This window comes from Mercenaria mercenaria, chromosome 7, assembly GCF_021730395.1.
Source record: "Mercenaria mercenaria strain notata chromosome 7, MADL_Memer_1, whole genome shotgun sequence".
In the NCBI taxonomy this organism is placed as follows: Eukaryota; Metazoa; Mollusca; class Bivalvia; order Venerida; family Veneridae; genus Mercenaria; species Mercenaria mercenaria.
The window spans coordinates 50,888,725-51,032,903 of NC_069367.1; the positions used below are offsets into that span (position 1 = coordinate 50,888,725).

Genomic DNA, 144,179 nt, shown 5'->3' on the forward strand with positions numbered 1-144,179 from the left:
TGGGTTGAGGGTACAAACGTATACCGAGAGATTCTGCAGATGGTACAAACCTAAACAAACATACCTATTAACGCTATTGAAGCAACAGACGTTAAAAGGCTAAAAAAGAATATATTGTCCATCAACGTCATTAGATGAAATGAAATGCTGTGGAACATCACGTTGTTTGAACATGATTTTAACGTTATAAAAGGGCTACCCTGTCAAACATTTCGGGGGCCTCATCGATGTGGGTTCAAGCCTCACACGGGGCGTTGAATTCTTCATGTGAGGAAGGTCGGTGGTTCTACCCTGGTGCCCGCTCGTGATGTAATAATGCACGGGGGCACCTGGGGTTTTCCTCCACCATCAAAGATGGAAAGTCGCCATATGACCTACAATTGTGTCGATGCGACGTTTTACCAGACAAAATAAATAAATCTAAAAAAATTCAACCTCAGAGCACTCCACATGCATTTCACAAAAATAACCTCAAAATTCTGTCCGTGTATTGGCTTCCTCCAAATATAGAAATTATATTACTCTCAGTAATTGTCTAACTAAGATAATATCAGCTGCAAAGAAGCACAAAACAGCGGGACATTCTGCCAAACGTTACCACAGAAGATGGCACCAGAAACCAGTACTGAACCAGTCCTGCCGCTCTACACTAACTTCAAACTGAACATCACATCACGTCTATGTGTGATAACGTCTTATCATCCGGTAATCAAATCATAAGTCAAACCTTAATTTCTTGTGATGACAAAAAATACACCACAACTACAAAATGTTAGAACAACTACAAACCAGAATAGACCTAAACAGGAAGCAGGGTTTGGCCCAATTTATCATTTCGGTAACCTTAAATTTTACATAAATAACAATTTCTTTTTTGTTTTATAGAGATAAAAATCATAAAACTATCTTTGTTATACCCATGTATTCTAAAATCATAGATATACCCACTTTTTATTCATGATGAAGTCGCTTTTTTTCAGTCAAATCTTATACAGATATATAGTACAGATGTTAAGTAGATAGAAAACACAACACTATCTGTGTTTTACCCATGCAATTGTAAATTGTAGATATTTCTTCATTTTTGCTCATCATAAAATGGGTGTTTTTTTTCCAAATTGTACCGTATATAGATGTACCTACATAAGTAACGAAGATGTATGTATATATATGTATATATATCTTTTTGCGACATGATGAGTCAGTTACAAATGTATCATGATATTCTATTTAGACATCATTTTTGTGAGATCATCTACCGTACCTTTTGATGTAGGAAATGTTCACGCCACATTGACATGACTATGCAAATTTGTAGTTTCAATGTAAGAGGAATAGGTAACACTTTAAAACGGAAACAAATGTTTGAATGGCTAAAGCCAAAAAACTATGATATATGCCTTTTACAAGAGACACACGTAAATTCATTCAAATTTCAGAACTGGACATCAGATTGGGGTGAAAAAGCCTATTTTAGCGGCGAAAACAATAACAGCGCAGGTGTATGCTATATTAAGAAAGCAAATGCCATGTGCTAAAAGCAGGCTCTTTATGCAACTCTGATGTTAAATACTGTCAAAATCAAAACTTTCACTGGACATCAGATAGCGCAAACTCATTAGGAATAACTTTCTATACAAACACTAACCTATCTTATCAAAAAAATCTTGAACCACAAATTGAATCATTTAAAAATTGTCTTAAGCAATGGCAACACAAAAAATTAACCCTGCTTGGTAAAGTTACAGTTATTAAATCTTTTGCTCTCCCAGAATTGATATACTATATTTCTGTTTTACCATCCCCAAATATGAAGACAATAACATCTTTAGAAAAATGTATGTTTGACTTTATATGGGATGGAAAGCCGGACAAAATAAAAAGAGATACATTGAAGAAAGACTACTTAAATGGTGGCATAAAAATGATTGACCTTCATAAATTTATATACTCTATAAAAGCTAGTTGGGTAAAGAAATTTATAAGTAACGAACATGACTCTTTTATAAAATCTATATATCAATCTAAGTTGGAAAAACTTGGTGGAAACTTAATCTCTGAGTGTCAAATAAATGAAAAGGATATAGAAGAAAACTTTAAACACTGTCCGTTTCTAAGAGATATCATTTTATCATGGAATAAAGTCAAAATAATTCCCGAATACATAAACCCAAACAAGGAAATAATATGGAATAACTGCAAAGTAAAATCGAACAACAAAATCCTTTTTTATAAATCTTGGTTTGAAAGGGGAATTCTATACCTAGAACATTTATATGATTTTAGAATTAATCAGATGTATTCATTTGACAATATCAAAGAGATATTTAATATTCCAAGTGGAGATTATCTAAAGTATATGACTTTAGTTAGATGCATACCACAGGAAATAAAAAGTAAAATTAAAACAGACAATATTAGAAATGATACACCAAACAAAGACATTTTGAAAAGAAAACAAATTTGAATGCAGAGAAAACAAATAAATACTTGTATGAACATCAAATGAAAAATTATAAAATATCTCCGAACACGGCAGAAAATAAATGGAAAAACATCATACCAAATGCAGATTTAAAATGGAAAGAAATATATAAAAATATATTAACATCAAGTATAGATAGTAAATATAGAACTTTTCAATTTAAATATCTGCACAGAATAATCGCGACAAATAAAAGTATGCTAAAACAAAAAAGGTCGTATCGAATATATGTGACTTCTGTTAAATGAATGTTGAATCTATCGAACACTTATTTTGGGAATGTCCATGCGCACAAAAATTTTAGGGGGAGCTTAAAAGTTACTTTCATGAACGAAACTTCCATTTAGATCTTAACTGCTCTACTATTTCTTTCTTAATCACAGAAAAAGACAAGCAAAAGGACGCGAAAAATTTTATTCTTCTAGTAGCAAAATATTATATTTACAGTTGTAAAGTAAGAAAATGTACACCAAACTTAAACTTCTTTCTAAAATATCTTTGGAGTAGACTTGAAATCGAAAGCTGTATAGCATTGCAGCACGACAAAATAGAAAAACTTTATCAGAAATTGAAAGAAATCCTATACTATGCGGTCATTTTAAATTAAATAAATAAAATAAAAAAAACTTCAAGAGTTGCGGTAGATGTATCTACTTTTTTCTTTTTATAATTCTTTTTTTCATTATTTTATTATACCTGCTGATATCTGCATATGCATATTTTTTGTGAATACAGTCGTGTGTGGGTGTGTGCATATGCATATATGTATGGATGTGTGTATGTTTTTTATATTGCTGTTGTTTTTGTTCAGGTATACTGTTAAATGTTAGATTTATAATTTTACCTATTAATTAGTGTTCACCTAACAGTTTTCATGTTAAGAATTTAGGCTGATATATCTCAGCTATTTTAACAATTTTACATACGATTAGTAAATAGTTTAACTTAAGAATGTTTCGTATGTGAAAATGTTTATTGGCTCTCATATTAAGAGAACTTTTCCAGTCTGAGTTTATGTAAGGCTTTTTAGGGTTCTTAGTGATTTTTGTTAGTTTACATAGAATCTAAGTTTCTATGGACTTGATATTTTTAGATATCAATTTGTTTGTGTTTTAGAGTTTTCAATATGATCTTATTTCTATAGGCGTCTGTTGGATGTTTATCACAGACACATTGTTATTGCTATTGTAATCCTAGGACTTGCGTTATTATCAAAATTAAGAATGCCATCTCATAGGCTTGAAGTAGAATGTGGTAGATGGGAAAAGGCCTCAAGGAACACCATTTGATGAAAGAAAATGTACAATATGTAAGTCTTTAGAAGACTAATATCATTTTGTCATAGACTGCTCACTTTAATAAGAATTAAGGAAACAATACATTATGAAATTTTTCCGGCTGCATATTATGTTTATAAAGTTTTTGAAAGAAGAAAGATATTTTCTAACATTTAATTTAAATAATACCGGAAAATATTAATGGTATGAATTGCCATTACAAAATTAACGAAATAATATGTGATGTAACAAAAACTAATGTGACAAAATCAAGTGCAAAGACATTGGGCGCAATGAACATTTAAGGTGTTTGTGTAAGCAAGCTAGTACCATATATCCCGAAAGTGACCTATCAAGATGTTTTTTTTATTTTTTCTAGGCCAGGGTATATCTTCTTGAAAAAAAATGTTTAATTTCCGTAAAAATGTAATGTCATCACTTTACGGAAGTTTTAAATATATGAGTTCCAGTCGAATAAAGTGACAAAATCATTTTATTTGAGGAAAAAATAACATTTTAAGATTAAAATCCTTTAAATAAATAAAAAATAGAACGATATTTTTGCAAACAACCTGTACTTGATTTATCTATACACTGTTCGTACATGTATACATGTATAAGTTTCCGGTTAGTTTTATTACAGTGGTTCAGGTAGTTATTTAAGTACACGTACATGTCTGTATAGTTCTGTTATAAGTGATGGCAGATAGTTGTGTGCTGCATAACATTAATACTAAGAAAAGGCAGTCATCTTATCAAGACCGTAGGGTTAGTTCTTGTTTGGGATTAGTTGGGAAAACCAACAGATGGCATATATAAATACGGCTAGACGCGAAAACGAACTAAAAAGTCCAACCGAGTTTCAGGATCCATGCTGTTCGCTAACGGTTAGTTTAATTCCGAAAAGCTTTGAAAGCGAACTACATGGATCCTGACCAGACTCCGCAGATGCGAAGGCTAGTCTGGAACCATGCTGGTCGCAAAGCCACTATGTTGGTTTTCTCATGGCACGGCTCAAACATGTAATAAAAATATATCAAGGTCGCTGCATAAAAAATCCACCTGAAACTCGGCTAGACCTTTTAGTTCATTTTCGCATCTAGCCGTATTTATATATGCCATCTGCATGGAAAGCGACTTGGCACATCACTTTCGTGGCATCACACTGAATGTGAAACCGTCACTGATATGACCGACCTGCCATGAAGCTACTGTTCTTGACCTATGCATCACAGGCATATCAATGCCAAGCGTTATTTCTGTTGGATATACTATAGTCAGGATCAGATTAACTGCTTTGCACACATTGCCTCTTTTTTGTGGTGTTTAGGCCTAATCCGCCGCAAACAACAGTCTTCAATTCAGTTTTGACAAAAGGAAGAACATGAAGTGATGAATGCGTGTGACCGTTAGTACGTGTCTAAAAATAAATATAAACGCACAGAAGATGAAAAAATAAAGAAATGAAAAATATATAAGAAATACAAAAAAAAAAATAATAATAACAAAATGGGAAAAAAATTACATCCTCATCGCTAGTGGCGTGCGCGTCGCGAGGAAGAGGGGGGTGGAGTGGGGGCATGCAAAAAATCACCTGGTGTGTTGCAAGTATGTTAAAGCACATATTTTCAAAATCTACTGCAACAAACAACCAGGATAAGCCAATGAAAATTTAACCCAACGAATAATAATGAATTCAAAGTATTTGCTTCTTTCACTACTTTACATGTATAACATGCCTATGTGTACCTTTTCAAACACTTGTATAGTATTTGAGTTACAAACAGATGTAAAAATATGTGACTATCAATTTATTAAAAATGAATATAAAAAGTATTGGTTACTTTACATTTGGGAACACCCTGTAGTTATATTTTTTTGTTTAAAAGTACTGTTCCACCCCTTGCATCAAAACAAAATGTGTATAATTAATATCTACATATGCTGGCCAAATATGGTTTTGATGCACGGGTGGGAACAATGTTGTATAAAGCAAAACTCATTTTATATCTATATAACAGGGTACGTAATTCTATTTAGAACAAAATTCACTGCTCTATGAAACAAATACTGAAAATTTTACTTTAAGAAATAATCTCAAATATGTATTTTGATGGCATATGTAATTAAATACTTATTTCTTAGTACTTTATTTTTCACTCTTGGAGTAGGCAAATTCTTATAGAATGTGTCCGAAGTCCTTTGTATTCTCATCTTATTACACATTTACTTCTTTTTATACTCCAGGACATGACAATTGCATTGATAACATATGAATACGTAACACTCAAAATAGATTGTTTCATAAAGCTAACATGTCATACTTTAGTATTCAGATGACATTTATTTTTCGCATACTTCGATTTTAAAAAGCTTTCATTTTTTGAATTTTCATGTTTCATCAGGTTTCCTAAGTTATATTTGTTTCTTTCCCCAAAACCAGTGTGTTCTTGTAAAGTTAGATTTTTACAACATAATGTTACATAATACAGTTTTAGTATTGCATAATATAATCTAACAGTCTAATATTTTATCAAAAATGTTTAAAGCATGGTATTTAAGTTTAGCAAGCAAAGACATTTAGCTCGTCTATTAAGGGCATTCAGCTAGTCTATTTCACACTGCCATTAGTCTTTATATTTAAACAGTTCAGTATATTTATTTATGAGACTTCATTATTGCTAATGTACTAGTAGTCATCAGTACTTTCAGTTTACCATTATTGTAACAAACTACATTTTATATCATTGCATATTTTCATTTTTTTTCACCAGCTATTCTCATTATGACCTGTTATGAAAGAACTATTTTTAGCTATATTAGATTATAGACAAAGAGTTTATATAAGCATTGCCAAAATCATGGCTGATTTGTAAGATAAATGTTGAATGGATTATCAGATAGATGCTGACCAATCAGAATGTACTTTACATTCTTTATGATTGAAATACATTTTGGGAGAGTTTACCTCAGTAGAATGTTTGAGCCATTTCCTCACTATGTAAGGAAGTTTTGGACTTACAACATCTTATAAACTCTCTTAAGGCTTACTATGTAATAATAAATTAATTTCGTATTTATTTTTGGCTATTTATTTAACCTAAGAGCTTTACTAATTTCATTGTAACTTTTCTCTAAATTAGTAAGTATTTTCTTTAAGTAACTTAAATTCTGTTAAAACAATAACAGCAATTACTTTAGATCTGCATCTACAAATCCTTAAGTAATTATTGATAATTAATTTATATTTGTGTTAAGGCACAGCATCATATAAGAACAGGATCACAAAAACACACTAAAATATATTGTTGGCAGAACTTAAAACTTCAAGCTTTTTATTCATAAAGCTGATTTGTCATCTTTATCAGTATTTTTGGCATTTTTCTGGCTTGTATATTTAGATCCTTTTGTAAAATATTAATTTAAAAAGTAAAGTAAAAATTTAATTGGTTCTCAAAATTATTCAGTATTTGTGTTTTATTTTCCCTTTCCCTTTCAAAGTAAAGGTTGGTGTCATCCTGACGTGTCAGTAAAGTTTCTGACGTAATAATTTACTGCTAGTAATTATTAGCCAAGCAAACTATTAAACGAACATATAAAATCAACAGTCAGGCTAGTCTTTCCATTTCCGCAACAATGGTGTTACGGGCTTGAGGATTGAGCCGCACGCATATAAATATACAAAAGACAGCTAAATTCTAATTCCCACATCAATATATAATGATCATCTTGTAAACTTTTGGTTGCAATACCATTTTAATACTGGTCATCAGTATGTGGAACCCCAGGATTTGACGCAAGGGCAAGACCATTCTACCTTATTGACATATATTCGCTTTATTTGTTTTCTGTTTAACATTCTAATGTAGTGATTTGATGCGCTGATAGTCTACGTCATCGCACATAACAACTTAGTGGTAATTGATCAAGTAATTCATGGCTGTAATTTAGTACATGTAGTATCTGTCCTAAATCTCGTGTGTGTGACATCCGGGCATCCGATGCGTGGATTTGTTGCGCACAATGAGAGGGTTACAGTAAGGTTTGTTTTCACATATTGACCATGCATTCGAAGGTAACGACGTATGTTAAGTTTTGTGACAAGTAAGATGTTTGTCGTGTTTCAACAACGCCATTTTTCCATCCTCGGATTTGTTAATATGTAATCCGCTGAGCGCGTTAAGCAAGAGAGTCACCTCAATTAGGAAATAATAATTTTAATGTCAGAGGTTATTTTTAAGGTTACGGAGTTTGATTGGCCAGCTTGTAATGACGACAGTTTTCAAGGTCACTTGCTCAGTCTAGTGTGACTTACCAATTCTAAGTGTTCCTTTTCAAGAGAAGGAACAATAAAGCTATATTCGTAGTCATTCCCATGACTCCAAACAAAGTCACGTGATTAATGAATTTGGATTGAGTCAAATACACAATGTCATATTGATCAGTGGCACAACTGCGTTTTGACCTTAAAGCCAAAGCACTGGGAAAATGACCAATCACTTAAAATGTTCGGATTTGATTACACTTTTCTAAACCAACCGGTTGTTTGATTTAATAATTATATACTTGTTTCCTTTTATGTTTGGCCAATGTGAGGATCCATCGACTTGAATAATGTGATGTCAAACTCAAGCTTCACTTGCGATCAATATCACGTTTTCCATGTAGATAAATCCTCATGTGGCAATACTGTGGGTATAGTATTGCATATTTTAGCATTAAAAAAAAAACGTTTTTATTGTCTAAATCCCATTTATATATTATACTGGTTTTATATTTATATTATTGAATTGTCGCTTCGCTTTTCATTGTGCGGATTAAACTATACATAAATTACAAAAAGATTTATTATTGAATTCTCGTAAACTGGAACAGTACATATGTACATATCGCTTCATTGATATGCAACAGTATCAGTTTCGCTATTTGTTATTATACTGCAGGTATGGGAGTACGTATAAATCTGCCCAAGCTCGACAGAAATTGGAATACGGACGTCTATAGACAACTAAAGATGTGTCACCATTATGACGAAATAGGCTGAAATATGTCTCCAAAATCGAGGGCAAATGGTTAAATTTCCTGACGAAAAAATCTTATTTCGGCGATTTTGATCATAACCATGATTATAATATCCCGGAACCAAAATTTAAGATGTTGATAAATTCTTTTGATATTCTGGATTTAAGTTTCATCCACAGTGCAATACATTTAGTAGAAATCTTTATTTTTCGTAGAAGCTGTCTTTCTGAAATGAAACCAATTTAATAACCCCAGACATCTCAAATTGTAATATTTGTTTGGAAAAAATGTGGCTTACTCGCTTCGGCTTCATCACAGTGTTCTTATATTTTCTGGCCCTTCGGGGTCATTGATTTCAACTCATGTAGATTTGAAGATAGAATACTGCTTAAGCCGGTGCTAGGGGGCGTGGACAGTGTTGCAATTTCCATTACTGCTCATGAACAGACTCAATCAAACCGAGTCTGCAATTTTCACTATTTGCCTTGTTCTCGATGCTTCCGAGGGACCAGATTATTTTTTCAGATTATTTTTACTGCGAGATAAAACTTTACGATTTCCAAGTAACTTACAGTTCAAGATGTCGTCAGCATTAATATTCAAAACATTTAAGAAATTCGCGCTAGTTTTAATTGCTTGTGGATAAAAGTCATAAATCAGGCCTCCGTGGCATAGTTATTATGGTAACTGACTGAATTCTTCATGTAAGGAAGCCATCCAGCTTGCTTACGGGAAGGTTGGTGGTTCTACATAGGTGACCGTCAATTATGAAATAATGCACGGAGGGGTACCTTGGGGTCTTTCTCCATTATGAAACCTGGAAAGAAACTGAAACTGTATAATTTGATTTAACGCCTATTTTTATACAATGATATATTCAATGGCGTTGTACATGATGATAATAATAATTATTATAAAACTATCAACAATGATAATAATCGTCATAACAGCATTATTGTAAGAAACAGTCATGACCGCAGCCCTCCCCTTGAGGTCAATTTACACCTACTGCAAATACCAGTGCTTAAAGCATCACATGGTACGCCCAGATGAGCTGCATATAGAGGTTCAAACCCCCCGGTTAATGGTGCCATCATATACTATTTAAGAAAGAAATACTACATACTACCCTACCCTACCTATAGAGCATGGAAATATAAATGTTGAAATATTAAACCTTTTACTAAAATTTAAGAACTATCACCTGTTGTTTTCGCATAATAAACAGTTATCAAAAATTTAAAACAATGCCGCGAAATCTCTGAAATACAGTGTCTTAAGATTTTTTTTAAATGTGTCAAGTGATTTACTTTTGTTTAGTTCTAATGACAGTTCATTCCAAAGTTTTGGACCAATTGTACAGAAGCTTCTACCATTGAATGCTTTGCACTTGTATGTAACAACATAACGACATTCAGAATTTTCTGACGATCTCAAACCTTGTCTACTAGGAATATGCTTTGTAATCAATTCTGTTAAATACAGAGGTGCTCTGCCAGAGTGAGAGCTATACATGAAAGAAAATATCTTGAATCCAATGCTTGCTTTCGCCGGCAACCAATGTAAGTGATACAATACTTGTTTAGAACTGTCAAATTTCTTCCTGTTAAGCACAAGTTTTGCGCACATGTTTTGAATACGTTGCATCTTACGCACCTCACAGTTAGCTACACCGTACAGTATGACATTGCAATCCGGATGTGAAATAACTAGAGTAAAAACTAAAAGTTTAGTGGATGCTTAGTTGCAGGCGCCGCCAGAGCTAATATTAGAAAAACATTCAGACGACATCTCTTCTAAACAGCTGGTCCGATTTTAAAATGTTTGAAATTTCACTCTACTGGTCTTTATGTGACCTTCTTTTAAGATTATTCAAATTATTCCGATTCATCAAAAAAAACAACAACAAAAAAAACCCCCCAAAAAACAACAGCAACAAAAACATGGCCGCCACAGAGTGTGGTCACTTTTCCCTATGTGTATATCATGGACAAAGCTTGTGTGAAACTGCTGGTCCGACTTTAAAATAATTTCACACAAATGGTCCTTGTGTGATCCTCTACTAAGAGTGTTTAAAAGTATTCGATTCATTCAAATTCATTCTTGTATGACACTGCTAGGCAAACCGACTTTAAAATAATTTCATACAATGGTCCTTGTGTGACCTTCTGCCAAGATTGTTCAATTTATTTTGTTATAAAACAATGCCGACAGAAGTTGTAACTTTTTTCCCTGTATGTACAATGTATGTATTGGAAACTTTAAATGACAGAAACATTTTAAAACAATTTTACTCAAATGTGTCTTGGATATTTGGCGTATAAAATCAGAGTTTAACTGTCTACCGTAATTTTTCAATGTGGCCATGCCCGTATTTGTGACATGTATATAATATAGGCTAATATAAAAGAAAATTTGAATACATCTTCTTCTCTGAATCCATAATAGAGGCTTGATATTTATATAAACCTGATTCTGTACTTTAACTATTACGTTATACAAACACACTTGAAGCCTTTTAAAGAGTGATTGCTCTAGGACCAATTACCTTCTTGTATTTTCAAACAGAAACTTTAGAATTTGTTATGTATTTTTTTGCGATATTTTCTTGTATATCCGATGTTTCTAGTTTGTACGTTTTAGTAGAAAAAGAACATTATTTCTTATGATCAAATTTTTTTTCATGAAATGTAAGATCTCTTGATTTCCAAACTTCTAGACATGTTTTTTCTCTAGAGTTTCTCACTGTCAATGCAACAGCTACGGCGAATGTCGAGCGTTTTTATAGGACAAAGACCGTCTTGATTTTCATTATCATAATAGTTAATTAACTTTTCGATGCATCTGTTTATCTATTTACTTTACATGTATTTCTTCTCTCGATATACCCTTTTAGTCAGAATTAATTATATATGATATAACTGAGGCAAGTCTCATTTAAATATCACTGGTTTCATCACAATTACTGCCGAACTTTCAAACCATGTAACACCGTTTCTCTAATCTTTAATGGTTTGTCATAAAATAGAGCAATATCTATAATATTAAAAATCACAGGTGTTTTTTTCAAACACTGTCTCTCTTGCACTCGAAATTTATATTTTAAAAGAAGTTTTAAAATGCAAGAAATTATAATCTTGATTTTGTCTAATCTTGAGTAGTTAGAAAATATTATAAGACAGATTGATTGAATATTTTGAGAACTAACTTCACAGAAGGAAACCGAAATAGTTCAGTCCCTACATCTAAATGTTGTTTCATTTTTCAAATCAAACTTCATAAACTGTCTATATATATAGGATGCAACAACATATTGTCAAACAATAACTGAGGTTGAAGTTTTAAGAAGTGTTTTTTTTAAATTGTAACTAAGTTTTATTATCATTTCAGGACCGATCATTTAATATTCTTATATAATAGAATTCCGCTGTAGGCGGTGCTAAGAGTGGTAGGCGTGAATGACGTCGTACTTTTCCTAATCTCTCATGAAGAGATCCAGTCATAACAGAATTCCCCTGTCGGTGGTGCGTGAATGGCGACCAATCCGAGATTGCTATTATTTTGCTATGCGGCATCGATTGCTTCCAAAGAATTTTCTGAAAATAAGCTAATTAATGTCATTTCGAAAAAAGTTTATAAGGGAATCTTTCGGTACTCCTCGTACGTTGTTCAATCACATTTACTACCCGTATATCATTATATACAGTAAACACAATTTCCACATTTAATTAGAAGACCATGAAATATGTATTAATTTCTGTCAATTGAAAAGAAACGCACAATCTAATATCTCCATGATTACATAATATTGAGATATGAGAAAACCAACATAGTGCATTTTCGCATCCGCACAGTATGATCAGGATCCATGCTGATCGCTTTCAAAGTCTATTGTAATTAGAGAAACCGTTAGCAAACAACATAGATCCTGACCAGACTGGGCGGATGGTCTGGATCCATGCTTGTCGCATATGCACTATGTTGGTTTTCTCATTGCGCGGCTCTTTTTACCTTCACTCATAAAGATTATTCTTGGAAACACGATTTGATAACTATTCCTGATAAAACTTTAGATTTATTGAAAACACTTGGACGTAAAGGAATGGTCTAACAAGTTAGGCCCGTAAAAGACATGCTTACCATTTGTACAACAGAATTGACGTGCACCCCTTGATTAGATAGTCTTTATTTACGATTTTCAGTCTATAAACAATGCTTAAGCTGAGCGACTTTCTCACTTGAAAGAATTTAATTTTCAAACACCAATACATGTCAGCGACTTTAATGGAATAACGAGCTATTGATATAACAGATTTAACTACCATTTCAAAAATGTCAGCAATGTTTAAACTGGACGACATTTTTCTACATCGAAATTAGCATTCGAGGCATGATGATGTGATGTCCAAGTGATTCGAAGTAAGCGACTTGATCTCTTCGGGTGTAGGATTCGCAAGTGGTCATTTATCGTTAATTCTGATGTATATTGTTCATGGGAAATCGAAAAAGGGATTATATACATTTGTATATAATTTATAATTTTGATACCCTTTGCAGTGGAACATTTGTAACTAAAAACTATTGTACCTGGTTACCGTATAAACCATTTTAAGGTTAACTGTTAACATAATGATACGGAGAAGACAGCAAACATTCAACATTTCATTATACACCCTTTTGAACAAGAGTGAACCCCTCAGTGTTTGATCAACCTTGTCCGTAGAAAGACTTTTGTAAAGGGAAAGACACAGTTTTATAATTTATTGTATGCTAACTGATGAAATACCTTGTTTTATCAGTGAGAGATAATCCATTTCACTCACTGCATATCACTCACTGTAAATGCCGATCTTCTTGTACATTGTGTATGGATTTTAAATTATTTGCTTAAAACAGGATGAAAATTGTAGTCGCACTTTGTTCTTTATAGTATATTTCTCGATTCAAATTATTTTATTTAATGAGAATTTCGTAACGTTATGCAGCAAATAAAATAAAATAAAATAAAATAAAATAAAATAGAATGGAACTTTATGTTGTGTGCGCCTCGGAGTGAGAAAATTTTCACATTTTCATTCGTGCTACGCGCTCGTGAAAATATTTGAAAATTTCTCACTTCTCAGTGAGATATATTCAATATTCACTACAAACAAATATCCTCTATTTATTGTATGGTTTTCAGTGAAATGCTGGAATATCTCAGTGAAATAAAGTTGATGCTTTCGCCGTGTAAAAGCTGTAAAATTAATGGGTGTTTACACTTGAATGCGAGATACTGTATGTAATGAATTATTGGGAATTCTTACGTGACTCTAATAAAGACAGTCTTTGTAGAGGGTACACTATCCAAGACATATTGATAGATACTTACAAAAACAAAAAGATTTACACTTCACCGTAACATAATGTAAAATATAGAAAGCCCATAGAACTATTTAACAGTTTTTCAACATAGATATAATGACGTAATGATAATGTGACGTCACGACTTTTGCAAATGCCTTATTTCACATTTCCAGTCGAAGCTGATACTTCTCGTAAAATTATTGCACCTAGTGTTCATTTGGTGACAAATATTGCAGTATTGCACAAACAAATTTGCAATTCACAAAAAAAAAAAAATTAACCGCATTGCTCTATCAAACAATAGCTTTAAGGATCAAAGGCCAAAGCAATGTTTCAATGACAACATTATTCCAATCTGAGGATTGAAATATTATTAGCGTAACTTTTTTGTAAATGTCCATGTAAAAGTATTGTGATAAAATTGTATTCCATCAAAACGGCTTAATCGTTCGAACACCAAATTATGAACTCCTAAATTAATTTGAATTTCATTGTTTAGTTTGGTTTTATATTCCTTTCTCTCCTTTAATTTACTTTTTTTAATCTCCTCCTTTTTTATCACATTTTTCCAATAATATAGACATATATAATAAAAATGAAATGAATACTGAAGATTAATTAAGAATGTACTTGTTTATCAATATTGAAAATAAATAAACTGTCACAGATGTATTTGTTGTAAATGTGCTGTATTTATTGGAAATAAAAATATATCACAAAAAAAAGGTTTTATATTGCGGACTGATCCATCATCAAGATAAATGAAAATTAGTCCCCCATGAATACGAATGATATCACGGTATTTTGTTTCACATTGAATTTGTTTAATGGTTGTTTCAGTAACGTAATGGAAGGGCTACATTAAACTGAGATCGTTTAATATTGTCTTTATTCCCCACGACAGTCAGCCATTCTTTCATGCAATATTTACCATGGCTATTTAACGACATACCAGAAGTATTTACAGATATCTTCCGATTGTCTATATGCGGGAGTAGGTTCATTTTAATACAAATCAGATTTTAACACAGACTGAAGTGGAACTTAAAAGTCAATTCAGCATCTGAAATTTCTTGTTCTTTCTTTTTTCTTTGCTTAAATTCAATTAATAACATTTACCTTGTTACAATAACTATATTTACCAAAAAAAAAAAAAAAATGCCAACTGTGCATGAAATTTCATTTTTTATGTCGGAAACTGTGAAACGTATTTTTATATCGAATGTAGGATAGCTTACTGGTTATGGAGAACGGTGCCTTTCATTTTGCTCGTCATTGGGACATTTGGGAACATTTTGAACATTGTTATTTTGTCTAGAAAACGACTTAGAAAATTTTCGACTGGAGTTTATTTACTTGCATTGGCGATATCAGATTTAACCTTCTTGTGGACTAGTCTACTTCCCGATACTATTTATGGCATAACGACATATCGTTTAATGGACCAATCAGAAATTGTCTGCCGCACCGCTAACGTCAGGGGCATTCTCCGTGTGAATATTAGTCTTGCTAACAATAGAACGCACGTTACTAACGAAGTTACCGTTTTTTTCTAAAGCTAAACTTACTCCAGGGGTTGCAGCAATTACGTCTGGAATAGCATTATTTACAATTGCGTTAATAAACAGTCATTTTATATATGGTTTTGCACTTCGGAACCCAAATTACAACGAAACTTTACAATTTAACAAATCTGATCATGTGTTGCTCCCAAACTTCTTGTGCGAGCATGCTACTGTCGAATATAGACTGTTTCGGGAACGAATATGGAGCAATCTTATGTTTGTGATGTATACTCTACTACCCGCTCTTGTCCTTTTTACAAGAAATATTAATATAGCACTGGTGTTGCTTATACGAAAAAAGAGACAAGCCAAAATTGTACCATTGAACAATATCAAACAAATTATCTAGATGACAGAAGGAAGTCATCAGCCAAAATGCTATTTATATTAAGTTTTGTATTTCTTTTTACGACAATGCCATATTGAATTTATTATGTTGTACGAGCACAGATAGAAGAAATAAGTGAACGAAAAGTAGCTAGATGGCAACTGGTGACGGTGATCGTAAACATTCTTGCATGGTGCAATTTTACTTTGAACATTTTCTTGTATTTTGTCAACGGAACTCTTTTCAAACAGGAGTGGCGGAAACTCGTCAACAGAATCATATGGAATCGGCGGAATCACCGAGGTTAATCTGTGTCTGGGAAAATCAAATTAGACAAATTAGAACCTTTTTAAAAGTAGAAAATGACAAACTGATCAGCTTATTATTTATGCATAGCCTCATCGCAGATGCTCAATGTCCGTTTTTGTTTTCTCAAGTCAGCTGTAACAATGAGTTCAAAAACCATTGCACCGTTTTAAAATATCTGGTTTCAATGAAATGTATTTTCACATCTGATTGCTTTTCGTTTTAAATACGTATAGACTGTCACATATTTACTCATGTATGTAGTACTTTATCATCACTATATACCAACGAAATTTTTGTCTCTAATACAGCATGTATTTTACTTCCGAATCCTTAACCCTGTGCTCAAATCTCATTTGATACGGAAAAACATTAATTTAGCAATAACGTAATGATGTGGTCTCGACGTTTTTTCAGGTCAAGTAATAAATTGTTTCAAGCGAGTTTCAGTCTTATTTATCTAAGATCATAGTTTTTTTTGCCTGATGTAAAGCTTGCACTAAGTGTATGTATATAATAAAAGGACCTTGGTCCACAATGATGCGTTCCACTCTCTTGGATTTTTCCAGGCCTGGATCTCACTTGGCGTAAATCCCAATAAGATCCGGTCCTGGCAAAATCAAAGAGAGCCTAATATAGCATGACGTATCAACTTACATTTAAATTAACCCTATTCTATGCGTTGATTTCTATTTTCGTCCGGGTTTCTATGATCGTGAATGATAACTTAACCATTAGTCTCTGTCCATATCTGTCAAAAGCTTCTAAATAATAAGACTGCGGCAGAGAAGACAAAATACTAGCTTGTGAAATCCTGTGGTCAGATCTTTTGACAGTAAAGAAGGTGTTAACGACGTTTGAAGTTATTTTCTACCCAAAACTACCCCATAATTTTTTTCTATATAACTGATTGAATGTTCGTATATCTGTACGCCAATCTTAAATGCTTTCTGGGTGTATATCTTGAATGACATGGAGATTATGCATTCAATATGAAGGCAAGTTACTCGATCTACTCGCTACATGATTCCTTAAGACTTTGCTACATGACCTGTTTATAAACACATGTCTACTGAGTTAAAATGAACACTTGATAAAAATGTGAACATTAATGCCTAATGTTATCAGATATTAATTGACAACCGCGCAGTCTGGTCAGGATCCGTGCTGTTCGCTTTTAAAGCCTACTGTAACTAGCTTAAGATTTCAAATTTTAATTTGAATACCTTGTACCATAATAACCCTTGTTTCTATTTACAATAATATGTTTTTATGTAATTTTCTGGCCCATGGCACAAAAACATGTGCTGTTTGCAAGACCTCCACAACATGCAGCTAAATCGAATACTTTACCACTAAATCCATTTCTTTAAACATTTATTAAGCCTTTTAGTCAATATTTCAAAAATTCATGAATGGTAAAAGTTATATCAAAGGATCATTTGATTATAGAAGAATGGAAGAATGGTGTTGCAAATTTGATCATAAATAAAAGCATTATAAGGTGCTGTTATTATCTACTTATGGTGTACCAAAGGCATGACAAATCTCGTACGTAATGGCAATCTTAAACACCTTTTAGGTTTAATAGAGGTTTAAACTTTCTTTCAATGCAAGTTATGAAGCTAGGCGCTGTTAATTACACGAAAAAACGTATATGTTTCAGTTGTTTTCAGTACAAAACAGCTTTTTTTTGTACTTTAACGAGTGACGTGAATATTGTACAAATAAAAGATTTAATACATAAATGTAAATTCATTAATCATATTATTTGTTTCATTCTGTTTTATGATACATGCAGATATCTCTTAGGACAGTTATGCAATATCGGACCGTTGTGTATTTGCGTCTTCCACAAAATACACCAGATCGAGGCAACCAGCCACAAAGCTCGTCGCACGCGCTGCTAGATATAGCACAGTGTTGGGGTTCCAGGTATTTGTAAATCTAGACTGACAATGTTCTTTATTCATATTGTGAATGAAAGCAAATTTCAGCTAATATCATGTATTTGCCCGACGTCATCCAACATCTAAATGTAAAATAACAGGAGTATGTCGTTCAGGACTTACAAACTAAACATGGGAATCCCTAATTAGAATAGCACACAAACATCTGTTTAAATCAGTGTTGTAGCCTCAAATCACGAATAGCGTGCTAGCTGTCGTTAGTTGCCTTATTTTGATTGTTTTGACATTGGCGCACACAGCCGGCAGTGTAATAAAGAAAACAGGCGTTGGTCAAAGGACCGATGTTCGCAAAAGGTTTGAGATGTAAACGGTGCGATATCAATCTTATATTATTTCACTTCAAATCAACAATATGGTAAATTTTCTTTTGATGTAGATGGGACACAAGTAATTCTCGTGAAGAGTCAATCTTTTATATCACCCTTAAAGCGTCGTAATATCTTTGCTCATAATGTAACTGCCAAAATATTTGTAACGAACATGTTTTTTCAATGACTGGTTCTGTCCTGTTTTCAGTCATTGTTGTCTTAGAGTCTTCTTAAATTTGAATATTTCATTACTATTACAGTAGAAAATATAATAAAGTCTTTTGTTCCTTATTAATTCCCCCAGTAGTCCTATCTGTATAAGATCGTGTGCAACATTAATCCTAATGCTTTCTATCTATGTAAGTATGTAAGTATGACCTATCTAATAAGTATGATCTATCTAAGTATGTATATTTTAAATTGGACAGGTGCTGTATCTGATTTTTACCTGAAACTGAATTGTCTTATAGCACTTTAAGATAATAATGTTTGTAAATGGTCAGCTTTGAAAAGTTATCACAAAATTGACAAGAGTTACAGTGGTTGATTTGTATTTACAACGCCTATATGAAATAAAACGGATATAATGCACAAATAATTATCTGCGATCGACTTACTGCAATAAGGTAAGTACTAAGCATGGAAGGGGAGACAAACATTATCAACAAAGAAATAAATACACAGCAGATTTGTCTGGAATTTTGAAATATTTCAAACATACTACAGTATTCAGTCCATAGCAGCTAGTCTACACTGCCGTTAGTATTCTCATTATACTGAGTGTTTTCTGCTACCTCAACCAATGGATCCGGTATTAGATAAACAATGTCACTCAGATCTTGCTATGTGAACTTTAGTTTAGATATTGATTTTGTACAAGGTAGGTCGCCGAATGTCCAGAACCTATAAATTGTGTTGTTTTCCCTTGCATGCTCAAGCTGTTGAACAAGAAACTGCTTTTCTACCTGTACGCGCTTACATGTTAATTTTGTCTATGCACATTATTGCCAAAGTTAGAAGCTTGTCTACGGTTCTGATAACCCAGACTTATAGTTTTTGTGTCTTAAAAATCATTTATTTCAATTTTTACATAACATCATCAATTAGATGATTTCACGCTGGTTTTTGGTATTTGGCCGAGAACTGTCGTATTAGCCAGTGTCATATAGGCCTAAGGATGCGTGCAAAAATGATAATCCATTGCTTAATATTTTATTAAAAGCAAAATACCTTTTAAGTAGAGGGTTTCTAAAGTTAATCTTTTTGTAATTTTACACAATATCACGGTACTTCGGATATGATTTTGTTTAAACTTTACTAAGATGTTCATGTTTAATTACATGTTTTATTACATTACTAAAGGATATCATAAAATGATGTTGGCATTTTTAACCAGGTTTTCAACGAAAACCGGAGTTATTAGATTGGGATATGTCGTTGGTCGGGCGGGCGGGCGGCGGCGGCGTCAAACTGGTGTTTCCGGTCAATAACTTTTGTTTCGGTAAAGATATTTAAATAAAACTTGGTATGTATGTAGCTGATATCAAGACAAAGGCTGGGATTGATTTTGGGGTTTCTGGGGTCAAGGTCAAGGTCACTGTTACTTAAAATAGAAAAAGGGTTTCCGGACAATAACTTAACTTAGGAATGAGCTATCATGATGAAACTTGGTGTATAGAAAACTTATATAAAGTTGTAGCTTGGGATTGATTTTGGGGTTTCTGGGATCAAGGTCAAGGTCATTGTTACTAAAAATAGGGTTTGGGTTAGAGTTAGGTTAGGGTTAGGGTTAGGGTTGTGCTTTAAAGTGGTGCACTGTGATTCAGTATACCTTTTTATTCTTATGTTGTAGCTTGGGATTGATTTTGGGGTTTCTGGGGTCAAGGTCATTGTTACTAAAAATAGGGTTAGGGTTAGGTTAGGGTTAGGGTTAGGGTTGTGCTTTAAAGTTAGGGTTAGGGTTAGGGTTGTGCTTTAAAGTGGTGCACTGTGATTCAGTATACTTTTTTATTCTTATGAAAAGTGTTGAAAACCTGCTTTCGTGGCATTGCCGCGTTTCTTGTTTTTTTTTTTTTAATTTCCGATGATTAGAGACCATTATAATGTACATTCTACTTGACCTAGCGGAGTTCATCTATGACTTATGCAAATAATGGTTATCTCTAAAAACGAGCAAAATAGGTACAGCAATATAATTGTTAAATTCCGTAGTCTTTCGGTAACCAAAAACAACAATATTTTGAAAGCTATCCTCCAAATATGGAATGATGCCCCATGAATTATAGCAGTAGCCCTGCAAGCTAGGTAGCCTAGAGCCTAGAGATTAAATTTTATTGAGCTACATATTGGAATACACACTGACTCTAGCTGACCCAGCATTCTGCAGAAAGTAGAGCAGAGATTTTCTGCTATGAAATACTCTAAGGGAAAGAAAATAAGACAACATTTAAATTCTTTATAAAATTACTACAATAAGAGTGATAACATTACTTATCCATCCAACGAGGGTTACCTGGTATAGGCAAATGTTTAGTTACATTTATAACACTGTTTCGTGCTCTTGGGAATCGTTTCATGCATTTTAGAGGTTCATCAGGCAGGAAATATTATTCAACAGTTATAAGCTTTGCTAAAAAATTGATACTCTGAAATATGTTTTATTTCGTGTGGCCTATATCTTTTTTCTAAATCCATGATTTTATTTGGTAGTCTAAGAGCTGAAAAATGAGATGGTGAAAAGTGAAAATCTAAAAATGTGCATTATTCAGGGAACTTGGAATTTTCGATTTCCTCATTCTTTTGCGGCTGCTTTTTTTTAAGGTCAGGGCTAGGGTTCGGGTCAAGGCCAACCGTTTGGTAGATCTACTTGGGGACCAACCAAAGGCCATCGGAAAATCCCGACCGGATACACTTTCTAAGTTGAAAAAAAAAGACTTCAACTTTGACCCGTTTGAGCTTTGACTGTTTCTTTGGTTACTACTATGTATTTTGATACCAGGGTCATCATTTAGATGTTCAGAATTACCTGAGCATTATTTTTTAATGGAACGGCTGCAGGCGGACTTATTTTCTTAGTATAAAATATTGTCGACACCGGTACGGGGAGCGTTTATTATTTTTTACTGTTTTACCAGTTATTCCCCTTTACTTAAAAGGACCCATTTTAGCGCAAAGAAATGAAGTTAGCCTGACAACATACAATTGAAATGACTAAAATGTCATTCATATGACCAAATAAAAATAAAATTGAATATAGGAATAAGAAGTTTATCAATGCCATTTTAAGCATACTTAATATGACAAAGTTAGCAAAATTAATTCTTAATAATAATTAAAATAATTGCATATAAAGTCCTTTAAGTTAACTTTAACTCAACGGCTTTCATATTGTTAGCATAGTTAGCAAATTGAATACTTAATTATTATTAAGATATCTGCATATGAATTCGTATGACTGAATTATAAAAATCATTTTAATTTTCATTGGTTACAACATTAAATGTAGTGTTATAATCAAAATATCACACGTTTACATATAAATAGGGATAATGCACTTCTAAAAAGCAACAAGGGAAATGAATCAGCATACTGAAATACCAACTACCATAATGTGTGAAGTGGCGGATATCCCCTTCCATAGTTTAAGAACAATGTGGTTGTGAGTCTCATTTAGATGCTAATCAAACTGTTTTTACCATGATTCATCATTGGAGCAAAATACAATCCAAATAATGTTTTACATCTCTTTCTTTCTTTATACCGTGTTTAGTGTTCCATATTATTTACAACTTTTACTAGAATACATAAATGCAGTTGTTTTACAGATGTTTCTTTTTGATATAAAATATCAACTTAAAAAGAATTGTCTGATCCAAAACAATATACCGTTTCTGGAGCTTTAATAGTGAGAAAATAGTAGTATGTCCATAATCTGTATGTTTAATCAAAACACCGTATGGACTACACTGATTTATTCTCTTAAAAAAAACTCTTGTAGGACTAAACAAATTATATTTATAGTATGATAAATCACCCCTTTAACATTGTTTAAATGTTTTAGGTTCGTATTGTCCATTAAATGTTCAATCTTATTCTGCAATGTTGTGACTATGAATAGGAACAGAAAGGTAGTTAATGCCATAAACACAAAACAATTAAGCACATATAACTATATAACTATACAATAAAATTAGGGCAATCTTATTTGAGCAACATTTTGCACATTTTAGTTTAGATATTGAATATATCAAACAATTCGTACACATTTGGTTACATGCTGTTAGATATATCAAAACTTTATAATATTACAATAGTAACTTCTGTTAAAGTTTGTTTATATTTTCAGTTGAGGATATATCTTTGTAAATCAGTGTCTCTTTCTTTAGATTCAATAAAACCTATTGACTAAACTTGCTACCTATGTTGAGCAACAGAGGTAGAAAAAAGAGGTAATGCAAATGTTAAAACTGTTGCATTATTCATTTTCAAATTTTTGAGAAGGAAATATATTTCGTCTTTAAAAATCGTAATGATACACATACATTTCTTTAAGTAAAATACATTCAATAGTTTTACACTTACCTTCGAGTTATTTGATTAGACAACCAGATTAGGGGAAATATCTGACATATCCAGAAGCTCTGATAACTAGAGTAAGGTACTGTTTCATTCATAAAAGTTTCAAATAAATCCATTAAATGTACAACATCATATTGATCACCTGTAATTCCCATCCTATAAATCTAGCCCTATATATAAGCGGAATTCTGTTACAGTAAAATTAAATGTACTCCATGACCGCAAAGGAAAACACAGAGTCCAAATACGGGTAGACGTTTTTCAGCCGCCACATGTCAATTACAGACTGCTTTTGTGATAGTTAATGGAGACTATAATGAGATCCTTTGGAAGCATAAAACACGGCTAGGCAAACTTACATCAGACTCGATTTAATTGAGCCTGTTCATGAGAAGTAATGAAATGTTTAACACCCCTCACACCCTTAGCGCTGGCTAAAGCGGGATTGTATTACAGTAAAAGTGGGTTTACTCCATAATCCCAAAGGACCAGGAAATATAACAATACTGAGTTCAAGTACAGGCGAAGCCATACGGCACTTTAAGACTGTAGTTATAATGACCGATAAAATATAAAAGTTGATCCTATGGAAGCATAGAACGCAAATAAGCCAAATAATAGCAGACACGAGTTCATTGAGTCAGTTCACGAGAGGTAATGAAATCTGCTATACCCCAAACACCCCCTAGTACCGGCTTTAGCAAAATTCTATATTCAAATTAGTAATATTAACTAATTAAGTCATATTTATCAATCTACATATTTCCTAAATGCTGAAATGTTTCATAATTAATAATACAAAATTCCTAGAGGCCTCCGTGACCAAGTGTCCGAATCAATTGCCCCACACCAATTCAAATTAGAAACCTGATGTGGCGTGTGGAATTCCTCATGTGAGAAAGCCCTCCAGCATGGTTTTGGAAGGTCGATATTACTACCCAGGTGACCTTCCATGCTTGAAACAAGGTTCTTAGGGGTACTTCTTTCCACCAACAAAACTTCTGTAAATTTAGCCATATGACCACAATTGTGTCGGTGTTACTCTAAACCCAACACAAATAAATCTTACGAGCTTTAAAAATTGCAAAGTGAGTTTTTCTCATTAAACAAGTGACGTCGTTATCCTTATCGTACTTTTACTACGGTTACATATTTCAAACAAAATAAGGGAAGTACAACCGTAACCTTATTAGCTTTCTAACAAATTCCCTTATTACCGTTTTGTTCAATTATTCATGTAAAGACTTGAACAAATAAAATATGTTTAAACCAAACAAAGAACAAAAGATAAAGTACATGAACACTAATAATACTGCTAACATTAATTTACGCAACCCGCACGCTTAGCTCAAAAGGAAGAGCGCAGATCTCCGGATCGCCAGGTCATGAGTTTGATCCCCAGGCCTGGTTCATGTTCTCTGTGACGGTTTGATAGATGAAATTTGTATCTGAAATAATTCGCCCTCCACCTCTGATTCATGTGTTGGCAATCACATGCGGAGAACAATTAATTCAGGAACACTGGTTATGTGAACTCTCCGCCTTTTCCTAGTAACTAAATACTGCTGAAAAACAGCGTTAAACCCAAAACAAACAAAAACCAATTTAAGCAATAATCCTGTTGTATCAAAAAACTATGCGCGAGTATATACAAATACTTAGGTAAATTGTCCTGGGCAAATTCTTACAATTCTTAAAGTAACAAATAAATTAGCAAAGTATCCTTATGCAAATCTTCTAATGTTAACATTATTTTCGTTTTTTTATGAATGTTTGCATAGTGAAACTCAATTTGAAAAACAGTTTCTTTACAAATTTGTTAAATGTCGTTTCTTAAGCCAGGTAGTTGGATCTCAAGCGAGCAACTGAAATAATAACCTCCGCTATAAGAAACCTGCTAATATTTTTCTTATAGGCGTTGTGTTCATGTGCTTTAGCTTTTTCCACAGTTGTTTTATTGTTATTTATTACATGTTTGACGTCGCGTGAGTGTAATAAAGCCATTACTTAAAAATGATAATACACTAGTGTAATAAAGCTTTGAGGTCGACGTCGTTAATATAGTAAAAGAAAGTGGAATTTTTGATATTGTGATAAGACGGATATCACATTTGTGACTTTCCACACTGAATTTTTTAAACCCTTTGAATAAAAATGATAGAATGCTCGGCAAAGTCTCACGTTTTATTATTTTATTCAACTCGTTTAATAAATTCAATATGAAAAGACACTCATGTAATATCCTCTATTTATTTAATAATGTTTCTATCTTTTCTTGTAATATTTTATATTTTACTTTTTTATAAATTTGGAATGAAGGTACAGATAAGATAAAACATAAAACCTATCATTTTATATTTTTAATTGTATTACGTAATATACAACTTAAGCATGAGCGTTTGTATTCAACAATCCATAAAATACGTTTTGTTACAGCATGCATATACACTAAACACAATCTAGTTAAAAATAGAATGTATTTAAGTTATACAAAACAAATATAATTACAACAGTTATTTCCGCACTATATATATATAGCTATAAGCATATTAATATCTTTTTTATAATATAAAACACCTCTATGCAAATATCTCTGAATGTGATCTTTACCGATACTTTATCATTTAAAACAAAGGTCTGATAATAATAACGTTTTGAGACAGAAGAATATTGGTTTGACAGGTGTATACATTACAGATATGCTACATTGTTCATGCATTGTATTAATGGGCGACGAAATGTTTAATATTTACAAGGACGAATTGACTTTGAACCCAAATAGATATTAAGATTGTGGCTACAGGAGAATGGATATACTAAAAGTTGCAATTCAGTAATAAATAGTAAATATGGCTGAGGCTGAGTCTGCTGACATAAATCGGGTAAATAGTTCAGTTTTGTTATATGGATTATGAAGTAGATATAAGTATAAATTTTATAAAGAAACAATATTTTTATTTACCGAGACAAACGTGTCATTAAACAGGTGATTGCGATCACATTAGCAAAATATTACAGGATGGTAGATGATGGTTCCATTTTGTAAAAGTGTAAGGCTCTCTGTCTTGTCACATTTCCAGAAAATCCGTAACTATTGACTATCGTTTGTATTTTTGTATTAGTTATATAACAGGGCCAATGTTAACAACTGAGGTTGTGGATGAAATCAACGAAAATAAATACAAGGCTCTTCATTGCTCTGCTTGGAACGTTTCATGCTAACTGAGACCTGCTTACAAATTTTTGTTTGTTGAAACAAACTTCTTTTTCCTTCAAAAGATACAAACGCTTCAGTAGCTCAATGGCACCTTTCTTGAGACAGGATTGGTAAAGAAATACGATAACCTTTCACACAAAGAGAAGTGGATTATTTTTCTGTTTGAAACATTGCGAAGGGTTCTTTTCGTGGGCTGCAGATGTTAAAGCAGCTAACTTTGAATCACTTGCCCTTCACCAATATTGGTTCGAAAACTAAACCTCTCAACGGAAGGTCGATAATTTGCCCCAGATACCTGTTCTTGCTTAAATAATGCTTAGATCGTTCAGCAAGACTTTTATTTCGTGTTATTGATACTGTTTAGTTAATCAGCTTGAACATATCGGCCTTGGTGGTTCCAATACTCCCGCATTCATGGGTATTGTATAATCATCCCCTGGATTTGGTGCCTCCTTTTTAATTTAGTCCTGTGATATGCAGGGTCCATAACCGCAGTTCCAAATTTGTTTAGTTCTGCCCATTTTTTCTCGTTTAGGGCAAACCCATTATTTTATCTGGGGGTCATACGCCGTTTTTCACGGAATTACACGCTAGTGTAATATTGAAGATTCCATGTGCACCACCGTATGTATACATCTGCGGATGTCTCTGAATTGATTTTGTACTTGTTGCATGTGTAAAAATTGAGTTCTGCTAGAACCGGGGCTAGAAGGCGTGGTCGGTAGCAGGCATTTCCACTACTGTCCATGAACAGGCTCAATCAAACCGAGCCTGCAGCATTTTCGTTTCTGTCGTGTTGAGCGACCTGTAAAGTTTCCGCTTTTTCTATTTTATAGGGCATCTAAGGCCTTCTTCTACCATGCAAAGCTGAAAGTTGCCATATGACGAAGCAATTTTTTCGGCATGTGGTTCAACCCTATGAAAACAGGAGACACTGATATGATAAAATAAAAGTTCATGGTGAAAAATGAACACCTGTCTGCACAGATTATGAATTATAAATAATCGGAAATGTTTGGAAAATCATACTTCTGTATGGCTAAGTTCTTACAATATTATAAAACTGAACGCAGAAACGTATATAAAATACATCCGGACATGCAAAGATATACATTGCATGTACGCAGGTGAAAGGGTAAAAGCTTGATAAAAAATCCGTTTAAATATGGCATTGAGACCAGCTAGTATATTTCTAAAAGTTTAACATAGCTATTAACTCATGTCATCAAATAGATAGGATTTAAAACACACTTGTACAACCTTTATATTCATTATTTTATATTTGAATTAATATATAATTATGTTTGTTTATAGTTCTATTGTTTCTTAAAAAAAACAAGTTTCATTTCATTCAAAATCTGCTAGTATAGTATAATTTACGTCTGTAACTGGTAATAATCTTAAACTAGCATTTCAAAAGATCTTAATAAACAAAATTCATATACATTTTGTATTGTCAAATTTTCACTTTGCGTAAGTAACTGTTAGCAATATCATATGTAGAGGACAGGTTCCATTTTTCGTCTACACTTAGTCTATGAACTTGTAAATGCCTAATAAGAAGTTATCAATATGATATGAAAGTCATTGCAAAGACAACTACAATACTGAAACATTATTGAGAACTTCATGTTTTATTAAAAATATTGTTATTTCTATAGTTTCTTCAGATAAAGACATAGACCATGACCACTTCTTTCTTTCTAGTTTGAAAATTCTTTCACTATCTTAATCTGTTTATTAAGATGCCCAATTGAGACAAGTTTAACATTAGAGCAAAATTGCCTATTTCCTTAATCCAGCAAATGCAAACTAGTATATGGAACGATTTCAACTAGATCTGTCACAGGAGTGACTCATACCCACATCATACAGTCTTGTCACAGAAGAATGGCAACCATAAGAAATCTTTAAAATACTTAGAATAATATAAAAATGTCAAAAAAGCTTAATACTTAAAAAGAAAATTACTCGTCTTTGGAGTACTTCATCCTGAGCTTCCACATATAAGTAATACTAGTATAATTATGTGTCCTGCATGAGGGATGAGGTAAATATAAAAGATCTCTAATATTAGAGATACACTTAAAGTGAATACAAAAAAAAACAAAAAAATGTCTTACCGACCCATGTTACCACAGGAAAATGTATTTACTTTTTACATAAGACTGATAATAAAAAAAGTTAGAAAAATGCCTAAAATATTGAAAATCTAAATAGAATTTCTAAAAATAGACTAATACCTGGAATTTAAGGGGAAGAAACTCAGTACAAAAGTTAAAAAGGTTACTTCCCTTTGGCTCTAAGCCAGTCAGAATGAGATATAGTGAAAATACATCAAAATTAACCTTAAATTCTAAGTAAAAGGGGACATAATTCAAGAAAAATTGGTGTCAGAGTTATGCACCTTGTGTCACATGATATGGCTGATGAGGTGAAACATCTGTTTTAAGTTGAAATAAAATCCATTCAGTAGTAACTGAGATACAGGGAATATACATCAAAATTAACCTTAAATTCTAAGTAAAAAGGGGCATAATTCATGAAAAATTGGTGTCAGAGGTATGCACCTTGTGTCACATGATGTGGGTGATGAGGTGGAACATCTATTTTAAGTTTGAATCAAATCCATTTTGTAATAACTGAGATATAGTGAAAATACATCAAAATCAACCTTAAATTTAAAGTAAAAGGGGACATAATTCATAACAAATTGATGTCAGAGTTAAGTACCTTATGTCACATGATGTGGGTGATGAGGTGGAACAATTATTTTAAGTCTGAATCAAAACAATTTAGTAATAACTAAGATATAGTGAAACTACAACAAAATTAACCTTAAATTCTAAGTAAAAGGGGACACAATTCATGAAAACTTGGTGTCAGAGTTATGCATCTTGTGTCACATAACTGAGATAATAGATTTCGGGAAGCGACGGGACGCGACGCGACAAAACCGACTCATATATACCCCCCCCCCCCCCCCCCCCCCCCGCCAACATGTTTGGTGGGGCTATAAATATATACTTTTCGGCTTTGCAAATCACAAAATGCTTACTTATCAATGCACAAGTACACAATACTTCGTGTCCGTCTATTTCTTTGGATGACTAGGGTAATGTTGCACACAATTGACTGAAATATCTTAAAAGTAAGGACAATTTACAAGGCGCAATGATAAGAAGTAGCAACATTTACGCAATTGTACAAAAGCGTTACAAAAAAATGACAGTCGTATCGGATTGGAGGATCAAAGATAAATATCATACATTTAGTCAAAATAAAGATATTTTAATTTGCACTTTAATTTTTCTATACGGCTTTCTTTGATATCATTGAAGATCCTGAAAACCTTCGTAATAATAACTTTTACTTGAATGCAGCGTTTAGATATTGTTTAAAGACACGCCACAAAATAAGTGTATTCTTTTGTATTTCCATGATGGTAATTGTACATGATTGAAAAATGCATGAAAAATTGAGATATACAAGTATTTAGGTAAACATTTCCAGTGACATATACTAGGCCGAGACAATGTGTTTAATGTCTTAAGATTATAATGAATTAATGTAGCAATATGTACAGAAATCAGTATATTAAGTTAAATTTCGATCACCTCGTGTTTCTAAAGTATAAGATAGATATTCATCTATGTTCTTAAAACTATGCTGAAAAGAGATTGACAGAATAAGTTTGCAGATGAAGTTGTGAAAACTCATTTATTCAGGAAGGGTCTAAATTGTCCATCTGAAAACCTGTAGTATAACTGTATATTACCTGTATTTTAAGAATAATTTTCATGAAGGTTTTGTTGGAGAAAAAAGTAGGTCACTAGGTCGTGGTGGGTCTTTAAGACTGCTTTTCTGACATCTTTTATGACGTTATTTGAACCGAGAAATATACTATAAAAAGAATTAAGCGTGGCTATATTTTCAGTCCGTATATTGCAAAATGTAAATCAGCAAAGCTATATGTCTCGCACTGTGACTGATATGGATCATATTGCATTGATAATTTCCAGTATTTTAACGGAAAGCTTGAAAATAAAAAAAAAAAAAACAATTATATGTGCATGGAAACATTAATGGCACACACTCTAGAATTATGAATCTATGAGGCAGTTAAATCGTTTATGGTTTGAAAGCATCACATATTTTTTTGCTTCTTGGCGGAGAACGTAGTGTTGAATAATTTTTTAACAGACTGTCAAGCTGTATTCTATAAAACCTCTGTATGATATATCAATACTTTTTAACAACACAGAAGAAAACTAGAAGATGCTTTTGTAGGAAAGCGCGTGTCTTCCCCAAAGAATAGTAGTAATAGGCAAAAATTCAATAGAGGACAGGAGCGAAATCCAAAGAGGCACTGATGGTTATCTGCAATAGGGATAATCTATTCGGCATTTCCATTTATCTAATGAAGTTTCACAGTCTGGGTCTAGTGATTCTCAACTTATGGATTTAAAATGGTTTTCCATGTTCTGGCCCCTGTGACCCTTACCTTTGATCAAGTGACCCCAAAATTAATAGAATTCATATTCTCTGTATGTCCAATCATTCTATAAAGTTTGAACATTCTGGGTCAAGTGGTTCTTAAGTTACTGATCGGAAATGGTTTTCCATATTATGGCATCTGTGACATTGACCTTTGACAAAGTGACTAAATTATCAAAAAGGGTTATCTACCCTGCATGTCCAACCATCCATTGAAGTTTCAACATTTTACGTCAATTGCTTCTCAAGTTATAGATAAACGGTTTTCCATGTTCAGGTCCCTGTGACCTTGCCCTTTGAACACAAATGGTCGTATAATCTATAAGTCCTTCCACACTATGAAGTTTGAAAGTTGTAGGTGATGTGGTTTTTCAGTTAATGATCGGAAATGAAGTGTGTTGGACGGAAGGACGGACGAACGGACAGGGCAAAAACAATATGTCTCCTCATAATTCAAATATGATTTTTTACATAATTGAAATCATAGTATAGGATCTTGTTTTTTCATACCTGTATAACGACCAACTGTACTACTGCAGTTATTTTAAAATTTACATTTCTTTTAATAAACCTATTGCATACCTCAGTAAACAAATATATTTCTTTGTTTTTTTTTGGTTCATATCCAATAAAATATTAAGCTCTTTCATTCATGATGATCAATATAGTTATTATTGATTTCTCAGTTTCGTGTTTGATTACGCACATCAAAGACAGACTTACAATTTTTTAATGTATTTTATCAAGTTCATAAATTAAATAAAGCAAACAAATGAAGGTACACCATGGGCACTCGCTAAAAAGGTCAGTGGAAAACGCAAAATGGAAAGTTAGACCTGTTAATGCTGCTAAATTAACTCCACCATGTGCCAAAGCTACAGGACAGTGTCACTAATATTATCCTCACCAGATCTTAGAAACAAAAGAAATTGTATACACATATACTTAGCAAAATTGCTTGTGTAATATTAATAAAAATGTGAACCCGAAGAACAATTTACACGTGTACCCAACGACTTTGCAGAATTAATTCACCCGTCGTTCTATCAATATCTGTTGACATTCTCTTTAAAGATATTAAGAAAGAAATCACGATTTATCAGATGAAACATATGGACATTGTTGCTGTACTTTATTTAAGCACAAACACGTACCCACAATGGAATATTTAATCCGCGATTTTTTTTATATCTACAGCTTCATTTTCTCCTTCTATGACGTTTATTTATTTTTATTCTATTTTGAATACTTCTGAAGTTATAGATCTCTAAAAAGCAAAATATTCAACTAAAGGTGCATAGTTGAATAGCAAGTATTCTTTGTAAAGTGTTTTTATTTTACCATTAGAGTACCTGCTTTGTTACGATAAGAATATCTATAATTTCTAAGATTTCACTCTTTAAACTGTGTGTTTAGATGCTGGTTGACGCTTTCGATCTGACTTTCCCGTAAAATTACGTATGATGTTTCATAGGATTTAGGCCTCACTGATTTATTTGCTTGCCACACTTAATTTATGCTTTTGGCGTCTTGTTCATTGTAAATACTGTATTATAGACACATGCGGGAACTCTGATTTTATAATATAAAGTATCTTGATTCCAGGTTTCAAGATACGACAAATTTAAACTTGTTGTTAGATCCTATCTCTTTTGAGCCATGAGCTCTACACAAGATGTGATATGTTTTGTGAATTTAATAATATCTCATGACTAGACCTATTCAAACCAAGTACGCTTTCATCAGTTTGTTTGTGTTCAATGCTACATTTTAGGGTCAACTTAAAAGTTTAAAAAATCTATTGATATGCAGACCAAAGCAAACAACCTAAGATCAAGAATAATAAGAGGACAGATTCCCAACAATATAGAGACACTGTTTGGATTTACAAGATACGTGTTGATACTTGAACTTTAGTGAACGCTTCATAAATCTTTTGCAATTGTTGTATGTCTGAGTCTATACAATCTAACGAGGCATAAGACAATGATGTCCGAGGTCTTCTCTGCTATTTTTAATTTGCGTAGAAATATTAAGTACCTATATTGCGTAGGATAATCTAATAAAAGGTAAAGATGTATAGATATAGAATAAAGCATAGGAATCAATTTATTTGGACATTAGACATCTATAGGAATCATTTTTTCCAATAACTAGCAACCTTGGTGACAATCTAGAACCTAAGATAATCAGCTTAATTGGAAAGCATTTTGAATTAGGATCAAGTACAATGGAAAAATGTCTGCAGTAAAGTGTTCAAGTCAATCATAGACTCAGATCTGAAAAGTTTTCTGTATAAATACATTCTCGATCTTATTTGAACAAATAAGTATTTATTAAGGGTGAAATTAACTCATAGAAGTCTATGCAATATTTGTATTATGTCTATGGTAGGTCAAGAGCATTTATTTCGGATTTGAGTAAGTGGGTCAACTACTAATATTACTAACTTTCTAATAAAATCGTATATTTTTAAGGTTTAGGAGTATATCACTAAAACACAGAAATATTTTATAAACGAACAACATCGTTACCAATATTTTACCTGACCATTACATGTTCTGCCGTACTGTCCCGTACTTAAAATATTCCGAAAAAGTTGTCCCCCTTTGAAAATGAATGCCATTTGTAAAGAAATAAAAATAAACAATTGCTGAAAACTGTGTTCCATCTAGTTATGTGAAATTTTAACACTCGCACGCTATTGCAAATGCATCAAAACGAACATGTGTAACAGTTCCTTGGAAATCGTGAGTTTTTAAAGGCGTTTGACAGTCCGGAAGTGGGGACCCTTTAGGCAGTCCTTTTCCGGAATTCAATGTTTATATCAGTATACTTAGTAATATACACATACCATTACAAAAACTACAAAACAAGTGTCAGTATACTGATATAAACATTGAATTCTGGAAAAGGACTGCCTACAGGGGCCCCACTTCCGGACAATCAAACGCCTTCAAAAACCCACCATTTTCAAAGAACTCTTACACATGTATGTTTTGATGCATTAGCAATAGTGTGCGAGTGTTGAAATTTCACGTAACTAGGTGGAACACAGTTTTCAGCAATTGTTTATTTTTATTTCTTTACAAATGGCATTCATTTTCAAAGGGGGACAACTTTTTCAGAAAATTTTAAGTACGGGACAGTACGGCAGAACATGTAATGGTCAGGTAAAATATTGGTAACGATGCTGTTCGTTTATCAAAAATTTCTGTATTTTGGTGATATACTCCTAAACCTTAAAGTAAAGTACAGAAAATATTCATCTCTCTTTTATCGTTTAATATCACATCTGAATATGAATCAGAATAAAAAAAATAAATAAGCATAATGGACAACAAATTAGAGCAACACGGTCTTAAATTGTGTGTGTTTGGTAATAGTGCGTAAATGATATTAACTCTCTCTCTCTAAGCAAATTCATATATATTTGAACGTACGGAACACTAAAATTTCATATCAAAACATAACGGCAGACAGATTGTACAATCTACGATTCTTGTTTCATGATTGATGATACACCATACACCTTTGCTGTTTCAATAGTGTAGACATTATAGAAAACAAACATTTATCGTTTGTCATACATTGACACTTTGGGCCATCCTACTAAGGGCGCAAAGTTAAAAATTTGATTCATTCAAGATAAACAAAACCAGAAACCAGGTAACTTTGATTGGTCTCAATGCCATATCAGTCGTTATTATATTACTACAAAAGGTGACACAACTTTGATGTTGTATCACGTCATTAGAATTAAACAATTTAAGCGCTGTATATTTATTGCTCTTACAAAATAGCATTGATGTGCAGTTTGTATCAAAATATTACAGGGCTATATTAATAAATTAAGAATAAGAAACAAACAAGTCGCCGTTGGGTGATCGATAATGACACCATAATCATATAGACATAGGGTAACCGGAAGTCCACATGTTCTGACATCAATGTCACATAGCAACGTAACTCAACTTGGATAATAAAAGATGCTGAAATCAATGTCCGATAAATTATATTGTTTGGACAGCTAGACAGATGTTAATATGTGTCAAACAGTGGAAAGAAAAAACGAAAATACTAAGACAAACATATAGTAAAAACACAACGAACAGTATATTTCAGCTATTTAATATTCGATCACGAATTAAGAAATATGCTGATTTCCTTTACATGTAATGTGTATTGAAAAAGGGTTTTTGTTACGGCTAGGTCGACACTTTGGTGAATTGATTATAGTGCATATTTCCTGACCTGGCAGAGATATTTTTAGTACAGCTGTACCATTAAAATCAATAGGTAACTTGGTGCATATCGGATTTATTCATAAGAAATCGATACTTTCCGTATCGGCTATTCTAGCTGATAATACAAAAATATTATTCACCTTTATCTTCAATTTCTTTTATATACTTTTTACATGTTAGGTCTTGTTTTTTTTTCTTTTAATTTTGTATATAATGTTTTCGTTTTTTTTTCTTTATATTAACAATTCAATTTTTATAATGACAATGACAATAGAACCATTAAAATCTAATCCTCTGTCGCTAGGGCTCTCGGTTTCGTCACTATCACTGTCCTCAGCTAAGTCAATGACAAGATTGTGCATCGCAACATCAACAATAATATCTTTCTCCCTATAAGATATTTCTGTTTTTTTGAGCATGGACACAGGCTGTCCTCCAGCGATCAGCCCCTATCTCTTCAAATGCCGAATTTGTTATCTGAACAAGGTCAGCAGACCTATATGTAAGGTTTCTGGATGCGATGATGCTCTTCGCCTGACTCCATATCAGTTCAATTGGGTTAAGGTCCGGATGATACGGCGGCAATCTTAGATATCATGCTCATATCCCCTGACAATGGCATCAATAACATATGCTGGATCGGATTTATTCATTTTAGCTAGTGCCAGGAGCTGGGGTCTAAGCAAGGCTGGATCATACTGTATATTGTGCTCCGTCAACCATTTCTGAAATAGAGAAAATAGATTTGATAAAAAATAATTATTCATGTATGTATTGCTGATCTGATACAATGTAATATAATATATTAATAATGTAATAGAGTTGTATTTTTTAGTATAAAATACCTGTATATCTGCTTTTCGAGTGGAAGAATTAGGACATTTGCTGGACTGTACAGAGTGATAAGATGCATTTTCTATAACAATCGCACTCTTCTTTTTAATATTTGGTAACACTATTTCTCGCATCCATGTACAAAAATTGTCCCCATTCATTTCATGATGATAGTCTCCAGAAGAGCTTGAAGCTTTATATACAAGAAGCGCCCCTGGAACAAAACTCTCATTTGAACCACCGTGCACAATAATCAGCCTTTGCCCCTTGCTCCCAGGGGTTGTAATACCGACCATCCATGCCGGGTGCCTGCCAGCAGTACTTAGCTGTATGACTTGTGTCTACCCAAGTCTCATCAGTGTAAACGAAATCATAGCCAGCCTCTTCAAGTTGTTTTTCTCCGCGCAATACTTCAGCCATAGCTTCACAACACTTTGCTTTTCCACTAACACCTTTCTCTGACTGTTCGTTCTCTTCCATCTAAATCCAAGTTCCCTGATAATCTTTCTTAACAAACTTTTACTGCCGATAAAGTCAATGTCTTCCTTCAAAGCTCCGTGCAGGTTCGTTAAAGTTGGAAGTTCGTGCCTAACTGTGTAAAATTCATAAATCTTATTGAGTATGGCACATCTGTCGAAATCATCGACCGTCTTCAGTTTCTTAGGGGATGTCCGCTTCGGCGATGTCAGGGTGCCCGAGTCTTTAAATTCTTTACGGATCCTGCCGATAGTTCTGCTACTAATACCTGTTTCCTCCGCTGTCCTTTGTATAAACGAGTATTGCGGTATGTTAGATGGTTCTTTCGCTTCTTTCACGAAGTAGATAACAACGTTGTTAACTATATCTTTCGATGTTGAAGTCAAAGCTTTAGATTTTGTGTTCGACATTTTATGCTGGTCAACTAACGGCGACACTGGGAAGCTTAGACCAGTGTGTATTCATTTATATATAATAAAGAAAAGTTTTCAATTTGCTCGTAATTATCGTGCAATTCTCGATAGTTTAAATACCAACCCTAAACTATTTAAAGGCCATTAATAAAGGAAATGAAAACCAAGTACATAAAATACCAGATAATTAATATGTTATCTAAGCCGTTGCATATTTTGAAGAAAACAGGTGGTTAAACGAAAAAGAAAAAAAAATCGAGATATATCAAGATATATATTTTAATGAAATCTAAAAGAAATAGTAATCCTATCACGGGATCGAACCTGCGTCCTTTTCAGTTCGAGGTAATTGCCATAACCAATACACCAGTCGGTCGGTCATGAAATCAATACGCATATTTTGCATTAACATATCTATTCCCCTTTACGGAGAATTCGACAGAAAGAAACGAAATCTAACGATGTAGCCGATTACCCTAAACTCAATGATAGAATGGCCCATTTATGACCTTTCCATAAAAATCTTCGCCAGGTCAGAAAATATGCACTATACTTCGTTCAAAGTTTGGGAAATTTTACTCGATCGTCTTTGCTGCAAATCGTGTTGTTTTATAATCGTTTTACTAAATATAGGCTGTGGGAGAAAATGTTTCATGTTTTATTTACTGTGCGGACACAGAATAATCACTTCGAACCATGACGCTGCAATATGGAAACACGTTGGTCACCAAGAAATTAAGGTTTTTACTGAGATACGTATTTATGGGAAAATGTGCAAAACATGATACAAAAATATACAACATATTTTTAAAAGATACAAGTTGGGCTGATGTAAACTTTAAAACAGAGGTAAACAGTCAAACTATCTGGAGTAATTGACAATAGAAAAAATAAATCATGAAACAAAGTATCACTACGTAAACAAGAGGGCCAAGATGGCCCTAGGTCGCTCACCTGAGAAACACACCATAAAAGTGTAAACGTGTTTGACCTAGAGATTTCATGGAAACAAATATTCTGACCAATTATCATTAAAATTGGAGCAAAAATCTTGAGTATAAATAAGTATTTTCTTTGATTTGACCTAGTGACCTAATTTTCAATTCCAGATGACCCATATTCGAACCTGACCTAGATTTTATCAAGGCAACCATTCTGACTAAAGGACTTCGGACACTATCATATGCTTCTAGCCTACATTTCAAATGCAAATTTCTCCTTAAGTATTTAAACAATACCCAAAGCGTTTCGAGTCAGTGATAAACCAATGTATTAGTTAATTTATTACAGCAGAAACTGATTTGTATCTGTTTCTATCAACATGTTTTTCTTATTTTATCTGGGCCAGGGTATATTTTCTTGAAAAAAATAAAATGTTTAAATTTCCGTGAAAATATAATGTCATCACTTAACGGAAGTTTTAAATATTTTAATTCCAGTCGAAAAAAGTGACAAAATCTGTTTATTTAAGAAAAAATAACATTTTCAGATTAAAATCATATAAATAAATAAAAAAGGGAACGATATTTTTCCAAACAACCTGTACTTGATTTATCTATACACTGTTCATAATGTAAAGTTATTGACGCATTACATTGTGTGAATAGGTATACATGTATAAGTGACCGGTCAGTTTTATTACAGTGGTTCAGATAGTTATTTAAGTACATGTACATGTCTGTATAGCTCTGTTATAAGTGATGGCAGCTATTTGTGTGATGTATAACATTAATAATAAGGAAAGTCAGTAATCTTATCAAGGCCGTAGGGTGGGATTTTGTTTAGGATAAGTACCAGTGGCACACATAATATTTGAGCCGCGCCATGAGAAAACCAACATAGTGCAATTGCCACCAGCATTGATCGATCCTGACCAGCCTGCACATCTGCGCAGTCTAGTCAGGATCAATGCTGTTCGCTAACGGTATGTCCTATTCCAATAGACTTTGAAAGCAAACAGCATGGATCCTGACCAGACTACGCAGATGCTCAAGCTGGTCTGGATCCATGCTGGTCGCAAAGCCACTATGTTGGTTTTCTCATAGCACGGCTCATTTAGCTTAAACATGTAATAAAAATGTATCCGAAATGACAGTTCTATCTGAGACTTGCCTAAGGAAGCTGTATCGGAAAAAGTTAAATCCGGATAAGTCTGACAACAACCCATCTATAGATAATGTTGTCTATTCAGGGCTGAAGTTGTGGGCAAAACATATTCGAAAAGTTGAAGCAGGTCGCTGCTTAAAAGTTCCACCTGAAACTCGGCTGGACCGTTTAGTTCGTGTTCGCGTCTAGTCGTATTTGTATATGCCATCTGCATGGAAAGCGACTTGACACATCACTTTCGTGGCATCACACTGAATGTGAAACCGTCACTGATATGGCCTGCCAAGAAGCTACTGTTCTTGACCTATGCATCACAGGCATATCAATGCCAAGCTTTATTTCTGTTGGATAGACTATAGTCAGGATCAGATAAAATGCTGTGCACATATTGCCCCTTCTTTTGTTGTGTTTAGGCCTAGTCCGCCGCAAAGAAAATCTTCAATTCAGTTTTAACTGAAGGAGGAACATGAAGTGATGAATGCGTGTCACATGTAGTATGTGTCTAAAAGAAATAAATATAAATGCACAGAAAAAGATGAAGAAATAAAGAAATGAAAAATATATAAAAAATACAAAAAAAAAAATAATAAAAACAAAATGGAAAACAAATTACATCCTGGTGTGCGCGTCGCGAGGAGGGCATGCAGAAGATTATCTGATGTGTTGCTAGTATTTTACAGCACATATTTGCCAATCTACTACAACAAACAAACAGGATATGCGAATGAAAATTTAACCCAATGAATAATAATGAATTAACAGTATTTGCTTCTCTCACTACTCTACATGTAACATGCCTATATGTGCCCATTCAAACATTTGTATAGTATTTTAGTTACAAACAGATGTAAAAATATGTGACTATCAAATTATTAAAAATGAATATAAAAGTATTGGTTACTTTACATTTGGGAACACCCTGTAGTTATATTTTTTGTTTAAAAGTACTGTTCCACCCCTTGCATCAACACAATAGTCACAGGAAATGTGTATAATTAATATCTACATATACTGGTCAAATATGGTTTTGATGCACGGGGGGGAACAATGTTCTTTAAAGCAAAATAGCTTTTATATGTATATAACAGGGTACGTAATTCTATTTAGAGCAAAAATTACCATTTTATGAAAAAATATTGAAAATTTGACTTTAAGAAATAATCTCAAATATGTATTTTGATGGTATATGTTATTAAATACTTATTTCTTAGTGGTTTATTTTTCACTCTTGGAGTAGGCAAATTCATATAGAAAGTGTCCGAAGTCCTTTTATGAAGATCAATTGAAAAATACAATCTCTATCGCATACACAAGGTTTTTATTTGATTTGACCTAGTGACCTACTTTTTTACCCCAGACTACCCATATTCAAACTTGACCTAGATTTCATCAAGACAACCATTCTGACCAAATTTCATGAAGATCAGTTGAAACATTTATCCTCTGTCGCATACACAAGGTTTTCCTTTGATTTAACCTAGTGGCCTACTTTTTGACCCAGATAACCCATATTCGAACTTGACCTAGATTTCATCAAAGCAATCATTCTGACCAAATTTTATGAAGATCAATTGAATAAATAGAGTCTCTATTGCATACAGTAGGGTTTCTTTGATTTGACCTAGTGACCTACCTTTTGACCCAAAATAACCCATAATCAATATGACCCATAATCAAACTTAACGTAGATTTTATCAAGGCAATCATTCTGACCAAACTTCATGAAGTTCAATTGAAAAATACAGCCTCTATCGCATACACAAGGTTTTTCTTTGATTTGACCTAGTGACCTACTTTTTGACCCCAGATGACCCATTTTCGAACTCGCCTAGATTTCATCAAGGTAATCAGTCTGACCAAATTTCATGAAGATCAGTTGAAAAATAAAGTATCTATCGCATATGCAAGCGTGAGTGGTGTTACACATTTCATTGCCCCTCATGGAAGAGTCTGGTTTTATTTTTCTTGGGTTTTAAGGATTTTTTCACATTTTTTATTGGAAAAGTTTCATGGGTTATATACATGAACCCATTTCTGAGTTCCATCGACACCAAATTATGAGCGCTCGTCTCTTCAAACAGTTTGCTCCATAAAAATGTAAAATTTTGATTTTGGGTATCTGTGACCTATGTGATAATCACAGAGAACCCCTCATTCACATGTTTTTGAATGTCAAGTAAGTTAAGCATTCTTGGCAGGTGTCAAAAGTTTCTTACGTAACAACTATATAACCATATGACTACAAAAAACAGCTTTTGGTAATGTATAAAATGGAAAAACAAATGCTATTGCAAATTTCATACTTAAAAATGAACAGACAATTTTCTTATATTTATATAAATTAAATTGAACCTACATATTGCAAACTTCATATCAGAAATAAAACAACGAAAACAAACTGAAAGTATCATACACAAACTAAGAAAACATTTATACACATAATTCCAAAATAAGTACTATAATTCCTTAACAAAGAACAACTATACTCGTCTCATATCGCGCTTAAAACAGCCTGCTTGGAAAACTACCTTATTGCTATTCTCTCATTTTTTCTTCCCTACAATCTCTTTTTATTCGACATTGTATTAAAATATGTAAAATATTAAAACATGTGTAATATTTTGAATATAAAAAAGAATAATAACAAAGGAGCCTAAATAATTATATTACAGAAAGGGAAACAGTATGAGTAATTCCATAATATCTAATTTTCTTCCATGCATTTTCTACCCTTACCATGGTTTTGCGTGAAAAATAGAAGACAGTACCGTGCATATACCAGCCCCTTAGTTATTTCAGAGAAGCATATTTAAAGGGTACACAATAATTAATTTCCGATATTAGTATTTTCGAGATATATGCTTGACGGTATACAGATTATAATTTACTACAAAGGCAAGTATATCTATAAGATTAATAAATACATAGATTTTTACATGGTATGACAATATATTTTTGTTTTTCTCTTTAGGAAAGACATGGTGAAATCCTGAGAAAGAAGTTGCAAAACATTATTCTTTTGGATATTAAGAAAAGTAACGAACGTTTAGTAAACATTCTATCAAGAGATAGGATTAAAATTCTTAAATCAATTACAAACTTTCTAACGGCAAATGACTCACAGGTTTTGTACTTCGCGAATGAAGAACCTAACACGGATATGAACACATGGAGTACACCACTTCTTTGCCTCGTGGCAGTTCATTGCGTTCTAACACGGAAATATGTTTTTGATCATGTTGATCGATTGGAAGTAGTATACAAATTTGTTGGTGATAGAACATTAGCCTACCGTCTAGGATCCAAATGTAAAGGTAGTCTACAGAACATGATTGTACATATGACTGAAGAATACCTTAAAGAAGATCTTCTCAAGATAATCACCAGCCGACAAGAAACTCTTATCTTGGCATTAAATGATAAGAAACGTGACATTAGAAAGCAAATTGAAACATACCTATCAAACAGAGACGCAGCATTGTTATTTCTCTCAAATGGATTACCGAACACAAACCTATACACATGGACTATTCCTTTGATGTGTTTTGTAATAGTTTGTGTTTTAAGAGTATCATTGGGACCTCCATTTTCCAGGGAGATTAACAGTATAATATTCCTTGAATTTACACATAAAGAAATATGTGCAGATCAATTATGGTTACAAAGCAAATTCAACGACAGTCTTTATGACCTGATATTACATTCGGAAGCTAAACACCTGCCGGATGCCTGTATGTATGCTTGTTTGTTTTGTATTTGACACCGTTGTCAAAAGTATTTCAGTTATGTTGATAGCTAGCCTAACCAGTGTTTATGGTTTATGTACCAGTACTAACCTGTTCTCCGCAGGTTAGTGCCAACTTCTCCTCATGAATCAGAGACGGAGAACGAATTTTCAGACAGAATGCATTTTATGAAATCGTCGCGGAGAACTTGCCCGATGCAAACTCACGACAAAGTCATCCGTTGATATGTACTATCTTTTTCGAGCTAAGTATGTTGGCTTGCAGGTATATTTGTATATTTAAAGTACATTACATTATTTGCAAGCTTATAAAATCACTATTTTACTGGTCTGATCACTGACATTCTGTTATCACATTTACATAAAGACACACTGTTTAAATACATACGTATTTGTTTATAATGATTATACGTTATTTATAGATTCAGAAAACAAGTCATTTAACTAGCTTTACAGATATACTGCCTTTAATCACGTATTATGTCAATGAAATTCTGACCATAAACAAAGAACGTCATGCTTACTAACATACTGGAAAGGGACATTCTTTTTCACAAGAATAATAAGCATTTCTGCGGAAAGAACAATTTATCCAACATGACAGGGTTTCCCGTCAAATGTTAGAATAATTTCGGGTAATTGCGACGTTTTAAGAAAAAAATATTGTTCTTAACGTTCATTCACACTAAGCCATATCAAGGGTGTTGGAATTATCCGAATAATTTCATTACTTCAAATGCTTTCATTTTTCAATGTGCGTGTGTTATATTTACTTTTCATACTATTGTCATCCTTCGTCCAAACCAGACACCCTTCCGGGATTTTTATAAAAATTCCTTCTAAAAATGTTACAATTGATAGTTGGCCATAAAACTATCATGACAGCTAGATGGATATAGGCAATTGTCTCAAACACGCTCTGTAAAACAAACCAGACGATCACGTTTTCAGTAGATTTTCGGAACATCTCAAAAGTATGCTTAGGGATTCGGTTGAAGAACAAGGTATCTTTTACGGGATTTCTTGTACAAAATAATGTCCGATGCCGTTGTTGGTGACAATATAATTTAAATCTAACAACTGATTCTGAAACGATCTTAAACGTTTTTGCTGACATCAAAATATCTACCGACAGAGTCCACATCCGTTAATCGTTGCACATGTCCCGTCACCTCCGCCCACCCCCTCGCCCATTTTTCGGAATAAACTTTGCTTTGAATTTACTTCAAGATTTCTACATCGCGTATTGATGAAACTGAATATGAGTACATTGGTCCAAGGGACACCTGACATCGGAATTTTTATTTTCCTTATATTAACTAAATTCCGTTGGGTCAGTTTTTGTCTGCTTATTCCAACTCTACTGTATTATGCATCAGGCATTGATAAAGTAGGAGTGAGTTATGTTTTAAAAAATAAAATAATGCTAATTGATGACATCAGGAATTCGAGACGGAACGAAAAGGCAAGTAGAAAGTAGTTTTGATGGAACAAAAAGTCTGATCATAGAAAGCCGACGATTTTTAATTGAAAAAGAAAGCGTCATATTAATAATTTATGTTTTAAAGAGGTATACGGGATATTAAGGAACATGTCGAATAACTTTGAATATAGATATTTGTGAAACATTAACTAATATCTAATATCTCTCATTTGTTTTTTTTTAAAATCGGACAAATAACAAAGCAGATACAGGTCAATACAAACCGTTAAGGAAGCACTGATGTAACAAACTGGAATCCATTGTGGGCATTCTGTTCTTTCCCTATAATGACATTCCAGATATTGTATTGATGGTAATGTTTAATCACCAGGTTAATGTAATAGATACAGTACGAGTTTTTCTTCAAGTGTCCTCTTACAGACGTAAAAAGCCGTTTCGTTAGGACGAACACTAATATTGTCTGAGGCGAAGCCGAGGATAACATTGGTGTTCGTCCTAGCGAAACGGCTTCTTACGTCTGTAAGAGGACACTTTGGAAGAAAAACGAGTAACTGTATCCGACTTATACGACGATAAGCGTATTGAATATATTAATGAATGAATAAATAAATAAATGAAAGTTTTCTTTTTTCGAAACATAAACATTAGATTATTATCATGTGCCTTTCTTGGTATACTGTATCAGCTAGTGGTATTACCCGAAATTTTCGTGCATTCAAATTTATTGGTACACATCACTACGAATGTACAAGACGAAATCCTAGACTTCTTAGTACCACCCCTGACTGTTTTCATTGAGGCATCGGAGCTCCGTTGCTGGATTTTGTAATGTAGGAACGATTTAATTAATCTGTTTATAAATATTACGTTTTAATAGTTTAATAGAGGTTTGGACTTCGTAAACAGTGTCTATAATATCTGTTAGCAATACAATCGCCTTAAGGTTTAGCAGCATATCACAAAACAACAGATTTTTTTAGCAAATGAACAGCATCTTGACACACAACTTATCTGTCCAATACATGTTTCACTGTTCTGTCCCATGGAGTTGGATAGTTAAAATATTCTAAATGGGTTGTCCTTCTTTAAATTAGAATGTCATTTGTAAAGAAATAAATGTAAACAATTGTCAAAATGATGTTTTATCTAGTTATGTAAAGTTTAACCACTCGAATGATGTTGCAAATGCATCAAAGCGAAGCCATGCAACAGCTTTTTAAAAATGGTGAGTTTTTAAAGGCGCTGGACTGTCCAGAAGTGTGGCCCCTTCGTGTAGTCCCTTTCTGGAATTCAATACATATATGAATAAATTGACAATGGTTTTGTACAATAATATATATGTTTTATATGCTGTTATAATTTCATGTAAAATAATGCTTTCTTTCTATGATTTGATGACGTTCGAACTTTTTTTTCCGAAACATGGACCTATACCTTAAATGTTTTAAAGCCAGCCTGTTCAACAGAAAAAGGTCACAAGAGGTAAAGTGATCCTTGTAGGCTCACAAACAGAATGGTTACTAAGCTCACCTGAGTAGATAATGCTCTTTAAGGATCGACGAATACCTGGTTCACATTAACATTGATAACACACTAACGTCACCCTTGCTAAATCATTGTGTATCTAACTTGAACACAATATTCAAACGAATATCACCAGGCAGAGTGTTATTTATAAACAAATTACAAATTGTTTACTCTTCTCGTGAGAAATAAAAAAATATTTAATATAAATAACATTTGATTAGGTCTGGAAAACAGTTGTTTGTTTTCGCTAATCTGAACGACACTATTTATAATTGTTGCTGTTATTATTGTTTCTTTTTCTTTGATTTTTTTGTAATCTGTGTACCTTCAAAAAAGTTCTGTTCAGTTCTGTTCTGTCTTTCTTGTAAATTTACATTATACTATATTATTAGTAATTCCAACGTACTTGTCTCTGTTAAAACACGCTTACATTAGAATAGCATAACCTTAACGTGCGGTGACGTTAAAGTTTTTGTTGCGACCACAAAAAAGAGGGCTAATACATTTTATCTACAGTTTTTTTACTAAGGGCATATTAGAATCGAAATGATATAAAGCAAACTGTGTTTAAACACTATCTATACACTCAGGAAGTTCTACAACCTATATTAATCACTCTCGACACCTCATTCCTGATGAAATCCATCGCAACGAGGGTAAGAGGGAAGAGGCCAGTTTCCCTTTTATGCTGAGCGCTAAGCAAGAGAGGAACTGGTACCACGTCTTTTGTATGACGCGGCCGGGGATCGAACCCACGACCTCCAGCACTCAAAGTGGACGCTCTACCACTAGGCTATCGAGGCGGTTGATTGACAGGGAGGCAACTGTACGATGGTGAAGAACGAAAATGCGATGGCGCTTTGCCATTTTTACTGTTGTTTTATCGCTATCGTAGTGTCGCGCTTCGTCATCGTACACTCGTAATTTCGCCTTCATAGGGACCTGGGCTGGCATTAACGGAACAACATAGTTTTCACATGGCGCGGCTCACTTAATTTTTAAAATGTTGGGCATTGCAGATGTTCTATGCTGACTACGGTATAAAGTTATCATTGCTGTTCTGTTTATAAGTGGAAATTAATAATTCTTTCTTGTGTTGTTTAAAAAAAAACTTTATTGTTGTCAGTAAGTATTGACCTGGCACTCATGAATATATTCCGTATGTATCCGTAAATTAATCTTCGGTGTCCGAACCTAAACAAAGATATAACTTTTGAAAAATTAATTATATACCATTAAGTATCATGTGCAGATATAGCTGTGCGAACGAAGCGTTTTGCTACTAATCTCAGTGTTGTGTGTTCGAGTCCTCTGTCTGACCAAATTGTTTTTTTAAATTTATCTGCAAAATTAACAGACAGAAAACTTTTTTTTTATTATGATTTATAAACGAAATGCTCTACTATCCATCAAAATTCTTCTTACGACATGTTGTTTAAAATCTTCAGGACCGGACAAGTATTCGTTCATTCAATGGACAATTTAAAGAACTATTTTTAACGACACAAAATGAAATGTTTCATAAGATATTGTAATATGATTGCAAATACAAACACACCGAATTATATATATTTTTAAAAAATGGTTAGAAATTAATTCGAACTAATGGTAAATCTGACCCATTTTCCTATCTTTGTCTAGTTAAGCCTCCAACGAGATTTTGCTCAAGTTTCCAGAAATAACCAGTGCACTTGCACAGAACATGAATGTACATTTCCTATTTATATGTAAAGGTCCTTTGTAATTATGCTGTTTTTTGTTTCTTGTTGTTGTTTTGTTTTGTTTTGTTTTTTGTTTTTATTGTGTGTGTGTGTGTGTGTTTGTGTGTGTTTTCTAAATACTAATATAATCCTTTTCCGGACAACTTCTCTTAGTATATTTTCAATGGATAGCTTATGTCCAACACTTTTAGAAGTAGCTCACTATAAAGTAAATGTGCATTAGCATCTTGTCTGATTTAAGAGCTATGGCCCTTTTCAAAGTTTACAAAAAAGCAAAAAAAAAAAAAAAATAAATAAAAAGCTACTGAAAGACTTGTCGTACATTGTGAAGGGTTCTATCTCAAAGTTATAGAAGTATATCGCTATCAAAAGAAAATATTCTTTGCTCTGTTAGGATATATAAGTTTAAGTCCTTCACAGAGTTACAAAATGCTACATTCTTTCTTTTCAAGGCACGTAGCTCAAACATAAGTATTGCAGTGAAAGTAAATGAGCATGTGCATATTTTAAAGATATAATTTTAGGTCTATTACAATCGTATTCTGGAGTCTGCAAAAATCAATAATGACAGCTTTCACTAAAACAGATTTATCCGCAGACCTATTTTCGCACTACTTTTATACATTTAGTTTTACGAGTATGCCGACCGCTTATCTTTCTACATACTTTCTATGTAAAAGTTCCTGGTCAGGTTTAACAATCGTTTCAATGTACATGATAAAAGAAAATACAATCCTACACAAAAATACCAAATTCTCTAGCTTCTGCTAGAAACGATAACTGTTCACCAATTTGTTACACTACAGGTGTCGCGAAAGGCGATTTTTGTTTGTTTATTACGATCAAAGACATTCTTCGGAGCAGTCCTTTCATGTTCTGTTTATTGACACTGATGGCAGCAGGCAGCTCCCATTGGAGCATACAATGATATGTTTGTTATATAAACTCATTATTTCATGCTTTTCTTGCTTTTTGTCAGATATTCATGCATTTTTGGCGCCAAATAGTCTACTATTTAAGTCTTGCTATAACGCAAATTGTCAGTTCTTATTCTGGATTAATTTACTTAATGCAACGATAAATGTGGTCTTATGGAAAATTAATAAAAAAAATGGAATCTTAGTTTATTGTGTTTTATAAAACTATCTCGATGTGGTTGAGACTTAAAACTAAAAGTCTGATGGGAAATTTATTATAAAAGCACTAAGTCTCTGCTACATAGATTTGGCGCCGGAACCCGGGAAGGAAACATGAAAAAAAGTGAATAAAACCTTTAAATAAACGATCTTTGGTGAAAGTGAAAAACAAAGTCATTTCGATGTAAACTACATTCATAACATACGCTGGTAAAAGAAATATAATTGTATCGAAATTTTCGTTTAGTGGTAAAAGAGTTCATACAATGTCGGGAGTTAAATACATGAAAGGTGTACGAACTAAGTTTTCAAATAAGTTGTTGAATGAAATTCAAAATGGCTTACGTTTACTGGATAGTGATATGAGTGACATATTACCAGAGGAATCCGTACAACTTCGGCATCGTGTAATGGAAACTAAACTCAACATTATTCTTTATAATGAGAAGCTATCAAGACAGTCTGAGAAATATGCTCAGACTATCGAAGATCCTGAAGATGAATTTATATCAACTATGATTGAAGAAGATTCTAGTCTATTGGATAAAGCTTGTTCCGTGTATCATAAGCTTCAGCTTTTTGAGGACAGATTAAAACAACTTGAAGAAACACAAAATACAGCAGTAAAGGAGGAGCACGTTTCACCATTAACTTTGGTCACAGAGGAAATGAGAAAAATGTTTGCAGCCTAGATGGATTTACAGAAGGAGTTAGTCCAGAATAAGCAACTCAAAAAAGAAACAGTGAAATTGCCTAAGATTGACATACCGTCTTTCAATGGCAATAAGTTATATTGGATTGAATTCTGGGATTCTTTTGAGAGTGCCGTGCATAATAATGACCGACTTTCAGAAGTTGACAAATTCAATTATTTGAAAAGTAAACTTACTGGAGAAGCAAAGCATGCAATAACTGACCTTTCATTGTCCAATAAGAATTATGAAATTGCTATACAGACATTGCATAAAAGATTTGGCGATCGACAGGACACAATAGACCTGCACTATAAGGCACTATTAGATATATTTCTAGTTAGAAATTCTGTGGAGTGTTTGCGACAGTTCATAGATAAAACAGAAAAACATCTTCGTTGTCTAGAAGTTCTCAATCAAGATACAAACCAAGAATTTTTTGTTTCAATGCTCAGAAGAAAGCTACCAAATGACGTACCCCTTCAAATGGAAATTATGATGGGAGTAGATACAAAATGGTCTGTAATTACATTTCGTGAACTACTTCGACAATACATTGTAGCAAAAGAAAAGGCCGAAATTACAGATAAAGCAAAATCAAAGTTTAAGAACAGAGATTCAGTTCGTCCAAATTCAAATCCGAGATACGGCATGAAAGGGTTCTCAAAGCCTTCAATACATAGTGCCTCATCAAGTTCATTGATTACAAGTGAAAAGCAAGAAAAAACAAAAGTTATATCTGCGAAGTGTAGATATTGTGACAGAAATTATTGGAGTGACGAGTGCACGAAGTACCCAACAATTGAAGATAGAAAGAAACGTATCAAAGGAAGTTGTTACAGGTGTTTAATGGAAGGACTTATCTCCAGTCAGTGCAAATCTTCAAAAACGTGTGTCTGTTGTAGTCAAGTAGACGTGCACCATAGAAGTTTATGTGAACAGAAATTTTAAGAAACGAAAAATAAAGAATGTGCAAATTTTTCTGGAGAACCTGAAATTCTATCGGAAAAGAGTAATACCGGAAACGTGCAGGAAGAAATAGGACTTCTTTCTTGCAATGAGTCTGTAATGATGCAAACAGCCAAATGCATCGTTAAGAATCCTGACGAGGACAAAAGCGAGGAAATTAGACTGATTCTTGACTCAGGCTCGCACAGAACATATATCACGTGGGATTTGGCCCGTCGTCTCAGACTAAAAGAAGAAGAAGAGCAGGAAATCTCCAATTGGTAACCTTTGGAAGCGAAAAAGAAAAATCAATAAAAACAAGATCAACAAGATTGAAAGTGAATCTCAAGAATGGAAAGTACATAACTTTGGTTGCAAATATAGTACCAAATATCACTGGAACAATTACCCGCAGACAAGTAAAACTAGATTCACCAAGACAGTTCTCTGGCTTAACAAAAAAAAATCTAACACTGGCTGATACAATTCCAAACAAGAATGAATCAGTTTGTCTCGATTTACTAGTAGGAAATGATTACTTTTTAGATATTATACAAACAGAGATGATAGAAATACAACCTGGACTTTATTTGCTGTCGTCCAGTCTCGGATGGATATTGTCGGGCAGAATGAAAACAAATGATATTGTCGTAAACACAAATGATTCAGCTATGTTAATTCTTACGTACGGAGATAATATAACTGAAACCAAACTTTTTACAGATGTTGACGAAGTCATTCCAACAAAATCTAACTTGGAGGACTTTTGGAATATTGAGAGTCTTGGGATTACAGATACATATGACAAACCAGACGATCAGGCAGCTATGACACATTTCAGGGAAACTACAGTTTGAAAACGATAGATATCAGGTTACATGGCCTTGGAGGGATGAGTTTCCAGATCTTCCAGAAAATCGGGGATTAGCAAAAGGGAGATTGAAATCTCTCGTTTGTAAGCTAACAAAACAACCTGAGCTCTTGAAAAGATATGATGATGTCATTAAAGATCAGCTAGAAAAAGGAATTATTGAGAAAGTTGATAGGGAGTTAAATGACGGGTTAAGGCATTACATTCCATACCACGTTGTGATCAAACCTGAAAAAAAGTACGACAAAGATGAGGATAGTGTATGATGCCTCTGCAAAGACATGAAAAGAATATAAAAGTCTGAATGAATGTTTATATAGAGGCCCAGTCTTATAACGCGACCTATGTGGCATTCTAATGAGATTTAGATTGCATAAGATTAGCCTTGTGTCAGACATAGAAAAGGCATTTTTACAAGTAGGACTACAAAAGTCTGAGAGGGATGTGACACGATTTCTTTGTGTAAAGGATTTGGAAAATCCTGTTGTGGTAGAAAACACGATAGAGGAATACAGATTGTTGCGTTCCTTTTGGAATCATTGCCAGCCCTTTTTTACTGGGAGCTACTATTGAAAGTCATCTGGATAAACAAAATTCGGAGTTGGCAAAACAGCTGAAACAAAACATATACATGGATAATGTGATCACTGGAGTGAATTCAGTAACCGAAGCAGTGGAGTTGTATGAAACAGCCAAGTCAATGTTTAGAGAAATGTGTATGAACTTGCGTGAATGGATGACGAACAATGAAGAAATTCAATCAATAACACCAGATGATGATAAATCAGCAGGCGGTATTGTGAAAGTATTAGGTCATTTGTGGAATGCCGAAAATGATTCCATACAACTGAAAGGTCCCAAATTATTGAAAGATGTCAAAGTGACAAAGAGAAATATTCTGAAGCAACTTGCATCTGTGTTTGATCCTTTAGGATTATGTTCTCCACTTTCTTTACGTGGAAAGATATTGCTGCAACAAATATGGAGCAAGGGCTATGACTGGGACGATTTATTAGAGAAGAAAGATTCCGATGCATGAGTGGAAATAAGAAGCGACTTGGAACAAATTGAAAGTGTTAAGTTTCAAAGAAATATTTGTATGACAAATTATGTGAATAATGTTGAATATTCATTAGCTTGCTTCTGCGATGCTTCGGGCAAAGCATACGCTGCATCAATATACCTAGTACAAGTGAAAGAAGACGAGTACAAATCAGATCTTATATCTTAGAGCAGACTGACACCAATAAAAGGAATGACAATACCAAGGCTCGAAGTGATGGCAGTTTTGATAGGAGCTAGATGCCTTAACTTCGTAGAAAAGGAATTAAAGTTGCAGTGTAAAAATGTCGTTCTGCTGACAGATTCTCAGTGTGTTCTCCAGTGGTTATCATCGGACAAATTACTCCCAGTGTTTGTGAAAAACCGTTTGAAAGAGATTAAAAGTTATGGCAATATAACATATCGCTATGTGAATACAACGGAAAATCCTGCAGATATAGCAAGTCGCGGAAGTACATTGGTAAAATTGTTAGAAAATAGGATATGGTAGCATGGGCCACAAATGCTAAGGTACTGCACTTTGGATTTGTTGAACGGGAAACCAGTTAGTAAATCTGAACAAGACACTGTTATAGAAGATGCTGAAGTTGAAAACAAAGGCGAAAATATTGACACGGAGATGCACTCAGATAAACAGCCAATGAATGAATCTGAACACAATGATGTATTAGGTGTTAAACAAAACAATACTATGGATTCAGAAGGGAGCTGTCTCTCGACAGACAGCTCCGACGTAGAAAATGCACCATTTGGAATAAATGTAAGGAGGTATTCATCTTCTTCTAGACTGCTTGGAATCACGGCATGGTGTATTCGATTTACAGAAAAAATGAAAGGTCATATTTATGAAAGTCATAGTTTATCTAGTGAAGAACTTAGAGAAGCTGAACTTTTGTGGCTGTATCATATTCAGAAGAAACATTACAAAGAAGTCAATCAATCAATAGTAGACAAAAAGCCAAACAATTTGGCAAGGCATTTTTGTTGACATTTTCATTGATGAAAGTGGATTATTAAGATGCGGGGGACGTCTTGAACACGCTACCTTTTCTGAGGCAGCGAGACACCCAATATTGTTCCCAAGAAAAGAGAAATTAACCCACCTCTTAATTGACAGTGTGCACAGAAAATTGTTACACACAGGTGTTTCTCAAACATTAAGTGAACTAAGACATAGATTCTGGATTCCAAAAGGCAGAGCAACGGTGTCTTCAGTCCTTAAGTCTTGCCAAATATGCAAACGTGTTGACTGTCGTCCATACAAATTACCACCAATGACATCTTTACCAAAAGCACGTGTATCAGAATCTATTCCATTCTCCAATGTTGGATTAGATTATCTAGGGCCATTGTATGTGAAAGAAGGAAATAACTCAAAACAGATATGGGTTTGTCTGTTCACTTGTTTGACAACACGAGCCGTCCATCTAGAGGTAGTTTCCGATATGACTGCTGGTGCATTTCTTTTGTGTCTTCGGAGATTCATAGCAACAAGAGGAACTCCAAAGGAAATTATAAGCGATAACGCTAAACAGTTCAAGTTGTCTACTGATACCATCAAATTATTTTGGGGAAATATGTTACAAGAGGATGATGTTCAATGTTATTTGTCGGGGCAAGATATAAAATGGACATTTATTGTCGAATTAGCACCATGGATGGGTGGTTTTTATGAAAGATTAGTCGGAATTGTCAAGCAAGCGTTACGAAGATCTCTCGGCAGAAAACTATTGATAATGGATCAAATGAACACTGTGATAAAGGAAGTGGAGTCTGTAATTAACAGGAGACCATTGGTATATGTTGTCGAAGATATTAAGTCTTCAATTGCTCTGACACCGTGCCACTTTTTGAGTTTAAATCCAAAAACTGGAATCCCGGAGCTCGACTATGATACAAAGGATCCCGAATTTAAACCATATGAAAGCACTGCTGAAAAATGATTGCAAATTTGGAAAAAAGGGGAACAACTTTTGAATAGATTTTGGGTATTATGGCGAGATGAGTATTTGCTTAGTTTACGAGAACGATCACAAAACAAAATCAAATCGTCAAGAATCCAGTCTCATGAAACACCAAGTGTAGGATATGTAGTTATAGTAAAGGATAACTTACCTCGTGGTCAGTGGAAACATGGGAAAGTGATAAAGCTCCATACAAGCCGAGACGGTCAAATTAGATCTGTTCAGTTAAGGGTATCGAACGGACAAATTCTGAGAAGACCGCTTAATTTGCTCTATCCGATAGAGATATCAGGCAGTGACACAATGTTACAAAATAGTGTAAATCATGATAAAATTGTTACAAATGATGCTAAAGAAGAAAGGCCTAAACGAAGAGCTGCAGAAAAAGCGAAAGAACTTTTAAGAAGAATTTTAATTCGTGGCGGTAGGATCGCTAAAATGCGAAAAATGATATAAATGTGAAAATGGATTTACAATAATGTAACAGTACTGTGGTTAGTTTATACATGAATAAATACTGAGATTTTGTAAATAATTTAGTGATAATAAGTTGAATGTACATAAGTTATTTTCGAGTACAGATGGGAGCAAGTGTTATAGTAATCATAAGCGTTAAATCACGTGGTCGGTGGGAGTAAAGTATAATGAAAAATTAATGGCACACAGTTTGCACGTGAAAAACGAGGAAAGCATTTATTTTGTGTTGGATATATCCCATATGTTCTATTCATTCATTTATAGCTTATTTTTCACCGTGAGCGGACGTACTTTAAAGACACAACAATGTTTTTTGCGATACTTGTGAAAAAACGTTTACGCAGAAAAGAAATCTGAAACGCCATATTTCAGAGGCACATTTATTTCCAAAACATTGGTGCTGTACTATAAAGGATTGTAGTGCAAAATTTCTGCGGCGCTATACTCTTGTTAATCACTTGGTGAAGATGCATCAACTATCAAAGTTACAGGCTTTGCAAACAGCGCTTACGGGTGACTCAACATTGCCAGACAATGGTGGATATGAAGATATCAGCGATGACGACGATACGCTTATTCCGATCATTGCAGAAATCGAAGATAACTCGTACAAATCACAAACCGACCAAGAGCAGCAAGCAATACGGAGTTTTGACATGGAGTTGCTTGGAGAAGATCAAAATATGAGTGAAGATTTAAGTGATGATTGGGAAGTTATATCAGAAATTGAAATTGGAGATGCCAATACAAGTACAGAAGTGAATTTAGAAAATGAAGATGGAATTGTAGATGAAAACAATAATGTTAATCCAGATTTTGGAAATATTGGTACTGAATGCTCAAATCTTAATTACAATTATTCTGATATAAGTGATTGTGAAACAGAGGCAAGCGATCCTTTGGTTAATGATAACAGTGAAAGTCAAAGTCAGGTAGAAGGTGGTGATGTTAACATTGGGGCTTTTGAAGATGGATGTATAGTTTCTGAAGATAGCGATAAAGTTGAAGAGGAAAGTGGAAGTGTTGGTGATAGTGATGTGGATTTAAATGCTAGTTATGAATATGGAAATGATGGAGTTGAAAGGAATTTAGATGGTGATGCCTTACGTAATTCTAAAAGGTGTACTGAGGTGAGTAAAAGCAGTGACAGTTATTCAGATGATAATGATAACAGCAGTGAAATTATTTTCATAAGTGATGATGATGGAACTGTGAAATTGCCTAATAAAAAATGACAGAAATATTTGTTCTGACATTCCAACGTGATACGATATTCGATGAAGACGGAAATATCATTGACCAGTCTAGCTCAGTTGAGAATGAATATTACAAATATACAAATAAATAAACATCCAGTTTTCAGAATTAACTTGTTATATGTGGGATATATTTGACTTTACTTCTGGCGGGAGTGTCGCGAAAGGCGATTTTTGTTTGTTTATTACGATTAAAGACATTCATGGGAGCAGTCCTTTCATGTTCTGTTTATTGACACTGATGGGAGCAGGCAGCTCCCATTGGAGCATACAATGATATGTTTGTTATATAAACTCATTATTTCATGCTTTTCTTGCTTTTTGTCAGATATTCATGCATTTTTGGCGCCAAATAGTCTACTATTTTAGTCTTGCTATAACACAAATTGTCAGTTCTTATTCTGGATTAATTTACTTAATGCAACGATAAATGTGTTCTTATGGAAAATTAATAAAAAGATGGAATCTTAGTTTATTGTGTTTTATAAAACTATCTTGATGTGGTTGAGACTTAAAACTAAAAGTTTGATGGAAAATTTATTATAAAAGCACTAAGTCTCTGCTACAACAGGTTTGATTAAATTTTTATCATCATTAACCCAATCTGAACCCAGAATTCTTCATGTTGTGTTACTGGTATGTTCCTTATCTAATTGAACTCAGATGTTAGCCAGTAGTGGACAGTGTAGATACTTGAAATAAAGATGATAAAGTAAAACATCTATTTTTATTATCTACTTTCAAAATATCCCAAACAGTAGGAAAAGCAATAATATCATGAAATACTTCTTTTAAACAGTAATAAGGTGAAATAGAAGGTACCATACAAAACTACATTTTTCAGGATTTAAACAAAATACAAATTAGTGGTGCAAACGTTGTTCTGAAAAAGGATGTAATTCTATATAAAAAGGGTTACATACCCAAAAATATTTTGCTCATAAAAGAAGTTTAAAAAGAGCTACGAGACACCTTTAACCAATTAAATGTACTTTCACATATAAAAAGGTATTGAAAAGAGAGTAATTGCATGAACGGCTAAAATATGTGTTTTCTAGTCTGCAGTTCAAGCAAAAATGCATCATCATGTTTGAATTTTAACCAAAGTAAAAATATTTACGTATATTTCAAAAAAAAAATATTTGATGAATGACTAGTACTGACTGTGCTACAATATGTTAACAAGAGGGCCATGATGGCCTCATATATCGCTCACCAGGGGTGATCTGGCCTACTGACCTGGTTTTTGAACCCACATGACCAAGAGTTCAACTTGACCTAAAGATCATCAAGACAAACATTCTGACTAAATTCCATAAAGATTTGGTTACAAATGTGGCCTCTAAAGTGTTCACAAGCTTTTCTTTTGATTTGACCGGTGACCTATTTTTTGACCTCACATGACGCAGATTTAAACTTGACCTAGAAATCACCAAGACAAACATTCTGACTAAGTTTCATAAATATTGGGCCATAACTGTGGCATCTAGAGTCTTCACAAGCTTTTCATTTAATCTGGCCTACTGACCTAGTTTTTGACTTAAGATAATCCAGTTTCGAACTTGACCTACAGATCATCAAAACTTATATTCTGACCACATTTCCTACATATCGGATAAAAAATGTGGCCTCTTGAGTGTTCACAAGCTTTTTCTTTAATCCGGCATACTGACATAGTTTTTGACTCAAGAAACATTCTGACTAGTTCTCATGAGTTTCAAACTTAAACTGTGGTCTCTAGAGTGTCGAAAAAGTTTCCTTTGATTTGGCCTAGTGTCCTAGTTTTTGATCCCATATGGCCCAGATTCAATCTTGACATAGTAATGATTAGGACAAACATTCTGAACCAGATTCATAAAGATTGAATCACAAATGTGGCCTCTAAAGTGTGCACAAGCTTTTCCTTTGATTTGACCAGGTGACCTAGTTTTTGTCCCCACATGACCCAGATTCAAACTTGACCTAGAAATAATCAAGCTAATCTTTTTAACTAAGTTTCATAAACATTGGGTCACAACTGTGGCCTCTAGAGTGTTCACAAGCTTTTCCTTTGATTTGACAAGGTGACCTAGTTTTTAATCCAACATGACCCAGTTTCGAACTTGACCTAAAAATCATCAATACTAACATTTTGATCAAGTTTCATAAGGATTGGGGAACACATGGTCTTTAGAGAGTTCACAAGCTATTCCTTTGATATGATTTACCGACCTAGTTTTTAATCCCACATGACCCAGTTTCAATCTTGACCTGGAGATCATCAAGACTAGTATTCTGATTAAGTTTCATAAAGATTAGGTCACAATTGTGGTCTCTAGAGTGTTCACAAGCTTTGCCTTTGATCTGCCCGACTGACCTAGTTTTTGACTCCATATGACCCTGTTTCAAACTAGACCTAGAGATTATCAAGACTAACATTCTGATTAAGGTTCATAAAGATTGGGTCAAAAATGTGGTCCTTGGAGTGTGCACAAGGTTTTCGTTTGATCTGACCTACTGACCTAGTTTTTGACCCCAAATGACCCAGGTTCAAAAGTTACCTAGAAATCATTAAGCTTAACATTCTGACAAAGTTTCATAAATATTAGGCCGCAACTGTGACCTCTAGAATTTTCACAAGCTTTTCGTTTGATCTGACCTACTGACCTAGTTTTTGATCCCACATATCCCAGATTCAAACTTTGCCTAGACACTATCAAGACAAACATCTGACTAAATTTCATAAAGATTGAGTCGCAACTGTGGCCTCTAAAGTGTTCACAAGTTTTTTTTTTAAATTTCACCAAGTGATCTACTTTTTGACCTCACATAACCCAGATTAAAACTTAACCTAGAAATCATCAAGACAAATATTCTGACCAAGTTTCATAAATATTGGGCCATAACTGTGGCCTTTAGAATGTTTACAAGCTTTTCCTTTACTCTGGCCTACTGACCTAGTTTTTGACTCAACATGACCTAGTTTCAAACTTAACCTACAAATTATCAAGACTTATATTTTGACCAAATTTCCTACAGATTGGGTAAAAAGTGGCGTCTAGAGTGTTCACAAGCTTTTCCTTTGTTCTAGCCTACTGACCTAAATTTTGACCCCATATAACCCAGTTTCACAATTGTGGTCTCTAGAGTGTTCACAAGCTTTGCCTTTGATCTGCCCGACTGACCTAGTTTTTGACTCCATATGACCCTGTTTCAAACTAGACCTAGAGATTATCAAGACTAACATTCTGACCAAGTTTCTTAAAGATTGGGTCAAAAATGTGGTCTTTGGAGTGTTCACAAGGTTTTCCTTTGATCTGAGCTACAGACCTAGTTTTTGACCCCAAATGACCAAATTTCAAAAGCAACCTAGAAATCATTAAGCTTAACATTCTGAGAAAGTATCATAAATATTTGGCCGCAACTGTGACCTCTAGAATTTTCACAAGCTTTTCGTTTGATCTGACCTACTGAACTAGTTTTTGATCCCACATAACCCAGATTCAAACTTTGCCTAGGCACTATCAAGACAAACCTTCTGACTAAATTTCATAAAGATTGAGTCGCAACTGTGGCCTCTAAAGTGTTCACAAGCTTTTACTTTGATTTGACCAGGAGACCTAGTTTTTGACCTCACATAACCCAGATTCAAACTTAACCTAGAAATCATCAAGACAAATATTCTGACAAAGTTTCATAAATAGAGGGCCATAACTGTGGCCTCTAGAATGTTTACAAGATTTTCCTTTACTCTGGCCTACTGACCTAGTTTTTGACTCAACATGACCTAGTTTCGAACTTAACCTACAAATCATCAAGACTTATATTTTGACTAAATTTCCTACTGATTGGGTAAAAAGTGGCCTCTAGAGTGTTCACAAGCTTTTCCTTTGTTCTAGCCTACTGACCTAGTTTTTGACCCAACATAACCCAGTTTCGTACTTGACCTAGAGATCATCAATACTAACATTCTAATCAAGTTTCATAAATATTGGGCCATAACTGTGGCCTCTATAGTATTCACAAGCTTTTCCTATGATCTGGCTATGATCTGGCCTACTGACCTAGTTTTTGATATCACATAACCCAGTTTCGAAACTGACCTAGAAATCACTAAGACTTACATTCTGACCAAGTTTCATAAAGAATGGGCCACAAATGTGGCGTCTAGGGTTTTCACAAGTCGACGGACAATGATCGGTCATAATAGCTCACGTTGAGCACTTCGTGATCTGGTGGGCTAAAAATTATTACCAAGACATGATTATTGTACAAGTATAAAACATAGAAATAATGCACTAAGCATACATGTCAATGATGTATTCTGTTGCAATTTGCCTAAAAATGTATGACAGTAGAAAATTGGAGTAATTGTTAATAATCTGATTGAAACTTCATGTGTAACAAGTAAGTATAGAATAAAATCCGCTATTTAATCGGTATATGTCTCTTGAGATGTTCAGCAAACAGTACGGATCATGATCAGACTACACGGATATGCAGGCCATAAGGCTGGTTTTCGCATGATGCGGCTGAGATGAAACCTAGCACATATATATATTTTAATCAATCACCTGATCAAACTGACAATGGTCACATTTAACGAAACTAAGCACCAAACTGTTTGAGAATATTTTTAACAGTTAATGGTGCCCCTGTCCAAACTGAAAGACGGACAAGTTCATTACAGAAATTTAGCAGGGTAAAGTTTAAGTTCCTCTTGAAATTTTCACTCTGTTTTAGAACATTATAAGTGTCTTCAATTAAACATTACATTTTCATTTGAATGCAGATCTTCGAATATATTAAATGTTTTCGAAAATTATATAATCCAACTGTATCACTTGACTTGACAACCTGAAATAAGATTTTTTTTTTAAAAAATCAATGTAGGACGAATTGCAATTTTGCAGGAATTATATCAATTTAAATGTATAATACTTTTTAACATTTCTTTCCTTTTCAATCTTCAGTATGATTTTAAATATACTAGCACATAAAACAACTTTTTTTCAGTTTCTCAAATATTTGGGCAGTGTTGCATTTTCCATTACTGCTCATGAACAGACTCAATCAAACCGAGTCTGCAATTTTCACTGTTTGCATGGTTCTCGGTGCTTCCGAGGGACCTACTTTTCAGATTATATTATAAATATCTTTAAAACTGTTAACATTTAAGTGTTAAAGGTACATACCCAATAACTGAGTGCAGTTAAATATCTCCAGGGACCGTATGTAAATGAAACAGCAAGTAAGTTCGGTGCAAAAACAAAGCTATTTTACCTTGTTTCTGGATTGATTATTTTACACACACCTGCATTAATTTATAAGACAACATCAACTCTCAAAATTTCAGCTTAACATTCCAGCAATAATAAGTTAAATTGACCTTCTGCTATTTATTTTAAGCTAACTTTTAAAATACTGAAAAATATCAGTTAGATATATATCTATATCACCCACAGTGCCTAACTTATTTTTTATATATATGACAAGCTAGCTTTAATAAGTTTGCAAAAGAAATACAAAACAATGTACTAGTTATGCTCTAGAAATGTTACCTTGGTTGCTTGGCATTGCCATTTATATAGCTATAGATACGTGCTTCCTCCACTTTTCATCGCTCCATCGATTGGTCCGAGAGCTCACGGACTTTTATTGCAACAACTGAGGCCAAAAGAAGTTCATACATTTTTGGAAACAATATTTCATATCCTCCATGAAAACCCATTTTTAAAGTGTCAAAGCCGTGCCTATCTATGTTTTGTTCACTTATGTTTGTGATAGGGAAGGTAAAACCTACTTGTTAAAATTTAGGGGGTAGGGTAAAGTTTACGTCTACCAGGTTTTTCAATGTTTAATTACAGTAACTATCTTAATGTCAGTAAATGTATATATGTCATCCTATGACAGCAAAAAGTAATTCCTCAATAAGAAATGAAGGGCAAACTTGATATTTAAGGTCAAACGTCAATTTTATGTACAAATCACAAAAATTGGCATATTTGAAATTTATTTCTATTCTTAAAAATTAGTTTGTTATCATAAGTCACTCAGTTTTACTTATGTAATGTGTATATAATATCCAAAGTAAGAAATGCATATCTTATTGCAAAATGTCAAAGTCAGCCCTGATAACTGAAGGTCAAAATTCATTTTCATGCAAAAATATGAAAGATGTACCTTTACTTGTTCAATCTGTTAAATATGTATTCACATTATTAGTCACTGAAGTTAATTTGTTTTAATGTCTGTATGTCAGGCAAAGTCAGCAGTGCAGATGTAACCAATAAACTGCCAAGGGTAAGGCTTATATCAAAGGTCAAAGGTCAAATTTGTATGAAAAATTGCATGAATAGTTTCCTGTTTGACAAATAAATGCTATTTCTAATCATTATTTGTAATTGCTCGCGATTAATTTTCATGTATATATGTCCCAAAATGTCAGTAATAAAGATATCGTCTTAAATCAGACAAGTTAAAATATGATATTAAGGGTCAAAGGTCATTTTCATGTAACAGAATGAAAAAATGACTCTTTAACTTTTATTCTTGTTGATAATATTCGTCGATATTAGTTACGATATCAGTTCATTTTAATGTATAAATGTTAGGCAATGCCTGGTATGCACATATAATTTCAAAACATTCAAGGTCAACCATAATATGAAAGATCAAAGGTAAAAAAAGTGAGTAAAATGTTGCACTAATATCACCTGTTTGTAATAATTTTTATTGTTTAAAAGTATTTGTTTTGTCATTTTAGTAACTGATCGTTGTTCATTTTACTGTGTATATATATATATATATATATATATATATATATATATATATATATATATATATATATATATATATATATCAGACGATGTCATGGAAGAGAAAATAAGTCAAGGTCAAACCTGGTATTGGAGGTCAGGGGTCACTTTTGTATAAATTATCACAAAATTTACCATACTTACTCATTACTTTGATCACAAATAGCTTGTTGTTATAATTCACTGTTAGCAATTTATTTTAATGTATACATGTCAAGCAATGTAGGTCTTATTCTTATAAGTCAAAGGCAAACCTATTTTCGAAGGTCAAAGGTCAAATTTGTGTAAGAATTCGCAAAATAACTAGAATTTTGCAATGATTTTTCTTCATTGTGTAGGTTGTTTTTGTCACTGCTAGTAAAACTGATCAGTATTCATTTTAAAGTATAAACAACTGACAATATTACTGTTGAAATAATAATGAAAAATAAGTCAAGGTCAAACCTGACATTTAAAGTCAAATGTCATTTTCTTGTAAAAATTCAAAATACAGCATTTTTAACTTCTTCTTCGTTACAAATTATCTTGTCATTTTGTTCATTGAAAATACTTTTATCTTATGTTTATATGTAAATCAATGTCAGCAATGCAGATCTAATTTCAAAAACAGTGATTGGTAAAGGATATCGAAGGTAAAATTTGCGTGAAAGATCGCAAAAAAAGTATTTTTGCAATACTTTTCGTTGTTTAAAGGTATTTTGTCATTATTAATATCTTATGGTTAATCCTTGAAGTTTCATACATGTATATATATATGGGTCAATGTCAACAATGAAGATATCAAGTCATGAGTCTAGAACAGCCCTGAAGTTAAAGATTAAAATTCAGTTTTGGGTAATAAATTCAAAAGATAACACTGTTATTTTATTTCTTTATTCAAACATATCTTGTTATAACTTCATGTTAATTCATTTTAATGTTAGCCTTTACTTACCTACTTCCTTACTGCCTTCTATCTTCTTATGGCCGTTTTATATCTTATGATTAGATGCGGCAATGAACTGCAACGTATTCTGCAGGTCGCTAGCATCTCTCCACGGCTTGGTCTCAAATGGGATGTTTGTTGGCCAAACTTTCTGGCGTGCTTTTTCCAGATAGGAACAGCTCTGCAGAATGTGAAACGGTGTTTGTTCCTATGATCCGCACTGACATTTAGCTTTCTCTGCAACTCCCAGTTTCTTAATATGTTTTCTCAGACCACAGTCTTCAGTGCGCAGACGGAAGACAGTTAATTGGCTGTTTAGCTTGTGTAGACAGTCCTGATTTGGCAGGTAACCTCCATTTATGTTCTTCCAGTCTGACGCAAAGCTATTCTTCCTTAGATTCTAAGCTTCTCTGTATGAAGTTGGAGGTTGTGGCTGTATTTGCCTGGTTGCTGTCTTTGCAAGTTTGTGCGCAGCTTCATTTCTAGCTATGCCCACATGTGCAAGAATCCATCGAAGTACTACATTGTTGCTCTCAGGCAGGAGATTGATGTTTTTCGACAGCGGTCTGATTAAGTTGTCTGATGGAACTGCTGAGAGAGCCTGAAGAGCTGATTTGGGGTCTGTTAGGAATATATTGTCCCTTTTCTCCTCGCTCATACAGTTCGAGTGTCGCCGATGTGAGGGCTTGTATCTGGATCTGGATCTGTTGTTGAAGCATCTCTTGCCGACTGGATTAGAGAGTAATTTTTGAAAAGCTGTTTGAAAATTTGATGTAGGCCCCTCTCCCAGCTTTCTGAACTGCCCTTTCTACTGATCCATCGGTATATGCTTGGATCCAAAAGTGTGCTAGATAGCGGTTATTGATCATTTCTAGTGTAAGAAATTGTTAGTAAGCCTGATGTTGCTTTCCCTTTAATTCTACTCCTGGCACCTCCAATCTGATCTTGAGAGCACATTGTCTGGGAATCCATTCACTGGGCTCGAGCGGCTCTGCCTCTGTGTCCAGTGCTGCTGCTTTCCCTCTTTGTAGTTTTTTGACGATATGATTAAGACTCTGTCTTTTCAGTCTGTTCTTGGTTTTGCTCTTGTGTTTTGAGTGGAGTGGTAGTCTCTTTGCCTTCTCTTCATGCACAAAAGCTTTTTGCTCTCGTCTTGTCTCTTATTGCTCAGAGTTGACTGACTTTTCCATTATTTTACTGGAGTTGTCTCATTGCCCCGGGATTATCCTCAAACCTGAAATTTAACGTGTCCAATTTATCTTTACTGGTTTTGGAAGCAGTTACGCATGAGGTTGATGCGTACTCTGCTATGGGCCGTACGTTGCCTGTGTAGACTTGCAGAGAATCTTTGCATTTACTCCCCAACTTGTTCCAGCCAGTTTTTTTCATAATGGCGAGTTTTTTAAGGCCCTCTCCTTTGACCTATACTGTCAGATTTGACCTTGACTTATTTTCTATTATTATTTTAAGAATGATATCATCTGTTATATTTACTTTGAAATGAATAATAATAAGTTAATAGTTTTGAAATACCCAAAATAATGATGAAAAATCATTGCAAAAATACTGATATTTTTTACTAACTTTCACGCAAATTTGACCTTTGACATTTGATAATAGGTTTGGCTTTGTCTTATTTGGATAAGACCTACATTCTTTACCTTGTTTGACATGTATAAATTAAAATAAATTACTAACAGAAAATTCTAACAAGCGCTTTTATTTTTGAACAAAGTAATGTGTAAGTATGGTAAATTGGATCTTTTACACAAAAAATGACCCCTGACCTTTAACACTAGGTTCGACCTTGACTTATTTTCTCTTCTATGACATCGTATGACATATATACAGTAAAATGAACAATGATAAGTTACAAAAATAACAAATCAAATACATGTACTTTTAAACAATAAAATTTGTTACAAACAGGCGATATTATTGCAACATTTTACTCACTTCTTTGACTTTTAACCTTTGCAATTATGGTTGCCCTTGAATGTTTTTATTATATGTGCATACCAGACATCGCTTATCTTTTTTACATTAAAATGAACTGATATTGTTGATTAATATCGACAAAATATCATTAACAAGAAGAAAAATTAAAGAGGAATGTTTTCACTCTTTTACTTGAAAATGACCTTTGACCCTTAATATCACATTTTAACTTGTCTAACTTTAGACGATATCTTTATTACTTATATTATGGGACATATATACATTAAAATAAATCACGAGCAATTACAAATAATGAATAGAAATAGCTGTTATATTTCAAACAGGAAACTATTCATGCAATTTTTAACACAAATCTGACCTTTGACCTTTGATATAAGCCTTACCCTCGGCAGTTTTGGGGTATCCTTTGCACTGCTGACTTTGCCTGACATACAGACATTAAAACGAATTAACATCAGTGATTAAAAATGTGAATACATATTAAAACTTTAGAAAAAGTAAATGTAACATTTTTCATATTTTTGCATGAAAATGAACTTTGACCTTCAATTATCAGGGTTGACATTGACGTTTTGCAATAAGATTTGCATTTCTGACTTTGACTGATATATACACATTACATATATAAAGCTGAGTGACTTATGATAACAAACTAATTTTTAAGAATAAAAATAAATTTCAAATATACAAATTTTTGCGATTTGTACATAAATTTGACGTTTGACCTTAAATATCAAGTTTGCCCTTTATTCCTTTTTGATGAATTTCTTTTTGCTGACATTGGTTGACGTAATAAAATTATATACATTTACTTACAATCATATAGCTACTGTAATTAAACATTGAAAAAACTAGTAGACGTAAACTTTACCCTACCCCCTAAATTTTTACAAGTGAGTTTTACCTCCCCTATCACAAACATAAGTGAACAAAATATAGATAGGCACGGCTTTGACACTTAAGAAATGGGTTTTCATGGAGGATATGAAATATTATTTCCAAAAATGTATAAACTTCTTTTGGCCTCAATTGTTGCAATAAAAGTCCGTGAGCTCTCGGACCAAATATTGTATGGTAGAATTTACTTGCGACAGCACAATTGGTTGTTGTCTTAGTTTTATATCACAAGGCATCACAATTTTCATTCCTATTGGTTATGCTATACAGCTCCTTGATCAATATTTTTATTGAATCCATGATGATATTTAATTCTGCAGCTTCGTTTTTCAAAGGACTTTCGGACAGTCACCAGTTGATTACGTTTTACGTGTGCTTTTTAATCTGACCTTCATCGAGTTGTAAACAAGGCAAATTTCCCGTTATTCATCAAACTGACGGCATTGACCCGGAACGTTTTTAATACTGCCACTTGCCACTGTTGTTGGCCGCGGATTGAGCATTTTTAAACAAAATGTTTTAAACGCAGTCTTGTTTTTTAAAAACAAAATGGCGTCGTGCTAACTTCACAGACCTTATCACCAATATATGTTAATGTGCCCAAGTGTCCTTGGTAGTTTAGCAGATGCATCATATGTAACACGGTAGCCTAAATAAATCCTAATATCATCATGAAGCATTGGTCTAATTTGAACATGTAGGCAAGTAATAAACAGAAATTTTGTTGATCTTCACCAGTTAGAATAAAATAAAATGAAAATTTGTTTGCTTTCGGTGAGATATCGAAATATATCTTCACTGATAAGGAAGACAGTTTTAATTGTTATAATCACGGTGAAGATATACTAGTATTTCGATATCACTTATCGGTGATGATATATTTCGATATCACACTGCAAACAAACAAATATCTTCTATTTAACTAGTTGTTGTTGTACAATTTTGGGTGGATAGCGAATTATTATAGACAGACGCTATATACAAAATGTAGGTGATTATTCGCCCAAAACGGAATAATTCGTTATATGTTCTCATTGAAAAATGTGATTAGTTTTTAATTTACGTATGTCCAGCACATAATGTACGGTTGCAAAATGTTAATCTGCTAGATGTATGGTATGCATCTTTAATTTGAATGAAAAATGACATAGTTCTAATATTTCTAGTATATATATTCTCTTTGTGAATATCAGTGTTTTTAATGAAACAGACCCAGTATTTCTCATTGGTATCGTTACAGTAAATTTTGATTAAGCTGATTCAGGGTTGGTTTGCCTTGCTAATCAATGTGTTTCAAGACACCGGAACGTTTTAGTCAGAGCATAATTTCCGGTATAAATGTAACAGTGAGGCAAATGGTTTGAATGTTATTCTGTTTCATGGATTTATACACACATCAAATGCGAGTTTCAACCTATCTGTGGTTTCAGTGCTTGGATTTGTACATGTTCTATCCAAGTTTATCCGAACATTAGTTGACAAATTACTTCATCTTTCGTAGTGTAATACCTGTGTGCAAATACTGGCACAACTACTGTCTTAGATGTATATTAGATTTTCAAGTCTTTTAACACGGCATTTTATGAAACTCTCAGTAAATAACAATAAAATATGTCTCAGAATTATGATTTCATCTGAAATAAAATGATGAATATTGTACCGTCACTACCGTCAACCACATATATTCTGATGTACAACCTTTCTTAAAATACTCCTCTGCTTGCTCAATTTACTTTCGAAAGTCGAGAAAAGCATTTCAAATATGACAAATATCAGCGTGTTTATTCGCCGTTCCGGTGTGTTGGCTTTTCTTAACCTTCAGAGTGCGCCAACAAAAGCTGAAACGCCAAAGTTCAGAGTTCTGGCGTGTTAACGCTTCTATTCTATTTGTCGTTTTGGCATGCTTAATCTTAACGTGCACGAAACATATCTAAAAGCATTCCATGATTAATATACACTAGGAATTGTTAATAATGATTATAATAATAATAATAATAATAATAATGATGATAATAATAATAATAATAATAATAATAATGTATTATCGTTTAAATAGTTAGATTGGCTTAATTGAATATATAGAATAATCAAACAGATAGCATACAAGATTGTGTAAAAGGTATCGAATAATCTTAAGTTTAAATGTCTGATTCACATGCGTTACATGAAAATCATAACTTCTAGATAGACGTTGACGGGTTGGAAAGTTGGCATTCTAACATAGCTCGATTTGTTTCTCTATCAGAAGGCAAGCACTGTATATTTTAAGATTTTACGCACAGGTTAGAAAACATACTAACGTTTCAAAAGTCAACTTCGAAATGCGGATGAATAACATGTGTTCAATTTTCAAATAAACAATTTATGTTGCTTTAGAACACACTTGATTGTGCATGGTGGATTAGAATTAATCTTAAAATATTTTTAAATTAATTCCTCTGTGACTCTTAGTTTTAGCAACATGATTGTTTCTTTTTCTTTCATAAGCCGTTGATAATCATACCGGCAGGGTTTTGTACACACGGCTTAAAACAGATTATAATGAGGGTATATACATCGATTGGTTAGTTATAGAAGAAAATCTAGAACCTCAGCCAATTCTGGATGAATTCAAAGAAGAAGAATATATTCCATACGATAAAGTCTGCGAGATTGAGGTTAGTTTTAAATCATCTTGACGTCAAACTGTAGTATATGTTCATGAGGGACAGTTTTGACAGGGTTCGAAATCGAATATGCATCTACTTTGCTTTGCACAAAGTTCACAATTCCAACGAGAACCACTTTATAATATTTACTACTGATAGACTTCTAGAGTGTAAATAAGAATTGTATGCATGCTTATGATAAGTTTGACAGCTACTGGCTTAAAACCAAATATACTCTGTTTTCTAGTCAGAGAAAACGGTAATATGTCAGAAGAGATCATACACTTACTATGCACATCCATCTTTTTAGGTTCAAGTCTTCTCAAATTATAAATCGAAAACTTAGGATTCTTGACCTATGAACCTTAAAAAATATATTTCACTCACATCTCACATAATTAGTTTTGAAGTTGTGAGCTCTGTTTCTCCAGTTCATAGACTGAAATATCAATCTTGAATGCCAGCATTGAGAGACATAGTAATAATGTTAAGGACACTTCTGCATGGAAACAGAGATTTAACTTTAGGCAATCTGCAACGTCTAAAATATGATGGTAATAATTATGTCTTGTCATTTAAGGCAATAGCATGCGATTTCAAAACGTTTAGGTCTCTTATGTTTACAAAACTAAAATTGCATAAACTGAACTTTCTGAATTGCTATTTAGGAATTGCCAACGACAGCAAAAAAGAACCAAGAAATTATTCAGAGTGTACGAGCGAAAGGCAGGCACGGATATGAAACTTTTAAAGCGTTCCTGACCAAAACAAACCAGCATCTCTTATGCAGTTATTTAGAAAATGCTGAGGAAGATTTTGTTGTTGATATACAGAATGAACTGAGAGAAGAAACTGAAGCACGGGAAAGAAAAGGTAAAAATATCTAAACTATAATACGACTGGACAAAGTACATGTAATGTTAAATGCGCAATTGCAAGAAAATGACAATTTTGATAACAAAAGATACAAATATTGTATTATATATAAAACATAATTAGCACTTTGTTCATACTAGTTTTCAAACTTGTAAATACATTTGTTTATGTCTGCATATCAGTTTACTGTTTATTTTTCCGCGTACGAAGATGCCCACAGTCGCTGTGTTCTACGGAAAGCGCATCTAGTGCTGATAGAATACTTAGACACACAGGCCATTCTTGACGCATTCAAGGAGGATAGGTACATTCATCGTGACGATGTTTATGGAATTGCGGTATGTGGAATATGAAACTGCATTATTTTTATCTAATTTCTCTAAAGATGTTAAGACGAACCTGGCATGATGTGTGATTTAAGATTAACTTATCAGACAGCAAGTCAATAATATATGGATCTGACATGATAAACATTTCCATAAAACGCACAGACAAAGTAAAACTAAATAAATATAGTAACAAGAAAATGTGTAAAGTTAGTCAATACATTTTATCAATACTGCTGCCTGTAATGGTTAAGCAGAAATAAATAATACGCAACAAAGCTATATGAAATAAAACGGATTCGGAAATGGCAAGATTTTGCCGCTTATCATTGAATAATTAGCTTAAATTATGTATCGTTCTTTGTCCAGTTGAACTGAAGATTCTTGTCCAATGGGCCAATGACACTGTTATTCTTATTTATTGTAGAGATTGCCATCAACGCGTAGCAAATGTATACACATGTTAGACAAAGTGAAAGCGAAAGGAAATCATGGATACGAGCAGTTTAAAAAATACTTGGAACAAACAAACCAGTCTTCGCTGCTTATCTATTTAGAAAGAGTCGAAAACGGAGAAGAAATTAAAACTGATGATCAAATTATCAAAGAGATACAGACAGAAAAGGCTACACGAGAGGAAAATGGTATTGTTTTTATTAAAGACACATTATAAAAGAATTGTACTGCACAAATGCTTAAAATGTACATTGTAACCAAGTTATTCCTAAAGGATCATGTATCGTTTTAATCAAATGAAGAAATGCTACCGACCCTCGCAAAATAGGCTTGCCTGAACATTTCTGTAGCCAGCTGGGATCATATTACAATCCGACTATTCAATCTTTTCATTGCGCATCCATGATTTTGACACCAATGTCGTTTTGCTTGATAAATTTTAGAATATGATATTCAAAAGAGTAAAGCTAGATATAAGTTACAGGTCTAAATGTATACTTACCGCATTTCTTCATTTAGAATAATTTAAAACTTCTTGAGTTGCAGATCCATTTAACTAAAAGTATTATAAAAAATAAAATGCTATTCCCTTCTGCATGGGGGCCTTTTGTCAGGTGTAGAATTAGATAGATAAAATTCACATTTTTCAAAACAACACAAAAAATGTAGCACTGATACTAAATAGAAATACAAATCAATTTGATGCTTTGGCATGAAGCTAAATTACGCATTAACGGATAAGGCTACATCATAACATATAAATCAACATTTCAATAGTATCTTAACTGCTGTAATATCAGAACACTTAGAGAAATCCAAATTAATATTGGCCAAAAAAAGAGTGTACGAATTCGCAGTTTTCAGAATAAATTTATAATTCAGTTTGTGTATCTAGCTTATCAAAATAAAACATCAAATTGATTTTATATCTACAATTTGACAAATCACTGGCATTATTCATCAACTATTGAGGTTTGATCTAACTAAGAAATATACATATAGGGCATGTGCTACATGTATATTTAGGGAAAGACAAAAGGATCAGACATCATGATATTTTGTAGCCACCGGGAGGGAGGGTTATTTACATAAGTAGCAAAAAATATTGGATCATAAAACAAATTAGGAAGAAAAGGGATTGACTCAAATACTTAGGTTATTATCTTGAACCGCCACTTTTCTTACTACACTTGACAATTGTATATCATCTTAATTCAATGATATTCATTTAATTGCAGAATGTACCATTTAGAGTTATTTTACAGAATTGTTTTTGAAAATTACTTTCTGCATGGCTGCAATATTACGATACGCATAATGATACACACAATCGTTTGCTTATACAGAAAACTGATTTTAAATGAATCCAGTACATATAAACCTATAAAATGTGAATACTGACGAAATGGCTACGAGTTAAATATATTTGTAAAGACGTAGACGATTTCATTCGATGTAACAAAGTAAACTTATTTCTTCCAGCAAACAGTGTTGAGCCTGACCGACCGCGAAAAAGACAAAGTAGAGAAAATATGTGCTGACATATTAGTTAAAGTTATAACGATATGCACCCTATGAATATGAATAAACTGGAACCAAGCTTCAAGACAAAAACTTTATTACCCTTAATGAATATATATCTTTCATGAATGTATACAAATAAAAATATTTTGGATCAAATTTTCAAAATGCAGAAATAGGGCGTGTTTAAATTCAGATATATTTTCAAAAATACCCATGCAGCCAATCACAAGTTTGGACATAGGGAGAACATATCAGTTAGTCGGTTGTTTGCCAACTGGCTTTACACAGGATCTGTGTTTTTTTTATATTTTTGTTATTTTGGTTATTTTGAGATCATCATTATAAATCTTCGTTACTGCAATAAAATGATATATTTGTTTCTTGTTATTTTCCTTTTGGTTTAACGCCGTTTTCAACAGTATTTTAGTTATGTAACTGCGGGCAGTTAACCTACACAGTGTTCCTGGATAATGTATAAGTACATACCTGCTCTCCCAAAGTAATTGCCAACGTCCCCACATAAATCAGAGGCGGAGGACAAATGAGTTTAGACAAAATGTCTTTTATTAAATCGTCATAGAGTAAATCACTACCCCGCGATCCGTAGATCAGCGCTTTCCCTATTGAGCTAAGCGGGTTTGCTAGAATGAAATTATATATACTTTAATATTCAATATTTCACATTACTGTATTTTTCATAACATTACAGATTTTAGATGTCCATAGCCAATTGCTGTGCACCGAAGAAATGTAACTAATTTACAACTATGTAAGAATAAAATAGGTAAAGCCTGTAATACACGTGATTAGTAAAAGAACATATTATGTTCATGATTGTATACAGCAACTGATACATTCAAATTAAATGGTAATGAAGTTTTCTTGTTTTATAGCTGAACGCTTCTGGTTATGTTACAGAATGCGTTCAACAAGGAAGGAGTGATTTAGAAGAGGCAATGCTGCAACACCCTGTAATTCAGCGTTCACTATCTGTAATTAAAGAGCATTTGGAGCCCCAACCAATTCTTGACGCTTTCTTAGAAGAAGACTTTCTCACTTTCATCACTTTTCGTGATATAAAGGTGAATCGTATTTTACAGATACTGACTAAATGAACAAGAATTAGCCCGCACTGCAAACGTATCCTTACATTCTCAGTCTTTTGGTGTCAATACTCTGTTATTTTGTCTTAGATTGAAACTTGTCGTTCTTTGTTAGTGAAGATTTTTCAAAAGCATATAAGTAATGATATTTTTAATAAGTAAAATGACGCACATTATCCATCAGTCGTAAAACTCTGGTATATAAATATCTCAATACTAAGGTTGTTGAGTATATAACATGTAGAATGCTTCTTTCTTGCATATGATTTTGCTGAAACTTTTGACAAAATTAGCATTGTTAAACACTTATATATATATATTTATCTATGACGAAGTTTGTAAAGCAGTCACTTTTTTATTAAACTGCATTTATCTGAGGTTTCAAAGGCAACTTTCTTGAAGGTATTTATATTCCTATGAAAAGTAACTTAAAGGCAAACGTTCAGGGTGCAGCAGGTGCATGATTGAAAACCGGAAATTGATACTAATTTACGAGCTTCTGTAATACTTAAGTATTTATCTCAATGGTACTCAAGAGAAAATCTTAAGCTTATTTTCTTATTTCATCCTGAAATGAAAGTAAAAGGCTTTTAGGTAAAATAAAATCAAAATGGCACCCATTAACCGTTATATGGACTAGCGTCTTCAGTCAAAAAGAAATAATGTCACGCAGAAGATCAGTCACTGCGGCTTAGCCAAGTTGTAATACCGGACAATAAGTGAACAGTCAGTCATTTTCTTTAAATAGTATCATCAAACTTGTTTTACATACGTTTCATAGATTGTTTTCATAGTTGTATTTTAATTTGTTCTATTCATTATTTGTAACTAAATTTATTTCTCCTGTATGTCGAGACATACCCCCACCACACACACACACAAAGAAAGTGGATCACTTGTAATGCAACGGAGCTCAGTTTATCAGATTTCGTCTATTGATTGATTTGCGTTTTGTGTGACATCCCAAACACCATTGCAATATATCTAGACTCTTACCTAGATGCATCTAATTAGTAAGCAAATTACAATTATGAAGTTTAGACATGTTATCTTATGGGTATACATTGTATTTGGAATCAGTATAGGAATATAATTAAATCTCATTAATGTATATCAAAATCTTTAATTGTGGTATCGCTTACAAAAAAAAGACCGTAAAATCTTTTACCATATACAAACTAGGTATTGCGCACACTTGCTAACATGCTGTGTTGTGTAACTGTTTTATAATTATGTACGCGAATGTTTTAGTGTTTGCTCATATGGTTTGTTAGGTAACTGTTTTATAATCATGTACTCAAATGCTTTTGTGATTTGTATCATGGTTTACCTGTAGTGTCATTATAACTTCTATCTGTAATATTCTTCAACTGAGGAAGAGGCATGGCTAAACGCCTTACTCTAACTAAGTTAGAGAACATGTCTTTGGTCCCGCCTACATAAAGAATACAACAGGGAAATGTTGAACTTTCAGAAACCGGTCTCTATTTCAGTTAGAGTACGCTTGTCACGTGATAGTACCAACGTTTAAAATGGAATGTTAACTGGTCAGTCAAAATTAGTAGTCGAATGCGTTGTTCATAATTTGGCCGACCATGATACAAAAAAAGAAAGCGTAGTGGCCGTTCGAATAATGAGGTTATTTCTCGAAGGCTACTAATTATTCTCTTTTTATTACTTATATATCGTGCATTTTGTTTCCATCTCATGTGTTCAGCTGGTGAAGACAAATTTCAATATACTCTCTTTTGGCTTTAGAACATAGTAATGTTTAATGATGCGGTGTTATGCCACTAACCGTTCAAAGACCGTAATGCACAGATTCTATTATTAATTAATCAATTGCTTTTAGTTGGTCTATGTATATTGTATAAATCTTTCCCGCATCCTCGCAAACACAGCTAAAACGTTTGTTTACTTTTGGGGGGATGTGGCAATTGCTATTAGTATTTTGTAATTGAATTTTCGTCACTAAAACTTTGCAAGCATTGTTGACCCAGTCATCCGTTCCATGTTTTTATGCCCTAATGTTAAATTGGAAAGCCTATGTTGATATATTGTTATTTATTCGTATGTCTACACTTAAGCATGTATAAATGTAACATCTATTAGATGTACATATCAAATACAAATTGAATTTTCACCGTTACACTAATAAGTTATTTTCAAAATCGTTATTTCACCGACAAAACAAATTCAAATATGATTGCACTGTTTATGTAGAAATAGTGCGAAACCGATCACCCATTTTGTTATTCAAAAGCATCCATCATCCTTTCTTTTATTCAAAAGCAGTCAAATGTATAGAGATTTCACGTTATTATATTCTATTCTCTAGGAATTAACGACAACAACACAGAAGAATCAACGAATTTTTGAATATGTACGAGCACACGGAACTCAGGGATACAAAATCTTTAAGGAAAGTCTAATTAAAAGCAAGCAGATTCTTCTACACACTTACTTGCAAAAGATCGAAAAAGGTGAGGATGCAGCAGAGCTGTTGAATGATCTAAGAGAAACAACAGAAGCCCGCTATAGGAATGAAAGGAAAGGTAATATTAGTATGTATGAACTGAAGAATTAGTAATAGCTATAGATGAAAACAGACAGATATGCTTTATTTTTCATGTGAAAGGTCAATATATTCATAGGTGGATTTGACATTTACATTAACATTTACATGATTTATGTTTTTGTTATTGCAGGAATAGATAAGCCACCTAAAGGAAGATATTAAGATATGAAGATTAATCATTTGAAGCATTGGGCAATGCAATATAATCAAAACTACCACCTTATATGAAACAATAATGACTATAATAAAAGAACTTTAACAGAATGAGGAGGTTACACATATAATAACAAGCAAAACGGAATCGATAAAAAGCAATACCGCCTTGAATCAGTCTGACAAAATAAAATCTGATTTTAGATGTGTACATTACTAAACTATATGACACTACGGTATCCTCATTTGACCAATCGGACATGTTTGTAGAATTATTTTCTGCTGAGCTTAACTCTTATATCAGAGCCAACAACTCAGTTAAAATTGAAACACGTCTGAAGACTACAACAAACTTTATTACTGATCTTAAGAGAGAAGATCGAGACCATAGCCTACAGTATAAATAATTATTGTAATATCAATTAAGAAAGCGTAGTTGTTTACACTGAACAGGGGTCAATGACCAAACTTTTTGATGCTTGTATAGTATCTTTGTTGACAACAATTTATATATGTGCTACAAATATCTTTTTAGAATGTGTGCTTATCTAATATAATAAAATATTTCTTATTTTATAAACTACAACCTATTGTTTTCAAAGCGGGAATACCAAATCGAGAAGATACTTAAGAAGTGTTTTATATTCTTTAAATAAATATTCCGGGATGTTGCAAAACAAATACGCTGTTAACTGTAGGATGTTGGTCGGATGATATTTGATAATAATTGTAAATTGTTAAAATCGTCTCTGTGATTACATATTGATGTTTTAACGTCTACAAATAAGTGAGTTAAATGGAAATCCGCAAGATGGAACTTCCAAATCTCATAGTTTTTGTGAAGTTTTAACTTGTGGAATATTTGTGGAATAAATTTTTATACCATTAAAACGTCCACTTACAAAGGTCTATGCTTCAGTAGGTCTTACAGAATTTAATAAATTAAATGTAGCAAACAACGAATACCTTATCCCATATATAGCTATAAAAGATAAAAATATGATGTTATAATTTTAAGTCAAATAGAAGAGAAGTTGATTATACCTTGATATGTGTGAGTAAGTGTAGTTATTCAATCAGGCGTTGATATTGCAAAATGCAATGAGTCCCAGTCAAATTTACGTGCTTTGATTTGAAAATGAATGGCGCCATGTCCCGTCAAATGGTTACCGAACAAGTACGAATATGCAGCATCTCTATTAATTATTGACTATTGTAACTATTCTCTTCGTTAAGGCTACTAGATTCTTTCAATGAGAACGAGTGGTTTTTAATTCACGTAATATGTTTAAAGAAAACATGTGCTGTTTATAGAGTAGTTGAAATTCTTAATTGTTTGAGGTCATTATTCACGAATGCTAGTACTAATTTGTGATGGAAGTACTTCACACGAGTTATTTTCAAGAACCGGTCCATTAGTGGAGGGCGATGGTAAACGTGCAATTTTTAACATAGATCTCTTTTAATGCATTGATGTGAAATACCTTACTATAGCTGTCCACTATTTTAGAACTCAATCTTTGTTCTTCGTTTGTTTCTGAAAAACATATATTAAGTAATATATATTCTAAATTAAAGAGAAACGAAACGAAAAGATAAGGACTGACAGAAGAGTACATTCGGTGGAAGAAAACTTGATAGCTGCGATAGATATGGGGAAAGAATTAAAAGGCACAGAAGGTAAAATGTTGATTGCTGTATATAGATTAATAACGTAACATATTTCAGATAGTTACTTGAATTTTACATATTTATTGATTCTTGAGCCATTGGATGAATTATGATCGTCACCAGACGAAGGCTAAATTGATAAAGTAATAGATTTTGGTAATAGTCACATCAGATAGTAGAGTTCAGTAGTTACAATTGTTTCATTATATGAAAGTCACATTTCCAGACTAAATTAGTAGGTACAAAATATACCCACATATAATCTATATAAAAATATATTTCCATAAAATTATTATGCAAAAATATCTGTTATTTATTTTTATAAATGACATTCTCTTGCAGAAGACTCGATCAAGTCGAACCCATTGTGTCTTTTAGACTAAGTTTAAAACAAACCAGTGATTGCCTAGATTTAGACAAAATAAATACCTATTTAAAGACCTTATAAACCACATGGAAATGAACATGATAATTATATATCCAGATCAATGGAAATTTATTTATTGATATTATAATTATATGGTACAGTAATGAAAATGACTCGCTGAAAAACTCCATTATGAAACATAGATTTGTGTCTGGACCTAACAATATATATCCGTTTAAATTCAATAATGAGGAAAGTAAGTGTATTCGTCAGGATTTACGCAATGCCAGAATGAGTCACAAAATGACAAAAAACCTTAAAATGAAAGCATTTACATGAACACTGACGGATCAGCGATCTGAAATAGTCGACACATCTTTTTCATTTATTTAAAAGTTTGAAGAAAGCTGCTGCCTATATTCGTGCCTGTTGACTTTGAATTCTTGTTGATAACCTGATTTGTTTTATTTTTAAGAAATAGGGCTAATCGTTTTAAGTATCTTAAATTAGTTTACAAGAAAATCTTATTGTATCGTTTTAAACATAAAAAATATAAATAAGCAAACCATTTTAATGAAATAATTTGAAATTTTAAATCGCGTGTTTATCACCTCTCATAAATTTTGATTTTGAAATTGCCAACACTAAAAACAGTCATTAATGACAAGTGTTTTTCCTGTTCGGGAGTTGTTACAGATAAAAATTTCATCCTTGTTAACCTTATGGATGTGTCTAATTCACCGCGTGTCGAAAGCTGGAAAACCCACTTCATTTTCACTCATGATTAATTTCAAAATTAAAAATTATAAATTGTACATGTAATAAGCATTAATTTCTATTTAACATTTTACATCAACAATCAACAATTAGGTTTGGCTGACCATACACTTTAAAACGTTTCAGCGTATATGAAGGGAGAATACTATTAGTTGAACTCTATATGAATTGTTTTTAGACTTTATTATCTAATACAAAATGTGAGACGTATTTCATTTTAGACATCGAGGAAAGATTGAATGTACAAGGATCGTCAGCGCTTAGTACACGGAAGTGTTGCTATACTATTAAGTATATCATTGAAAAGGAAACTATCGACACTGAGTCTGAAGAAATTATCACGGCAGTAAACGACATTGCCTCAATTATAAATGTTACAATAACCAAGGTTGTAATTGAAGAAAATAAGACTTTAGTACTTACTTTGCCATGCTCATCTGCAAAAGAAATGCGAAGACTTTTGAAAATACTTCAAGAAGATCAATTCAAAACACGAATTAAGAAACTCAAAGAGGTGTTGGGAGAGGAATATGGAGATACCTTTGAAGTGGAAGCTACAATTTCTCCGGAAAAAATCCACCAAGTGCATGAACATCTACGTACGTATTAATGTGTATCTTTTCTACATGCAACTGCATTTGTAAATTACCCTTTAATGTTTCCATGCTTGCGTTGTTGAATCGATAATGATTTAGTAAGATATGAGGCAATGTGTATACATGTCTGTTTTTAAGTCATATCCGATTTAACTGGAAAACAATACATGTGTAGAGATGGTGTTTTAACTCGTTTCATTAAAACAAAATTTGCACTTTAGATCGATCTGTTACTTGCTTAATGTTTCAAATGTGTCATTGTTGAAATTATGCCAAACAGTTCGTCTCGTCCATAATTGCAAGAAAATAAATATATATATATATTGTAAAAAAGGTCTTTTTTTTTCTTCTGTCAAAAAATATGATATTCGTTTAAGGAGTGCATCGTTTTTGTATTTTGAAAGAATGTTACATTTTCAGATATACCAAACAATATCTATGATTTCACTTGCTCTATTTTTCATCCATTTTTAAAGTTGAATTTAGGTTAAGATATTTCTGTGTGTCTTTCTGATATCAGTAAACGAGGTATTTTTCATACTAATCATAGGTGAACAGGGTATCATAGAAAAAAGATGTGATAATTCGTTCTGTATTCTGCATAGAGATGAAAAACCGTTGAATGAATTCTTTTGCCCTGAACATGATGTTTTCTGTTGTGAAGAATGTGCGAAGAACACACACAGGTAGTTTGCAATACATATACGTTATTATCTTAATAAAGATATGCATTTGCAGTTTTGTTTTTGTAGTTATGAAAGAGGTATGTTGTTGAGCCTTTATTCAGATAACAGAATATGATATCAGAACATTTAGCAATATATTATACTAGTATATTGGGCTTTCTGAATGTCGAATTCGTGTTGCTCAAATATCGGATACTACAGCCGCTTTAACTTATTAATATACGTTCGTTATATTTCGAAATAAATTGCATACCACAACGACATTATAGCGATTTGAAATAAATGATGTTTTCCTACAATAGTGAAACAATACAAATGCGTTTATCATCTTTTTATTAATATAGCGAATGTTAATACTGTTACTATAAATTTGTTTACATATTTTGCTTCTCTTCATTACCGCTATTCAAATTTTCAGTTTTAGGAATGCGGCTCTCCCTGTAGAATATTCTATCTTGCTTTTCTCCTTGTGGCTGGCCTACTTTGCGATGTATGGTTCTGGCTATTGTTTGTTCTGTGCTTCCGGGAAACCTACTATACATTTTCAATTATTTATCTAATATTTGTCTAAAAATTTAATATTCATTTGAAGACAATTCTGCGAGAAGGTATCTGAAATCCTTATATCTAGGGGATATTTTCAGTTCTAAATCTATCGTCAGATATAGGGGTCATGACACTTTTCCAGTTGCATTAGTTAAGTTACGAACCGTTTTATATAACGTTGATGTAAGCTGACTGTTTTTATGCCCCCGAAGGGAGGCATATAGTTTTTGAACCGTCTGTCCGTCTGTCGGTCTGTCAGTCTGTCGGTCTGTCCGCAATTTTCGTGTCCGGTCCATATCTTTGTCATCGATGGATGGATTTTCAAATAACTTGGCATAAATGTGTACCACAGTAAGACGACGTGTCGCGCACAAGACCCAGGTCCGTAGCTCAAAGGTCAAGGTCACACTTAGACATTAAAGGATAGTGCATTGATGTGCGTGTCCGGTCCATATCTTTGTCATCGATGGATGGATTTTCAAATAACTTGGCATGAATGTGTACCACAGTAACACGACGTGTCGTGCGCAAGACCCAGGTCCGTAGCTCAAAGGTCAAGGTCACACTTAGACCATAAAGGATAGTGCATTGATGGGCGTGTCCGGTCCATATCTTTGTCAACCATGGATGGATTTTCAAATAACTTGGCATGAATGTGTACCACAGTAAGACGACGTGTCGCGCGCAAGACCCAGGTCCGTAGCTCAAAGGTCAAGGTCACACTTAGACGTTAAAGGATAGTGCATTGATGGGCATGTCCGGTTCATATCTTTGTCATCCATGGATGGATTTTCAAATAACTTGGCATGAATGTGTACCACAGTAACACGACGTGTCGTGCGCAAGACCTAGGTCTGTAGCTCAAAGGTCAAGGTCACACTTAGACGTTAAAGGTCATTTTTCATGATAGTGCATTGATGGGCGTGTCCGGTCCATATCTTTGTCATTCATGCATGGATTTTAAAATAACTACGCATGAATGTGTGACACAGTAAGACGACGTGTCGCGCGCAAGACCCAGCTCCGTAGGTCAAAGGTCCTAAATTCTAACATCGGCCATAACTACTCATTCAAAGTGCCATTGGGGGCATATGTCATCCTATGGAGACAGCTCTTGTTTTTTTAAGTTTTAGACGCGCCGCATATTTTTTGTTCAAACCGTTCTACGTTAAGACATTTTTGTTGTGTCCGACGAACAGGTAGAACCCTCAGTGATATTAAAGGGTTTCTGTAGGCAATCACGACTGAACCGTAGGTTACACAGATTAAGCAGAACATGCGTTTACATACAAACACTTCTGTTAGTCTTACTGGTTCGGAATTCACCTAGTGGATATAACTTTTATTTACACTGTGGACTATGGTGATTACTTAGGGAAAGGTTTGGTTTTGTGTATATTGTCTTGAGTTGCATATCCATACATACACTGCTACAGTTTTAATGATGGGGGTATCCTTTGAATACGGCAGTTCCTATCATTTGGCCTTTGTATTAACTACAACCCTGTCACTATAGTTGTCTTTGGGGACAGGTAGAAAAGGTATCTGACTGAAGAGTATAATGATATTATTTCTTTTTTAGAACATGTCCTGGATTGAGACCTATTACGACGGACCCAATACTTGAAGAGGAAAGAATTAAAAACGACCACACTTACCGAAAGTCTAAACAAGAATATGGGGTAAGGACGGACGAAAAAGAACTTTGCACAACGAAAAAAGTATGTGTCCTTCCACAAAGTGAAATACTTCTTATTGATAACGCAAATAACCGGCTTAAGAAACTTGATATGTTTTACAATGTAGACAGTCATTGCGATCTGCCTAAGCCGCCGCTTGACATGTGTGTAGTTGACGACTTTACGATTCTTGTGAGTTTTGGGGACACTATTAATTTTATTAATGTCAGATATACACCAACTCTTAAGACACAAATTAAACCAGAAGCGACATGTTTTTCCTTAGCATGGCACAATAAGAGCATTTTTTACACGGACAAACGGTCACTTTTTAAGTGTGATGATTGCGGAAAAAATCACCAACAGTTGTATTTCTTCAGAGAGAAAAGTATTATCTGTCACAAGTTAGTCGCAAGTAACGAGGGAAAGAAGATTTATATGGCCGCAGGGACAAATGGTCTTGAAAAAGTAGATATGGAGCTCACAAAAGAGGCGAACATTACAAATGGGAAGCTTCAGAATTGCACAGACATTTGCATTGCTAATAACAACTATTTGCTTGCGTGCGACTACAACTCACCAACTATTTACCTGGTGGAACTAGAAGGCGATTCGATACTGAAAGCTGTTGTCGAAAGATCTGATGGCCTCCGTTTACCGCGATCGTTAGATTTTGATCACACAGACTCTTCCATTGTTGTTGGTCGGCTGGGGAGAGACTTTATTTCCGTGTTTGAAATTAAGTTCTAAAGTACTGACACTTTGTCCATAAGAATTTAAAGTGAACTTCGCAATGGAGTTTGTAAAACACTAGCGCGTTCAATGACTCTTAAAGGCATCATATCCCTTCAGATAGTGAAGATAACTTCACTAAAGTTAAAAAAGGTGATCTTTAAAACACTTTTTAAATTAAATTTGATTTTTTTGTAATGAATGCAAAACCTGAAATGACCCAAATTATTACACCCTTTCAATATCGCTAGACAAAAAACCTAACATGTTTATTCACCTGAGTAGTTTGTATTGTCCGGTATCACACACAGGACCTTTTATAATACAAACAACGCATCTTATACTGGGATTTACTTACCTTGAATGTTAAAAAAGATTAAATTTGTTATTGGAATTTATGAGAACAGAGGGACTTGAGTGCACTTTGATTATACTAAAACTAATTTTATTCAAAGTGAAATTTAAAATGATGACTTTGTAAATCTAATTCAAACATTTTTTAATACAGTTTGCATTTTTAGGTAATTCTGCATGTATTATAATTGTTTTGTTTCCACTTTCATGATACTGTTAGTAGTGTATTAGAATATTATAAGCAAGAAAAGCAGCACATGTATAATAACTGGAAATTGATGAAACACCTTTCATACTTTACATAATTGTGGAAGAGATTTCAACAGACAATTACTCTGTCACTTAAATGCTTTTTATTATATTTTTTAACATTCACGTGATCAATTGCAATCAAAATGATACGATGCATAAAATTTCATATGGTTTTATCACTTATGGCGAGAGGTTTTTCCGTTTAGTGCTACGTGGTGAAATGTACGCCAAGGTTTCTAAAAGCTGGCACGTTGTGAGCTACCTCGTATAGTCAAAATAGCTATATTAATGTATAGTTAATAAACTATATAAAATGTTCTAATAAAAATATCAATAAAGGAAAATCTGAAAACGGTAGCGACACATTACTTTGAGGGCAGGGAAATTGCCTCCCTACAGGTTCCAATGTTGTTACAGAACGCCCATAGGACAAAAGCTAAAAGTAGATATGTTCGATTTACCACTAAATGTAGATTATCCTCGTTTTAAACATTCGAGTCTCCTCTATTCGTGCCAATGCGGAAGGATCATTTACTAATATCACGTTTAAGCCATGCTCATGCCGCTCAATTTTCTATCAAATACTGTGATTCGTTGTACCTACAGAAACTTGCGTTACCATTATTGTTAAATGGGGTATAGTTGTTTTGTCAAATGAGATGATGTAAATTGTCGATGAAAATCTACAACTGTTTCGATTAAATTTGACCAAGTTAAACAGCTATTGTTAATTTTTAAAATATATGAACTGCACAATCTTGTCGAATGAAATTCTATGTATCTTACTCCTTGCCATGAGTATTGTATCGTGATATGTTATTTGTTACAGCCACATCTTTTTATTATACTTAGTCAAAAAGCTTATTTTCATCGTTAACATATACCTGGACTTTGAATAAACACTGAAGTCTTTAATGCGGATGCAGTACCAAATTCTCCTACTTTAATAGAGTACAAAAGTAAAATGTTTTGTCTAGAATGACCAGCTAATGAGCTTATCTTTTTGAGTGCCTGTTTTATGCAGAATGGGACATCATTTACATGTTGTCAATGTTGCCCCTTTCTGAAAATTGTTTTCTACAAATGGTTCCATGTAATGTAAATTTGTTTTAGTCAATGAGTGGTGTAAATTGTCAAAACAAAGGTTTACTATATCAACCTATTTTGTTATTATGTGTAGGTGTGATGTGAATTTGGTTAAGTTGTGTTTAGTCAAGTCTTGTGTAAACCCGTCTAAATGGTTTCTTATTATGCCAAACTGCTATGTCAGTTTGATGTGAGCTTGTGTAAATAGCGTCTTTTGTGTCAAATAGTTACGTTATTATGTTTTAGTACATGTAGGACATAACCTTGTCCAAATAATGTCTTATTATAAGATTATATTGTCTTATCATGTCAAAAAGATATATAATTATGTCAAAGTTTAGCATAAACTTGTAAAACAATGTCGTAGATGCCAAACAACTGTAAAATTATGTCAAAGTTTAAATAGTGTCCTTTTTTGTGAATGAGCACTGTGGTTTTGTCAAAATTTTAAAATTTCATCAATATTTTATTATTACTTATAACTATTAAATCGAGATAGAAACAGTCGGGTAAAGTGGAAAATGTCAATTTTGCAAATGTACAACGTTTTTCAGCTGCTATCGTATTTAACAAAAGAAGATGCCAAGCAGACTTTTCTCATTTTAGTGACCATTTTGCATTTCCTCGAACCACACAGTCATGGCAACAGCATCACATCCGAGTTTCTTTATCCTAAATATTATTTTCCGCTACTCCATAGCTTGAATCGCTAATAATAAAAATAAATTAAAAAAAAAACTGATAAAAATGCAATGTAATGAAAATAACCAGAGTTTTCACAAATTTACTCTACCCACATAAGAATTTACTATTTATGACGCTAAAAAGGCAAGCTATAAAACATTAATATTAGTCAGAGAAAAATCTAATTTGATTGAAACTCATTCGATTGTCGAATTCTGGGTTTTATTTACCCCATCCACTTTTAGAGTTGATCTTGCTAAGCTTATATTTGTTTCTGTGTGAGTGTTTTCATAACAAAATATATATTGATGGATGTTTTGCTCTGCAACAAACTAAAGGGAACATGTTGAAAAAAAATCTAGATTTTCTCTCAGCAAACTCGATTTTCCTGTATCTAAGATGTTCATGGAAATTTACTCTGGACCTCTCTTGCACACAAACACCCCCCTTGGGACAGGACAATAAATGAAAGAAAGTGCTTTCTTGATATTTAGCGTACTGTTATGTACATGTCATTTTCCCCTGAGGCAATTATTGTTTACTAACCTAGTTTTAAGACATTATTTAAATGATTTATTTTCTGTTGTAGTCTATTGTGTTCTTTAACAATACTGATAAACATTTATTTTTAAAAAGGCTTGTCCTTGATTTTTCGTGAATGAACTTTTAATTCTTAGTGTTACATGAAAATTCTGGAACCTTATATGATATATTAAATAGGGTACTGCCTACAATAGACCAGAACTTAGATTATAGATATTAATGAAAACTTTTCTGTATTTCTTAATTATAACAAAATATTACCAGTTTGGATATTTGATATTTTGAAGGATTATTTGAAGGATGTATTTAAAATTGTGGATTTATAAAAGTTATCTTTGAAGAGAGGAATTATAATGTTTGGACATACTAAAGTTACTTTTGAACTGACTGTGTGAAACATTGTGGAATTTATTCTGATTTGATTTAAATTTGACCTGGGCAGGATTTGGACTATTTTTACATATTATTGGATTTTACGGCTCTTTGACATTTTTGAAGATGTTTGAATTGTTACTTAAATTCATGAATACAATTTTGTTATTGTTAATAGTTGCTGGTTTGTCTTTCTGTTACTTTTATTTACTGTAACAAGAAATTGTTACTTTTTGACGTAATAGTACGTTTAGAATATTATGTTGCTGAAAACATTCAACAATACTGTACAATGAAATCATATAAATTAAATCATTAAACGACTTGTGTGTTGTTTTGACAGTCGCAAAAGTAAGTATACAAACTAGCGAAACACACTATGAAAGAAGAATATTACAAAATAGAAACGTCGTTGTTGTGCCATGTCAAAAATGATTATTTTATATTTGTATGATATTTTAATGTTTTCTTGGTAAAATGAAACTATATACCTCTGTATTCGTATAAATTGTATACATCCGTTCATTAAAAACACTATGTGTATTTTTTAATCAATATTTAACAGGACCATATGTAAATGAAATCTGGAAAGCAGATCCCTCGGAAGCACCGAGAACAAGGCAAACAATGAAAATTGCAGACTCGGTTTGATTGAGTCAGTTCATGAGCAGTAAAAAAATGCAACACTGCCCACGCCCCCTAGCACCGACAGTATTCAATCTTCGAATCTAAATGAGTTCAAATCAATGATCCCATAGGACCAGAAAATATAACAACACTGAGATGAAGTCGGGATGGCTTTTTACGGCCGCCACACAGCGCGTAACATCCGCTGTTGTGAAGTAAATAAAATCTGGAAAGTAGATCCCTCGGAAGCACCGAGAACAAGGCAAACAATGCAGACACGGTTTGATTGAGACTGGCTACAGTTAGATATGTTATCCTCGTAAAGTAAAATTATTATCATTATTATTATTGTTGTTGTTCGTGTTTATTTGTTGTTTGCTAGTATATAATGAGACCGCTAAAAGTGCTAAACTGCAGTTAAACGCTTAGCTCGTTCAAATGGATTGTCTTTTTTTCTGAATGTGCGCTTCAAAACCTTATCCAAAGGAACATAACATGCGTGGGTAAAACAAAAATCATAAAACAAAAACATATCTTAGGTTCAATAGAATAGATATATAATACGCAAATAGATATACGCATATTTCTAACAGAAAAAAGGGACCCAAATAAAAGCGTCGTTTGTTTTCTATATTCATCCTATTGTTGCATCATATGTATGCCAAATTTAATGAGTGTAAACAATTACAGTCAACTGTTTTCCGATATTTTACCATGTTAAGCAATAAGCAATCTAGATCATTTTTAACAGTTGGTTTTCCAGGGTAATACTACTCAATATAGGACGAACAAATAGAATTCAAATAATATTTATTTGATGTTCAACAAAACGATTAAATATACTTATTCCGTGAGCTTGAAATTACACTGAGTCTTAAAACATGTTTATTATCATTGATTGCAGTAACTACTTTCTTACCGTAGTTCAAATTATGTGTAAAAACAAAGATAAATGTCAAGTAAGAAAAATGTCCGACGAAACAGATGACATTTATCTAAACTGCCCAGTCGTAGAGGAATTTTAGAAATGCATGTCATCGAGTCATCCACAAAATCAAATAGAAAAAGTCCACGTGTGTAAGGACTGAACATCAAACATGCGGTCAGAAAGTCAGATTATAACCCCATCGAATAAAATGTTTTATAACTTTACCACACACAGTTCCGAAATTGTCATGTCCCAAAATCCTACGAAGTTTGTATCCAACGTCCCCAAAAGTAAGTTTTGATATACCCTCTTGTAAAAGTGCTTCAAATGACTATTAAATACTATTATAACAGATCTGTATTATGATAATAGAATTAAAATTATAAATAAAGAAAATAAATTACAACTTTAAGTAATCAATAAGACTTAATTTTTTACATTTCATTCAACGTTGAAATAAGATTTATTTTGGGAAGTACCTGCGAAGAGACATGCCTAATAACATATTTGTTAGTCGCCAGTCGGAGTTGACGGGTTAGATTTTAGAAGCTCTAGGATTTTGCTTATAACAGAATAGTCCCAAAACAAGAAGGACGTAGAACTTTCCGGGAAAACTCTTTATACAACAAGAGGATATTTATTTTCAATACAAACCGCCAAAATCTAAACTTCATTATGTGGCAATTATATAAAGTAAGGCCTGTATCTAAATACAAAGTCCACAGTCATACAAATATTCGGTTTCAAGGCTTGAACTACTGTTTCGTCCATTCTTTCAGTTAAAAGTTTTTTTCTTGATTTCTCTTTATAAAAATCAGACACAGCTAGTTATACTATACATCAGAATATAGAAATATAGAACTCAAAGATAGTCATAGATATATTTAAAGTTCTACTTTACTACGACCTGGATAAATGGATTTGTACATTGTACAAGCTATGACCGAAATATTCACGGGAAAAAAAACCTTTTACGGATTTAGTAAAAAAAAAAATGGTTTGGCCGATAGTATGTTGCATTATACTAATTCATTTCTTAATTTCGTATAAACGATTTCGTGTACAGTTATCATTTTCAGTTCTTTTTAGCTTTTTGTTGAAATCCATAGATATTCAGTACATACAACATGTCTGTTTACCAAATATCTAAAATATTGAGATGTTATCCTTGTTTACAAAGAGTTTGTCACGCATGAGAATGAGTTTGCTTCTTTACTAAAAATTGTTGAATAGGATGTACATTTACACTCTAAAGGCATTTCTTAATTTGGAATAAAAATTATGTATGTAAGAACATTTGAGAGCTGTATTTATTGTGCCCGTAGTACAAGCCTTAGAGATCATAGTATCAATCGTGAAGACAATCAATTGCATTTATTTATCACTTGGCCCTTATGTTTGTCCACCTTCCGTATTAAATGGTTTTATTCATGCCTGAAAACAGACACTTCTCTTATTCCGAAATCAATTTCAGTGGCCTTTAAAGAGAGAGAAATTCCGTTTATTCTAAATAAACCTGTTTCTGGCGACTTAAATGCATAACAACAAAATTCTATTTGTTTTGCTTTGCTTTCACATCGTATATTTCTGATATTTCCTTACTTTCATGAAATGTATACTACACCAGACTTTCGTATCTAAGATGTAAATATTTACTAAATGAAACAAATGTAACATTAACATTAACAAGTGTACGTTTATCAAAAGTACTATGCACTTGGTTTAAAACACTACACACTAAATGCGTGTATTGCGAAATGAAGCATAAATGCGTAGTACAACTATAAACTGGAAGTTGCTTTAAACAATCGATTATTTCTTCTTTATTGTTAAAACTACTACTGAAAGGTGACAAAAGCAGACGTGTGACCGTTCGACTTTCTCAAGGGAAGTAAAGCAGTTTGTCATAATTTTATAATGATTGTTTCTGTTTCCCCTGAATTCTACACTTATACTGGAAGTATTGCACGGATCTGCATATTTTTCTTTAAACAGTACTGGAATATTTATGAATTTGATATCCAAAGAAATGATGAACCGTTTACCCAATAAAGCATTTACATTTAAATATTGTTAAATATTGGATACTATTAAATGTTGGAATTGTAATAGCCGCTAAAAACTTGACAGGATTTCCCGTGACAAAGTTGTACTCAGTCGAAAGGAGAGCAGACTTGCCATATGCAATAACTGAGTTTCGCGAAACACTCTCTATCACAACCCCAGTGGTAGCTAAAACATTTCAGCCTCAGAGATGTTTGTATGGTGGCTGAAACGAATCCCGTATTTAAACCTAACCCGAAATTGTACTATAAGTCCGTCACGCTATAATTTCATCATATTAAATGCAATCATTACCAACTTTTAGTAACATCGATCTATCGGAAAATCGATAATTTGCCTATATAAACAAAGAAGGAAAAAATACTTAAACTTAAATAGAAAAAGTTCTATTTTGAAATCAAACATTCGATAAACCACAAATTAAAGTTTAATTTATTCCGGATATTATGAATATATTTTTAAAAAAAATATTTTAATATTTGGTTGGTCCTTTTTGACTTAAAATAGACCCACCTCAGTTCATATAGACTCTGTAGGAAACGAGTAAAAATACTGACTTTTTCAAATATAGCGGATAAAATGAGATATTTTCCGCAAATAATAAAAAATTCGATACCCCTCAAAATGTAGAAAAATTATTCAGTTTTCGTTATGTGTAATTTGTTTTAAATTTTTAATGGTTTGTTTGGTCCTTTTTGCATTTTATTGTGTACAGTGAACATTTCTTAAAAAATTCCGGCTTTTTCCGCCGTTATCCGTAAGTACTCGGAAGCTGTTACGGAAAATATTGTCGTCTGCTAGTCTGACGTTGTCAGTACAAACTGTTTTAGCTCAAAGCCTATGAATTGTAGGCAACTTCACAATGACAAAAAAAAAACAAAAAAAACAGATTGTAATTATACAAATTAAAACAAATTATTTGTTGAACTCAGAAACGCCGAAAACTAGATCCGCTGTCGTTTAAAATAACGCTATGGAGGATTTAGTGATCAATTCGCATTAAAAATACAAATGCTTCTAATTTTCATCGCAAAAAATACTTAAAGAAACTAATTCTCATGTGTTTCCGTAAAATATAGTCAGTAATTGAGTTTCAAAGCATTCTTAAGAAATATAGCGATGGTTAATTTAAAATGGAAGATACCTATATTATTTTTTGCCGAACGATCTGGAGATTTTTTTATTGCCGTGGCGGTCCGGGTCCGATCTCCGACGCGGTCATCTTTTTTTTTCTTCATATGGGATTTTTTTAATAATTTTGAGAAACAAAATCGTTTTCTATTATTCATGATATGATCAAACTTTAATTTGAAAGACAGCCTTGATGAACTGATAATTCTGCTTCTTTCCGAACCTACTATGTATAATTATTCTGTATTCTCAAATTAATGCATGTTTTTGGTACATTCTTTAATCATTCGTTTTAAATAAATGTGATATCTATTATTTGTTTTAGTCTTAAGATTGCACAGAATCACATTAAGCATAAAATGATTTAATTGTAACAAATATCTTAAAATTACCCTTTGACTTTTATTGTGTATTACAATATTGCCTAGGGGTAAACAATATCCGGTCAGTGTTGTTCCAAGGCGGGTCATAAAAGATTATGTTACCCCACTTACTATAAGTGATAGGTATTTTTATGAACAGAACATAATTTTATTTCAGTAACTTATACATACATAGTATCTCGTTACATACATACAATTTTATATAATTATTTCATGGTCACGTGATAAACACATACAATGTTCACGTAAAGAAAAAAAGTGAAGAAAAGAAACATATAGCAAATTGTAATCACAGTTTGTAAATGGAGAATAGACTTTCACATTTAACAGTTGTTGTTCTATTATAACTGCACGACATGATATCATACGTTGTAAATATTTTACAAGTTGTACAGTACAATATAACACACTGACCAATTTATTACAAATATCTTATACATGCATTTATAAGACTGACTGTAAAATCAATTGCACTAAGGATGAATCAAACATAAATAGTATATGGGTCGAAATAATTAATTGACATATGAATTGAGTAAAATGTAAAACGAACCGTATGTACCACATATGCAGAGGTGCCAAGCCGCCAGGAGAGGATCGCATTCAGACCATCTTCATGGTAGCACACCCTGTGTTGCGCAGTGAGCAACACACGAGTGTCCCCTACCCCACGGCGGTGTCCACCGTAGGTGTAGTTTCCCCATGGTTGACAACTCGGTAAACGTTTTACAGTACCAACTGGAGCGATTCGTTTCTCTGTTTGACGGCTAAACTAATAAATTTACCTAAATTAACAAGAACAGATTTATTGTCTGACTGTAACAATTCAACTAATTTGTACATACTTGGTCTTGTATAATAATAACGTTTGATAAAATTTCGGCGAAGTTCATTGTAACTAGAACATACTAAAATAAAGTGATATTCATCTTCTACCTCCACTAAGTTACATACCTGACATAGTCTTTCACGGCGCTGTATTCTATTACGCCCGTATCTACCAGTTTCTATGCGTAGACTATGTGCTGATATTCGTATTCTACTAATATTCCATTCTCGCATACCAGAGGTCTACCGTGGTTCCCCGGATGAACCGGGATTTTGACGAACATCTGATGGATGATCTGATGAGAATGCTAATATTCTTACGGATAGATTTACAAACAATAGTTCGAAGATAGTATTCCATGCAAAATTGTGGTTTAATATACTTATACAAAGTGTTCAATACTTGGTTAGATTCTAAATCTGAAAACCATTTTTGTTTAAAACAATCTATAACTCTTTGCTTATAAACAGGTATAAATGTATTGCTATTGACATTAAACGGGTTCTCCCAAATGTCAGAAAAAACAAAATCATTCAGTAGATTTTTTACATCTAGCGCCCAATTTTTTACACCACGTGAACTATTATCTTATGCATTTAGATATATTTCCCTTAATATAACATTGTCGGTTTGCAATATCTTGAACCAGTACTTAACAATTTGTATATACCTATTAATATTAAGTGGGTATCTACCCAATTCACCATAAACAGCAGCATTGCTTGCACTTAGTTTAACACCCAAAAGTGTTTTACAAAACTTTAGGTGAACTCTTTCTATGTCTTTTGACTTTGTAAAACACCATACTGGACAAGCATAATTCAATATTGAACCAACAAATGAATCAAACAACTGCAATGCTATGTAAGGATCTAAATGAAATTTATTCATATTACTTAATAACACGTTCGTAGCTTTTAAACCTTTTTCTACTAAGCATTGGTTATTAAGGACGAAAGATCCAGTATAGTTAAAAACCACGCCTAAGTAACAACTTCGTTGACAACTTCAATAGGTTCACCATTATAAAACCATTTTAACTCGCTCTCATCATGAATTTTATTGCCTACAGGTAAATTGGTTATTTCCTGTGTTTTGCATTTTATTAATTGAAATGCGTTTGTTTTTTTAGTCTTTTTTCAGCATGTACACAAAATTATTTTAATTGATAAGATACTAATTTTGATTGCTCAGTCATGTTGAGTAATGTCCTGGCCAATTAAATTATAACTCTTATAGCAAAGCGTTTCTCACTGTAAAATAATTATTCAAAACTTAATAAGAGAAATTACAAGTTTGTTTATTCAATGATAATGATCTTTTTATCAAAAGTAACAAAATAAAAACAAAAAATAAAGATAATTGCTGGATTTTATTAGAAATTAAAGAAGCGAGCGTTCAGTTGCATTTTTAATAGATAAAGAAGGTATATAGACAGAAGGATGTTATATATTAAAAGTGCTTAATTCCTCTTGTGTTGTCTAAATAATGTTAACTTTCTTTTATGTATAATAAAATCCAGCAATAAAGATATATCATTGTTCAAAATACACAATAATTTATTACTTCTAAAAGCTATGTGCCTGAATGCATTTTTTATATTTTTGATAATAAAAAAACAGCAATAATGAGATGTAATTGTTAAAAAACTTACTTTATTAAAAACATGATAAAACACTGTTGTATCTTATCGCTTTGTTTATTTAGCCCTTATTCAATCAAGCTTTCTAAACTCGTTATAAAGGTGAGAACTGGTTTGCTATAAAGGTGAGAAATATCACCTGCAATTTATTTACTGCACAGTAGCTATACAGTAGCTTATTATGATAAACAGAAGCAAGTCTACCAATGGTCCTGACTTGTGTATTGGCCCTTATCGCCAATACGCAGACCTTATCATCTCCATAGGCCACATACCAGGCATACCAGAATCAGTGTCTTTAACTTCAAGACCCCACATATTACAATATTCATATAATGTATTTAAAGACTGTTGTAAATCTTCATGGGATCTGCCAACAATTACCATATCATCCGCAAATAGTAAAATAATAATACACAATTCATAAAGAGTAAGACCACGGTCTGACCTATTTTTTAAAACAATTCAAGGTGTTCTAAAAATAAGGCGAATAGTGCTGGTGAATTATTTTGTCCTTGTCTTAAACCAATTGATATATTAAAAATGTCAGAGTAAGAATTACAATGTTTAACACATGATTTCACAACTAAATACATAGCTTTGAATATATTTAGTATTTTCCCATCAAGGCCCATATTAAATAATTTGAACCAGAGGGCGTTTCTGTACACAGAATCAAATGCCTTTTTAAGATCAATAAAAGCACACGGAAGTCTATGCTTCTCTGTTAACGTTTGTACAATCAAATTGTGTAAAACAAAAATTGCATCTACTGTGCTACATCCCTTTCGAAAACCAAACTGTGCATCTGACAAAAAATTGTTATCCTCAAACCATTTCTCTACTCTTGACGTAAGAATACTGGTAAATAATTTCCCAAAATTGCTGAGTAAAGTGATACCTCTGTAATTATTTACATTTTTATCATCTCCCTTTTTATGTAGCGGAACAATAAAACCTTGTGTCCAAAGTTCAGGAAAATACCCTGAATCAAAAACAATGTTGAATAAATCTGTCATATGTCCTACTAATATATCAATAGACTCAATAAAATATTCATTTAACAGATTATCACTAGCCTTATTGCGATTTAAACGTCGGACTGCTGCTCTCACCTCCTCACTTGTAATTGGAACATTCAAATCTTCAAAAGTATGGTTTTCTGTATTGAAATCACCATTTTGGTTGAATGATTCCACCTCATCACTGTTGATTTAAAATTGTTAAACATTTCAGAAAAATATTTTTGAAATTCTTCACACGAAATATCACTTCCAGTCATTTGGTGTCGTTTTTTAAATGGCGCCAAACATCCCGCGGCTTACGGTTTTTTAAGTTTGTTAGTTCTTGCGATTTCTTGTATATAAAGGCTCGCTTCTTTCTTTTCAAAATCGTTTTGTACAATTTCTTAGAATCACACAAGGAAGCTCTATTTTCAGATGTTTTGTTTACATTAAAAATATGCAACTTCTCCTTATAAAACTGTTTTGCTTCAAAGCATTCGTTATCAAACCAGGAGCTGTCATAATTTTGCGAACGACGTTTACTGGATATTCTTTTGAAAAAAGGATCTGCTGCATCACAGATTAACTGAGAAAAATTTACAACCAAATCATCAATAGAACGCTTTCCTTGTACATTATTTATGTTAACATTGATTATATTGTTAAAATCATTTAATTTTCCAAACAGTGCTTTTCTAAATAAACTTCTATATATTATCATTCCATTTATAATATACATGATGTGATTTATTGTTTAAATCACCGCAAGGCGGATTGACACCAAACACGGAAAATAGTTATGAAGCATGGTCACTAAAAATGTCAAATGGGTTTATCGTAAAAGACTGTACCATATTAAAGTCGTTTTCTTTTAACAACAAATATGGTTTTATGGTTTTTGCGTTGTAATATATGTCTTTCACTTTCTTCTGTCTTTACATAGTCTTTTCCCTTTCTTTCAGGAATTTTGTTTTTCAGATTTTTACCCTTGTTTCATGAATCGTACTTGCGAGATAAGCTCTATGCGTCGAAAAGGCATGATCGTCACGTATAGAGCTTACTTATGGATGATGATGTGCTATGTGAAATTACGCCTAGGTAATACGGTATGAATGGTCTCATTGAAAGGTATCAGGAAGCAACACTATGTCCGCCCGTCTGTATGTACAGAGCTCTTTTCAGGCATGTTTCCTGTGGAACTCTACATGAAACTTCGCTGTCACAAGTATATGCAAATAAATTAAAGGCCCACAGGAACGTGGGACTAGGCACGCGATTACCCAGCACCACTGCCAACCCAACGTTTGCTACATACAAGATGACTAAAGAAATTACGGTTACATCGGACTGATAAACATTGTCTAAAGTGGTCTAGTCTTTAACACACTGGACCTTCATTCAATATATCGCATAGGAAGCGTCGTATGAGGCCCTTTCCAAACGCCCAGGAATCTACATTTTGGTTGTTTTTATACGAAAACTATATCTCGGCAGTGGAGTTCCAAACCCTCTCCCCCACCATTTTTATAGAAGACATGTCCTCCTTTTATCTCTTTCCTTTGTGCATTATGTAAAAATGAGTATTTAAGAACTCAAGACAGATTGTGAAGCCTCGATATTTGGAATTCATTGGTTCTTTATTGGGCGTAAATAATATGTAATCTTCAAAAAAAGGTATTCCGTGTTATTTCGAGATAAAAAACAAAACAAAACAAACTGACGGCACACTACAAACGTAGTTCTTTTGTGAACGAAATAAGAATGTTTCAGATTAAAATAACAACACATATTTATAAATAGAAGATTTTAGATTAGCAATATCTTTTTAGATTTAATTCAGTACACCATCTGCGTAAAAATATAAATATTATATTTTCATATGTGATAATGACAGCAAACCAGCATTAATGGGGATTTGTTTTAATCGCGACTGTGCTGTTGCACGACCTTGTCACAGTGCAGACCCGGCCACTACTACGATCAAAATAATTTGAAGAGGTTATAGGAAATATGCGTAATGAATATGATTAGAAAACCAATCTAGTACCAGCGCAGGAGCTATTACAGGAGCTATTTGATCAAGTAGCGTCATGAGACAGAACGATTAATGAACACCTTTTTCACTTTAGGATTTAGATTAAAGCTAGCGTTTGTTTTATTCACTTTTTTTCACATTTTTTTTGACATTAGAACGTAGAAGAGAGAGAATATTAAACTCTATTTTAGCCCTTACCCTACTGAATTTCTATAATGAACCTGTCCATCTTTCAGTTTGGACAGTACAATGAACTGTTAACGGGGTGCTTACAAAAAGATACCGACTGAATGGCGAACAGTGCAGATCATGATCAGACTGCACGGATGTGCAAGTTGATCATGATTTACACTGTCCGCAAAGATAGACTCAATCGTGTCCAGCATTAATAGGGTTAGTATGAGTAGTAACTCCAGATCACAGCAGTGTGGTTTAGATGTAATTTTGCAGTATTTAAATTAAGTGAGAAAAGAATTTTTTTGGTTGGATTTAACGTCGCACCGACACATAATAGGTCATATGGCGACTTTCCAGCTTTAATGGTGGAAGAAGACCCCAGGTGCCCCTCCGTGCATTATTTCATCACGAGCGGGCACCTGGGTAAAACCACCAACCTTCCGTAAGCCAGCTGGATGGCTTCCTCACCTGAAGAATTCAACGCCCCGAGTGAGGCTCGAACCCACATCGATGAGAGGGGAAATGATTTGAAGTCAGCGACCTTAACCACTCGGTCACGGAGGCCCCGTGAAAAATCACTGAATGAGATATATTATTTCGATTTTAACACGTTACCAAGGATTTTTAAGTACATCCTTGACGACATTCATTAAATATTTGCACGTCAATCGTTTTTTTTCCAGCGCGCCGCTATGCCGTTTGACGCCATGACGTAATAATTGTGACGTCAGAACAGTTGTATATTAATTTACTGTTTTCTGCCTTCTTTGTTTAATAAGAAAATGAATTGGATCGTGTTAGAATTCCAATTTGATGCCAGTTTAAACGATAGCATCGACGACTTCCATATCTATAAAGGTATTATTCAGTTTAGAATTTTCAGTTTCTTATCAAGTATTTTGGAAAATTATACACATGACTCATTTTATATCAAATATTCCCACCGGAATTCATTCCCGTCGGAAATATTTCCTATGGGAATATTTTAAAAGTCTTCCCATCGGAAATATTTCCCATAGGAATTTCCTCCCATGGCCAAAATATGGGAACGGTTTCCCATGGGAAAATCTGTAAAATGATAAAATGACAAATAAGTTTTTCCAAAGTCATGTTATGATGTACCTAGTGTAAAATAAGTTTAAAAGATAATGATTTATCATTTTAAGAAACAAATATATTTCCCATGGGAAATTCCCATGGGAAATCCACTTTCCCATGGGAAATTTATCATACGTTCTTCCCATGGGAAAAGACCGCATTCCTATGGGAAAATAGCATTTCCCATGGGAAAGTTAAGTTTTTAATGTTGACTGCTGCTTTGTTGGTGGTATAAAATCAAATTGAAAAGTATGGCGTGCATGAGAATTTGGAGTACTTTACTTTTGCGAAAGAATTTTTAAGATAGCATGTACAGAAGTACTTGCTGTTTTTGCCACATATTGGCGTGGCAAATTAAAATTGGCGGCCATTAGTAGAAAAAAGCAGTACAAATTTAGAGTTCACATCGTTAATGGAGTTGTTCCGTAAATATTTACTGAGTAAAGATCCTGGCCCAAATTTCAAGAAAAATCTTAAGTTATTACTTAGATAAGTCTGCTATGCTTAAATTGAGATATTGATGAAATAATTGTTATTTAATGTTGTTCAATATATTTATAGTTAAAGTATACTATGGTTGTAGTATTTGTCAGCCATACTTATTCAAGTCACGAAAATATGATACTTCTGTTTAGGCACGATATAAGAAACTTAATCCTTACCATGCTAAATTACAATAATGAACTTGTCTATCTTTCAATTTGGACAGAACCATTAATTAAGAAAAGGGTGCATATAAGTTACTGGCTGAATGGCAGACAGTGCAGATCATGATCAGTCTGCACGGATTTGCAGGCTGATCATGATCTACACTGGTTGCAAAGGAAGAACCAATTGTGTACAACATGGTGAGGGTTAAATATTTCCTTTTAAAAGTATATAAGTCTTATTTCTATACCTTTTTTTCTTTAAAGCGACCGGCCTCCAGATCGTTCGACAACAAAAATACTTTTTATATATCTTGACAAAAAAAAGCTATATTTCTTATGAAGGCTTCAAAACTAATTACTGAAAAACTTTATGTTATGGAAATACATGAGTTTACTACCTTTAACGATGAAAATCGAAAAACGTTAGTGATTCAGAATTTTGAAAATAGTTTAGAAACAAAAGCTCATATTCTAATGTTCATAATATGTGAAAGAAAGCGCGTATAGAGGAAATATATACTCTTTCTAAATATTTTAGATAACATATTCATATATTTCTTGAATATTTATTTTATTTACAGACAGTTTCTTGTGCGTTAATATTTCTTTTCTGTACGTAGATATAGGTTAGCATGATGTTTCATGTATGAAAAAGAAAGTAAATCTGTGTTCGATATATAAAATGTAACGATTTCTAAATATTTTAGATAACATATTCTTAAATACTACTTTTATTTGACAATTAATAAAGTATTATATAAATTTTCGACTTGTTCCGATTTTCACTTTAATAATTATCAATATATCGTTTAGGAAATCGCCCGCCTGTAAATGCATCAGATAATGACCAAAGATGTTAATTATCGATTTTTCCCCCGTGTTACTACAACAGAAACAATTAGTACGGAAATCAACGAATCCGTCCGGTAGCGATGATATTGGATTATTGGTTTTATTGATTTTTATGATAGGTAGATCTGTCCCGCTTTATCGGTTTCGAGATGTTACTAAAAGTTGGTAATGGGTCTCATTTTTTACTTTAAGATATTTCTGATTCATTTTTTTGAGCTGACATAAAATAATCCATGCGACATAATCTGAACGCAAGTTACGCAAGTTACGCAAGTTACGCACACATGTTTCAAATGTGTACTGATGTCTGCAATATTTTGTCCGCCATTGTAGTAGTGACCTCTCTTCATTTTGAAAACAAATAAGCGGTATAGAATCGTTATTTACTGACCTTTCCTGTAAACTGCAATCTTCTAAAGTATGTTTTTCATGAACTTCGTTGAAAGTTGTTATATTTATCATAAATATGCAAAATGTTGTCTTGATTTTCAAAAATAACCATGTGCATGACGTCATCAATTTCTCACGAGAGACAGTGCGAGATTTGGCGGTTCGACACTGGTAAGGTAACCAGATGAGATTACGCCATAACTTGATTGACACGACTAAAAGAAACTAAAAATAGCGTCAGTCATTTTATGGTAGCCAGAACTACCCCAGGCAGGCTCGCAAACAGTATCGTACAAACGCTACGCAAAGGAACAACGCAATGTTCATTGATCAAAATTACCGCAAACGACAGCCGAATGGATCATTGCATTCATTGATTGGTAGATATACCCTCAACGCATGAACAGAAACCACAACCCGAGTCATTGAAAAACAAGGTTAAACACCGCAACGCAATACAGGAATTGACATGTACTGAGGACAAAGCAGAATAACGCAATACCCCTTTTTCAGTATTTCAATGGACAAACTGAATGACACAGCTCGCCAATAACATCCTACACAAAGCCCAGATATAGCGCATATGTAGATCAGTATAATAAGAGTGTTTCTTGCACACACTGAATCATCTCTTTTAAGGTATTGGACCCATAACAGTAATGTTTAAAAATCGGCATTCACTTGATACAGTCTTAATATTAACATTGTTTCGCACTGTGTTGCAATTGCAATTTTAAACAACTTTTAACGTGTCGTGTTTTCAAAATTTTGTATAATTCATGATATTTCTTTCTTCAAGCTCAAATACAGACAAATTTCAGTCATAACCACTGTACAAAACGATCGCAGAGAATTTATTATTCCATTAATTTTGATAGAAGAATCCTCAAAGTATTTGTGAACAATTATAAAAGACAAAATAAAATTGCCGATCACATTTTATTCTGGTGAGTCTCAAGTAAAAGGATTTAATCGGACAGAAATTTAGCTGCAACACTGAAAAAGTATGACCGAGTCCTGTTGAGACTGTTTCAAATTTTGCTCTCTACATTAAAAAAAACATGGGACAGAAGTAAACCCTACCTACATTTCTTCCACAATATGTTAACTAAAGAGTAAAGCCAAAATAAAAACGTTTACCTAATGTAACTCGGTATTTTCAAAGCCCTTCTGTATTAGAGGTAAAATTCACTTTAAACATCAAGGAAAAGTAAAAAAAATCAGTTTTTGTACATTAAATCAATAATAAATCTTAGTTGGGCTTGAACCTACGCCCTCCTGAAAAAGTCAAAGGAGGTTTATGGTAGAGATTGAATGCTCTTCAGAAAGGAGATACGCTATGTATGTTTTTGGATGAATTACAGTACAATCATAGGAAAATTGTAATGCAAACTCAAACGGCCAGCTGATCAGCTTTAGCAATCAGTACAATAACGAAATTTTACAGGCATGATATATGACTTGAAATAGTTACTTGATGTATAAAGTAAATTGTGCAGACAACCAACATTTACAAGACAAAACTAATAAATAAGTAAACAAATAAATAAATAAATAATGTAATGGCGCCAATCTCCAACAGAATATCAATTAAAGTCACGAAATATCTCCGCTACGGAACTCAATCATTTTTGAATAAGCCTATTCTTTGCACGTTAAGGAGGTAGGTTACCTTTATATTTGTATGTGCGCATGTCCAACCGGAAGCTGACGTGACGATTTACGACAACGTTTACGACAAACTAAATGTATTTGTATATCCATTTTTCAGAGAAAAAAAATCATGAACCTGCCTCCGACCTGATGCTTAAAGGTTTAATAATGCAGATATAATGAATAAATTGCCGCAGAAACGCTTCAAAACATTGTTGTTTTATAATGACGTCATGACCTTACGTGTCAGTAACCGCGCAAATAAATAGCTTTTATTTTGAATGTACGTAATTCTTTGCATTTTCTTTATTTGAACTATTTTTAAACAGCCATTATTTGCTGAAATATTCTTTGTGTCTTTCGCTCTGAATAATAAATATTTTGCTTCTTTTATGTACTTACTAGTATATTGAAATGTTATGCGGAATGTAAGAAAATGGATGATGGTAACCAATGTTATTGGGAATATAGCTGGGTGAAAGGTTACTTAATACGGCCATTTTCAAATAAAAATTAGGCATTTGTAATACCTATTTTTCAGTTTCCGTAGATTTTTTTACTTATATATTAAAACTAAGCTCTAACATTGTTTAATTTTCAGCAGAAAATTGTGGTTTCTTGAATTAAATTGATGTTACCCTGGAAACGAAGCCCGTGACCTATATATCTTGACACTGGTTTATTTGAGGAACACAGCTTCGACTTTTTATTTGCATTTCAACAATATCCATAATAATAATAGCAGCATACAGAACGATTTTTCCATAAAAAATGTCAGACGAGCCGTGAAATTTGTTAAAATTAATGCAAATATCACGAAAATATTACTTACGTTAGAAATTAAACCAAAATACCCTGAAAAGTGTTAAATATCCATATTTTCCTCCTTCTTTCTATATTAAATACCTGGAGGGTCATGTTCATCAAACCTGTATAAAAACTGTACTTCAAGGGCCAGAGAAAAACGAAATTGAGACTGTAGCAGTTAAAACATTAAACTAAACGAAATACAAAACAAGAAATATCTTTATAAATGATGGTCGGCGAAGAAGTTTATGAATTTTTCTTCTAACATTCATCTTTCATCTAACATTTTTCAAATTGCAAAACTAAACACCGCACTTTAACAATTTAAATGGTTCTCTTTTAATTTTTCGCAAAGGTTTCGTAGGGTTGCAATTTTGTTTCGTTTATCCTTAGACGAATAATAACAGCAGTAGTTTGATGAAGATTCGTGAAGCGGTTCATGAGAAGAGGTCATTAAACGTGTTTATATTTTAAGCTAAATTGGTCCCTATCCCCATTTGTAACAAAATAGCCTGCGCAGGAGACCTTACGATATTACACATCGAGTTTGATAAAAATCCATTACATTTTAGTGGTTAGTGCGAAGAAAGGCATATCTACTTTTAGGTGTAGTGGTTCCTAATAGGGCCCAAGTTCCTATATAAATAAATTTGGAAGAGGACCTTATTATGATACTCCAGACCAAGTATGACAAAGATCCACCAAGCTGTTCATGAGACGCTGTATAAAGGCATTTCTAGTTTTAGCTCTAGCAGCCCCTAAAAGGGATCAAATGTCCCAGCTGAACAAAGTTGGCTGCGGGCCTAATAAAGATGCTACAAATCAAGTTTGATTAGAATACATGAGAAAAAATCAATTAAAGGATTTTTTATTTATTATTTTTATTTATTTCTAAAATAGGCCAACTGATCTCGCTTTAACTAATACATATTCGCTATTCATGAATCTTTGGACAATGACGTCACACCTATAAAAAGTGAAGGTCAAGCAAAACATACAATTGTAATTATTTCAATATTTCTGTTTCATAAGCAAAGTTTGACCGTAATCATATCACATAGATAAACTGTATGCAGCGTACCTGAGATTCAGTCATTATATAGCATATATATAATAAAACAGATTTCAACTGAGTTCAATATTTGCATACCATACTAAAGAAAAATATTCATATATAATAAATCAGTTAAATAATTTATAACAAATATATCAAAGCAAACAAGTACTCATTTTAATTGCAACCTGAATAAGTCACAAAAGCAAGAAACCCTTTCATATACAGACGACAATTGTAACAAGGAAAATCTTTTAAAAAGCACTTCTCTACATAAAAGACTCTTATCACACCCTTATTCATGTGATACGCAGACCGTATTCAGCTCTTTCTTTAATTTAATATATGTTGGTATTTGAACAGGTTTTTATCATATTTATTAAACTTACTTCTCATTTTGAGATATATCAATATTCTTGCTAAATATACTGAGCCAAAGTTAGCTTTAAAACTGTGAACAGCGTCGTTTAGGATAAACGCTTTGTCTACATTTCACTCAGCGTAGTACAATCAACAGAGTGAAAGAAATTGACACTTTAGTCCAATCAGGCAGAGTGTTGCATAAATCTTCCATTTTGATAAATTATCTATAATGCGTTATCAAGTAGTTCTGCAAACTGAAGTCACGTGGCATAGGTAACGAAAACGAATTTAGACGGCGTCGCCGAAAAATGCTGCGATTCATCGTACTTGAATTACCCTGGTAACAAGGTAGCCTACCTCCTCAAGGTTTGTAAAGTTGTAGCGCTTTGAATAGTATAAGTCTGTAGATGGTAAATTGATAAAAAAAATGCAATCAAGGCTCACACACTTTCAACATTTCATCATAAAGAACTCAATCTTAAGAAACTATAATATGCTGACCGTAACTAATACTGTTCGTTTACATGTTTTCTCCAATTCTTTTATTCTTTTTTCATACTGTGGTTCGATTTGTTACTTTTTACACAGTGACGAAGTTCTCTGTATAACGCCCTTGTTTCATTTCATTGAAACATCAGTATGTTTACAAATAAAAATCGTAACATATATCAAATTATGGTGCACTAGCTAGAAATATATTGAAATATAACTTTGTTATAAGCATCATTTTCACCAAATATGAAGTACTTAAATCTGTCTTTTTTTCATTTTCATTATATTTTTCTCATCCAATGACATGAAAGAATACAATGTTGTGTCTTTGCATTAGGTAAACGTACATTGGCAAACACATTGTCAATTCCTTCCTGAGTCGTTTTTTAGATAAAAGTAAACAAAAGTAATGTACTTTTTAATACTATTATATGTAATATTGTCAGCCCTACTGGAAGGGAAAGTCAGATTGGCTTACGAGACACAAAAATATACATTGAACAGTGTTATTCCCCAACAGGCAGGTAGGCAATCGATAACCATTACAGAACTGAAACTTCTGTACGGGATTCGTTTCGACCTCCCAATTGTGGAACAGGCATTTTAGACATTTTTCAGTGAAATCTGGCTCTGTGCCCACATTTTCTTCCGTAATAAACATCATTTGCGATTACAAAAAATCGCAAAACAAAAAGTATCGTATCACCTAAAGGTAGATATGGGAAACAAATTTCGCAATGAGCGAAAAACCAAACTAGCGCTTTTGCGCATGAGATATAAAATCATTCTGGCGTATATAAATGTAATATTAAGCTGTTAATGCGTTAATCCAACTACAGTCTAATAGGCACACAAAAGTTCAACAACGTAAATACAACGCTGTTCTGTTTTTACAATCCTTGCATCTTCCTGTATCTATTAAAAATGCTGTTGTGACAAAGCAGAGTCTACGCAAGTCGCAGATGCATGAACACTGGAGAAAAACCATATTTGAAACTGAATTTTTACAGAAAATAACCTTATTAAAGCTTCAGCTGTGTTTGGGATCTCTGTGCTTCCGTGAAATCTACCTTTACCTTTTGCTTCTTGTAAAAGATATCAAAATATTGCAGATGAGTTTGATTTAACTACAGACAAGACCATTCAATTTTTCATCAGGAAATATAGCTGAAAACATACGCAAAATGAACCAAGGAGTGAGAATGACAGGCGTATCATACAATCTGCCGTCTATATAATTGTAATTGGACTACGCTTTTTATCATATGAGATTGTCATAAAAATACAAATTTCAGTTTAATTAATTAAAAGAAAGAACCAAAGGAAATTCAAAATAAGAGTTAAATAAATTGGCATCGTCTCTAAATCTTGTGTCCTTTTATGAAAATAACGCAGTAATAGTACCACAATGCAACGAGTAGTTGTAATGTCCCCTGAAAATGATTGATAGAATTACAAATTCACAAAATTAAAATTAGAAGCATTAGTCGAAACAATGACCAGACATGACAGTTCGAATATGCACATGCACACACATAGTATTATCAGATCTCATAAATGTATTTTGAAAATGATACAGGGTTTTTCAATACATCTTTGCGGTAGCGTCGAAGTTCTGTGAATGCAGTCTCTTTCCCCATAACAAATATTGAAAAGCAATGTTATGTACACCAACTAACCCCTTATTGATACGCGTTTAATGTTTGTATGAAAACTATTGGTGTAAACGGTAGCATATGAGTGTCTAAAAGCTAAAATATATTATAACAAGAGGGCCATAATGGCCCTATATCGCTCACCTGTTATCATTGCACTTAAGGACAAGAAGGTCAAAAAATCATAATCAAGATCAATGAAATGAATCGTGAGAAAATATAGTTGAAATTTTCTTAAAGGTACAGATATGTCAAAATACACCTAAAAACTGGAGGTACCATCCATGTTGTACCACAGAAAAGTGGTCTCGGTTTTTCCCTACGGCCAATAATTACTAAATAAGCTATTTATAGTAACATAAAAGGGAAGTAATTAAAAAAAATTGTAAATGAACAAAAGAAGGATCTTCCAAATAAAAACAAGAGCACTGCAATGCAACGCAAATGTAGATCAATATACACACAAAACAAAGTCATATGACCTTTGAACACTAAGTGTGACCTTGACCTTGAAGTGAGCCATCCGAAACATGCGCCCTGCATATCGTTTTGATGAGGTGAACATTTGTGTCATGATTCTTTGAAATCCTTCAAGGGGTTCAAGAGTTACAGAGCGGACGGGAAATTGCTAACCAAGAGACAGTCAGACAGACAGACGGACACGGAGGCGATATCATAATACCTCCCTTAGGGCATATAAAAAGAAATCGAGATCTTATGGTGATACAAGTTATGTGCAAGTTTGGTTAAAATCAAATCAAAAATGAAGCTGCTATTGTGCAGACAAAGTCAAAATAGCTATTTTGGCCCTTTCAGGGGCCATACCTCTGGAACCCGTTAAGGGATCTGGCCAGTTCAAGAAAGGAACCAAGATCTTATGGTGAAACAAGTTTTGTGCAAGTTTGATTAAAATCAAATCATAAATGAAGCTGCTATTGTGCAGACAAGGTCAAAATAGCTAATTCTGGCCTATCAGGGGCCATGACTCTGGAACCCATAATGTAATCTGGCCAGTTCAAGAAAGAAACCAAGATCTTGTGGTGATACATGTTGTGTGCAAGTTTGGTTAAAATCAAATCATAAATGAAGCTGCTTTGTGCAGACAAGGTCAAACTAGGTAATGTTGGCCCTTTCAGAGGCCATACCTCTGAAATCCATTATGGGATCTAGCCGGTTCAAGAAAAGAACCGAGATCTTATAGTGAAACAAGTTTTTTGCAAGTTTGATAAAATTCCAATCATAAATGAAGCTGCTATTGTGCAGACAATGTCGTCAAAATAGTTAATTCTGGCCCTTTCAGGGGCCATCATTCTGGAACCCATAATAGAATCTGGCCAGTTCAAGAAAGGAACCAAGATCTTATGGTGATACAAGTTGTTTGCAAGCCTGGTAAAAGTCAAATCATAAATAAAGCTGCTATTGTGCAGACAAGGTCAAAATAACTAATTTTGACCCTTTCAGGGGCCTACAACTCTAGAACTCATAATGGGATCTGGCCGGTTCATAAAAAGAACAAAGACCTTATGGTGATACAAGTTGTGTGCAAGTTTGGAAAAAATCAAATCATAAATGAAGCTGCTATTGTGCAGACAAGGTCAAAATAGCTAATTTTGGCCTTTTCAGGGGCCATAACTCTGGAACCCATAATGGGATCTGGCCAGTTCAAGAAAGGAACCAATATGTTATGGTGAAACAAGTTGTGTGCAAGTTTGGTTAAAATAAAATTATAAATGAAGCTGCTATCGTGCAGACAAGAAATTGTGGACGGACGACGGACGGACGAAGGGCGATCACAAAAGCTCACCCTATCACTACGTGACAGGTGAGCTAAAATATGAAATAAAACTCCTTAAATTAGCACTTGTTCGCCCGTTGAATAAATAAATATTACATTTTTTGCAATACGAAAATCCCAGTTGTACTCTGCTTAACTCAATTTTATTACATATTTTTGTATCACAAACTACACAAATACCGACCACAATTTAGCCTTCCTATTGAAAAGACATTGGGCGGACATGGCGCTGTCGTGTTGTGCTGTGACACCGTTACACAAGGGAAATATATCGTCTCTGAATATGTCTTTTTATAATTCAGTCTTATTTCTATGCATATGTGTGTCTAAAAAGCTAAAATATATTATTAAAAATACGAAATAAAACTCTTTAAACTATCGCTTATTCGTTCGTTTATAAATAAATATTACATTTTGAGCAATACGAAAATCCCAGTCGTACTCTGCACAACTCCCCTGTTGATTTTATTTTATATTTTTATATCACAAACTATACCATTACCGACCAGAATTTACCCTATTGAGAAGCAGTATCATATGCAAGCATAGCTGAACATTGGGCGGGCATAGCGCTGTCGTGTTGTGCTATGACGCCGTCACACAAGGGAAATATATCGTGTCTGAATATGTCATTTTATAATTCAGTCGGAAATATCTGTATGCGTAAAAGGATTGTCTCGGCAAAAGTACACGTTACATTATCAGTTCAAATGTAGTACATGGCTTTATCACTAGAGTATTTGCATATAAGTGTTGTGTTTGTGGTGGAATTACGCATTTTACAATGACGATTATAATTATATACAGTTAAATAAAACACAATGAAGCATGTTTACAACAGCAAAGCGATAAAATCAAACGGATTCCGTGGTTAAATTGGCCAACATAATGAAACTCGCAGCAAGCATTTGTATGTAAATATGTAAACAAGCAAAAGTGTTTGAGTCCACTTGCTCTCCTGGTTCTAATTCAATGTTTTTATATCATATGTAAAGTCTTCTTTTGTTCGTGAAGTTCTCGGAATCATAATAACCAACCAAGCCTTGGCCGTTTTTAAAATTATTTTTCTTTTCCCCTATGGCCATTAAAAGCATATGACACGTATTCGTATATATAAGTCCGTTAATTTGTTATCTTCCTTCTTTTTTACTCGAACTGAGGTAAGGAGCATAGAGCGAGACAAACATGCCTTACACAACAGAACGGAAGAAAATAAAAAGGGCAAGTAATTATGTCAATACATAGGAAATGATTCATTCAGATTAACGAAACGTCAATATCACATAAAGCAAGAACAAATGAAACAAGTTGTATCTACTAATCAGTTGAACACGACTGTTTCAATTCTTACAATATATTCAAAATAAAAATATTTCGTTTTCTTGAAAAATAACGTGTTAAACTCGATAAGAAACGTTTTCTCGAATTTTAAGTATTGATACACATGTCATATACCGTTTGAAATCCGTATTAATTGGAACACGTACACACACACTCACACACATGAAATATATTACTTTCTTATGACGTCTTGAAAGTACCTTACAAAAAATACCCCATCAGCCATTTTTAGATTATTGTTTATTTTGTTACGCTCACATTGTCGCAAATAAATAATCGTTCATTACTGAATATTGCATTTTAACTAACTAACAATGCAATTGTAAATTGACTTTAAAGCATGAAAAGTGACGTCAGCTTCGGGCAATATGACAGATGTTGCTATTTTTCATCATTAACCATGCATTCAGTTACAGGTTTGGCTCTTGCGTATTTGTTTGACAAAAATACTGTTTTAACTATGGTAAAAATTTCAAAGTAACGTTATATTCTCTTTTATGTACGCTCATATTAAGATTAACGTTCATAAACATACTCTTGCTATGAACTTTTCAGAAATGTCAATGATCAAGTTAACCACGTAATGTCAGTAACAGAATGAACTAACGATCTAACTACCAGAACAATACAAAAGAGAAAGTACATCATTTTAAGAAAATCTCTTATAATTTTCAACAGTAGTCATAGAGATCTAACCCTTATCAATGCCTCAACTTTCTCCAGGTAGTGTTATCTTTATTAAAAGTATTCAAGCATCAATACACAAAGAATTTTGACCTTACTCTATATAAACAGCAAGTCGGCTATATTTATCAAAGCAATTCTCAACAGTGACACATTTCAGCTGATTTCTTTTACTGAGTATTTGTCTTCAAATTGGATACCAGGATATAAAAGTGTGTATTATTATATATTACACAATACAGCAATCTTTTAAGTGCCGTGTGGCGGCCCGCACATGGATTTAGTGTTGTGATATTTTATGGTCCTTTTGGATCATGGAGTCCTTTCAATACCTTTGTAAAAGAGTTCCGCTTAAGCCGGTACTAGCGGGCGTGAGGGTGTTGCACTTCCAATTACCTCTAATGAACATACTCAATCAAATCGAGTCTTCTATTATTCTGGCTTGGTTGCATTTAATGCTTCATATGGACTTATTTACAGATTTTAGTATGGACCTACTACGGCACTATGATGTACATGAGAGAGTAAATATGCATTTTTCAGTTCGGAGATCTTCCGTTAGACTATTGGTCTATGTCATAATTGATTATAAAATCATATTTCTTTTTGAAATTTGACACATTCTAAAGATACCCATATCAGCTGATATCATATTGGAAGTATAAAACACAACTGAAATGTGCGACAAAATTTTAATGTGTCTTTTGCTGTGTTTGTACTATACATAACACATATATTGCTTAACAAAGTTAAACTGCGTACTACAACATTTTACACAATCGCCTGTTATTTCGACATTAACTTAACCCTTCATACTCATTTAATGCTCATAAAAATGAGGAGTTTCTCAATTTGACGTAAATATCTGAAGATTAAACAGTTTAGAGAACGATCTGCGTAGAATATCTCTTTTTTTCAAAATGCTATTGGAGGGTGACAAAGACGTTCAATATGACACGTCTTAATTTTCTCAAGGGAAGTAATGCCGTTTGTCGTAATTTGAAAATGATGGGTTCTGTGTCCCCTGAATACATATAATGAAAATATCGCAAGTGCCTGTATATTTATCATAAAGGCGTATCTAGATTATTTATCAATTTGATATCCAAAGATTTGATGAGCCGTTTAATACACACATGATAGAACACATTAATCGAAAAATCGCTCAGGAAGGATGATTAAAAGATAAAGCTGATGATAGCGGAAAAGGCGACTGGATCGCTTCTTTGAATATAAGTCATTCTGGCAAACATTTATCATCGGCGAAATATGCGATGTACGGTAAAGGTGTCATAAAACAGCCTTTCGTACGATTAATCTTTATGAAGATGGAAAATAGACAAGCAAGCACTTGGGATATTAAAAATGAGGTCATTGTATACGTTGTATTTTTGTAATTTTTTCTTTTGTACATTATAGAAACCAAATTCACTAATTTCAAGCATCTTTTATTTTAAGCAGAACTGAATTGTTTGCAACCTAAATCAGCTTATAGTAGCGAACCTTTCTGGAAGAATGTTATCTTCAAGTAAAAAGAACTTCCCGACCGTGCAAACTTGCTTGCAGCAAAAACGTTAAAAGATGAATAGTCTCTATAAATTGTAATTTAAATTTACAAAAATACACTGAAAACCTTCTCTTATCAAAGTTATTGGGCACTCGTAGAAGGCTGCCAAATAAGAAATATTGAACTAAAGCATTTAAGAAGGTCATTGTAAAAGAATAAGGCAACCAAAAACGGTCTGAAAGTGTCTGTCCATAAAACACCACTCATACCTCTTAGCACCCACTAAGTTGGGACTCTATTACAGATTCATTGAATGGACTTCATGATTCGAAAGGACTAGAACATATACATCAGAGATTTATTTAGTGGTCTAAGTAGCTGTGGGCTAAATTTAAATTGATACGCTCACTGTAGGCTGTGTGATTAAATGCACCTAGTTAATACAGAAACGGACTATATTCAATGCATTTCATGGGTGGACCGGTGGCCTAGTGGTAACACGCTTGACTGTCAATCCAGAGGTCCCGGGTTCGAATCCCGGTCCAGGAACTGGAAATTTCTGAGATGCTCTTGAGTGTCTCCCACCTAACTTAGAGGCCTGTACTGGTTCTTCCCAGGAAAGACGGCTTCGCGTGTACCGGTGCTATACACCGGGCACGTTAAAGAACCAGACTGTCTATTCGCAAAGAGCTAGGCTAATTTAGCCGGACAATTCTGTATCTAAAAAGGATTTCTCTCTATCTATTCGGGGAGCGGGGTGGGGTTATCTCGCTCTGTCCCTTTGGTTAGATCGCTCTATGTCTGTACTAGCAGAGGATGAATTTCACACCCTGTGTGGCTGCGTTTGCTTTATGTAAAGCGCCTTTGAACGTGTTTATCATGAAAAGGGTGCTATAAATATCTGGTGTAATAATGATAATAATGCTATTATTTCTCCAAGAACAAGAATAAAAATTAGCTTCTACTAAATGAAGTCATAGAAAAATACACATGCCAAACAATTTTAAAGCCCAATTGCATTAATATTTCATGGAAGTCCCCAATGATACATAGATTAGATAAATATTGCCGATGAGTGATGATTTCATGTATAAAATGAATTGTTTTAAAGCTAAACACTTAGTTTGAAATAATAAGCTTATGTTTTGAATCAATAGGATCACTTTTCCATATTTGACAAAACTTTCATGATGAAGAAATAACGTTTTGCATTACTGTATGCTTTAAAAGACACACACTCCAAAAATGAAAGTAACAAAATCACATGAAATTGGTTTAAATAAGGTCTTTCATCTGATGTGCTAATCAAATAAACGAATAGCATAAACTCGTGCTTATTGACAGTGACCTTTAAGTGTTAACTGAACACCATTCCTTCTGGTTTTTTCTTATGAATTTCGACTATTCTAGCATATTAACATAAAAAAAGATTTGGTTTCTTGTATTGCTAAAATTCAGTAAATGCAATCAAATCAACCCTTTAGAACGTGGTCCTGTAAAATTTATATTTGTGGCGTGATGACCTCTTAGTTGCATTGAGCGGGAAAATATCAACATGACCGATGTCTATAGCTTTTAAGTAAAATGTTTTAAGAAGGGATAATATTTGCTTTGCCTCATATATCGCATGACTTGTTTAAATTCAGCTGCAGAAAGTTTTCATTTTGTTAAAGTAGCTCGAAGGGATTAATGCACAAGTGTTGTGTTAGATTGTTTTATGTTGTCCTCAAAATATCATTATAACATCTTAGTTATATTACGGAATAGAGAATACGGCAAGGCAATATATAAGATAAAATGTATCTCATAACTGAATGGTATCAAACATGACAGACATACAGATAAATAAATGTGACGAAGAACCTCTGCGTCTATTTCTATTCATATGAACTTCAGTGTGAATCCTTTCTTACCTTTTAAGAGCATTGTCTATTTTCCCCTCAGAAAAAAATCATAGTTCAATTCCGACTCTGTTTGGTAGCAGTAGAAATAGATGATTGACTTATATAGCTTTTTCCTGGTGCTCTGGTCCTATAAGACTGGCTTTTCATTAATGCTGAGTATTAGTTTCCAAACTATTATTAGAATATCATGATCTTTCAAAGAAACTGACTTAAATTGCATGTATCAGGGAAAATACAAAGTAATCCCATTATTAGTTCATTATCCCGCCCGCTAGAAATATTGTAATATTTCCATTTCTGACAGCGCAGACAACAAACGGAGAAGTACAGAAAATTTAATTTTTAACCTAATGCCCTTTCGAAGAGGTTTTTATCAATTAACATTGCATTAAAAACTTTCTTAGACATCGAGATCACTGTCCTCCATCGATCTGAGGGAGCAATGTTCGGCAGCAAAGAACGAAATAAATTAATAGAATGATGTAAAGAAGAAATATGGATGTTAGATGTTGCTTTGATCTCAGTGTGGAAATTACAGTCCTTCATTTATCAAAACATGTTTTCCGATTTTTCTTGAATAAATCAAGACAAAATACTAAGAAGTAAAATAATTATTAACCATGCATTTTTTTCCTATAAAAATGCAATATTTGTTTTATTCTAATGCAAGAATGGATACGTACAGTTGTTTTGAATGATTTAATATGTATATTGTTCGAGTGCATATTTATTGTAGGTTCAAAACTGAGACCGAAAATTAAAGTGAAAATATTCTTTGTTGGAAATAAACAACGATTTCTCAAATTATTGTTATATACTACTACAATGTATTACAGAAACTTAGGAACGATATAAAGCTTTTAAAATCCACATAATGCTTTGTTATGTTTCATTTTAATTCGAAAGCTTGTGTTGAATAATATAGTCAACTATTTATATATACTGAATAATTCATAATCGGCAATCATTTCATGATGTCTTCCCCAGTATATTTCGGTTCCACTTCATATAAAAATTGTACGATAAAAATGCTTGTAAAATAATGTGATATGAAGGTTATAAAGGTTTTGTTGTTAACAGTTTTGTCTTTTGGGATCATGGAGTTAAAGCAAGTTTTCTGTATCAAATAGAAATAACACAACAGCAAATTTGTAAAAAAAGATACATTGGTAGCAAAGACGGCCAACAAGCAGAATAATAGCAGACTCGGTTTGATTGAGTCTGTTCATGAGAGGTTTAGAAATGTGTAACACCTGTTTATGTGTTAAAGGTCACTAAAACCCTGTCGGCAGTACAACTAGCATAAAACAAACATGTAGAATGCGGATTTTTCAAATATAGCATTCAGTATGTTCAAACTAAAGTATGAAGGAATACCCGACCGACACCATTCCGAAGGTCCTGGAACGTAATAGGCTAAGTGTAAAACACTGATAGCGTGTCAAATGTCACGAGCGATTTCTAATTCGCTACTGCTTGTGTCATAGTAGTTAAAGGTTGTAATTTAGTTACCAGTAAATTAATTTGCAGCCAAAGAAGTGACGGCGTAGATGCTAAGCCTTCCTCCAAACCTTAAATCTGCAGCTTTTGTCAATTACCATTTACCTTATCAACAACTTAAGTAATGACGGACAGTTAATTTTTACAAGATTGATCTGCCTAATGTGCGATACAAGTAAAACCTAAAATAGTTCATTTATGTCTCTATTTACTAAAAACATAGTTAGACTATGACTGCTACCTTTTGAATATCAAATGGCTGTCACCTTTACACGTCATGCGGCCTAGATCTTATATGAGCGAACTTTGACATTGCAAGTTCATTTCACCTGCTTTAGTCCACTGCCGTTTGTACCATCGCTCGAACATATTTAAGAAATATAACCATATATACCATATTTACTATATTTCTTGGTCTGAGACAAAAGTACTATATATGTATCTCTCTGGCGACCGTAACTGGAAACGAAATGGCGTCATCAATATGGCGACCGATTATGAAATTAATATTGCTAAATAATGCCTGAAGACATGAAAAGAAAGTCTTATAATATCAAATTTTATGCCATGAAAAACGCTAATTTGGCATTTTAAATCTTTATATTCACACTTTAAAGAAAAAATATATTTAATCCATTTTACAAGTTCAAATTGTACCCCACTCACCTAATTTATATAACGTTTTCATATGTAGCTATAACCTCCTGATATTCATTTTTATTTACGATTGTTCTTATGGAGTTGAATTTAAAATACGATTACTTTGGAAAGTTACAAGAAATGTAGATTGTCTGCAGTCTGTCTACATGTATCATTTAGCCCTTATAACATGTTGAAATTAAAACATAATTAACAATTAGGTATAAAGAAGTTTTATAGAAATGTTTAATTCAATGATAGACAAATAGTCTATGTATTCAAACTTGACCTCCAACATTCGGTTTACCCCAAACTAACAAAAACACAGCGTACAGGATTATTTATTCAGACTTGACGTCAACACTCAGTGTGTCTTACTTACTTCGTCCTCATCCCCGCAAAAACGGAGCTGTATGTACATCAGTTTATTTATTATCCCTACATTTACAACATACTGAGTTCCGCAATTACATTGGACTAGTTGCAGAAGGGCATCAGAGTCAAGTGGGAATGTTGTCGTAACTGAAACAAAGCAATCGTGTCATTTTCTCTTGTCTGTCCTTTCTTCTCTGCATCTGAGGTCAAATCTCTTCACATCCCGAGCGCTACTCTGATAATGTGAAATTTTTACCGTAAAGCAACGTTTCAAGAACGTAGCCTCTTTAAGCCTTAACTCTACAGCATGTATAGTTTAGAACACGATAAACACATGAACAAAGTAAGGCATATACAGCAAGCTCAAAACATAAACACAAAGAAACATAGTGCGACAAGTTTACAAAAATTCTCATACTCTCTAACCCTTCCATGGTCAAAGATCATAGTGTACATTAAAGTAACCATCGGCAGCTGAGGCACAGTATGTGATAAAACAAAAATGCTAGTGTAAATAATTATTTTATATGAAAAACATCTGGCCCCTATATTGGATTATAGAGTATATTCAATATAATCATGAAAGAATTCCGCTTAAACTGGTAATAGAGCGTTTTACGGGTGTTTCACATTTTTATACCTCTAATTGACAAACTTGGTCAAACCTAGACTTCTGTTGTATTGCTTTGTTACGTTCTGTGCTTCTAAAGGATCTTATTAAAACTTTTATTAAGGTTTCGAAGTAGGCCTTGCGAAACAAAAATCAAACAACACCAAATCATAGAAAGAAAGAGTTGTTTGACATGAAAATTGAACAGCATGTAAAACATGTATATTTCTTTACGAAACAAGTGTCAGTATACTGATTTAAACTTTGAATTCCAGAAAATGACTGCCTATAGGGGCCCCACTTCCGGACAGTCAAACACCTTTAAAAACTCACCATTTTCAAAGAACTGTTACACATGTTCGTTTTGATGCATTTGCAATAGCGTGCGAGTGGTGAAATTTCACATAACAAAGTGGAACATAGTTTTCAGCAATTGTTTATCTTTATTTCTTTACAAATGGCATTCATTTTCAAAGGGAGACAACTTTTCCCGACGATTACTTAAAATAATCGGAAAATGTTGTCTCCCTTTGAAAATGAATACCATTTGTAAAGAAACAAAGATAAACAATTGCTGAAAACTGTGTATAACCGGGTCATAACCTCTTGTTATTTTACCAAATACACCAGAGACAATTGCCGTGGAATCTGAAAAGTTACTACTCATAATGGCCATGTTTTGATATACCTTCTCAATGATATGGCTTTAAAGTGCTATTATATTAAACTTAAAAAAACACAGATATGAATAACGATAGTAACATTTAGTGGAATATTCCCGCATTGGATTATAACGGTAGATCTGCTCAATCATTATATATTTATATATGTGTGTTTAATAAGATTGCATTTGGAACGTTCCCATCAAAGTTGTGAAAGTTTACAACATTCAAGTACTATAGTTGTTAACTCTGTATGGAGATATGTCAATCTAAAGCCGCTGCTGCGATGCAATAGTGCCCGCATTGTGAGTTTTATTTTGCTTCACCACCTAGCAGAATACATTATCGACTATTTGAGCAACAAGTGATCATACTTAAACATCATCCAGACTGCATGAATTATTATTAATATAGTTAACTCATCCGGCTGTGTTAAACGTTAAAGCCTTTCTTTACCATACAAAGATCTGCGACTAGATACGGTTTTACAGACTGTGTCAAAGGTTCACATGTTCAAATATTTAACGATGTTGCAAGCAGATAAGCTTTACTGAAATCAAATGAACGAAATACAATATTCTCCCGTTAACAAAAGCGGGTTTTCATTTTTATTGCATTATGTGCGTAAGTGGTATACAGAGTGGAGAAATCATATGTACAGACTGAAGACACCTTGTTGATTTTAAGTGTTTCTAAGATTTCGCCAGATTTTTTACTGACTTAAATGGATTTTTTTTCTAGAGTTTGCATATGCATTGTCAAAATACCCTTCACGTGGGATTTTAATAGCATTTAGACATGAAGTTATATATTTATTTTTATACATTTACTTAATGTCATGTATTTTTTGGCTTTCTAGTTTTCTCTCAAGCCGCCATATTCATGACGTCATAACTTTTTCCAGTCGCATGCCCGGAAAGAGATACATGGGAAATTTCGAGAATTCGCTTCGATCTATAATGTAGTATAGGTATATATATTTCTCAATATTTTCCTCTCGGTGGCCCATATCCCCACAAACTAAATATACTACATTATTTATTTATATTTTTTTATTCCTGTTTCTACCATTAGGAAGCTAAATGAGCGAAATGAATACTGTTCGTATAGTGTATATTACTTAAGATTGTTAATATGACTCTGCAACCGTGTGCAGTTCTTCGTATCCATCAATGATCAAAGCAATGTGTACGACGAAAATTTATTATTTCATAAAATGCTTTACAATTTCTGGAATATTATGTGTGTTGGAAAATCATGAAAACGTTCTTAAAACTGAGAACTAAGAAACTAAACTGCAAGTGTCTTCAAACAAATACCTCCTAAAAACAAACGAAAAGCTTGTCAACTTCTAGATGGCTATTCCTACATATGTCTTCAATCGAAACATGCTGTCTGTAGGAGCTCACAGCATGTCAACAACGAAAATAGATATGTTAAAATCAAACATGCTCTTATTATACATCTAATGCTAACTGTATCAAATAATTATTTCAATTTTCAGCAATTTTAATGCATATGTTTTCACTAATTTCGGGACGGGTTTCGTAAGGACTATATCATAATAACAAAATTTGCATTCAGGCCTAATATAGAAGAAAGCACCCAATTTCAACTTTATTTTATATATTCGGTTTATCTTGCGCTATTACAAATATGAGTTATAGACTTCAGAGTGACAGGGCATGTCACTACCTATATTCTTTAGACACATCTAAAGAATTAGGTTAAGTTAGAATAGCACATGTAACGCGATTGTTTCTGCTTCCATTTATAAGAACTCTTTTGCCATTTTTTTCAATATTATCGAATCCACCAGGAACTCGACAGGTTAGCGAACAGCATCAATACAAATGAAATTTAAGAACTCCTAGCCAAATAACAAAAGCTATCTCAATCTATCATTGATTGATTTAGAAATCATTGATGAACTGACAACAAAGTCTGACAAGCGGTGGCAGATTCACACTTTCGCTGAAGATTTGCCATCTGAGTTTCCTCTACATTTTCTACGTTATATAACTCGTTTTGACGCTAATAAGATAATTATGACTAAATCTTAACCTGGTAACGACACAAGATGTATCTTATTGGTAACTGTCTGCGGCATGATGGCAAACTAGAAGCTTGCAATCATTACCCTACTATTCATTTAGTAATCCATTTAGTCCGTACAAAATAAAAGTTTTAAAAAAGTCAAATTTGAGCAGCGCGTTCTATTTGATTAAGAAAGCAGCATCATACAATCAAATTCCATTAGCATAATCAATCTGTTTTGTTTTGTTTTGTTCTAACATTTACTTCTTCTAAAATACTAGTTAATACTTGTTAAATGACAATGCAGTATTCTGTAAGGCTATATCAAACACAAACTCAGCTATATCTAATCCTGCACTTTTTGTGCTGTCTCGTCGTTAAAATTGTATTACTCATTTACTTGTTCATGCCACATGTATTAACATTAAAGCAAGTATTAATTAAATACATACTTTTTAAGCAGAAACGTTTTAAACATGGAATAAATCAAGGAAAATATAGAAATACATATAAGTTAAATGGACGAAAAGATTGATTATTTGACAGTACAGTTATGACAACATCTTATTATCATTACAATATCTCTTTTACATGCCAGTTCCTTTCGCACTTTAGTAATGAAAACGGTCACTGACTTGTGATAAATTATCCTGCAATGTAAAAAGAAGAAAAGCCAAGGTTATACACCGAAGAATTTTATCAAGACTTCTCCCAGGGGTTTAAGCTTTAGTGTTCTCTTAGTATATTAGCCTATTGATCAAGAATAAAAGAAATGAAAACAATGCAATAACCAACAGGGTTAATAAACTAAAAGAAGGATACATTTCACAGAAACATTCTTTAGAGATTCAAATGGATGAAGGCGTCTCTCAATATATTGGAAATAAATACTTGGATTTAATGAAAGTGTCAATCTTACAAAACAGATCTCAGAAAAGGAACGACTATATCTGCCAATCATGTTCAAATATCTCTATTAATTCATGAAAATAAAAACGACAATATGTTTTGTGTTTTGATACGTTTCATAAAAGATACATGATTTCGATTACACGATCACAAAGACTGTGTTAACAACATGAACGTATAAGTTAGCATATTATACATTATTCCATTTTGATTGCTTGTAAACCGAGCCTGCAACAGTTTTGTTTTTGTCGTGTTGTGCGACCTGTGAAGTTTCCACTTTTTCTATTTTAGACAGCAATGAAAGGGATACAAAACTAAGAGTTCAGGGGCCGTATTCATAAAGCATCTTAAGTATAAGTTTTGACTTAAGTTTAAGATTTTACTTAAGTTTGTGGTGATTTCAGCTTAAGTCTAAGTAAAAACTTAAGTCATATTCATAAAACAGCTTAAACTTAAGATACGTAAGAAATGACTTAAGTCAGAAAACAAAATGGCGTCGTGAGTACGATTAAAGTGTTGTTTCTTAGATAAAAGCACTTTAAACATAATAGTGTATATTGTATCTGTCTGAAATTAATATTTTTCCTAATGTTTTCGTCCACAAAAAAAGCCAAGAATTACTAATTAAATTGTCTTATGACTAACAAATATACTTAAGTAAAATAAATTTCTTGCCTATTTAATACTTAAGTAAATAATCAATTTCTTATACTTATACTTAAGATGCTTTATGAATATGGCCCCAGTAAAATAATATATAAGTATACAACAAATAACTAAACTTATAATATGCAATATTTCAGACTTAAATTGCAGCTTGAAAGCTGTTAAATTAAACTTTGCAATTGTTGAAGTTTTGTGTAGCATTTGGACACCGCTGTATTGTCATTTCACTCTGAGGAAAGGAACTATTTATAACTGAGGGAAAATTTACTGAGGTTATATAAAGCAGCCTTATCCAAATGGTGATGTACTACCTTGCAACAATGTACAGTCATACTGAAGACCTCAAGGAACTCTATAAATACTAACGAGCTCCTTCAGCAGGGCTGCCGTTTACATAAACTAACAAAGTTCGGATAATGATTTCATAATTAATGTTAGTTAGAAACACTTCCATGAAAAAATACAAACCTGCTTTTGTGGGAGATTTTACAGACAAAATACGAAAACACTTTATCAATAGAAGTTAATGTCAAAATGCAGACATCTTGCATATTTCTTGTTGAAAGCTGAACTTTCCTCTTGACCTGTCTAGCGTAAGACGTGAACCAGGAAACGTTTATGTAAAAAACTTAGAGAACCATCTATAAAATAGTGACACAGTATATACGTTCATTTCAAAACAAATATTTTAGAATGACCTCAATGTCATATCAAAAGGCTGTATATTATGAAACAGATTATCAATATTTAATTGTCATATCAGTTTTTAAGATGTCATACATCTTTAACATTTATCATTTTTTGAAAGAGAAGTTATCTCTCCTAGCAAATGACCATGATATCCAAACACTTCAGAGATATATTAGAGTATATAAGTAAGTTAATGCAGCTTGCCAAAATCTTAACAAAATCAAAATAAATGTAACGATTCTGATATAATTTTTGTTTAATCGTATAATTACAGCATTCAATAAACACATCGCATGGCCTTGTGCTGAAATAAAATTTTGGCAATTTTAGTTACTCTTGCACGTATAATGACAACTGCGTTGGATGAATACGCTTCAATTCCTTCTAGGATGTCTCCTTTGTCTTATAGTTTTGTTTCTTATTTAACTGAACATTTTAAAGGTCAGGATATCATTGTTGATTTACTCCAAAGCCTCAGGTAAACAGTTCAGAATTTGTCTGTTAAGCTCTATATATCTGCCATGTATGCGATCCACCTGCTAGGCAGTCGTCGATATATTCAGACGACACTGAAGGAAATGTTATGTCGATCCAAAACGTATTCCGGAGGATGTAACTCGGAAAAGAAAAATCAACAAATAGATCTGTATATGGTATATCTTGCTGTATTAACGCTTTTCTGTCGTAACTTTGTTTTGATTGACAGTCGACAGATATGTATACATGCACAGCTCACATCTAAAGTACAGCATCTATGAAATTTGTCTGTTTCGAAATTAGATGGGTTTTCCTATATCTTGTTTTAATCAATTTCAGAATGTTAACACTCGGGGAAATAAACAAAATGCTTACATATTAATAAGGAGTATGAACGCAATATTTGACAGCATATTCGCTATTTATTAGAGAACACGAAATGTTTTATTCTAATAATTTATCACAAAGTTTGTTACGTTTGCTATATGTGTGAGAGCGATATACTTAGCAAGGAACTGTGCGAAATCTTTTATATTTTTCGTTTTGTATATTTAACAAATAAATGTAATTGGATCGCTTGTAACGTGCACCAGTTTGTCTTTGCCATTGGTATCTAGAGGTATCACATTTTGTTAAATCCTAACTAAGCACATACATCCTTATCGGTAAGTATACAAGAAATATTGTTCAATATAAAAATGCTACATTCTTTAAGGCTCATTCAACTTGACCCGAATCAGTTGAAAACGTATAACAAGATTTTCTTTGATTTGACGGTGTGACCTAATTTTTGACCCCACATAACCCTGTTTCATAGTTGGCCTAATGATTTCTGGCCAAGTTTCAGAAATATTGGGTCACAACTGTGGTCTCTAGAGTGTTCACAAGGCAAATGTTGACGGACGACGCACCACGGACGCCGGACAATGACCGGTACACAATACCTCACCTTGAGCACGAAGTGCTCAGGTGAGCTAAAAATAAGTGAATATAAATATATATAAATATTTATCCTAATGAAATACAATGTATTGATTATATTATCCTATGAATCATGGATTATTAAAGCGTACTTAAAATGCCCGCTATAACGGAGCAAAGTTTTAGTATAAATGATCACGTGATTATCACGTGGGTAAAGTCGATAAAGCGGAAAAGTATTATGTAAACTTTAGCGGAAACAAAGGCGGGAAGTCCGTGATTTTCGTGCTTCTCAAAACATGTAAAACACAGGTGTTTGGATTTTAAATCATTTTAAGGTGCGAGTGAGTTGGGTTTTACGGCGAATCGACACAAAATGGTCATATATCACCGAGACATTTTAAGGAGAAGATAAAATAAAACCATGACATTTAAATGTGTTTGTGTGATAGGAAATATAATCAGAAACGTAATTTGAAAAGACATATTCAAGAAAAACATTTATTAAACGGGAAAAAGAGGAAATGCAATAAAGGACCTTGCAAAAAGGAATAAGAAGGAGTTATCTTATACAAGATCTTGTTTTTGTGCATAAAATTCCTAAATTTGAAGCACAGGATCGTGTGTCCTCCAATGTTTCAGTAAATCGTCAAACAAAAAGCGATTAATACAGTTCATTAGTGGGGATGACACATACCCAGAAAGAGTTGTTAATGTTGTGTACAGTGACATCGGTGATACAGAAATGGATAATTATGAGAAACAGAACAATAAGCAACAAAGCAGTAAAGAACTGGATTATGAGCAGCAAGGTGATGAAGAGCCGGGTTATCAAGAGCAAGGTGATATAGATCCGGGAGATGAAAAGCACAACGATATGGTGCAAGGTTATCAGAAGTATAGCAATGGATATAGCACCGGATGATGAGGATTATAGCGATATAGAGGCGAATGATGGAGGAAATAGTGACATTGGGGCCAGTGGTGAAGAGCAAGTTGAGGAAGATTTAACTGATTCGGAACCAAGTGTAGTAGAGCAGACTGATCGGGAACAATGCTTTGATGATACAAGTTGTTTCTCATCCATCGGAGAAATAGAATTTCTGGAAAAGGAAAATCAAGATGATGTACGTTTGGTCGCATTCGAAACCAGAGATGATGGTGATGGAAATGACTTTGGTACTTGAGAAGTGTATAATGAATTAGAAATGCGCACAGAAGTAGAAATGTGGACTAGGACTGGATATAGATATTCAACGTATGTGGGAGATGAGCCAGATCCATTGTTCATAACAGTTCGGTACGAGGATGAGTATCACAGATATACGTTTAAATGTCATTGGAAACAAAGTGAACCCTCACGCTTAGTTTATATTTGAACTCTAAGTATTCAGATATCATCATCTTAGATAAACGTTGATGCTATGCTGCTATTTTCTTGATGTGAGAAATTTGCTAGAACTGTAAGTACAAATGTGTTATATTAAGCTGTTTTGTAATTATTTACCTTATACCAATACTTGAATATTAGTAATAATAGAAATACTTACTCCCGGTGGGAGTGTCGTAAATTACACAAACGTCTGTTATATTTGTTTGCTCCAATATAATTATGAAATGTTTTTATCCCGTATTTTTGTTGCATTGTGTTGTTGCTACGTCTTATGTAGTTTTCTTTCTTTTATTTTGCCGGTAAATTGTGTACACTTATTTTCATTTTCACGTGTATTGTATTTTGGCGGTAAACAATGCACATTTATTTCCAGTGTTTGCGTGTTTTGTCAGTATTGGCGGGTAATATATGTATACATCTATTCTGGAGTGTATTGTTTATTTTGTAAAAAAGTACCCCCCCCCCCCCCCCCCCCCCAAAAAAAAAGGAGAAAAATAAAATAAAATGAAAGAAAAAGAAGTTTATTATTTAATGTAGTAGTGAGGAAGAAATTTTACTACATTCCTGAAGAAATAGTTTTGTTTTCAATGAAGCTATGAATGAAACCGAATTACAGAAAAACTACATACTCCTTCGAAATAACTAGATTCTTATTTCAACGGAAAACACATGAAAAATGATAAAGTATATATTCGTATTTTTTTAGTACAGACTGCTAATAGTACAGACTGCTAAAACAGAAAAAGTAGAAACTTAACAGGTTGCTCAACATGACTGAAACGAAAATGTTGCAGGCCCGGTTTGATTGAGCCTGTTCATGGACGGTAGTTGAAATGCATGCTACCGTCTATGTCCTTTAGCCCCGAATTGAACGATCTAAATATTTATACATGCTACAAGTACAACAACAATTATAGAGACATCAACAGATGTGTTCATACGGCGGTGCACATGGAACCTTCAATGACACACTAGCGTCACATGTGTGTAAATTCATGAAACGTGGCGTATGGTCCCCAATTAAAAAAGGTTTGCCCTAAACGAGAATACAATGGACAGAACTAAACAAGCTGGAATTAGAAAGGGAGCTTGCATATCGCAGGAACTGCCAAAAGACAAAATTAAAAAGCAGGCACCATATCCAAAGGGTGAATATATACAATACCCAAAGCTATGAAAGAGGGAATCCACCCAGGAACCACCAAGGCCGAAATGTTCAAGCTGAGAAACTAAATAGTACCAATAATACGACAAAAAAAGTCGTGCTGAACTATCTGAGAAGATCCAAATATAACAGCCCTGACTGAATCACACGATTATTTCTGACATTTAAAGCCACTTAATACGAATTGATTAATTTACAGATAGTCTATAAATAGATACAAATGTAATAACCCGTAACCCAAATGTCGAACTATTAGCGTCCTACTTTACTACAACCCAAAAACACATTATTGCCATGCGAGTTATTATGATAAATATGAAATATTTTGCACATTTTAGAACACTCTAATAGTATGAGGAAATTTTCTACTATCTGGAAAGAAACTAATTGCAATTTATCAGGCTTTTCTTGTGGAAGCCTTTTAGATATTTCTGACTACCAGAATTATGTAATATTCTGTAAGTGGTTGCATTAGGTGATGCTATTTTGGATTTCTCATGACAAAAATTAGGAAATAAGCAAATATAAAGACGTCAATATTTCTTACTATTCTCCGGTCTTACATAATTCATATATTATTAAGTACTATTCATTTAAAAATATCATGTTAATAATATCTTACTGAAACATATACGGCTATTTCATGCAATGAAATAAAAGATGCATTCTCTTACTAATAAAAAGGCGTTAAATTTTAACAAATTTTCTCCATAAAGACAACTTGTGACGTCTGAAAAAATAACAATTATAACGTTACCGCCAGCCAAGACTAAAATGTTTCATTGAAATGTAGCGTTTTACAGAGGATTCCTACTTACATTCTTAAAAAAAGCTTTTTAGCAGGTAAATGCATATTTGTTTACATCTTGAATCTATGATAAAACACCCGTTCTATAAGACAGTTAAAACTGTTAAGATCCTACAAAAGTTTTGAATATTTCACATTTTTGAAAAAGTGTACACTCCAATGCTATACAAAGAAACAAACTGGAGGATAATTAATATTTAAATTTGTCTTTTCTAGAAATACTAAAGTGAGACAGAAACTAATGGTAACAAAATTAAAGTAGCATCTCCATTAAATTTATTGAAATAATATTTCTGCAGTTTGTAAATGACGTCAAAGAACATTTGAGTATTAAACATTTTCTAAAATAATTGTTTATTATAATGAACATGTGTTTACGTTATCAACGAATAAAAGTTTGATATACGCTTATGCTTCTTGTAAATATAATGGTCCGTAGGCCAGTTTCTGTAAGTCCTCTAGTTATTTTATTGTTTCGTAACAAAGAAATGATGTACAGGTTCATCTACATTAGCCACAGATACGTTCATTGTAGGATCGCTATTTACCGTATTAAGATATATTTTTGGCCGGCCTTTGAAGAAAAATCCGGCTTGCAGATTAGGGCTGTCCGGCCGGATGCATGGGATAATGAGTCTCCTGTGAACCTTTTTGATCAATCATTTTTGTCAACAACAACTTCCCATAGGACCTTGAAACTCATTCGCCCGTTAGTCTGACTTGGATAAAATATTTAATAACCCGCGGGTCCCTAATTAACCCGCCGGACTTCGCCGATTTCCGTAAGTCAACGAAGACAGTGTCACGTGACGAAAATTTAAACAGGTCGAAAACAACAATGGTTGATTGGCCGTGATAGGATTTTGTGTAAAGACGGCGGATAAATGTAGAAATTTACAAATATTTTGCTTTTCTCTGCCATCTCTACAAAAATATATATCTATGTTAGGTTTTCTATCAAATTACGCCTGCTATTTAATAAAAGTAAAGGCAGTTTACTAGAAAATGCGATACGAATATGCTAGACATGTTGTTGTTGTTTCTTAAAATAGATTTAGCTTGGCTCTTTTTACGGTCCCGTACATCTACATCTGCATGATAGTCCCTACAGTCAATAACACTTTGATGATTAAGCCGCTATTGAAAACACAAATTAGTGTGCAATATCAAAATCAGTGCTACCATATTACAAGTTAAAGGTTAAAAGATGATAAAAATATATTTCAGCTAGGTTAGAACATCAGTAATCTAGGCCACTCATGAACTCGGAAAGAGTAGCACTGGATTTTGCACGATGTGGTAGGTTGTTCCGGAATCTAATGGTTCCAGGAAAAAATGAGTTCATGTGATAATGTGTGCGAGAGGAGGGAATATGAAAGTTAAGGTCCCTAGATTCTAGGTACTGGTGATCTACAAAAACAATGGAATGATGGATTTTATATAAAATAATTAGGGATGTGAAACTTCTCCTCGTTTCTAACGTTTGCCATTTAAGTACAGTTAACATTTCTGTGATGCTTGATCTACAGTCATAGTTGATTTGAACATATCTGGCTGCAGCCTTCCGTACTCTTTCAATATGTTAAATATTTTTTGCCATGAATGCCAAACAGTTAAGCAATATTCCAGTTATAGGTGAAGATATGTTTTATACGCAGTTTCTTTAACTTTTATACTTGATATTTGATTGAACATTTCTTTTAATGTATTTTAGGGACTTGTTTGCCTTGATCTTGGGTCATGGTAATTTTCAAACTGTATTTGGTAAAATTATGAAACGTTTTAATAAAAGAGGTTACGACCCAACTGTTTTGAGACATACCGCATGTTTAGTGTTCAACCCGTTTACAGCTGGACACTACGCTTCCCTCTTTGATTGTGTCTGACGGAAGAGGGGGAGGACTCTATGATGAGCAGTTTTTAAATCCTACCTTGACTGAACTGTTTTGATATCTGTCTTCTGGCCTGTTTCGTCGGGCCCTTAAAGGTGTTTCTCTTGTTGCTCTGTCTTCTGAAAAGGCATTGAGTACATACGTTTTTGGTTCTTAAGGTTTGCTTTTTATACATTTATACACGAGCTTTTTTGTTTTACATGCCATGACTTTTTGTTTCAATTACGTGTATTAAAAATTCACCTGGAGGGGATTACTTTTATTTACAATGTCCCGTGTCTTTGGAACATGGTGGGGATAAGTGTAAGGTTGGGTGCGCACCATAAACAGGTTTAAGCTCCCCAGTGGTGTTTTTGCCACTGACCGTTCCAAGGCGCTGCGTCTTTGGTGGTGGCATTCCCTGTTTGATATTTGTCTTTGTTTTTTTTTGTTTGATACATTTTGTAAGTGATTTCCAGCTGAAGTCCTCACTGACGATTCGCCTAAATATTTAGCATTTTTATAGTTTGATTCATAGATATGTAGATTATAGGGAAAAGCAATGTTTTTTTTCTTATTTCTTATTTTGATATCTTAATCACTTCGCATGATCAGAATTAAACTCTGTGGACTAGGTCTTTTCCCAAAGTTCTAATTTATGGAGGTCCTGCTAGAGAGTCTCACAATCATGCATGATATCTTTAGTGAAATAAACTACTGTATCATCAGAAAAGAGTCTCACGCTGCTTTTAAGTGAGTCTGGGAGGTCATTGATATGTTAGGAAAAAGCAAGGCCTAAGGACATACCCTTGGGGTACCCCTGACACCACAGGTAGTATATCTGATTGGTGTTTTTTTGCGTTAGTTTTTTTTAAGGAAAGATTTAATCCACATGGATGTTTTTCTGTCTACACCTAATTAAAATAGCTTGTAGACCAAAAGATTGAGATCCATCAGATGGAAGCAATGCAAGCAAGAGAATAGGCATGTGATTGCTGGCTTTGCTTCGTGGGTCCTTTTTGTATACAGGGGCAACGATAGCCGTCCTCCAGTCTTGTGGAACACTACCAAGTGAAGACATGTAAAATTTAGTCCCATTTTATAGCAGAGCAGTATTTAAGCTGTGTGCGGACATAGGTGTTGTAAGCTGTTTTACTTTCCTGTTGTTTGTTTTGACATTCCTTCTGATGAACCTAAGTGAATTATTTACTTTTGAAGTGATGTTATCAATATGTTTTAACCAACTGAGATCTTTATTTAGTGTGACGCCCAGGTATTTAGCTGCGTCCTCAGCTTTTAGTGCTATATTATGGAGTGTATAATTGTAGATGATAGGTCTTTTTCTTTCGTGTAAAACTCAATACCTAACACTTATCCGGATTATTTACACTTACAATCATTGTTTTATTGCATATATATCAACAATATTGCATATAGACATAAAATTAGCCTTTTTCTATATTTCAAATCTATATATGTGCGACTGAAAAATTAAAAAAAGTAAAGAAATCGGTTAAAAATATATCGCTTAAATGACGTAGGTACAGTGTGATACAAAACTGCTCTACAAATAGCTACCTGCGGGTTATTTCGTTATTCATATTAACCACTTCCTTTAGCGTAATTTCCGACTCGTTACGGAAATGTTACGGATGTATCCGAATGATGGCGGTTGTGTCACTGAAATCGAAAGTTAACATTTTTATATCCGTCTCCATCGGCGGAATCTATCAATTTACAAGTACATTTATCCAGCCAATGTCTTCGTTAAATACATATCAAGATCTCAATAGATCGGGTCAGATTTACTTAGAAAGAGTCTGTGTACCAATAGTCTCTTTATAGTAGATGTCAAAGTAATCTAACTTGTTTAACTTTGACTTTTATTGGAAAAAAGTTACTCTTAAATTTAACATACGTTACTTTTGTATTTTGCATATACATGTTATTAAAAATGTACTTGTTGTTTGATTTTCGAAGCAACTATATTTTTTTCCGTTACAGTTTCTTTTTGTAGCGAGCCTACTTTGCGATGCACGGCACGGCTCTACCCTTACCTTTTGTCTTTGATATTTAAGAGCAAGTGAGGTTGTGTTCTTACTGACATTATTGGAATGTATGTATCATGATATGTAATTTGGCGTTAATAAATACTGCACATTATTTCTTATAACACTTCTTACTCATTAAAACATGGGTAGTAAAATATATACTACTTTTTATAAAACATGTTTTATCAAATAGATGTGAGTTTGAGACTATAATGATTTCAGATATCACTGAAAGTTTTGAATATAATTACTTATATGTGCTACCGAAATGCATAGAGCAGACTCTTAGTTCATTTTTTGTTGTTGTGGTATCATAGTTGGCAATTTTGAGTTCTTACTATAGTCTCAATACGTCTTTCAAAATGTTAAATAAATACAAGAAAACAGACTAATTCATACAAATGAAAAGATGTATTTAAACTGTTGCAAATCTACTATCTATATTTAATTTCCGTAACGTATGTTTCAGAAATACAACAGAAAGCAGACACATCATAACACCAAGACTAAACATATGACAAAAAATATATTTTGACATTTGATGTAGAAAGGTAGCAAGAGCTCATTATTTTTCAAATAGGATACGTTCATCATACATTCATACTTGCACATGTAAATATTTGCCAAGCCTAGGCCGTTCGTTTGAAAGAAGCCGTCCTTTCAGCTATACAAACTGTCTTTACTACAGGTAACACGTTAAAACGCTGGTAATACAGATTATAAATTATAGTTACAATGTACTTTAGTCGTCCATCAATATAGCGCTATAGTTTTAAAATCTATGATTTCTCTTTGAAATATTGAAGCATAAATAAAATTTTCTTTTCATGTATTCGTATAACATTTAAGCAATATAACACAGTAAGATTCCATCTTTATTATAAAGTGGACTTATTATGCGATATTCAATTTTCATTTTAATTGTTGATTTACTTTTTAAAGTTTTAATTATTCCAATAATTTCAAGTCTCTCAGACTTTTTATTTTGCTGGTTTCACTTTCGAGTGATATCGACTACTCACTTCTTCCTGGCTATTAATTACGAGATTATACAAAATGTATAACATAGAACAAAAATAGTTCTGGTAAAGTACAGTGTTACTTAAATTATGTTATCGAAAAGCTAAAAGCAAGATTTAAAAATAACATACACTTTGTAAAAAGGGCTTTCTCGTAACGTTTTGTCAGTACAGAAATGTAACAACAAATTGAAACGAATACCGAGGTTTTGACATGACAACAATTCTTTCATTCATCAACTCTTTTCGCACTTTTTACCAGGACCAGTGATACATGGTTCTGCATATCAGGAAAGGTAAAGAACAAACAATTACATATAGTAACAGCTTATAAGTACTTGTCCTTGTCCTGCACTTTCCGTGATATATTAACCTATTTACTTAGAACTATTCTTTGTACGGTACTGTTAAAACTGACAGAAATGAAAACTATGTAACAATTTTCGCCGAGTAATAAAAAAGGGAACATTTCGCAGAAACATGTTTGTAAAGATTCAATTTCGTTCAATAGGGCACTGGCGTCTCTCAATACATTGGAAATAAATACTCTGATTTAATGAAAATGCCAATCTTACAAAACAGATAGCAGAGAAAACACGGCTATACCTGCCAATCATCCTGTGCAGAGTTGGAACAAACACTTCGGAAAATAAAGCTTTCCAAAAGTGCTTAGGAAACAAAACTATTAGTTAAGGTCGCAATGTTCATGTTATCAATCGGAGGTTTCAGTTTGGAAGAAAAGGACAAGAGACGACGTGAAGGTGTGTTTAGTTTAATCGCATCGTCACAACATTATGTTCACGACGTTAAATTTAAAATACTATTCATTGTCGATCATATTTCAGTTAAGAAATGATTAAAAGACAGGAAAGAATTAATATGTTCTGTATTGCACTATAAATGTTAAGTAAAAAACTTGAGCTTTCTTATTAAGCCACTTTACAAATGTATACCTGCGTAATGTTGTTTTTAGCTTTAATATCACAGGCTTTATGATACTGTAATTTACAGAGGCATGTATTTCTATTAACACAGGGCCTCGTAAGGGTGACAGATTTTTTTGAATTGCGCACCTCCTATTTTTCGTCTGGCTCCGCCCCTATTCCAGAGTTATGGCCCCTGAAATAGTCAAAAATACACATTTTCACCTTGTGACGCGCCTAGCTAAAAAAATATTTAATATTAATTGATTAAACCTTGCATGAGTCTTTATTATGATATGAACTTGCGCACTTCATATTTTTTTTTGTCTGCCTCCGCCCCCTGTTTCCAGAGTTATTGCCCCTGATATAGTCAAAAATGTACATTTTCAACTTGTGACGCAACTAGCTCAAAAAGTATATGATATAAATGGATAAAAACTTGCACAAGTCTTTATCATGATATAAACTTGTGCACCTCTTCTTTTTTGGCTGGCTCCATCCCTTATTTTTATGTTATGGCCCCTGAAATAGTCAAAAATGCACAATTTCACTTAATAATGTGCCTAACTCAAAAAGTTTTTGATGTAAATTCATGAAACCTTGCTTGAGTTTTTATCATGATATGACCTTGCACACTTGGCATTTCTCTAGAGAATCTAAAGGCTTATTACAGAGTTATGGCCCTTGAAATAGCCAAAATAATGGATTTTTTGTTTGTGATGCTCTTAGCTCAAAAAATATTATGGCCTAGAATAATGAATCCTTTTCATAAAATGTTTGTGGATGATATACCCCATTAAGAGTGCAAGCATTTGAATTATTACCACTTATTTGTTACAAATGTACCAGTGGGGGCACACCCTTAGTCCTACAGACACATTCTAGTTTGTTATAAATATGAAACTGAATAAACACACTTCAGACCAAATGATTATGCCAGAATACAGATTTTTGTATAAACGAGACGAATATGTAATGAATGCAAACTGCATCGCAATACTAACATGAGTCCGTGCAATTCTTGAATACCGAGCCGAGAAGTGGCGAGGACTTTACGATTTGTACGGGCTCATGTTGGTATATTGATGCATACTGTCACTGAGGCCCGGTATATGATTTAACGCATTGTCGAATAAGCATGCTCATGAAACCAGTTGTGCTCAAACGTTGAATAAGGTTATTGGTGTCTCAAACACGTTTGTTGCAGAATGACGGACGAGGGTTGTGACATGTAGAGGTAGCAGAGGTTTGAATATTATCAGATGCAGTACATAGTTTGAAAACTCTTAATTATACAATGATGATGCACATGTTACATCTATATTGCATGCTTGTGTTGATTCCTTACATTTTCTTGTACTACATGTATAGACCTACTGTATGAACTATATTTAGAAAATGGCACATCGATTGCTTGAACAGTTACTCCGCTAAGTTAACTCAGAATGTCGACTTGAGAGAGCCGTGCAGCTGGCTTACGGAAGGTCGATGGTTCTACCCAGGTACACCCAGGGCCACATGGAGTCTTCCTCTACTATCAAAGCTGAAAAGACGCCATATGACCTATAATGGTGTCGGTGCGACGTTAAACCGAACCGGAAAAAAAACCAGTATGTTGACAATGTGCTGTCTCATCTACTGTGATACCTCTGTGTGGTATCACTCACCGCCGCATCTCTTTTCGGTACTTTTCGCTACAATTTGGTTTTTACTGTTCTGCTGTTTCCGTGTTTTTCCTCGTGGTATGATTTCATGGCGGCAGAAATATTTTCTCGCTACATTTCAATCCTTTTAAACCCTTTATGCCCCCACATGCTGTAAGTTATCGGGTATATCAGTTTATATACATGATTTGTATTGAGTATATGTACATTATATCGCTCTGCATTGCTCAGTATGCATTTTTGGTGTTTTTGAAATGGATTCGTTCTTAAATATATTCGAACCATGGGTGCATTTTGCATTGGTTAAATTATTACTAGTAGGTTTGCTATAATAATTGAATGCTGATATCTGTAGTTAAACATTGTTAAGGCTATATATAAAGTATAAATGGTTAAATGTAAGATTTAAGGTAAAATGTAACACAGATATACATGTATGGTCATTTATTATAAAACAACATATGTCTATTTTCAGGCTTTTACCGCCTACTTGTCTACTTGATATACCATCACAGCCTACGAGTAAATGGTTAAACTAGCTGTATGACTTGTTATTCTTTGTTTCAACGGTCTGACAGCATAGACAACAATGCTTTATTGACTGACTCTGCACAAAACAACAACGACAACTGTTTTGCAAGGCGAGAAATGTATTTATTTGGTTGGCAAAAATACGTAACTGATTATATACTACATATAATATTATTACTAAATCCAATTCTGTTAACATAAAAATTCAACCTTCCCCTGCATCATGCAATACAATGCATTTTAATATCTATTATGACGCATGCCACAACGAATATGTAGATTAAACAACTAACTAAAATAAACTGATTGTATATTTCTTAAACGGAATACGAGTCGCCCCCCAAAAAACCTCGTCAACAGAAGGAATCATGTCTCTGTAGCCGATGCATAAAACATTGAAATGCTAATACTATTCATCAAAATACTGAACAACGGAACGCATTCAGACATGTTAAAATATATACCAAACATACACTTGTTTCAATACTATAATTGAGTTTCGGACCGCTTTAAATATTGAAATTCTCACTTAATCTTATTAAATAATATTTGAATTTTAATTCGAAGCATGTACTAACCAAAGACCGGTCTGCGTTGAACTGACTTTTCTTCAAAACCGGTTTTGCATACGCGCCAGTTGAGACAAATATTCTCCGCTATACGCTGTAACACGGACAGCTAAATATTCATGTTTCCTCGCTTCATCCGCTATAGATATTTTTAAATTTTTATTTGTTTTTATATTAACGTCTATGTAAACATGTACACATTTTGATATATTCAAATATTAACTTCGTACCCAGCAGTCTACTGCCATATGTACATACTGTTTATGAAGAAGGTTAAACAAGTTCTGTGTATCCAGCAACCTACTGCCATATACAAATACTGTTGATAAAAAAAGGTAAAGCAAGTGATGTCTGTACAATTTCGTCAAGCATGATCATATATTTTCATCCGTAGTAAATAAGTAGCTAGGAATCAGTGCTAAAGTAAGTAGATAATCATATGTAATTAAATGATAGAACATGGCGTATAACTGGCAAACATATCTCCTCCTCCCTGACCTCTCTGACAGTCTCTACTCTCCTTTACCTTTGTAGTAAAAAACAGAAAAACTACAACATAAAAACACTTACTGAAAATATTGCAGGCCAAAATTTTCATTCTTATAAGTGCATAAGGAAAATTTAGATTTCATAATTAAATTCGTGTCTAAACTTCACAGGTGACTAGCAGTATCTCTTTCGAGACAAGATAGTTCAACGTTTGGTTGTTTACAGTTGTTTCATTTAAAGGGCAAAGTCATAGGATGTATATCACAATACCAAACTTTAAAAAAAAATACAACCACTCTACATCCCTCATATATGGAGGACGATGACATCAGACACAGTGATAAAATTAATTTGTCATATATTTAAAAATAAAAAGAGAAGTGAATGTAAAAGCTTACGTTTCCGATAATATTGATTTGCCAAAGTACGTCAGCATTCGCACAACTGTACATAATTTATATTTAATAACGTGAAAGTCATATTTAAGAATGTTTCCATGTTCCAAAGTAATTGCCGGGTGCATTGTGTAAATCCGTTTGCTATAAAATAGCGTATAGTAGGTTGACATTCAATTACTAACCTATTACAAGAGCTCGTCGAACACGAAATGCTCCCCTTGATGCATTTAGTGATTGCACAAGGAACAGAAATTATAGGCTGACTGTAAACAAAAATTCTACCATTCTGGTTTAATCTGACCTTGACCTTTAACCTATTAACCTAACAAGAGATTACAGATTGATCTTGGCGCCATCCACTGAGCCATTTTTGAATGTTCCAAATTTCAAGACTAGCTCAAGGTCAAAATCAAGGTCAAATTTCATTTAGGTACAAAACAATGTGTATGTGGTCCAAATTTGAAAGCGGTGGCTTGAGAAATGTAAAAGCAGGCCACTAGATCAATTTCAAGGTAAAGTTCATTTTGGTAGACAGAACTATGCATGTGCTTCAAATCTGGAGGCTGTAGCTTGAGAAATGTGAAAGTAGGTAATAGATAAAAATCAATGTAAAATTTCAATTCAGAACACAAAAATATGCATGCAGTCCAAATTTGAAGCATGTACCTTCAAATATGTGAAAATAGGTCAATAGGTCAATCTCATGATCAAAGTTAATTTCGGTACACAAAACTATGCATGTGATTCAAATTTGAAGGCCGTAGCTTGAGAAATGTGAAAGTAGGTCACTAGGTCAAAATCAAGGTCAAATTTTATTTCAGAACACAAAACTATGCAAGTGGTCCAAATTTGAAGCCTGTACCTTCAGAAATGTGAAAGTAGGTCACTAGGTCAATCTCAAGATCAAAGTTCATTTCAGTACACAAAACTATGCTTGTGGTCCAAATTATAAGGCTGTAGCTTGAGAAATGTGAAAGTAGGTCACTAGGTCAAAATCAAGGTCAAATTTTATTTTGGAACAAAAAACTATACATGTGGTCCAAATTTGAAGCCTGTACCTTCAAAAATGTGAAAGTAGGTCACTAGGTCAATAACAAGGTCAAAGTTTTTTTCAGTACACAAACCTATGCATGTGGTCCAAATCTGAAGGCTGTAGGTACAGAAATGTGAAAGTAGGTCACTAGGTCAAGATCAAGGTCAACTCATGTCAAGGTTCATCTTGCCACTCAAAACTATACATGTGGTCCAAATTTGAATGATGTAAGTTATGGACATGAAGATTCTAAGTTTTTCCCTATATAAGTCTATATGAACCATTTGACCTCTGAGGCAGGGCCATATTTGACCCAAGAGGGATAACTTGAACAAACTTGGTAGAGAACCACCAAAGCCACAGACTTTGTGGTTTGGACAAGAAGATTTTCAAATTTTTTTTCTATATAAACCATGTGACCCTAGGGGTGGGGCCATATTTGACCCCAGGGAAATAATCTGAACAATCTTGGTAGAGGACCACTAGATTTTGTTACATACCAAATATCAAAGCCCTAGGCCCTATGGTTTTGGACAAGAAGATCAGAAACCATTTAACTGTTCCTAGCCAATGTGACCTTGACCTCTGTCCTAATGACCTCAAAATCAATAGGGGTCATCTGCTGGTCATGGCCAACCTAACAATGAATTTTCTTGACACTAGGCCCAAGCGTTCTTGAGTTATTGCCTGGAAACCATTTTACTGTTCCTGGTCACTGTGACCTTGACCTTCGACATACTGACCTCAAAATCAATAGGGGTCACCTGCTGGTCATGACCAACCTCCCTATCAACTTTCGTGACCTTAGGCCTAAGCATTCTTGAGTTATCATCCGGAAACCGTTTTACTGTTCAGGGTCACTGTGACCTTGACCTTTAACATACTGTCCTCAAAATCAATAGGGATCATCCGCTGGTCATTACCAACCTCCCTATCAACTTTCATGATCCTAGGCCCAAGTGTTCTTGAGTTATCATCCGGAAACCGTTTTACTATTCAGGGTCACTGTGACCTTGACCTTTGACATACAGACCTCAAAATCAATAGGGATCATCTGCTGGTGATGACCAACCTCCCTATCAACTTTCGTGACCCTAGGCCCAAGCGTTCTTGAATTATCATCCGGAAACCGTAATACTATTCAGGGTCACTGTGACCTTGACCTTTAACATACTGATCTCAAAATCAATAGGGGTCATCCGATGGTCATTACCAACCTCCCTATCAACTTTCATGATCCTAGGCCAAAGTGTTCTTGAGTTATCATCCGGAAACCGTTTTACTATTCAGGGTCACTGTGACCTTGACCTTTGACATACAGACCTCAAAATCAATAGGGGTCATCTGCTGGTGATGACCAACCTCCCTATCAACTTTCATGATCCTAGGCCTAAGCGTTCTTGAGTTATCATCCGGAATCGGATAGGTCTACATTCCGACCGACCGACCAACAGACCTACCGACCGACCGACCGACATCTGCAAAACAATATACCCCTCCTTTTTCAAAGGGGGGCATAAAATAAAATTACGAGGGTTAAAAACAGGGTGTGGTCATTTAGTAGTAGTGCAATGTGTTAACAGCCTGTCTGAAATGTACAGGATTAGTCTGTTTAACGATCAGGGGTGACAGTTGATTCCATATGGTAACTGTGTATGTAAAGAAGGAGAACTTGAAAACATTAATGTTTGTATGGATCTGCCTGAGGGAATGGTCGTGCATATGACGAGTTCCTCTCAATGGCTGTACTAGATACCGAGGGACTGAAATAGCTACATAACCATGAATGATTTTGTAGAACATGAAAAGTCTAGCAATTGTCCGTCTGTCCTCGAGTGTCTGCCATCAAAGATCATTTAACATGTTTGTTACACTAACATTGTTTAAATATTGACCCTTTACCCACATGGCTGCTCTTCTTTGTACCATTTCTATCTTGTGTATGTTTCTCTGTGTGTGTGGTGACCATACCGTAGAGGCATACTCGAATTGTGGTCTAACTAGAGTTTTATAGGAGGTTTCTTTAATATTCTGGTGTTTGACTGGAAGGTTTCTGCGTAGGAAACCCACTGATTTGTTTGCATTGTTTGAATTCTATCTACATGTGTATTCCAGGAGAGACCACATCCAGGATCTTACCATGTAATATGTAATTGTGTGTAAATTTCTTTCTGTTTCTTGTTATGTTCATGACCTGACATTTGCTGGGATTGAATTCCATCTCCCAAACATGCTCCCAAGTTTCTAGTTTCTGGAGGTCCTGTTGTAGTGTGACGCAGTCTTGTTCTTTAGAGATTGTGAGGTAAACTGCGGTGTCAACTGCAAATAACCTGACTTCTGATTGTAAAGACTGAGGTAGATGAATTATGTATAATAGAAGTAAGAGAGTGCCAAGGACTGAGCCTTGAGGGACACCTGATGTGACAGGTACTTCGTCGAATTTCATTCCGTCCACGAGTACTGACTGCTTTCTGCCAATCAGGAAGGACCTGATCCATGCGATTACCTGTTTCTTAACGCCAGACTCTTGTAATGTATACAGTAACTTTAGGTGGCTGATCTTATCAAATGCTTAACTGAAATCAATTCGGATGAGATCTGTTTGTTTACCTTGACTTAAGTTTTGTGCTAGGTCATCAATAAGTTGTATTGATTGTGTTTCACATGACCTTTTTTCTGAATCCATGTTGCAAATCATACAAGATGTCATTCTTGTTAAAATGGATGAGAGATTTGATGCAATGATGTGTTGCAGTGATTTACAGAGAATGCATGTTAGTGAGATAGGTCTGTAGTTGGCAGGGTCACTTTTCAGTCCTTTTTTTGTACGGTGGGCTCACGTTCTCTGTCGTCCAGTCCTTCGGTAAAGTTCCAGTGTCAAGGGATTTTTGAAAGAGGAGTTGTATCAGTGGTGCTAACTCATTTTTATTTAAGACAAGTAGTTTGATATTATCAGGACTTGCAGTATTGTGAGGATTTAAATTACGCAGGAGCTTTTTGACACCATTTACATTTATCTTTATATCAGTCATATCTGGGTATTTACTCTCTGAGGGTTGAGGAAACGAAAAGGGTGACACTTTAGGAAATACTGACTGGAACTGTTTGTTTAGTAGATTGGCTTTGTCTGTGCTTTGGTCTACCTTTGCTCCTGTTGTGTTATCAGTTAAGGGGGCAATACCCTGTGCATCCTGTTTAGACGCCTGAAGGAGACTATGGAGTTTCTTGGTGGAATAAGTAGAGTTATGGCGCTTTTCCTTTTTATTAGACCTTTTAGCTTATGGAACTGGGTAGTATTGTATGACCCTGATTGTTATTTTTCTTCATTTTAACATACAGACTATCACACTTACGAATAAGCCTTTTAATTTCTTGAGTAATCCAAGGGACAGAGTAACTGGACCTAGTGGTTTAGGAGGGGATGAATTTGGAAATGCCTTTACTGATAGCGGTTTTTATTTCACCCCATAATTCTTCGACTGATAAATTTTCACTATGAAATAGGCTGCTTATTCTTTCACCCTCTAAAACCATATATTTGTGGAATTCAGGACAGTTGGCTTTCCTATATAGGACTGAGGTACGTGGGGTCGTGTTGTCAATTTAGGTCTAACGTTAGAGTCAGCAACCAAAACGTCTTGGTCAGACATACCAGGGAAAAACAGTAATCTTTTCTACAAGGATGTGGTTTGAAGTAAGAAAGATGTCAAGGATATTTCCTTTTCTTGTATTTTCTGTGACCATTTGGGTGAGGTTAAAATCAGCTTAAAGATTTAGAAAATCATCATAAAGGGTAAGATTACTACAACCCTGTTTAATAGAGCTGTATGGTCTAAATTCCAGTTGAAGTTTGGGTAATTGAAATCAGCAAGAATCCAGACGATACCTTTCCATTTAGAGACTAGTTCAAGGGATTTCCTAAACTCTTCAGTACTATCTGTATCCATCTCTTTTTGTTTATAATAACGACAAATAGACATTTACGAATTAAGTCTACGTGGACTGTGAACACCTAAGACGATCGATTTTTCAAGGGGACCGTCTCAACATGATAATTTTAATTTATGTGTGGTAGGAAAACATTCCAATAATGATGGTAAGGTCTGGCTTATTATGTTACCGCACAGGATAAGATTTTGATTTGTCTGTCCGTCTGTCTGTTCGCCAGAGAGGTGTTTTGTTATGCATATCGCAAAAAGTATTTGATCTAGCGTCATAACACTTTCCCAAAAGGTTCTTCAATATTATAAGTTGCGCATCTGCGACAAAGTTGGAAAGATGATCTTATCTGTTCGCAATGTATCCGTATTCCATCGTCGTCATCGTCCGAAATGAAAATAAATCTTAACTGGGTTAGCTGGGATCAAAATGTAGGTCAGCAGGTAAAACATTGTGAAAACTGTAGAAAACGTAATATATCTTGCGTCTCCATTCCTTTGTTGTTATTATACGCCCGAAGGAACGTATTTTGGTGTTCGTCTGACCGTCTGTCTGTCTGTGTGTCCGTCTTAGGGGTCAAAAGTCATATAACTTTGTTTCGAGTGCGATGTGTAACTCTTAAACTGCTTGAAGGATTTAAAAAATACTTGGCACAAATGTTCACCACATTGAGACGATGTGCAGTGCACATAGTTCGCTTCAAGGTAAAGGTCACACTTAGAGGTTAAAGGTCACATGACTTTGTTTTGTGTTTATGTTGCTTTGCATTGCGGTGCTCTTGTTTTTATTTGGCAGATTTTTTTTGTTCACTTACAATATTTTTTATTGAATTACTTCCCTTTTATGTTACTAGAAATAGGTTATTTTATAACGTTTTTATTATTAGCCGTAGGTAAAAGCCGAGACCACTTTTCTTTGGTACAACATGGATGGTACCTGCAAAGTTAAGGTGTATTTTGACACATCTGTACCTGCTAATAATTTTAGTGGACTAAGAGTTTTTCGGGAAATTTCTTCCCTTTGTTGTCATTTTCCTTAGGATTTCAACAGTAAAGTTCTTTAAATTTTGCTCCCATCCTCTGATATTTAACTTTATCAAAACCTTTGGGGGCCTCCGTGGCCGAATGGTTAAGGTTGCTGACTTCAAATCACTTGCCCCTCATCGATGTGGGTTCGAGCCTCACTCGGGGCGTTGAATTCTTCATGTGAGGAAGCCATCCAGCTGGATTACGGAAGGTCGGTGGTTCTACCCGGCCACGTGCCCGCTCGTGATGAAAAAATGCACGGAGGGGCACCTGGGGTCTTCCTCCACCATTAAAGCTGGAAAGTCGCCATATGACCTATAATGTGTCGGTGCGACGTTAAATAAAAAAAAAAAAAATATATATATATATATATATATATATATATATATATATATATATATATATATATATATATATATATATATATATATATCAAAAACTTTTACCCAAAATTCTAAGTTAAAAAGGGACATAACTCTGTCAAAATTCAAATCACAGTTCGAGGGTTCAACGCAATAAGGGCGTATCTACATATAATAATCATATGTAGATACGCCCTTATTGCGCTGAACCCTCGAGTTATGAGGATTGTTTTTCCTGGTGTAGACTTCGATAGTAAATAACTATTTTAAGTTTAAAGTCAATAGCTTTGATAGTAACAGAGGCATTTGACTTTATCAAAAACTTTAACCAAAAATTCTAATTTAAAAGGGGGCATTATTCTGTCAAAATTCAAACCAGAGTTATAGGGATTGTTTCTCCCGGTGTAGACTTTGATAGTAAATAAGTATTTTAAGTTTCAGATCAATAGCTTTGGTAGTAACAGATATATTTGACTTTATCAAGAACTTTAACCAAATATTCTAAGTTAAAAAGGGGCATAATTCTGTCAAAATTCAAATCAGAGTTATAGGGATTATTTATCCTGGTGTAGACGTTTATAGTAAATAAGTATTTTAAGTTTCAAGTCAATAGCTTTGATAGTAACAGAAATATTTGACTTTATCAAAAATTTTAACCAAAAAAAATCTAAGTTAAAAGGGGCATAATTCTATCAAAATTCAATCAGAGTTATGGGGATTATTTTTCCTGATGTAGACTTCGATAGTAAATAACTATTATAAGTTTCAGGTCAATAGCTAAAAAGGGGCATAATTCTATCAAACCAGAGTAACGCAAATTGTTTTTCCTGGTGTGGACTTCGATAGTAAATAATTATTTTAAGTTTCAGGTCAATAGCTTTGATAGTAACAGAGATATTTGACTTTATCAAAAATTTTAACCATAAATTCTAAGTTAAAAGGGGCATACTTCTATCAAAATTCAATCAGAGTTATGGGGATTATTTTTCCTAGTGTAGACTTCGATAATAAATAACTATTATAAGTTTCAAGTCAATAGCTTTGATAGTAACAGAGATATTTGACTTATCAAAAACTATAACCAAAAATGCTAAATTAGAAAGGGGCATAATTCTGTAAAAATTCAATCAGAGTTATGGGGATTGTTCTTCCTTGTGTAAACTTTGATAGTTAATAAGTATTTTAAGTTTCAAGTCAATAGCTTTGACAGTAACAGAAATATTTGACTTTATCAAAAATTTTAACCAACGGGGACGCCGACGCCGACGCCGGAGCGAATGCAATAGCTCTACTTTTTCTTCGAAAAGTCGAGCTAAAAACAGGCACATCCGATTTTTTTATATCAATTACCGCATAGTGATGATATAATAACTCAAACCCTATTGCCGTTATAAACTCTTTTTCATATCGCGCATAATATAATTAAACTATGTTGAGACAGTCCCCTTGAAAAATCTGTCGCCTTAGGTGTCCACAGTCCACGTAGACTTAATTCGTAAATGTCTAATAAAGAGAGGTTTACAGGAAGTAAATTCAAGTTTGACTCATAGTATTTCACATTTGGGTTTGATGGATGGTATCTCTGTAGCTTGAATGCTATCTTTACTAAAATAATTACACCTCGACCTATATTATTCCTATCAGCTCTGAATGGAGTATAACCCAGGGAGCTTGGAAAAATGTCCCCGTCTCTGTGGTGATTGGACAGCCATGTTCCAATAACAATATCAGGCTTATGTTTGTCCACCAGGGCATACAATTCTACCTTTTTATTTACAATTGATTGGTAGTTTAAGTACATTACTTGAAGTTTGGTCCTGAAGGTTTTTTTTTAGATTTTTCCTTTCTGGGGGCCTGACCATTATTTACCTGGTGTGGACTAACATCTGGATCTGTATGAATAGTAAATATGTTAGAATCTGAAAAAGATGAAATATCTGAGAGGGTAGTGGCAAAATTAACGAGTCACATCCAGAACACAG

The 144,179-nt window shown here is 33.6% G+C and overlaps 1 protein-coding gene across 1 annotated transcript; it reads left to right on the plus strand.

Moving 5' to 3' along the window:
• Positions 1-25,964: 25,964 nt before the first annotated feature.
• On the plus strand, positions 25,965-83,818 carry LOC128558594 (uncharacterized). The gene is made up of 12 exons (XM_053548387.1): positions 25,965-26,067; positions 41,948-42,707; positions 68,885-69,054; positions 69,714-69,918; positions 70,132-70,259; positions 70,675-70,891; positions 73,146-73,309; positions 75,669-75,885; positions 77,640-77,741; positions 79,098-79,475; positions 80,023-80,158; positions 82,287-83,818. Exons 1-12 carry the CDS (start codon positions 26,035-26,037, stop codon positions 83,131-83,133), a joined length of 3,357 nt encoding a protein of 1,118 aa, XP_053404362.1. The 5' UTR covers positions 25,965-26,034; the 3' UTR covers positions 83,134-83,818.
• The last annotated feature ends 60,361 nt before the right edge of the window (positions 83,819-144,179 follow it).

Excerpts from the sequence above, each read along its gene's own strand:
- LOC128558594 (XM_053548387.1), top strand. The coding sequence starts at position 26,035 with ATGGCTGAGGCTGAGTCTGCTGACATAAATCGG. Across the intron at positions 69,055-69,713 it reads ATAAAGTCTGCGAGATTGAG|GAATTGCCAACGACAGCAAA; the intron begins GTTAGTTTTAAA and ends ATTGCTATTTAG. Across the intron at positions 77,742-79,097 it reads AGAATTAAAAGGCACAGAAG|ACATCGAGGAAAGATTGAAT; the intron begins GTAAAATGTTGA and ends ATTTCATTTTAG.